General features: G+C 35.0%; 15 protein-coding genes and 1 pseudogene across 20 annotated transcripts; 10 read left to right on the top strand and 6 right to left on the bottom strand.

Annotated features, from left to right (window-relative positions):
- Positions 1-8,844: 8,844 nt before the first annotated feature.
- Positions 8,845-10,395, bottom strand: LOC110684069. Its single transcript, XM_021860465.1, has one exon. The coding sequence runs from the start codon at positions 9,723-9,725 to the stop codon at positions 9,309-9,311; it is 417 nt and encodes a 138-aa protein (XP_021716157.1). The 5' UTR covers positions 9,726-10,395; the 3' UTR covers positions 8,845-9,308.
- Positions 10,396-15,997: 5,602 nt separating this feature from the next.
- LOC110684068 (actin-66-like) lies at positions 15,998-20,125 on the top strand. The gene is made up of 5 exons (XM_021860464.1): positions 15,998-16,751; positions 18,063-18,135; positions 18,278-18,671; positions 19,025-19,638; positions 19,857-20,125. Exons 2-5 carry the CDS (start codon positions 18,076-18,078, stop codon positions 19,920-19,922), a joined length of 1,134 nt encoding a protein of 377 aa, XP_021716156.1. The 5' UTR covers positions 15,998-16,751; positions 18,063-18,075; the 3' UTR covers positions 19,923-20,125.
- A 1,065-nt stretch (positions 20,126-21,190) lies between these two features.
- LOC110684066 lies at positions 21,191-27,064 on the top strand (annotated as a pseudogene).
- Positions 27,065-27,209: 145 nt separating this feature from the next.
- Positions 27,210-29,212, bottom strand: LOC110684067 (clathrin interactor 1-like). The gene is made up of 4 exons (XM_021860463.1): positions 28,743-29,212; positions 28,525-28,647; positions 28,047-28,208; positions 27,210-27,967 (listed from the first exon to the last, which is right to left on the bottom strand). The coding sequence occupies exons 1-4, from the start codon at positions 28,898-28,900 to the stop codon at positions 27,460-27,462; spliced, it is 951 nt and encodes a 316-aa protein (XP_021716155.1). The 5' UTR covers positions 28,901-29,212; the 3' UTR covers positions 27,210-27,459.
- A 16,017-nt stretch (positions 29,213-45,229) lies between these two features.
- LOC110684065 (probable protein phosphatase 2C 4) lies at positions 45,230-48,920 on the bottom strand. Its single transcript, XM_021860462.1, has 4 exons — positions 46,890-48,920; positions 46,635-46,748; positions 45,762-46,026; positions 45,230-45,663 (listed from the first exon to the last, which is right to left on the bottom strand). Exons 1-4 carry the CDS (start codon positions 48,552-48,554, stop codon positions 45,548-45,550), a joined length of 2,160 nt encoding a protein of 719 aa, XP_021716154.1. The 5' UTR covers positions 48,555-48,920; the 3' UTR covers positions 45,230-45,547.
- A 17,141-nt stretch (positions 48,921-66,061) lies between these two features.
- On the bottom strand, positions 66,062-67,626 carry LOC110684064 (fasciclin-like arabinogalactan protein 4). Its single transcript, XM_021860461.1, has one exon. The coding sequence runs from the start codon at positions 67,428-67,430 to the stop codon at positions 66,150-66,152; it is 1,281 nt and encodes a 426-aa protein (XP_021716153.1). The 5' UTR covers positions 67,431-67,626; the 3' UTR covers positions 66,062-66,149.
- A 1,949-nt stretch (positions 67,627-69,575) lies between these two features.
- Positions 69,576-71,213, top strand: LOC110683949 (protein STRICTOSIDINE SYNTHASE-LIKE 10-like). The gene is made up of 3 exons (XM_021860345.1): positions 69,576-69,883; positions 70,282-70,548; positions 70,647-71,213. The coding sequence occupies exons 1-3, from the start codon at positions 69,606-69,608 to the stop codon at positions 71,083-71,085; spliced, it is 984 nt and encodes a 327-aa protein (XP_021716037.1). The 5' UTR covers positions 69,576-69,605; the 3' UTR covers positions 71,086-71,213.
- A 1,169-nt stretch (positions 71,214-72,382) lies between these two features.
- On the top strand, positions 72,383-75,554 carry LOC110684063 (protein TRM32-like). 2 transcript variants are annotated; one of them, XM_021860458.1, is made up of 5 exons: positions 72,383-72,777; positions 73,019-73,196; positions 73,281-73,366; positions 73,776-74,745; positions 74,859-75,554. In XM_021860458.1, the coding sequence occupies exons 2-5, from the start codon at positions 73,031-73,033 to the stop codon at positions 75,449-75,451; spliced, it is 1,815 nt and encodes a 604-aa protein (XP_021716150.1). In that variant the 5' UTR covers positions 72,383-72,777; positions 73,019-73,030; the 3' UTR covers positions 75,452-75,554. The 2 variants fall into 2 exon arrangements, with proteins under 2 accessions (XP_021716150.1, XP_021716151.1); XM_021860459.1 differs by lacking the exon at positions 72,383-72,777 and having other exon boundaries at positions 72,815-73,196.
- Positions 75,555-76,524: 970 nt separating this feature from the next.
- Positions 76,525-80,145, top strand: LOC110684062 (probable GTP-binding protein OBGM, mitochondrial). Its single transcript, XM_021860457.1, has 6 exons — positions 76,525-76,711; positions 77,556-77,722; positions 77,848-77,956; positions 78,072-78,154; positions 78,258-78,320; positions 78,424-80,145. The coding sequence occupies exons 2-6, from the start codon at positions 77,573-77,575 to the stop codon at positions 79,669-79,671; spliced, it is 1,653 nt and encodes a 550-aa protein (XP_021716149.1). The 5' UTR covers positions 76,525-76,711; positions 77,556-77,572; the 3' UTR covers positions 79,672-80,145.
- Positions 80,146-82,130: 1,985 nt separating this feature from the next.
- Positions 82,131-85,816, top strand: LOC110684061 (protein ALP1-like). 2 transcript variants are annotated; one of them, XM_021860456.1, is made up of 5 exons: positions 82,950-83,439; positions 83,525-83,588; positions 84,077-84,612; positions 84,692-84,917; positions 85,015-85,656. In XM_021860456.1, the coding sequence occupies exons 3-5, from the start codon at positions 84,079-84,081 to the stop codon at positions 85,494-85,496; spliced, it is 1,242 nt and encodes a 413-aa protein (XP_021716148.1). In that variant the 5' UTR covers positions 82,950-83,439; positions 83,525-83,588; positions 84,077-84,078; the 3' UTR covers positions 85,497-85,656. The 2 variants fall into 2 exon arrangements, 1 of the variants encoding a protein (XP_021716148.1); XR_002503728.1 differs by lacking the exons at positions 84,077-84,612; positions 84,692-84,917; positions 85,015-85,656 and adding an exon at positions 85,684-85,816 and having other exon boundaries at positions 82,131-83,588.
- Positions 85,817-85,834: 18 nt separating this feature from the next.
- LOC110684454 lies at positions 85,835-86,839 on the top strand. Its single transcript, XM_021860912.1, has 2 exons — positions 85,835-86,035; positions 86,124-86,839. Exons 1-2 carry the CDS (start codon positions 85,835-85,837, stop codon positions 86,706-86,708), a joined length of 786 nt encoding a protein of 261 aa, XP_021716604.1. The 3' UTR covers positions 86,709-86,839.
- A 1,043-nt stretch (positions 86,840-87,882) lies between these two features.
- On the top strand, positions 87,883-95,528 carry LOC110684060 (bifunctional protein FolD 2-like). The gene is made up of 7 exons (XM_021860455.1): positions 87,883-88,766; positions 89,478-89,833; positions 89,925-90,161; positions 90,252-90,419; positions 90,653-90,831; positions 90,930-94,762; positions 95,202-95,528. The coding sequence occupies exons 1-5, from the start codon at positions 88,616-88,618 to the stop codon at positions 90,821-90,823; spliced, it is 1,083 nt and encodes a 360-aa protein (XP_021716147.1). The 5' UTR covers positions 87,883-88,615; the 3' UTR covers positions 90,824-90,831; positions 90,930-94,762; positions 95,202-95,528.
- A 7,716-nt stretch (positions 95,529-103,244) lies between these two features.
- On the top strand, positions 103,245-108,637 carry LOC110684056 (pentatricopeptide repeat-containing protein At1g07590, mitochondrial-like). 2 transcript variants are annotated; one of them, XM_021860449.1, is made up of 3 exons: positions 103,245-104,047; positions 104,926-106,316; positions 106,938-108,637. In XM_021860449.1, exons 1-2 carry the CDS (start codon positions 103,712-103,714, stop codon positions 106,174-106,176), a joined length of 1,587 nt encoding a protein of 528 aa, XP_021716141.1. In that variant the 5' UTR covers positions 103,245-103,711; the 3' UTR covers positions 106,177-106,316; positions 106,938-108,637. The 2 variants fall into 2 exon arrangements, with proteins under 2 accessions (XP_021716141.1, XP_021716142.1); XM_021860450.1 differs by having other exon boundaries at positions 106,889-108,637.
- A 129-nt stretch (positions 108,638-108,766) lies between these two features.
- On the bottom strand, positions 108,767-111,219 carry LOC110684057 (glucan endo-1,3-beta-glucosidase-like). Of its 2 annotated transcripts, XR_002503725.1 has the most exons (4): positions 110,031-111,219; positions 109,283-109,571; positions 108,936-109,100; positions 108,767-108,884 (listed from the first exon to the last, which is right to left on the bottom strand). XR_002503725.1 is itself a non-coding variant. In XM_021860451.1 (3 exons), exons 1-3 carry the CDS (start codon positions 111,066-111,068, stop codon positions 109,072-109,074), a joined length of 1,356 nt encoding a protein of 451 aa, XP_021716143.1. In that variant the 5' UTR covers positions 111,069-111,219; the 3' UTR covers positions 108,767-109,071. The 2 variants fall into 2 exon arrangements, 1 of the variants encoding a protein (XP_021716143.1); XM_021860451.1 differs by having other exon boundaries at positions 108,767-109,100.
- Positions 111,220-111,818: 599 nt separating this feature from the next.
- On the bottom strand, positions 111,819-116,054 carry LOC110684058 (bifunctional protein FolD 2-like). Of its 2 annotated transcripts, none has more exons than XM_021860452.1 (6): positions 115,730-116,054; positions 114,224-114,543; positions 113,442-113,678; positions 113,182-113,349; positions 112,546-112,726; positions 111,819-112,365 (listed from the first exon to the last, which is right to left on the bottom strand). In XM_021860452.1, the coding sequence occupies exons 1-5, from the start codon at positions 115,908-115,910 to the stop codon at positions 112,556-112,558; spliced, it is 1,077 nt and encodes a 358-aa protein (XP_021716144.1). In that variant the 5' UTR covers positions 115,911-116,054; the 3' UTR covers positions 111,819-112,365; positions 112,546-112,555. The 2 variants fall into 2 exon arrangements, with proteins under 2 accessions (XP_021716144.1, XP_021716145.1); XM_021860453.1 differs by having other exon boundaries at positions 114,224-114,540; positions 115,730-116,052.
- Positions 116,055-117,468: 1,414 nt separating this feature from the next.
- On the top strand, positions 117,469-123,366 carry LOC110684059 (methyl-CpG-binding domain-containing protein 6-like). Its single transcript, XM_021860454.1, has 3 exons — positions 117,469-118,233; positions 122,580-122,696; positions 122,835-123,366. The coding sequence occupies exons 1-3, from the start codon at positions 117,910-117,912 to the stop codon at positions 123,078-123,080; spliced, it is 687 nt and encodes a 228-aa protein (XP_021716146.1). The 5' UTR covers positions 117,469-117,909; the 3' UTR covers positions 123,081-123,366.
- Positions 123,367-130,791: the final 7,425 nt, after the last annotated feature.

Here is a 130,791-nt window from a genome sequence, read left to right as displayed (position 1 = left end):
GCTATTTGTCATTTTAGCTAGAGTTGTCAATTCGAGTAAACGGGTCGGGTTTGGGTCGGGTAATAGTGTGTCGGGTTAATTCAGATTAATTCCATAACCTATGCGGTTCGGGTTTGGGTTGGGTCATGCTTGAGTCGGGTCATACTTCTTATCGGGTTTGGGTTGGGCTTATGTCAGGTTACATTCAGGTTGGATGAACAATAGGTCGAGTATAATTGGGGTTTTCATGGGTTAAAACGGGTTAGCGTAATTCTCGGGTTTCAAGTCGGGTTCGGTTCAAGTCAATAATTTGCGGGTTAGAATCAGGTCGGGTCATTCTCGGGTATGAGTCGGATTTGGTTCAAGTCAATAATTTGCGGATTATAATCAAGTCGGGTCATTCTCGGGTTTAAGTCGGGTTCGGTTCAAGTCAATAATTTGCTGGTTATAATCAGGTTGGGTCATTTCCAAGTTGGGTCATTCTCGGATTCAAGTTGGGTTATGTTCAAGTCAACAATTTGCAGGTTACAATCAGGTCGGGTCATTTCCAAGTCAGCTCATATTCGGATTCAACTAACTATAAATAGATATTTATCATTTTATCAAGCTAATTATTTCCTTTGACTATAATATATATGACAATATACTAAGGAACTATGGTCTATAATTTAGGAAGATAATTATCTCTTTTGACCATATAACAAATATACACTATATTTAACTCTTAAATTTGAGGATGATGTTCCTTTCTTTTGCTGGCCTGGACCGACTTGATCTCCCTAACAAAATTCTTTGATCAACAATAATAAGGTGGTCTAAATTGCATTTAAGGTGATTTGAAATCGGGTCAGAAACAATTTGGATTGAATTTAAGTCGGGTCAATAACAAGTCGTGTTAATTTCGAGTCGGGTTAGTAAATGATCGGGTTGAATTTTTGGTTGGGTAAGTAATAGGTCTGGTAAAATTCGGGTTGGGTCAATAACAAGTCGGGTTGAATTTGGGTCAAGTTAATAACAAGTCGGGTTGATTTCGGGCCATGTTTGTAACAGGCTGGGTTAAATCCGGGTCGGGTTAGGAACGGGTAGGGTTGAATTCAGGTCAGGTTAGTAACAAGTCGGGTTAAATTCGGGTTTTAACGGGTTAGGGTAAATTTCATTTCAAGTCGGGTTCAGTGCAAGTTAATTAAATTGGTCGTTGTAAACCGGTAAAATGGTGCAAGTTGTAAACCGATAAATTGGTCATTTAAAACAAATTTGATGGTTCCACACACACAATTGGACTCCCGTAGGGTATTAAAGGAACATGGTAAACATTTCGCCAATTTTTATTTCCGGGCAAAAAAAATCAAAAAATTCCAAAATTGAAGGATAATATCCACGCTTTTTGAGATATTTTGGAGGTTTTGGGCCCCGGTGTTGAAAAGTCTTGAAATTCTATGGGATAAATCTCGGGGTCATATAATGTCGTTTGGAACTATATATGATTTATTATATGTTGTCATGAATGTTCGTAGTATGCTTGAGTTAATGAAATCCGTGCAAGTTGTAAAACGGTAAATTGGCCGTTTAAAGGAAAATTGGATGGTCCCACCAATTCAATTGGACTCCTGGAGGGTATTAGGGAACATGGTAAACAATTCAGCAAATTTTATTTCCGGGCGAAAAAAGTCAAAAAATTCCAAAATTGAAGGCTAATATTCACCTTTTTGAGAAATTTTGGGATCTTCGGGCCCGGTGTCTAAAAGTCTTGAAATTCAAGGGAATACATCTCGGAGTCATATAATGCCGTTTGGAACCATATGTAATCATTATTTGTTGTCATAAATGTTCATAGTAGGCTCGAGTTAATGAAATCGGTGCAAGTTATAAACCAGTAAATAGGTCGTTTAAAGGTAAATTAGATGGTTCCACCCACCAAATGGGAGTCCTTGACGGTATTAGGGATCATGGGACATTTCGGCAATTTTTATTTCCAGACGAAAAAGTCAAAAAATTCAAAATTGAAGTCTAATATATCCACATTTTTGAGAAATTTTGGAGGATTCGGGGCCTGGTGTCGAAAAGTCTTGAAATTCTAAGGGATACATCTCAGGGTCATGTAATGCCGTTTGGAACCATTTATGATCACTATATACTGTCATAAATGTTCATAGTATGCTTTATTTAATTTATTGAAATCCGTGCAAGTTGTAAACCGGTAAATTGGCCGTTTAAAGGCAAATTGGATGGTTCCACCAACCCAATTGGACTCCCGGAGGGTAGTAGGCCGGGATCATGGTAAACATTTCAGCAAATTTTATTAAAAAGTAAAAAAATTCCGAAATTTAAGACTAATATATATCAACTTTTTTGAGAAATTTTGGAGGTTTCGGAGCCCAGTGTCGAAAATTCTTTAAATTCTAAAGGATACCTCTCGGGATCATATAATGTCGTTTGAAACCGTGTATGGTCATTATTTGTTGTCATAAATGTTCGTGGTAGGCTTGAGTTTATGAAATCGGTGCAAGTTGTAAACCGGTAAACTGGTCGTTTAAATGCAAATTGGATGGTTCCACCAACCCAATGGGATCCCGGACGGTATTAGGGGTCATGGTAAATATTTCGGCAATTTTTATTTTTGGGTGAAAAAAAGTCAAAAATTTCAAAATTGAAGGCTAATATCCACGTTTTTTGTGAAATTTTAGAGATTTCAGGGCCCGGTGCCGAAAAGGTTTGAAATTCTAGGGGATACATCTCGGGGTCATATAATGTCTTTTGGAACCATTTATGATCATTATTTGTTGTCATAAATGTTCGTGGTAGACTTGATTTAATGAAATCGGTGTAAGTTGTAAACCGATAAATTGGCTATTAAAGGCAAATTGGATAGTTACACCCACTTAGTTGGACACCCGGAGGGTATTAGGGACCATGATAAACATTTTCAGAAATATTTATTTTCGGGCGAAAATAAGTAAAAAAATTCCAAAATTGAAGTCTAATATCTATGCTTTTTGAGAAATTTTGAAGGTTTCGGGGCCCGGTGCTGTAAAGACTTATGATTTTAGGTAATACATCTCGGTGTCATATAATGTCGTTTGGAACCATATATGATCATTATTTGTTGTCATAAATGTTCGTGGTAGGCTTGAGTTAATTAAATCGGTGCAAGTTGTAAACCGGGAAATTGGCCGTTTAAAAGCAAATTGGATGGTTCTATCCACCTAATTGGACTCCCGGAGGGTATTAGGGATCATGGTAAACATTTCAGCAGTTTTTATTTTCGGGCGAAATTAGTCAAAAAAATTCCAAAATTGAAGGCTAATATCCACGTTTTTTGAGAAATTTCGAATGTTTCGTGGCCTGGTGTCGAAAATTATTGAGATTTTAGGAAATATATCTCGGAGTCATATAATTTCGTTTGGAACAATATATTATCATTATATGTTGTCATAAATGTTCGTGGTAGGCGTGAGTTAATGAAATCGGTGCAAGTTGTAAACCGGCATATTGGTTGTTTAAAGGCAAATTGGATTGTTCCACCCTGCCAATTAGAATCCTGGAGGGTATTAAGGATCATGGTAAACATTTCGGCAATTTTTATTTTTGGGTGAAAAAAAGTCAAAAAAATTCCAAAATTAAAGGCTAATAATATCCACGCTCTTTGGGAAATTTTGGAGGTTTCGGGGTCCAATGTCGAAAAGTCTTGAAATTTTAGGGAATACATCTCGGGGTCATATAATGTCGTTTGGAACCATATATGATCATTATTTGTTGTCATAAATGTTCGTGGTAGGCTTGAATTAATGAAATCAGTGCAAGTTGTAAACCGGTAAATTGGTCGTTTAAAGGCAAATTGGATGGTTCCACCCACCAATTGGACTCCTAGAGGGTATTAGGGACCATGGTAAAAATTTCGGCAATTTTTATCTCCGGGCAAAAAAAAGTCAAAAAATTACAAAATGGAAGGTTATTATCCACGCTTTTTGAGAAATTTCGAACGTTTTAGGGCCCGATGTTTAAAAGCATTGAGATTTTAGGGGTATATCTCGGGGCCATATAATGTCGTTTGGACCATATATGATCATTATATGTTGTTATAAATGTTCGTGGTATGCTTGAGTTAATAAAATCGGTGCAAGTTGAAAACCGGTAAATTGGTCGTTTAAAGGCAAATTGGATGGTTCCAACCAGCCAATTGGACTCCTGGAGGATATTAGGGACCATGGTAAACTTTCGGCAATTTTTATTTTCGCGTGAAAAAAAGTCAAAAATTTTCTAAATTGAAGGTTAATATCCACGCTTTTTGAGAAATTTGGAGGTTTCGGATTTTTAGCTACTGTGAGCTCCAATGATTAGCTATTAGCACTACATGAATAAACCCCACCTCCTAAATTATCTTATTTTTATTTATTTTTCCAAGCAAAGCTAATTGTATTTTCTATTATTTTCTAGCTTTAATGGCCAAGCTAGCAACTAGGAATTATTTAATATTGAATGCAAGTCTCTACCTCCAACTATTAGATTAATACCCAACTACTTGCAAAAATTATGTAGTATTAAAAAAAAAACTTTTCTGAGAGTGAGGGATGACTTAAGTGGTTAGAGCATCCCTCCCGATTCCAGAATATCTTGGGATCGGATTGTTTGGAAGTGGTAAGGGCTTCTCAAAGCTATAAATATCTTGAGTGGCTGAGTTTATCAAGTAGCTCACCTAGCTAAGCAAAGAAGTATTCCCCTCCCCCTCCAATACCTAAGAAGAACACACACCTTGAGAAGAGGGGAAAATGTTTTAGCATATCAAAAAGTAAGAGTACAATTTTCTATATTTATCTCACATGAAAGCGTGCCAATATAAATATTAGGTGTGCTAAAATCCGTTTCTTGAGAAAAGAAGAACAAGCTAGGAAATCCCTCTCAAAGTAGATTTAATAAGGATCAAATCTAAAACTCTCACCTTGAATATAAGGGATTGAACAGTGATCCAACAACCCTTACTTCTCAAATTCTTACAACATTGTAGGTGTATATTTGAAGAACGAAAAATGAAAAGTTACATTCTAGAGGAGATTGTTGTTCCTTGTAGTTTAGTTCTTAGAAATACGGAGTAGTAAAATACTTTTTGGTTGAATATAGATAGTTCTATACTTCTATCTCCCATGAAAACTTAACAGTATCTATTTTTTTCAATTTAGTACTCGTAGGAAATATAATTGTTCATGCTTTTGTTTGTCAAACAACTTATTCTTTCACTTTTTAAATTACTCTCATCCTGTAGACTCTCATCATTTTGTACGACTAATCGCTAAGTAACATTTAATACCATCACTATTCAATTTTATGCCACTCAAACAAGCTAAGGGTACTAACTATTACTCCCATCAATTTGTATTAATCATTACAATATATTTTAATTTTTAACATTATTCATATACTACCTCCGTTACATATTATTTGCAACAATTAGACATTTTTCCTCTCTACTTTATGCCAAATCGTTGCAAATAATATGTAAAGGAGGTAGTATAAACTTTGACTATTTTTTGTTAATACCTAAATAAATACAGTACTTCATATATATTATCACGTTAAAAGTTGATGTTAGGTTTGTGGTAATATACGTTTTTAAACGATCAAATTTTTACGGAAGGAAGAGAGTACAAAACATATGGAATGAGTAGGATACAGTAATTTGGATATTCGAGGATACTCATGCGGCTGATATCAGCTAATTGCGCAAATACATGAACGCATGGTTGAATGTGGCCCTAGAAAAATGTGCACAAAAAAAGGACGTACCTTTTGTAGAGGATGAAAATGATGCGGCGATGTTGATTAACATCTTTTATAGTGGTCGTCCTGTATTTCTTTTGTCACCAATTTGTCAGGCATAATTTTTAATCAAACTTAAAAATATAAATGTCAGGCATACCTCAAAACCTTTTATTTTTTCCCATGTGATGAGTATGTAACCAAGTACTACTACTTGTTTAATTTTCCAATATATTGTGATCTTCCAAATCTGATTTTGATATAAATGTATTTGCTTATGATTTGCCCTTGCATTGTCTGCAATAGTTCTATGCAAAAACTATAAACAATATAGACATGTATGTATATGGAATATACTAGTACTACTATTATTAGCATTTAGCAATCATATTTTCTGCACAATGCTAATGCTATATTCCTCTGTGCTCCAAATCTGTGACTAGAATGTTGAACATAGTTTAACATGAAAAATATGGAGTATGTGTTTATTCAAATTAAAAATAATCCTCTTGCTGGTGAAATATAAATTTATACGTACCCCATAAAGTAAAATAATCAATAAATAAAATAAGTTGCTCATCTCATTTAATACTTTTGTAAAAGTAGTTTTTATGTTAGGTCTTGCATTATTTATGCAATATTACTCTCTCTGTTACAAACTATTCGCAACAAAGGAATTTTTTATGCCTCACAAGTAATACCCCTTTGTTGCGAGTAATTCATAACGGAGGAAGTACTAGCTTTCACAAGCTTCTTATAATAAAAAGTTGGTTGTCATTCTCTCTTCCAAAAGAGCTTGAGGTGAGGTGGAGTATGTAGTTATGTACTATGTACTTATGTAGTGTTATTGTTCCCAACCTCATGTTATGAGCTAGAGTCAAACTTTGTGAGAATTTTGAAGAAATAATTCTATCTCCACTCTCAAGTGATTCCTCTTTTCCCCTAAAAATAATCTCTCTCGAATTTTTATTGCTTTTGTTAAATTATCAAAATTTTGTTACATATTGGGTTCTTTTGGGGGTTAGGGACTTAGGTTTAATTGGAAATTATTCGTTCATTGGGTGATTATCCTATGTACATTCAAGTGTAAAATTGCACTCTCTTATAAGTATCCAAATAGTGGATTAAGGAAACTAAACTTTAATTACATTTGGCTTTAATTTAAAATAGATGAGATCGGAGTATGAAATTAAGTTTTTTTTTTTTTTTCCACTCGTACTATTCTTTTTTCCACGTGGATAATTGAATGATCATGCGAGCAAATTATTGAAATAGATAAGAGTTGGGCCCTAGTATGTAGAAAAATAGGGCTGCAACAAACTTAAATCTGGCAAACAATAGACAAAGATGCAAAAACTATGAATAGCAATAAATGTGTGTTCTCAAGTGAATATGAAAGTTAGTTTAATTTGTTAATTAGAAGGCCACACCCTTACTACTCTTAGACTCATAATCCAAAACATTCATAATTTACTATTCATGTTTGAATCTTTTAATATAATATGATATGAAGTACCAGTACAAATGTACAATGATATATATAAAAGATGTAAAAGCTATATTGTTGTATTCTATTTAGAAAGTGCTGACTACTACATAGGAAAACGCATGTAGAAGTATATAATATAAGGTAGAGAAGTACTAATGAGAGTGGTAATCATGATAATTAGCGTGCTTCTTTATATCCAAACATCACTAATCTATTTATGCATTGACTTTATGCCATTTGTAACTAACATGTTCTTATTCTTCAATTTGGCCGAACAAACAACAACAAACTAAAGGAGGGAAAAGGATGAACCTAACAATTTTAAAAACCTACAAACCCTGTCCAAAAATCTGATACTCCTGCTTTTTAAACGATTTTAAATCATATCACTTAGTCTTATTATAATAGGGTCCAATTTACTATGATGAAAACATACTATTATTACATACATCTTTTGTTACAATAACTTCTTCTGAGCATCAATATAATATTAAACTAGCCGTATTTTTGTTTCATGTAATAGCTTCAATTTGACTGTATAGTACGTAAAGCTTTTATGAATGAAATTGATACATGTTATTCTATGAATGACATTGATACATGTAGTGTACTCCTTTGTTTAGTTTGCACTTTGTTTATCTTACTTTGATTTGAACTGTATACATGTTATTTCAATAACATAATATACTGTTATTTACATCGTGATAAAATCTAATAAATTTGTGATTATTTTACCTATCGAGTATATCAACACCGACCTTATGCTAACTTTTTAACAACCTAAAATGTTTAAGCCATAAGTATAGAAGAAGTTCCTAATTCCCCCTGTATTTTACTTTAAAAAATAATAAAATAAATAAATAAATCCTTTTCAAAAAAGGGAAGTAATAATAATTTTTTTTTTTTTTGAAAGAGAAGCAATAATAATTTTATTTAACCATTAACTAAAATCTACCCGATCTTTGTAAAAAGAAAAAAATCTACTTGATCTCCATCCATGTAATTTTTACATTTCCAAACAATTTGCATCATAGGTTTCGATCACTTAGCTTCCATGTTTCCCCTCAACAATTTTCATTAAACTCTGAATTCATATTCTTTTAATGTTCCAAATTTTTTCATTATTCATACTTCCATAGGTTTACAATATAATTAAAAAATCAACGACCAACTAGAAGTTCCTTCATAAGTTTAAGGATTATTCAAGCCTTTTATTTAATTATTATATATTATTCATAATGTGATAACAATATGCCTAACCTAATCAATCAATCAATTAACCTCAAATTAAATTTAATTTGACTAATACTAACAAATAATATTCCCTGCCATGTGATCTAAAAGAATATCCCCTCATCTCCTACATTGCACGCCACCCTACCTTTTATTTTTATGGCTTATAAAAATTACAGCAGCAAGTAGGGAAGCATGTTTGTATACATCTCAATTACTATGAAAAAAAAAGTCAATCTAAGCCAATCCAATAATCCATAATTGTTTGTAAAAATTACCAACAACTCAAAAAGTCAAATGCACTTTTACTTTATTAGTTTCACCCTTATGCACTCAAACTAATGTAACCGAAAAAAGATTAAAAAAGAAAAAATAAAGATATTAGATAGATATGATAAAGAAGAAAACTTATGAATAAACATGTATGATGTTGAAGTGTAAAGGAACATGAATAATGTGATTACTACACCCTTGTTTCTCAAGCAACTTCAATACACATGATTCATGTATATTTCCCAGATCTACACTTTTCACCCCACCTCCACCTCCACCTACACGGTGTTTTACGGCTCGGCTTTCGACTACGGCCAACGGATCAAAAACCCGATCAACGACCGCCTTTACTAATTCTATAAATTACAAGAATTGAAACAAATACAACAATAATAATGCATAATTATTGAATTAATAAAATTGTACTAGATAAATCGTGGTATTAGTTTAGACAAGGGCTAATATTAAAACTATACGATGATCATATAAAATACATGATTTTAAGATATGATAAAACTAGTGGAAATAATATGATTAATAAAAATTAAAAAAAGGGGTTAATAAGAAGAGGTAATAATGTTGATCACCTAAGAGACATAAGAGGGGAAGAGGTGTAATTAGAGTTGTTGACTTTATTATTGATATTTGCAGCCGGATCATTACTATTTGCACTCTCTTTAACAACGACTGGAAATAGCAATTCAATATCAGCAGTAGAAACCTGAAAGAGAGTCCGACGAGAAGGACGACGTCGTTTCATGAGTTGCGCCTTAGGTTTCTTTGGTGCAGGTGGTGGCTGTCTTATATCCACCGCAATACGGTGTTCCTTCTTCGTCGGCGTCTTGTAACCCTCATCATCACCGTCGATTTCAATCATCTTCACTTCCTCATCGAACGGTTCTCCTTTCTTGCTGATAACATTCTCTAATTTACATAAATGCCCTTCTTCATGAATTTCTTCTTTTTCCTTGTCTTGTTGTTTATGATCTGAATTTCCCATGATTTGGTGTGTATTTTCTTCGAAATTATTAATTTTCTTTTTTTGAAAATAATAAATTAAAATAAAAATGGAATTGATGATTTGTTTATGTGGAAGAAGGGAGGAGAGAGAAAGAGGGGGATTTGGTATTCATGGTACCCACTTTGGCGAAGGATCCGATGCAAACGACATGACCTTATAATCAACAAAAACACATTCGAATTCGCTCTGTTTTTTTTGGGGATTTTCTCTCTCTTCTTATTTTCGCCTGAAACAGGGTTTTTTTTTTTGTAGGAGAGATAAAAAAAAAAAAAAGAGAGAGAAAGAGGAAGGTTGGGTTTATTTTGGGGGTTGAAGGGGAATATAACATGTCACAATCGCTTTAGGTTCTACGCACTTTGAGGTATCAATACACGTGGTTTTCTACACTAACTTAATTTTCAGAATTTTATTTCAAACTTAATCAATGAAATTATGAAATAATTACTGTAATGTTATGTAATTATGAAATTTATTTTTGCTATCGTTCTTGTTTGGGTATTGTTGTGAATAAAGATTTTTTTTTTTGGTGTGTTTGGGCCAGGTGTTTATTGCTAGGCATGGAAGATCATCATAATATTCCACAATCCTTATATTCTATCTTTTTTACGGAATATGTGAAAGAAAGATATACTCGGTCATAATAGCCACAAATCAAGATGCGGGTGTGAGTCACCATCAATTAAGCATCTACACTAGCGTAACATTTGATTATTTTTATACATAATTAAGGTTGTTACATGCAAAACACTACAAAGTATTTGAAAAATTAAATAGGATGGGTGTGTAGCATTAAAATACTAATGAATTATTAAAACATATCACCAAGAAATTCAATGGGTTGAATCAAAAGTTTTTTGAAATTAATGAATACATCAACTATAATATGTAATCACCTAATTAAGACTCTAAGAGTGTATTATCAATCAATTCTTGAAAATTTGGAGTTATAAGGAATATAAGGAATGTAGACGGTGGAGAGGAAGGAGATGAAATTAACTATTGGCTATATTGTAAATTTGTAAGGTTTGCCGGCCTATAACATGACATCAATAATAATTTTGCATCTTTTGACGTGTAGTGATTTTTTAGCAAATACAAATCTATTTGTTCAACCCCCGTTATGATTAGGTTTATAGTACATCATGGATTCATGAAGTAATAAGCACTTTCATTAGTTTTGATGGGGTGAATGATTTTAAAAGTCAAAGATTCAATTTAGAAGAAATGTATAATAATCACCTAATATGTGTTAAAAAATACTCGATTTGAGGTTTGGTGGTTAAAGACTAAGCCACTATATATGCAATGGATTCACATCTCAATCATAGATTCAAAGAGGAAGGATCATTATGTGTAATAATAATATATAAGTCTTCCAAAGTTTATTATTTTTTTGAAAATTATCACCATATGTATATCATTACACAATAAACTTAAAAATAATACTTTTTCTATCATTATATATCATCAATTTTTTTTTTCAAATAATGATTTACATGCATGATGTATGTGATAAAATTCTTGATTAATTAAGATAACGATTACTAACTAGCTAAGGCATGTAAGTCTTTTGATATTTCATCTTTAAAGGTGATAGACAAAGTATATTTTATCATAAATTTGGTAAAAAAATATATATAAAAGGTGATATTAATGGGGCAATATCATATTTATTGTAAATATGGATTAATAATACATGCATATCTTTTTCATTCTTATTGTATCTCGATTTGTGATAACGGTGTTAAGATTGGGAAATAATAATAAATAAATAAATAAATAAATAAATAAATATATAATAGGATAAAATAAAAAATTTACTAGTGTATGAGTAATATGATGGAATTGAATGGCACGCACAATTTAGCCGGGTAAATGTAAGTAGCAGCCTAGGATTCCCGCGTTAATAACGGTAAGAGTGAAGGGTTGTTAAAAGGTATCTGGTAAAAGGCCATAAAAATAGAGTAGTTAACTAGAAATAAGAGCTGGAGAAAAAAGCCAAACTTTGGATGCTCTTACCTTGTAACATACTCCACTAACGAGAATGCCATAATAATAGGGAATAGTAGTAAATTGTAAAAACGTAAAAAACGAATACGAAAGGAAGTTTGACATTCACGCTAATATTATGAAAGCTGCTTGTTGCCTAAACTAGTTGAAAGTGAAGGGGGACCCAATTAGATTGCTTGGATTTCACCATCATAAAGGGTGTGCCAACAATTTTCGGCACCTTTTCCACTTTGGTCCCTCATCTTTTCCTCTTTTTCTTCTTTGCTCCCTCCACAACTTTCCCCATTTTTCTATTCCACTTCCATCGATCTTATTATTAGAGTATAAGAAATATTCACTCATCAGATCATCTGTTTAATACTCTTATACAGGTCCAGCATAACCCCAAGTCGATCTTGAGGAATGGTGATAATTAAAGTAGAGTAATAATCCGATGTATGTAGCCACTAATTTTATATGTTAGTCTTTTTTTTTCTTAATTAACTTCAGTCGTCTCATCAACTATCACGACCACAATATGAACATTTATCGTGTTTTACAAATATTGTGGCACGAGTCACATGAACACGCCAGCCAAAATTAAACTTGTATCTTTGGACGCATTATTATTGATCGATTTTCTTTTATCTTATGTTACATTATGAAATAACTGATTGTATGCACCATTATTGTACGGAGAACATATGTAAATTAATTGAAGTGACACACATTAATGAAAGGTCTATGTATATATGAATATAATCACTACTACATTTGAGAGCTAATCCAACCCCTATTTCCGTTGTATTAGGTGTTAAAAACCGTTGTATTAGACCTAATACAATGGCTAACAACCGTCACATTTGCTAGGGTTGGATTAGGTCTAATACAACGGTAAAAGGAACCTAATCCAACGGATTGGGCAATCCGTTGGATTAGGTTCCTTTCTTCTTTTTTAGGAATAACTGAACCTAATACAACGGATTGGCCTTTCTTCCGTTGTATTAGGTCTTTCTTTTTATTTTTATTATTTTTATTTTTTTTATTATTATTATTATTATTATTAAATTAATAAATAATTAAATAGATAAATAAATAATATAAATAATACTTAGTAAAACCTTAATTATAAAACCTTATCTCAATTTAGATAGTTAAAAAGTCTACAATCATTCAAGGGGGTTAGCTTACATTATACAATCAAGTACATGATTACTTGATTAGTGATTAACATGCTAATTAGTCTAAGAAAAGCAAGCAATATATTATTGGGCATATGTTTCACATCACCCAGAAATTGATCCTTAACCACATTATGATTTTATTATTTCTTTCTTATAACATGTTGTTATTCACTTATCATTATAATCAATTCAATGTACGTGATTGATTAATTATTTCCAATAATCCAATCCCACACAAATTATTAGATTATTCTCTTTTTTTTTTTTTATTATTATTAATATTATTTCATATTTTACTTTATTATTTATTTTTCATGCATGTAGATGAATAGATCACAATGGCTATTATGACAGATAGTCAAGAGAAATTAGGAGCTTTGAGTTGTAGTAAAGTATAAACCTAATTATTAGTCCAAAGCCTCAATACTTAAGCAAAGTATCTTCGACTGATTTGCAGTACAATATAAGCTTATCAAGCAAGCCTCTGACCTAATATGCACTAATATAGACTACCAGTAGTAAATATATTGCCAAAAAGTAAATTTTGATTCTACTTGAAGAAACTGTAAAGTAGTTTGTACGAATTATCTATTCAAAACTATGTAAGCTAGTGAAAAATAAATAAATTATACACCCTTTTTTATTATACACCCTTTTTACTTAAAGCTGGACTTGCTCTCATTTGTGAATAATAGTTGGTTATTAAAAAGTTGATCTTGAGGAATGGTACTTACGATTTGAGATCAAATCTTGTTTATATCATTTGCAATCGTTACTCTCTTTACATTAAAAAAAAAAAATGTAACTTGTTCTTACTTTATTTTATTTTGCCAAATCCTTCAACTAACTTATCCCTTTTGCCTCATACTATTTACACTTTCCGGTTCACTTTTTTTTTTTTTTTTTTAATTTATATTTTTTTAATTTATTTTTTATTATTTTATCCATGTTTTACACCTAGACCCCCCACCATTTATTTCATCTCTCCTACATTACTTACATTTTCTTACATTCAATCAAGCTAATTCAGCTCAACTAATAATTCGATTTTATCTTAATTTTTCTAGTCCAATCTAGTTTAGTCAAGCTATTCACTAATAATATACTCCGCAAGATAATAACGTTTCATTATATGAGATATGTCATTAGAATTGTATTAATAACTATGTAATTTTAAATATGAAATATTCATAATTTTTTCGAAGGTTTATATCAATTAGTAAACACAAAATTAAAAAAAAAAAAGATCTAATAATTAAATATTAGCTTAAATTTTTATATAATAAACTGAAAATGTTCCATCAAAAAATAAAATAAAAAGAACATGTATAGTCTCACTTTTTATAAACTTTTCTACAAATATAAATATAAATAATGTATTATAATTATATAACTACCCTTTTAAATCTTGGCAATAATAAGTTGATTTCCTTAATTATGGCCCATATAAAAGTAGGTTGTCAAAGATATTATATTTAATGAGCTTTGACGACGTCCTTGGTGACTTTCTGCTAGTATCCTTCATCGTGATTCTTTGAGGCTTTCGCTTCACATTTCTATGATGTATTCAGTATTCTGATCTGAGTACGCCAAGAATCTGCTTTGTTTCTTGTTTCTTTCTTATATTTCTCCAACCCTTTTGTCTTTCCCTCACATCTGCCACTTATTTGTAATTTCCATCCATGCGTTCTTATTTCATTATATGTACTTTCTCCCAGATAAATAATTTAAAGGCTAAATAGAAAGCAAAAAGACGCAATATTAAATAGTTGAACGAAGGTCGGGTAGCTACATCCAGGCGCTTTGCTAACCAACGCTACTATGTTAAGGTCCTCTAATAAAACAACAGAATCGATGATGAAGACTTTTCCTGTGCACTTTATAATACGTAGTATTATTGAAACTCACAGGGACAACTTACTAACGTCATGTGTCACCCTTCCTTCGATATGATTTGGTACTACATGTTTGCTGTGTATTACTGTATATGTCATCGCCATTCTCTCACCACATTGAATTGTACTAATGTTTAGTCTTTTTAAATTAGCATAAATTTAATTTTCTATAATAGTGTTTAATTTATTTTGAAAAATCTTCATATATATATGTATGTATATAACCTCTAATTGTACTAATGCTAAGTGCATGGGATTTTAAAAATTAAAGAAATAAAAGAATATATTAGTAACTCAATTATCAAAAAAAAAAAAAAAAAAAAAGGTTAGTAACTCAATTAGGTTCTCAGTATTTTGTATTTGTGTAAATGCATGGGATTCTAAAATTGAAGAAATAAAAGAATATGTTGTTGGTGATTTTTATTTGTCATTGGACTACTCAAACAAATGTACTATATTTGGCCTTTTGCTAATAGTAAACCCAAGTGTGCAAAATTGTATACAAGCCATATGTTTGGGCCTCCCCCATGGGACCTGCTTTCCTTCCAGAAAAATTACCTAAAATAGTAAAAATACCTTTCATTGTGAATTTCCTAAAATGCCCTTGGTACAAACCTACCAAATGATCTTCAACTTAATACTTGGGGACTTGGGGTACATATATCAAAAATCAAAAGGCCAATTTAATCCATACAATTAACAAGTGCATAAATTTAAGAAGGATGCTCCTTAATCCCCATATAATTATTGAATAGTCACATTTTAAGTTCTCAAGTAGTGTAAACTTGAATAACTGGACTTTCTTTCTCTATATTCGATTGTCTCCCTATAAAGATATATTCGTGAACACAGGGGCAATAGAGAGAAGACAGTACTGAAAGTAAAGAGTATATATATATATAGATCTTTTGTAATTCAACCCAATAATGAATCACATTTGAATTGAATAATGCAGTATATTGAATTTTGAAATGAATATCATGCTATCCTTGTTTGCTATTATTGATAGTGTACCTTTACATTGTTATTACAATCGATTATTTCTTTTCCTATCCTTTTCCTTCTCTCTACTTGAACCTACCTACATAGTCTTATGACTCGTGCACCTTATAGTACGCAATTGCATGTATAAGTAAAAGAAATACTCCCTTTGTTATTTTTACTTGACATCCTTTGACTTTTACACTATTAACTACTTTTTCTTTGATCGTCTTTTATAAATTATACATAACAAAAAATATATTCAGCATATTATATTTTTTTACGGAAGAAGAATTAAATTTATTGTTCGTTAAACTTCTACATTAACATCATGTTAAATGAAATAGGAGTATTAAATAGACTAGGGGTAGTCGATACAAAAAAAAAAAAAACTTATGAATTTCCCATTTGAATGTAAAATAAATGATTCTTTGGATCAACCTTGTCTTTTATTGGGTCACAGAAGTAACAACAATCCATAAATTCTAAATCATAATTAGTCCAAGTTGAAACTTGTAAGCCCAAATCCAACAAATAAAAAACAAGGACCCAAATTAATAAGATTGGACCCCCAGAAATAATAAAAAAAAAAAAACCATGTTCCCTTCTTCCTTCGTCTCCTCTGATAATGGGGACCCATGATGCGTGAGCGTGACAACGTGCAGGTCCGACAGCTGGGCTGTTAATGAGTGGTGAAATCAAGTCCTGGAAATTAAAACTTCAAGGACCGCTTCTTTTGGTGTTCATCCTCTAAATTAAACCGTTACTATCATTCCGTTTTTATTTATTTTAATTTTAATTCAAGAAGTGGACAACCACGATTTTTTTTAAAACACACAATCTCTCCCTATTTTTGTAAACCCCTCCTTCTCTTCCCTCCTTCCTCTCCCATTTCTCATTTCACTCTTCTTTCACTTTTCCAACCCCCGCTTTCTCTCTCCTCTTCATAACCTAAGGTATGTAACTGCATTTCTTCATTTTCAAATCTGAATTGTGAGTTTTATTTTGTTTTTATTATTTTTGATATCATTATTCATTGATGATCGAGGAATTATTGTGATTGTTTGATTTTGACGTTTCGTAATATCCATTGTTGAAATGCATGCTCTGAAATTATGTTTGATCGTATAATTAACTGCTTCGATCTGGTGTAATTCCAGTACATACGTAAAATGAGGTTGATATTTTAATCGTCGTAATGTGAATTTTTTTCCTGTCAATTTGATTTATTCGGAATGTTGTGATGATTTGTACTCTTATAATTCGTCATGTTGTGATGATTTGTGCTCTTACAATTTACGACTCGTCATGTTGTGATGATTTGTGCTTTGATAAATGCTAATAAATGTTGGTCATGGTGACAAAATGTCGTATTTGTGATTTGTCCTATTCGTCCAAGATATGAGACATTGAGACTCTAATCACTTGTTTTTGTCATCATTTTGTGTGTTTTTTGGCTTGTTCTTGGAATGAAACCAGAATTTTAGCAAAATGTCCTTCTCTGAACACGTGTATTTGAGATTGTTTTTTATATTAGGCACAATTGTTATTAAAAACTAGTCAATAAACAATGGAATTTACTAATCACATGGTTTGGTGTCAAACAAACTTGTAGTAGTAGTAAGATTGAAGCAAAAGTTTAATGTGCAATGAGAGTATTGACCAAATTGATTTTATCCCTTTAATCAATTTGTAATTGGATAATTCCGTTGTTTACCATGATTTAACATTTTATGATGTCATTGCATTTTACATCAGATGATCATATTGCAATGGTGTATGTATAACGTGTGGGTCAAGAAAAATCTAATAAGTTTGATGGAATGATTAAATCAAACTAGTCAAAATTTCACGTGTATTGACTGATTTCAAACACATGAAATTCTGAATTTGGATGTGAATAGCTACAATGATGCAATGTGATTGGATGGGATTATATGCAAGTGCACTGATCTTATGATAACCTTTCTGTGTTAGCTAAGACGTCACCATTGATATAACTGCATAGATCTTATGGTAACCCACTTTGGTTAGCTAGGGTGTCAACTTATGGATGCCTTTTTTTTAAGTTTAACTCTGCTTGACTGCTTGTTTCATTGAGTGGTGAAAAAGCTATATATGTTGTTGATCCTTTAAATTATGTTTTCGAGTTGATTCCATGTATTATATGGTTTCATACTCTTGCTCAGTTCTTTTCTTTTGCTATTTGTTCCCTTGACTGGTTGTCATTTGGTGTGTGATCTAAGGTTTGAGGTCTTTTGTTACAGTTAGTCGTATAAGATGGCTGATGTAGAGGATGTTCAACCACTTGTGTGCGACAATGGAACTGGAATGGTTAAGGTACATTACAAGCTTCTTTTAATAAAAATTTTCTATTAGTAGTTAAATTAATGGTTTTTATGAAATGAAGTAATGCTGTGGACTGTTGTGTTGCCAGAATCAATATTGACTAACTTAAGCTTTTGCAAATATCAAAATTTAGGCTGGATTTGCCGGAGATGATGCTCCAAGGGCTGTCTTTCCTAGTATTGTGGGACGACCACGACACACTGGTGTCATGGTTGGTATGGGCCAAAAAGATGCATATGTTGGAGATGAAGCCCAATCAAAGCGTGGTATCTTGACCCTGAAATACCCTATTGAGCACGGTATTGTCACCAACTGGGATGACATGGAAAAAATTTGGCATCATACCTTCTACAACGAGCTTCGAGTTGCTCCTGAGGAACACCCAGTGTTGCTTACAGAAGCACCTCTTAACCCAAAGGCCAATCGTGAAAAGATGACTCAAATTATGTTCGAAACTTTCAATGCTCCTGCCATGTATGTTGCTATCCAGGCTGTTCTCTCCCTATACGCCAGTGGTCGTACTACTGGTAAGTGAATTACAGATGATCTTGACTTTAAATTAACCGCTTGGTCATCTTATTGACACTTGAGAGGGTTTGAGGGTATGAGTCACTTCTGCATGCTATTGTGAGTGACAAACTGATAACTGATGCTTAGCTTTTCAAAGTTGATAAATTCAATGTTGGAAGACTGAAAATATGGCTGTCAGGATGTATTCAGATGCCCAAATAAAACAGTGCTCTCTAGTTTTGAGGAAATTGTCCTGTAATGCTTATCTAGTGATGCATCCTTTAACCTGATATATGGTGTATAGAGTCATAGAGATCATTTATGCAAATGCACCTCTGATGTTTAACAAGGGTGTTATATCAATTTGCAGGTATTGTTTTGGACTCTGGTGACGGTGTCAGTCACACCGTTCCCATCTACGAGGGTTATGCCCTCCCACACGCTATCTTGCGTCTTGATTTGGCTGGACGTGATCTCACTGACCACCTCATGAAGATTCTAACTGAGAGAGGGTACTCTTTCACCACCTCTGCTGAACGAGAAATTGTAAGGGATATAAAGGAGAAGCTGTCTTACATTGCTCTTGACTATGAGCAGGAGCTCGAGACTGCCAAGACTAGCTCTTCAGTTGAGAAGAACTATGAATTGCCTGATGGGCAGGTTATCACCATTGGGGGTGAGCGTTTCAGATGCCCTGAAGTCCTCTTCCAGCCATCCATGATTGGTATGGAAGCTGCTGGTATTCACGAAACCACTTACAACTCCATCATGAAGTGTGATGTCGATATCAGAAAAGATCTGTATGGAAACATTGTTCTTAGTGGAGGAACCACAATGTTCCCCGGAATTGCTGATAGGATGAGCAAGGAAATCACTGCTTTGGCTCCTAGCAGCATGAAGATCAAGGTTGTCGCTCCACCTGAGAGGAAGTACAGTGTCTGGATCGGAGGGTCCATCTTAGCATCTCTCAGCACATTCCAACAGGTAATTAAAATGCTCAAAACAAGACTGCTTCATTTTATTTTATTTCATTATATACTTGTTTGAACTTGTCAAGAATTGTTACTAGTTGTAAAATGAACATGTTTTCATGAAACTTAAGTTTTTAAGCGGAGTTGTAACTATTAGCCTAAGTTGTTAACATAGCATCAATCAATGTGATGAATGGTTTAATGAACTGTTGTGTTTGGTTCGTTTTATAGATGTGGATTGCGAAGGCAGAATATGACGAATCTGGTCCATCAATTGTTCACCGCAAGTGCTTCTAAATTCTTTTCTGTTGGATTATAGAGTTGGAAGAAGTATAATCTTCCCATTGGCGCAAAGAAATTACAGCTTGAAGATATATTTTTTATATGACCGAGTTATTTTGAAGTTATCATATTCCCAAGTTTATCGTCATTGTTGTTGAGACTTGGCCTTCAAAGTCCGGCCAGAGGAAGAACCAAAAAAATAAAAAAAAGTTAACAAATTTAATTTGTTCATTATTCTATTTTGTTTAGTTGATTTTCTTGTTGATTATAATTGAGAGTAATCTGTGATATATTAACAATTACCCATTTTTCTTATTACATTAATTTCATGTTTTATTCATGCCAATTTCAATGTTGTATAGCTTTGATGGCCTTATTACAGTTGATTTTCTACTCTATATACTGAATACTGGTTGCCTTAATTGTCTATGATATTCACAACCAGGACAGGATAATGTAATGAAGTACTAGTATTGTAATAGACTAATCAATGTTGCAAGAAAAGTTAATTCTGGAAAAACCAAAAGTTAATTCTGGAAAAACCAAACTTAATTAAATCGGTTTTCCTTGACGTCAAATTTTGCAAAGTCTATGAAAAGAAGCAGAAATAATTGTATGATGTACTCCAGCTTTAAGCTTGTTTCTTTTCTGTCTCCGTACTCTCAACCTCAACTTGTGAAGATGGAAAAGGTGCCAAAAATAGGCGATTAGTGTTGTCAATTTGATTTTTTTGTTTTTACATCAATTTGATAGATACCCCGTCAAAAAAATAATATTCAATTATCATGTGTAAATAAGACCAAAATAGTATACTTGGTAGAGTAATTATTTCATGACACATCGATAATTATTAGATAACAGAGCAACAAAGCCAAACAAAATTCTAGTGAATTTACAAATGTTACACTAGTTGAGAAAGAAAGAGGAAATTTTGTATTTTGCCTTTCTTTCCACCAAAAAATACAAGTCTTGAAAATGACACTTCACCTCACCAACAACAAAAAGGAACTATTATATCTAATTCTTGATTCGGTCACTAATCAATCTAATGTTGAGACCGAGGTATAACTCAAATGGTTAGAACTTCCTCCCAATTTCAAGAGACCTTGGGATCTATCTCATCAATTCGCCCTCGTGGCTCTCTAAACACCAAAATAAAAATTTTAAAAAAAAAATCAATCTTATATTAATATATTAATATGAGTGGTTTTTTTTTTAAATAATAAATTAATGCGAGTAATTAATTACACTTTATATTAGGAAGTACTCCGTAGTACTTGTAAGTTGTAAACACTAGCAACATATCATTTCCTGTTTGTTTAATCTTCCTTTAATCCTGAAAGAAGTCATATTATTCTCACATTTTAGTCATCCTTCTAAATCCCCAAAAGTCTCCCTATTCCTTTCAATCAAGCGCGCTCTTATGTACCTGCTACCGGCGCTGATGCCAATAATCACCGGATTCTACGCTAACAAATGGAGCTTCTAACCCCATTTCCCTTGCCTGACCCAACCGTTGACCGGTACTCCCGGTTTTCCTCCTCACCTTCTTTCTCAATGGCGAGTTACGCCGCCGAGTTGGAACGCCAACCGAGTCGGACCGAGTTGAGCTCGAGTTTCACGAACATCGAAGAAGATGAAACGAGGAGAGAGAAAGTGTATGTTGCTGTTGGAAGGTCTGAGGGGAAGACCGTTTCTTTGCTTCGATGGACGTTTCGTACTTTCCCGAACTCTGATATTTGCCTTGTTCATGTTCATCAACCTTCTCCTTACATTCCTACTCTCTGTAATTTCTCTCTCTTTGATTTTCTTTTGTTAATTTTCTGGAACTTTTAGAAAATTATATTCGGTTTTATTTGGTTGAGCTGAGTTAATTAGTTTAAATGGTGTGATATCATCGGAAATTTGATTGTTTGACTGAATCATGTTAATTGCAGCTTATATTTTTTTAGATGCTTGGCAATTTAGTCCATTTCTTTTGGTTAATTGTAGTGTATATACTGTTTTGGAATGTCCGGAAAAAAAATTGTTACATTTCCTAAATTAGAAGTGAATTATGGCCAGATTTTCAAATATTTCTGTAATTGAATAAAATTGGAAGCAGACAACTATTAGGGGTGTTGGGACAATGTGGTTGTTAATTTCCAATGTAATATTCTTTGTGACTTAAAGAATGATCGGCAATAAAATTGGTTAAAAGATTATTAAAGCAATGACTATTGAGTGAACTCTGAGGTTTGCTTGGCGTTTTCTTATATGTTTTGCGTCTTTGGAGAGCCTATTATGTACACCCGGGGTCATTTGATCATTCAATCAACAAATAAGTAAAAATATTATTTGCTCATTTGTTGATTAAATGAGCAAATGATCCTCTATACACCCGGGTGTATATAACAAATTCTAGCATTTTTGATGAAGAAGTTTCATTCTGATGTTCACAATAATCACCAAAATGTTATATGAAGTAAGAAATATGGAGTCTTAAATAGTTAGTGTCCTAACTAATCCTAAAGAATGTAGATAGGATCACTCATTTTTTGTGAAATGTGATACATGTAAGCCTACTACTTATGGCGATAAGATTGTTATTTGACTGTACTGTTATCTTTGTTGGTTTTTCTGCGATGCAGTGGGAAAACTACCAGCAACGCAAGCAAATGCAGTAGTGGTGACTGCATACAGGAATGAGGAGAGGGGGAAAATGGAGAAATTTATCCGTTCTTACTTGGACTTTTGCTATCGAGCCAAGGTGAATTCTCATGTTCAGATTAGGGGCTGATTGCATAGCTTGAAACTTAAGTTTATTGCTTTGAGGCTTGATAAAGGGTAATGGTAGTATTGAGTGTAGATGTTGTTGAGTACATTGATTTATTGAAAGCCCTCTCTCTTTTAGTTGATTGAATTTGGACTTGCATTTTCTGTTATACGACTAGTTCGTCTTCAATATTATATAAAGTGGCTGCATAGCTGTACTAGAACCTGCAAAATTAAAGCTTGATTAACTCAGTAAACAAATGATTTATCCTAATAATGGAATCAACTCCAGCTACTGTTTTTTAGTTTAGAATCCAATAAATATGAAGAATTTCTTCTTCTTTGTTTCTAATTTGCTATAGTGCAAAAAAGAGGCAAACCAATGCTCACCTTTTTATCTACTCGCATTCTTAAGATATTTTCATTTTCCCCCTTGCCAGCTCATTCCTATGTCTTTTCTAAATCATAATGTAATAAAATGTTGTTAATCTGATGAACCATAGCAGTACTTTGTAAAAAATTACTGGATGTGGTTATTGTTTTTGTCAGGTAAAAGCAAGCAGTATTATCACCGAAGATGAGCAAGTTCACAAAGGACTCATGGGTCTGGTCATGAAACATGGCATGCAGAAGCTCATTATGGGGTCAGTCTCAGTCCTTGAATATTATTTTATCTTTTCTTTAGGACTAAACACCATGGATGTTTGAGGAATATGTTTAATGCAGCTTTCAGCAACTAATTATATCTCAACGCTGCTTTGATCTTTCTTATTTTGTCCATCCTTTCTACAATTCTCCTTTTCCCTTAAATGTCTCCCTAGGTCCGGTGGGGGTTTGTCATTGACATTCAAAAATTTATCTTATTGTGCTCAATTTATATGGTGCAGTTGCGTGAAGGTAAAAAAGCATTCTCATAAAGAATTTTATATTGCCAAAAGTGCTCCAGCATTTTGCGAGATATGGTTCATCCATAAAGGGAAGCATGTATGGACAAAAGAAGCGTTTGAGAAAGTTACAACTTGTCAGGCAGATGAGCTGACAGAAGGTTTAAGGTCAAAATCTTTACCGTATAAGAATAGTAATCGTCTATACAATCCAGTTAATCGTGGTGGTAGTTCTTCTCGCCTAAGCATGCAGTGCTCTGAGATTAAAGATTTGAATCAGGAGGATCCCTCTGATGAAGATTTTTTATTACCTAGTTTAGAAAACACTTTGGAGCCTGAATATGCTCGAAGCTCTACCAGCGATGGTTCTGCAACAAGTACATCCATGGGGGAAAAGGTTTCCAGAGATTCTGGCTTCAAATTGGAGGAAGATCATCTGTATGATCAGCTTTTGGAAGCAAAAGCAGAAGTTGAAACTTCAAGAAATGAAGCATGTTTGGAAATATTGAAGCGCAAGGAGCTTGAAGCTGAAGCATTGAAGGCTATGAGGAAGGTGATTTTCTGAGCTCTGACCATTATTTTGGTTGCAGTTTAGGAATTTGGCATTTGCTAAATACAGAGTATTAACTTTCCTAAAGCCAGAAGTTTACCATATATATATATATATATATATAAAACAGTTTCAACAGTTATCTCTATAAGTTGTGCTTTCTATGAAAATGATAAAATTCAACTAATTGGCATGGTCTAACAACTTCCACATATAATTTCAGATTTTAACCTAGTCCTAACAACTATTATTGATGCTTTTCTTTTCTTTGCACTGTTTCCTCATATAAAACATATTTATTCTGTACATTGTATCAGTCAGGTATTGCTGATACTGTTAGAGTTGGCACTTTATTTTGTCCGGTAGAGTTTGAATTTGTACATGCTTTTTCTATATTGTATGCATATGCTGTGGTAAGTAGTTTTCACTATAGTAGAAACTTGCAGTAAGAGGCACAATTGAGGACAGACTGTGAATTTGGACTGAATTTATGCTTAATGTGACATTTATTCAAAATGAAAAGAGATGCTTAATGCTTATACTTATGAGCTTTGAGTTTTTATTTGCGAGTAGTTTCTGCTATTAGTTGTCATCAACCACGATCTTATCTTTTCTCTCATTTGTGAAGTATCTCAAATTCTGTGTGGTCTCCTTAGGTGAAGGACTTTAAATCTGTTCAAACTCGCGAAGCTGAACTTAGAGAGGAAGCTGAAAATTCTCTAAGAAGCTTGATGGATGAACAACAAAGGTTGTTAGAGGAAAGACTAGAAGTTACAGGAGAGCTCCAGAAGACCATGAGGAATGTGGCTGTTTTTGGTAGTCGTGTTCAGGAGGCCAACCGCCGTTGTGATGAGGCAGCTGGGGAGCTGAAACTTGTCCAAGTTTGTATTGCAAGTTTGCGTCAAGAAAAACAAAAGATTGAAAGACAGAAAATAGAAGCTGAACGTTGGCTTGAGAAGTGGAGAAGTCGCAGGCGTACTGGCCATGGTAGTTCGAACCGCCATGGATATGGGGGGCTTCTGGATGACGTGCCAGAGTTAGTGGAGTTTACTCTACTGGACCTGCAAACTGCAACATGCAATTTTTCCGATAGCTTTAAGCTAGTTGAAGGGGGATATGGTTGCATCTACAAGGGAGAACTGCTGAGTAAAACTGTTGCCATACAAAGGTTCCATGCACACAACATCCAAGGCCCGTCACAATTTCAGAAGCAGGTTTTTTTTCTTCTCATTTTGAAATAGGTTTTTATTTTATTTTATATTTATATCAAAGTTCATTAACAATTGAAATGTAGAGATGAAACTTAGATACTGACTACCTTTGCAGGTTCAGGCTCTCGGCAAGCTGCGCCACCCTCATTTGGTGACTTTGGTGTATGTCCAGAGGCCTGGTCGCTTGTATATGATTTTGTACCCAATGGGTTTCTCCAATGGCGTCTCTTTCAGAAAAACAACATTACACCTCTTTCCTGGAAGCTCCGAGCTAGAATCATCTCTCAGATTTCAACTGCCCTTTTATTTCTTCATACCTCGCATCCGGAAAAGATAATTCATGGTGACCTCAAACTCGAAAGCATCCTTCTAGATTCTGATCTACACTGCAAAATTGGTGATTTTGGTTTCACCAAGTTACTGTCACAGGATAATCTGACTTCCTCTAGCTATAGCCATTATCCTGATCCCCAAGGCGCCTTCCCATATAGAGATCCAGAATTTCATAGAACAGGCAAATTGTCAACGAAATCCGATATATACTCATTTGGCGTCGTTATATTGCAGCTACTAACAGGACAACCTCCAGTTGGATTGGTAACACGCGTCCGTAGAGCAGTTTCCAGTGGAAAGTTAGATTCAATCCTGGATTCATCTGCTGGGGAATGGGGTCCATTTGTGGCAGAAAAATTGACTGATGTGGCTTTGAGATTCTGTGAACAGAATAGTCGGGTTAGGCCAGAGCTGACACCCTCTCTGGTGAAAGAGCTTCAACAGCTCCATATCTCAAAAGAGCGGCCAGTGCCATCTTTCTTTCTTTGCCCAATCCTTCAGGTCAGTGAGAACCATCTGTTACTTCTGAGTTTGCAGTATGGAGTTTGCATCTTGAATTTTTCAAGCTATGTGACTAGTAAATATGGAAGATTTTTAATAAAAGGGATGATGTTGAAACAACAGAAACCAGTCTGTTTAGCTGATTTATGTTTATCTATTGAGGGGGATTTTTACGTAATTCTGCGTTAGTTTGCCCATGTACCCAAGCTGTGACATGAAGAGCTTGTTTGCGACAATCATATGCGTCATTTCTCTTTCCCTCATTTTTCATTAATTATTTTTAATATGTGTTCTGCTGATCTACGTAACCTGTATATGTATATATTTGGCATGCCTAAGCTTCCATTAAACTCTTTCACCATTTCCTTTCAGGAAATCATGTGCGACCCTCAAGTAGCAGCTGATGGGTTTACCTATGAGGGAGAAGCCATTCGTGAGTGGTTAGAAAATGGTCGAGAAACTTCTCCTATGACCAATTTGAGATTGGATCATCTGCATCTTACTCCAAATAATTCTTTGAGACTAGCTGCTCAAGAATGGATGTGCAAATATTGATTGTTCACATGCGTGTGCAGTTAACCAATGTTAATAACCCTGTACAGCTGTATTACTAACTACTTGACTAGATATTGCTTCCAAAGTTGTAGATGGTGCAATCAACATGTCCCTGTATCTGAAAGTTTTGCCTCTGATGAGCAACCAGGAGAAATTAAGGGTAGGGAGTAAGAAGTTGTATGTTCCTTTGTTGTGTAAAACCAAGAAATCTAAGGTTAGATTGAGTATATATTGTATTACTGTCTATAGGATAAACACAATTTATTGACAATAGCAAACTATACCGAGTGCCATTTCTTTTGCAGGGTAAATTTGTTGTACTTTGTATACTGTGCAATAAAATATACTACTAGCATTATCTTTCTCTGATATCATGTCACTGAAGCTCTGAAAGCATTGATATATATAATTTTTTTTTTTTTCGGCCTATATACCGCCTGTAGAATTTACTCTATTCCATAGTTTCAATCCATGTAAACCTGTATAACCATATTCTTACACTGTCAACCCAAAATAACCTTATAATTGCAGATTTGCAGCACAAAACTGTCAAGAAAATTGCATCAAAGGTAAATGTACAACAACAATTTTGGTATCTTTCTTGCATTCTACAGCATTCTCTTTTTCATAAATTGAAATTAAGATCTCTGATGACCAAAGGTTAACATTTTAGACAAGCTAACATGCTCTGTTTATGATATACAACCTGCAAATTGCGCGTGCAGGACCTTGTAACTAAAATACAGAAAACAACTCATCTGTTCTTAATCCTCTTTTGAAGCAGCCAACAAAGACACTTTATTATGTTCCTCAGTATCATTAAATGGATGATCTTCCTCTTCTATAAGCACCCCATTGCTAGTTTCATTCAAGAGCAGATTTTTCTCCCCCGTATTATTGCTCCAACCAAGCCAATCTTCTTTCCTTGTCTCATGTTTTGGTGCCTTATTTTCTTTCAGAAACCTCTTTACAGTTCTGGGTTTGTCATCCTTACCATCGTGATCTAGAAAGATTACTCGAGGCTGATTCAAACCATTCTTTTCCGGTGGTTTTTCATCACATCCATGCTCATTGAACTGGGAATGGCTCCTTCCATACGAAGTCAACGGGTCTTCAAGTAGGGAGGCTGATCTTCCAGAAAAGCTACCAAACCCTTTAATTTCTCTTGTTAGCTTTCTGGCTTGCTCTCTTTCTTCCTTGAGGAGAGGCCTCTTTTCGAGCAACTTCAATACTCTCTCTGACTTCTTCCTCACAGCAAGGCCCCAATTAAATCTGCATATTACTAAACTATATGTTATATTTTCAGATAACATAATGCAGCAAAAGAGTTTTTTGACATTAGTCTGCCTACCCTTTTTCATCAACATGCTGAAAAGTTTCCATGTTATTGATGATGAATTTCTCTGTTTGAAACTCCTCTGCAACACTTTCTGGTCCATGAGTCAGCAAGTGCTCTAATACTATCAAAGCATTGTAAGATTCCCTCCAATTCTTTCTATCAAATTTTGATAATCTGACCACAAAGGGGATGGAAAAAATCTTTCAGATCATGGAAAATCAAACATACTGTGTGAGGACTGATAAGTTGATCTCGGAAATTGGCAAAATTTTGTTGATCTCAAACACCACAAGCCACTGATCAGTACCACCACAAGAACATATTCATATAGCTTATATGATGTACCACCATATAAATCAAGATTGGACAATTTTGTTGATCTTCGAGATCAACTATGAGTTCCTCTACACAATCCAGGCCAAGACAGAATATAAAAATAATGAATACATGAAAATGATTAGGAATATGATGAACAAGAAATTTGACATACTTGTTATGCAGAATTTCCACAATTCTCCAATAATCATCAACTTCAAAAGCAGCCCTTGATATTAGTCCCAGGATTCGAGTATCCGGTGACCATGGATTAGCAGTTGTTGCTTCCTCTGTCATCCTGTTTAAAAGTCCCCAGCAATCATAAAACACATCCTAACAAAGAAAGCCGAAAACAAACCTACAAAGAGTTTAAGAAAATATGTAAGAACTTACAACTGTGCTGGTGTAACATCAGTGAGAACCAATCTGGCAGTTTTAATCTTCTCTTTGATGTAAGATGATGCTTGTTTTTTGATTTCAAAGAATGAATGGCTGCTCATATTGCTGCTGCTATGGCTAGTATTATTGCTATCATAGCCTAAGATTGACATGTTTATCTAACAAGATTAATTAAAAGATAGGAGAAATTAAAAAAGAAAATTATACTTGTATAAGATGATTGTTACAAGTATGAATCTAATAAGACATAAAAATGAGTACAATTAACAAAATAACAAAATTAATGAGGGTTGATTAGTGATAAGGATTTATTAGTTTGCAACTAATCCACTAAGGACTTATTCAACCTCTACATAGTGTACTGTGTTATGTTTTTGGTAAAATAAATTAAAGGAATTTATTTTGCATAAGAAGTGACGATTTCAAAAGAGACCTTTTTATTTAGTAATTTTCATTTGGAAATTAATTTTGAGTCCAAAAAGAAGAATTTATTTCAGTGAAGAAAATTCAATGGTTTGCAATATTATAGTCTAATTTGATGGGTACACTGCTAATAAAGTTGGAGTTGAATTCGGAGTTGTTCTTGAGTTTTGACTTTTTTGAAGCTTCAAAGGTGGGAGTTTGATAATTTAGCTTCTAATTGACGGCGTAACAATTTAGGTGTATGGCCTGCTAGGCACCTTGGAATTGATATGAACACTTATACTATAAAATAATGTACATGTATTTATGGATTTAAGGAAGACCCCGACTAGACCTCAGCCCTCACAATTGCTATTTTCCAGTATTTAAGGGCCAAGCACTTGAGAGTAAAGGGGAGGGTAGGGTAGGAGAATCCCTATCCCAAAATACCCTCACTTGGTAGGATTTGAACCCCAAACCTCTAGAATTTGAGGTAATAACCTTTTTTTTTTTTTTTTTTTTTTGAACGGTGAGGTAATAACCTTATCAAGTGAACCTTGTTGGTATGGATCGTATAAAATTATTCATGCGCAATATGACAATTTATAATATCAATTCATAAAATTTTTATTTGTGTATAAGATTATAAATGTCTTGTTGAAGATTATTAATCTACAACAATTTCTTATATAGGTCAAATAGATGACATAGTTATATTGTTAATCTTACAAATACACAGTTAAAATCGTAAAATTATACTAGTATTGATTAGGGGATTTTTATCCACCAATCACCGTCTGACAAGTGGACCAACCAGGTTCCGCCACGTGTCCTTCACGAAGGCCAATAGGAGCCTGCCACGTGTCAATCACAGATACGTCCTCTACGGACCAATCGAGGCACGCCACGTGTCCACCCATGCCAAATGGGAAAACCGGCCAACAAGGCCCAATCCTGTCTAGAGGCCCGGTCAGCCCTAGGTTTACCCTAAACCTAGAGAGTGGCACGCTTCTCAAGACTATAAATACTTAATTAATCCTCATTAATTAAGAAGTCAAGAAAACATCAGGCAATCAAGCAATTGAGAGGCAATTGATCAAGCAATTAATCTCACCTGAAGAACAGAGAAGAACAGAAACATTACGGAACACTAATAACCGGCTAATCTCGCTAACAAAGCAGATTACCAACATTAAACACTCTCACCTAGAGAGGTCTTCTTACTTTAATTTCCGTATTAATTACTCCTTAATCAGGTACTAACTTGACCGTTGGAGGCGGAGCTCTCAGGAGTCTCCGTTATTTTGCAGGTACAGGCGTCCGGTTCCAGTCTCGGAATTGTAACTCTCCCGCAGGACATCAGAAAACCCCGAAACATCTGGCGCCGTCTGTGGGCAGAGTACTTCAGAGATGGCATCCAAGTCTGTACCGACTCCTGAAGAGAGGCGTCCCCTAAACGACCCTCAAGTTCAGTCGGACCATGACACCGAAAGTGAATTTGAAGTTGAAACTCATACAGCTCCAGACGGGACCCTAAGGGCCCGACGTACCCGTCATACCGAAAGGAGGGAACGGGAGCATCTTCAAACAGGAAGCGAGCCAGCAGGCGCACCGCCTGCTCGGCAACAGCCGACTGACGGGTCTGCTCCCATCACAAGGAATGAACTCATGACCTTCATGAGGGACTTCAAGGGAGAGATTCAAGAGTTGATCAACAAAAAGCCGCCTGCTTCAGTCAAAGAACAGTCGGCCAAAAAACCTTCCACTTCACTGAAGAGGAAGCCAGTTCAAGGGCGAGAGGCGACTCCTCATCCTAAATCCAAGAAGCGGGAGCCACCTGCTCTTGATTTCACAAAATTTCGTTATCCTACGGGAAATAGGAAACCGGTTCGTCATATTCAGGCGGACGGGTCAAAGCAAACGTTCACAGATGCTCGGCTACTGCTAGAGCAGAAGAAGAGTGACCGATTGTCAGAGTCGGCTTCTACTTCAAATTTTCAAGACAGTTTGCGAAATGCCTCGATGAGGCATACTCAGTCGTACCATGAGAGTCAGTCAGGCGGCACCTCCCGTCAGTCCGGCTTTCATAGTGCCCAGGCGGTACCAAACTTACCATTTGTGCCGCAACAACAGTATTTTATGCAGCCACCTCCATTTGGTGGACCTGCAGCAAAAAACGTCCAACCTATGGACTGGCAGCTACGGTTGCTTAGACTTGGTGAACAGCCGTCGGCCTTCTCCAAGGAAATTACTGAAGCCGCTCAGCCGGCCAAAGTAAAAAATGTACTAGTAGGCGCCTATGACGGCACTACTAACCCAGAAGACCATCTGATGGCATTCACCAACCTGATGTACCTTCAAGGGTTGGATGATCCCACTTGGTGCAAGTGTTTCCCAGCGACTCTCAAGGGAATCGCACAGCAATGGTTCGGCAACCTGCCGACTGGTTGTGTAAACAGCTTCAGGACGCTTGCTTACTTATTTGCCTCCAACTTCGCCATGAACATCCCTGCGAAGAAAACGACCCTTGATTTGGGAACAATTCAGCAGGGCGAGAAGGAGGGGCTTCGTTCTTACATCAGGCGGTTCAACCTGATGAGAATACAGATTCAAGGGTTACCGGATGAGGTAGCTTATACTGACTTTTTCAGAGGTCTCAAAGACGGGTCTACCTTCAAATTTGATTTGGTTCGAAAAAGGGTGGCGACTCTTCAAGAGGCCTTGATTGAAGCAGAAGCCTATATACAGGCGACTGATCTGTGTACGATAAAACAGTCGGACGGGAAAAGGTTCGACAAAAGAGAAGGACGACAGAAACAGTCGTCAAACAAAGATGAGAAAAGAAAAGAGGTCTGGGCGGCTGATTCCTCTAAACAGCCGGCCCAGAAAAAGAAAAAAGAATTCAAACCATACTCCCCAAAGTATGTGTTTAACAAGGATAACCAGTTTATCCTAAAAGAAATAAAGGGACGGTTCTCAATTGAGAAGCCGGTCCCCATGAAGGGTTCTGCAAACAACTGGAACCAAGACAAAATCTGTGCTTATCATGATGACGTTGGTCATTACACCAATGACTGCATCAGTCTCATGCGGTACCTAGACCGCTTGGCTGAGCAAGGTGATCTTGACACTTATGTCAAGAAATCTACGGGGAACACTTCCTCAAAAAAGCAGTCGGCCAAAAAGAATCAACAGGCCGACAGCTCCGATACAGATGATGCAGTCGTCTACACCATTGCAGGCGGCTTCTCAGGAGGCGGCCCCACTATTAGGGGCAACAAAGATAATATAAGGCGGTTAGATGTAAATTCCGTTCACCAAGAACGGCCGTCCAAATATACATTTCCTGAGATTGTCATCACTGAAGAGGATCTAGGAGGGGTAAGGGGGCCGCATGACGACCCTCTCGTTATTGAATGTAAAGTGGCCAACCAGAGAGTTGGCCGAATCCTCATAGATACCGGGAGCTCCTCAGATCTCATCAGCAACAAATGTCTGTCAAAACTGAAATATCAGACGGACTGCATACATCCGGCCTCCCACCCTTTAATAGGGTTTGGAGGAGGAGTCGTCCACCCACTGGGACGAGTAGATTTACCCATTCGCCTGGGCGAAAAAGGGGAAGGACGACACATGGTAGTCCGGTTCCTAGTAGTAGAGGAACTCTCGGCCTACAACATGATTCTGGGTCGACCAACCCTGAATAATTCCAAGGCTGTTATAATCCCGTCTCTTATGCTGCTTAAGTTTGAGAGGGATAATGGAACAGTCGGCTCCCTAAGGGGAGATCAGAGGATGGCCCGAGAGTGCTATCTCTCGGATGTCAAGCCCACTGTTATGGCCACTGGGTCAGGTGGAGAAAAAACAGACCTTGACAATGTCAAGGAGAGTGCGCCTGTTCAAGAAACAGGCGACAAAAAGAGAAAGGCGTCCCAGACAGAGTCCGCAAGAAAAGCAAGAAAATAGCAATCATTGGCAGAGGAGCGGCCGGATGAGTTCCGCCCTCAGCCGGCTGGTGAGCATGCGGACCTGATCTTAGATGACTCACGTCCTGACCGAACAGTCAAAGTTGGGACGACTGCTCTGAGAAACCTTGGTGACGACTTTCACAACCTATTGAAAGAATACAAGGACATCTTTGCATTTGAAGTCCATGAAATGCCAGGCATTAGTCCTGATCTGGCAGTACATAAACTCGCTGTGGATCCGAAAAAGAAGCCGGTATGGCAAAAGAAGCGGAACCATGGCGAAGAAAGAAGTCAGGCGGCAGCCGCCGAAGTTAAAAAATTACTTGATGCAGGGTTCATTCGGCAATGTTACTTCCCAGACTGGGTTGCAAATGTGGTGCTTGTTAAAAAGCCGAATGGCACCTGGCGAATGTGTGTAGACTACACAGACTTAAACAAGGCGTGCCCCAAAGACAGTTACCCTCTGCCTAAAATTGATAACCTGGTCGACTCAACAGCGGGTCATGCCTTGATGAGTTTTATGGACGCCTATTCTGGTTTCCATCAAATTCCCTTATGGAAGAAAGATCAGGAGAAGACGGCCTTCGTCACTGATCAGGGGTTATACTGTTACACGGTCATGCCGTTTGGTCTTAAGAATGCCCCGGCTACCTTCCAACGAATGATAAACACAGTGTTCTTTGATCAGATTGGGAGAAACGTCGAGGCATATATTGATGATATGATTGTCAAGACTAAACTTCAGAAAGATCATCTGACGGACCTCCGAGAAACTTTCGCCACACTCAGGCGGCACCATGTCATGCTCAATCCCAAGAAATGTGTATTTGGAGTTGAGTCTGGGAAATTTCTCGGATTCCTTATCAATCAGAGAGGAATAGAGGCGAACCCTGAGAAGGTGCAGGCGGTCATTGACATGCAGTCGCCTCGTACCATCCGAGAGGTTCAGAAGTTAACAGGTTGTCTGGCGGCCTTGAGGAGATTCCTAAGCCGATCAGGCGACAAATGCCTATACTTTTTCCAGGCAATTAAGAAAAAGGCAAGGTTTGAATGGGGGCCGGATGCTGAGGCCGCCTTCCAGAAATTAAAAAAGTTCACTTGCATTCCTTGCCGAGGCTGGTCAGCCCTTTGCCCAAAGAGGATCTCTACATGTACCTGGCCGTCTCTGATCATGCGTTAAGCGCTGTGCTCCTTGCTGAAAGGGACGGCTGTCAGCTCCCGGTCTACTTTGTCAGTCACGTACTGAAAAATGCCGAGTTGAGGTATCCCCTAGTGGAGAAATTTGGTCTTGCACTCTTCATGGCTGTTAAAAAATTGAAGCCCTACTTTTTGGCACATGCAGTCGTCGTGTATACCGACCAACCAATCAAGCGGCCCCTTACCATCATGGAGTCGTCAGGACGAATGATCAAATGGGCCATAGAAATACAGAGCCTCGAAGTTACTTTCGAGCCTAGAAAAGCAGTGAAGGGGCAAGCCTTTGCTGACTTTATTGTAGAGATGACTCGTCCTCCTGACTCTCAAGTTCCAGACCAAGTCTGGAAGGTATATGTGGACGGAAGCTCTACTTCAAATGGTTGTGGAGCAGGCGTCGTATGTAAATCTCCAGAGGGCGACAGGTTCGAGTATGCTCTACGCTTCAGTTTTCAGGCTTCAAACAATGAGGCAGAATATGAAGCTTTACTAGCCGGGATCCGCATGTGCAAGGCGGCAGGGGCAAGAAAAATAGACGCCTGTTCTGATTCACAATTGATAGTGAGTCAGTAAAATGGCGAATACGAAGCAACCCATCCGGCCATGATCAAGTATTTACAGGCGGTCCGACAAGCAGTCGGCTCCCTTGAGGATTTCCATCTGATCCAAGTGCCGAGATCAGAAAACAACCAGGCAGATGCACTGTCAAAATTAGCATCATCCGCCTCCTCCGATACTCCTCGAACTGTTTTTTGGGAAGTAATGGAGAAGAGAAGCATCGAGGAAAACCCCATTGGAATCCTAGACAGAAGCTCAACCTGGATGGATTCAATCAGGGCATATCTGACAAACGGTACACTGCCGGATGATCCTCAACAGGCGGCAGCACTGAAAAAACGAGCCTCCTGTTTTGAAATGATACAGGGAGAACTTCACAAGAGGGGGTACCTTCAACCCTTCTTAAAGTGTGTTACTCCTGAAAAGGGACGAGAGATACTAGATGATCTTCACTCTGGTTTCTGTGCTTCTCATATAGGTGGTAGGATGCTTGCTCAAAGGGCAAGGCGGCAGGGCTACTTTTGGCCTACTTTGGAAGCAGATGCAATGGAGATGGTGAAAAAATGTGACAAGTGCCAAAGGTTTGGCAAATTAATTCACCGTCCGGCTACTGACCTCACTACCATTCACAGCCCACTACCGTTTGCTAAGTGGGGCATGGACATTCTGGGTCCATATACGCCTGCTACAGGCGGCAGAAGGTATATACTTGTTGCCGTTGACTACTTCACTAAATGGGTAGAGGCGGAGGCTGTAAAGGGAATCAAGACGAAAGATGTAATTTCATTCATTTGGAAAAACGTCATCACTCGGTTCGGGGTTCCCATGTCTATGGTTTTTGATAATGGTCCCCAATTTGAGACGCCTGTTCTCAAAAGCTGGTTGGGAGACCAAGGAATTGCACACTACTTTGCATCTGTCGGCCGTCCACAAGCAAACGGCCAGGTAGAAGCCTTTAATAAAATCATCTCAGACGGTCTCAAGAAAAAGATTGAACGAGCAGGCGGCCTATGGGCGGATGAACTACCACATGTTCTCTGGGCCATTAGGACGACTGAAAAAGGGGCGACTGGAGAAACTCCATTCCTCCTAACTTATGGTGCGGAAGCTGTTCTTCCAATAGAACACTACGAGCCGACTCTTCGAGTAATGCTATATGACGAAGAGGCAAACTGGGAAGCCATGCGCCTGGCATTAGACTCACTTCCTGAAAAGAGGGGCAATGCTGTTTTGCGCCATGAGATCTATCGCCTGAGAATGACTAGATCATACAACAAAAAAGTACACAGGCGTCCACTCAAAGTAGGGGACTTTGTACTTAGAAAAATGGAAGCAGTTGGTAGGGCTAATGAGTCTGGCAAACTAACTCCCAACTGGGAAGGACCCTACCGAATCTATGAGGAAGTCAGGGACGGTACCTACCGTCTGGAAACACCAGACGGACAACCGTTGCCTCGAACTTGGAATGTAGATAACCTTAAAAAATATTTCTTCTGAATGATGTAAAGTAAAGAGCTACTTAATAAAGTTTGCACTTACTATTCAATTTTGTATTACGAGGGGCATGCCGTCTGTACCTTTACAGTCGGCTACTCTCCATTGAGTTTTTTACTCTATCTTCAGAGGGGCATGCCGTCTGTACCTTTACAGTCGGCTACTCTCCATTGAGTTTTTCACTCTATCTTCAGAGGGGCATGCCGTCTGTACCTTTACAGTCGGCTACTCTCCATTGAGTATTTTACTCACAATACTTAGCTAAAAAGATTAGGGCCTGGCCGACCCTGTGTCTAACAGGCGGCTACCCTTTCTTTTACTTAGCACCTACGTTCACCAAGAACTTACCAAGGCCACCGGCCGAATGATCAGACCAGGCGCCAAGCCACCTGATCAAATCTACAAAACAAATACGACCTGTCCCAACATCATAGCAGGCGTCCGACGGCATCCCTCCGGATGAAATTCGTCGCAGAGAGCAGCTCCCTTTTGGGTGGAACATTGTTCTATAAACTAATTACACGGCACCTATACGACTGTCCCCAAGGGCAACCACGTAGCCGTTTTTGAGACAAGGATAACTCTATCCAGTGGTAGCAGTTGACATCTGAGTCAGATGACCGCCTGTATTACTTGGGATAAATGCAGGGGGTACCTATTGAGTTAATAGCCAACAAACATTGGCGAATCAAGGGGTCTAGCCGGCCTACGCCGCCTGGTACCTCTACTACTCAATCTAGATTGTGACGAAGACTAAGTAACTCCTATGTTAACTTAATAGTCACTCAAACTTAGTATGGAGCCTAAAAGGTATGAGTCGTCCGCCTGTTTTAAACAGGGGCTCTCAACCACTACTCTTGCTAGGTTAACAAATTCCGAGTTAAAAGCCAACATTGGCAATAAAGGGAAACAACCGGTACCCGCCGCTTGTTATCCTACTTAATTCCTTGGCGACTAGGTAATACTATTTACTTGGTCAGACCGATTGAATAAATAGTTCGAATACCGATTGAATAAATGGCCGACTGATCGTCTATCCTGGAAACAGACAACCAGTCGTCCAGGGGCATAGGCGGCGTACTTACTATTTGTACCTGTCTGCAACGTTCGGCCATGTACAACAGTCGGTCTAGTGAACAATGGGATATTAGATATGGAATACTTAGACAAATTTGAAGCAAAACAAAAATTCATTAAAAATAAGCCGGTCATTAAAGACCAGCAAAATATTCAAAGCCCCGGCCCCCTGGCCGGGTAATTACAAAGCAAACGGCACGCAGGCCGTGGAAAAAATACATTAAGCTTAAGAAGGGGGCAGTTCAGTATTAGCAGCTGCCGCCTGGTCATCACTCTTCTTGCAGGACTCGGCTTCAGCTGCACCCTCTTTTGATGCCTTACCCCCAAGTGGCACGAGCGCCACAACCGGCTCTTCCTCCTCCTTCAACGCATCTCCCAACGCCTCTTCTTCAGCAGCCGCCAGGATCTCTTGATTATATGTTTCCGAACACTGGCGGTACGTTCTTTCCCATGAGGCAAAGTCGACATTGGGAAACAGGCGGCCCCAGGTCATGCGCTGGATTTGAGCGGAGTCTTCCACCATCTCCCGGACGAGCTCTTTCTTCTCTTGCTCGGCCTTTTCCGAGAGCTCTTGGGTAAGACTCTTCTCTTGGCTCACCAGGCGTTCTTTTACGTTGGCCAAAGATTTCTCCATGGCTTCGTAAGAGTGCATTTTTTGGCGAAGAGGTTTCAGCTCGGCCTTAAGATTTGTGACGGTCGCCTCCAGCTCGTCATTCTTCTTCTGGGCCGCCTCTAACTGAGCCCGAACAGCGGCGGTAGCCTGCGCCTGATAATAAAGAATATCAATGGTCAGTACTTCATTTTGGGCAATTTGAAACATTGCCTTATCACAGTTGGAGGCGGCCATAGCTTTTGCGGCCTTTACCTCTTTGTTTTTCCGATCAATCGGCCTGCGAAGGCTGTTAACTCGGAGCAGGGCCTAAGTACAAAAAAAACAGGCGTCAGTTTCCAAACAAAAAAGATAACAGGCGTCCTGGAACTCAAATACTCAAAAATATGCTAAGTATACCTCAGCAAGGACCCCTGCAATCCCATCAAGGTCAAGGGTGCCGGCACCCCTGACCGCCTCCCTTTCAGATGGAGGAACTGCTTTGATCATGGACTTGGCTACCTCAACCAAGTCAAGCCCCTGAGGGCCGGCTGCATCAAACGTAAAAAAAAAAAAAAAAAAAAAAACAAGTTAGACCTAGTCAAGAAGGAAGCAAGTGTGAAAGTTTTTACAAGTGATTGTCCATACTTCTAGGCGGCCCCGCCGGGGTTTTAGAAGAAGTGGCCGGCTGCTTCTCAGCCGCCGATGTTTTCCTGGAAGACCCAGGAGAGCTTGCAACAGTCGTCCTCCGGGCCTTGGGATCCGGCTGTTGCGAGGAAGAAGCTCTTGGAGTGTCAGACTGAAAACAAAAAGAGTTAGTATTTGCATAAGACAACTCCTAAAAGAGGAAGAGTTTTCAAAGCCTACCAAGGGTGCCCCCTTGTTGGGGGAGTCGGCACAAGACTGTTGCATGAGAGAGGCCCGCAACATGGCCGCCGCAGTCTTGGATGCTGTTATTTTACTCATGGCGTCAGCTGCAAAAAATAAACAGCAAAGTTTGTAAAGATCCCAAGTAAACAAGGCGTGAAAAAAACAAAGTATTTGTCAGGCCGGCTACCTCTAGAGCACCGACTGCTGAGGCCACAGGCGGCCAAAAAGTACTCGTCATAAAGCCACTTGAAGCTCGGGACGCAGTTTAGGGGTACTTGCTCTCGTACCCCTGAAGTAGAGTTCACCCTAGTCTCTACTTTGAAGAGTCCTTTGTCTAGGATCTCTCTTTTAGCCTTTGGGGGAACAGGCGGCATGCTGCGGCCGCCTGCGAGAAGAGGCGGATCCCTATTCCACTTGTTAAAACGTTGGTTCAGCTCCGTGTCTGAACCCTCAATGATAAGGAAGGTGTTCCGCCAATCCTTCCATTTGTTCGCCTTACCTCTCGTCATGAGGTAACCCCTATGGCTTGTTAATTGATACCAGCCGGTACCTCCCGACTTAGGGGTCCGGCTGAGATAGTTCATGTGGGCGAAAGCCTCAAAGCTTGGCTCCACCCCGTACATTTCGCACCCGGCCACATAGCCGAGTACGTTTACCCAAGAGTTGGGGGCTAACTGCCATAACCCCAAATCATACCCATCTAAAATCCGCTGAACAGCCGGATGTAATGGGAAGCGCAGTCCAGCTTTGATGGCCGCCACATAGCAGCCAAAGCAGCCGTCATCATAGCTGGTACCAGTCGGCCAGACGACAGTGTCTTCTGGATCCGGCACGAACAGTAAAAATTCCGGGCCCATTCTGTGGTTAGCAATAAAGCTCTCCACTTTGTCTTGCATGGTTGCGATCCGGCCCCGGGGTACCATGCAGTAGTAGGGGGCGTTTTCCTCTCTGTAAGAGGCGGACGGCTCCGCCCAATTGTCCCCCTTCTCAACTGCATGAGAAAGTCTCGCCTCTTGTAGGCGGCTATGTCTTTCTTCTGAGCCTGGAGAACTGTGGCCAGAAGAGCTGGACTCGGACTCGTCCTCTGACGAGTCCGAAGAGGACGACTCCTCCCCTCTCCCAGAGGGGCCCGCCTCCTCTCCCTTAGAAGGAGCAGGAGGAAAATTAGACATATCAACGGTAAGATGGGACGGGACCACCTTGGCCCCTCTCTCAGAACTGTCGGCTTGGCAGCCGCCTCGTTTCAATTCTACATCTGGCGCCTGGTCAGATGTTTCACTAATGAGCACCCTTTGGGAGGAGCCGTCTGAGTTTGATATCATAGCAGTCTTTTTTGTTCTGGCCATCACGTTCTGCATAGACACAGATACAGTCGGACTTTGTATAAAGGGCAAAGATGGGTCCAGAAAAGGGCAGGCGGCACTCCTAGTCCTAGATTCAGCCGTCCCCGGTGACCGACTGATCACTAACTTAGGTCGTGTCGTGTGCTTCCGTGGTGCCATTTCAAAAAATAAAAAGAAAATTAAGAGTAAGAGAACTGAGTTACCTGAACGAGTGACGGTTGATGAAGTTCTGGAAATCCGGTGCAGTCGGCTTGTCAGAACAGGCGGTAGGCAGAAAAGGTCCGAAATGTCAGAGCAAGTTCAGGGGTCCGAATGTTCTCGCAAAGTTCTCAAATGTGAAAATGACCGAAGTCAGCACTTCCTTATATAGGCAAAGTGAGAAGGCGAAGGGTCGCTTCCAAATTCAAAATTTGGGCGGGAAAATCTCTCGGCCGTTTGCAAGGTGACACCTGTAGCAGGCCGTCGCCTGTCACCGTGCGACACCTGTCACAGGCGACACGTGACCAGTCACGTGCCACCTGTGAGGGGCAAATGATTAGGGGATTTTTATCCACCAATCACCGTCTGACAAGTGGACCAACCAGGTTCCGCCACGTGTCCTTCACGAAGGCCAATAGGAGCCTGCCACGTGTCAATCACAGATACGTCCTCTACGGACCAATCGAGGCACGCCACGTGTCCACCCATGCCAAATGGGAAAACCGGCCAACAAGGCCCAATCCTGTCTAGAGGCCCGGTTTCAGCCCTAGGTTTACCCTAAACCTAGAGAGTGGCACGCTTCTCAAGACTATAAATACTTAATTAATCCTCATTAATTAAGAAGTCAAGAAAACATCAGGCAATCAAGCAATTGAGAGGCAATTGATCAAGCAATTAATCTCACCTGAAGAACAGAGAAGAACAGAAACATTACGGAACACTAATAACCGGCTAATCTCGCTAACAAAGCAGATTACCAACATTAAACACTCTCACCTAGAGAGGTCTTCTTACTTTAATTTCCGTATTAATTACTCCTTAATCAGGTACTAACTTGACCGTTGGAGGCGGAGCTCTCAGGAGTCTCCGTTATTTTGCAGGTACAGGCGTCCGGTTCCAGTCTCGGAATTGTAACTCTCCCGCAGGACATCAGAAAACCCCGAAACAAGTATATCCTTCAAATATTCATAGGGAACACATAACTAATAGATTATAGTACTACTTTGGTCATCACTTTTTGTTCTTCTTATTTGAAATCTTATTGTGAGATCAAAGGAAAATAGTCATATTTAAAAAAAGAAATTGCAATAACTAATTACTTTATAATCGTCATACCCTTATCAAAACATCTAATTTGTTTGATCAGTGAAATAATTCAAGTACACATATGGAGTATTATACATATATAGAACCAGCCAACAGTTGATATCAAAGTTCCATGTATGCTTTAAGAATAAATAAAGTTGAGATTTACTATTTCTCTATAAAGCTAATTAATTAATTAAAAAATCCTAATTACCTCATTGGAGCTTGGATTAATATAACTTTCTATTAGTAGAAACATAATCTGATGTGCACATGCATTTTCTCTGAAACACCAATTTGAACCATATAAATAAATAATAGTATGAGTGGAAATATTTCATTAATTTCTTTCTCATTGCTATTGAAATACTACCCATAACTGTGGTGGCCATTTTTAAAAATTTAGGAAAAAAAAAACTTAACTAGTTTGGGTATTTTATGGAAAGATTTCTAAAAGTATAGGCTACCTCAGTCATTACCTATTCGTTAGGCAATGGAAACTCACCATGAGTTATATGTTTGTGATCGCGCTTATATTGCTCCTCATATTTTGGATGATATGTTTCATTTGAAGGTTAATTTAAGTTCATCTAATTATAGTAAAATTATTTAACTCTGAAAATATAGTTATGAACTATAATTATAAGATTTTTGTGAGCAATCTTTTCGTGACATCATAATATCGATCATGTCAAATATCACTCCGTGTCATGCTAACGTATTTAAATATTCACAAAGTTAACAAGATTGATATTAAATGTAACATTTTACACCCACATTATGTTGATATTTTAAAGTGAATTCAGTGTATCAATCAAATATTGAGATTGTTTGCCCAAAAAAAAAACAAATACTAAGATTGTAAACTAACATATTACCATTTTTTTTAAGTCTATTACCATCTACAGAGTATATTATGAATCATTTTAAGTTTTGGATTGTCTAATATTTTTGCTTTATATCCTGTGGTTTGTAAACAGCTACCATTGTAACCATATTTTCCCCTTTTGCACCTCCTTACCGTAGTAATAATTATACGTAGGGCATGTTCTCATTGATTGAAATGAGTAAAACTGAACTTATTAGAGCTAAACTGAATTGAACTGAATATTTTATAAGAGAAAGAAATTAGGAGCTGCACTGAATTGAACTTATTAGAACTGAACTGAACTAAAAATAATCGTATGAGAATAGGCCCGTAGCATGGCGAATTGCTAAAGATTCTATCATATTTCTTTAAAAAAATTAAAAGAATTTCCATCAATCATCAGAAATATATACTGTACAAAATAAACACTATCTTTCAAATTTAAATACTTAAATAAAAAGTATGTTTCCAACTTTCCATCAACAAGATAATTTATTAAAGAATGTGTCAAAAAAAAATATCAAAGTGAATGACGTCATAAAAAACTTGGTACTTTAATTTGAGTTTATCTGACACCATAAAAATGGGGCCAAAAGGGTTCAGCGCAACCAAAGCACACAGCCCAATATTGAAACTCCCACAAGCCCTTTGAATTTGACCCTTAACATGAACCATTGGCCAGATGGATTTGGTGGGCCCTAAAATTATGCGACGGTTTAAATTGCAAAATAAGACTGTCCTTAACTTAATGAATTGGGGCAAGCTAAATTAAAAGAAAAGGACCAAATCACACCCATTAAAAACTCAGGTTGGTTGTACAGTACAAAGGTACATCATTTTTCATAATAATAAGGATATTAAAAGAGCCAATGCAAAAATGATTATATCACCAATGAGACTTGTAAGAATTTAAAAATCGGCTCTTAATATACAGTCAGGTGTATAGTGTATTGAGAGATGACCGTCTTCAATTAAATTAGGTGTTTTAATCTAACACGAAAATTTTAAGGAAAAAAAGTTGTTAGTTCAACAAAAGTATAGTTGGTCAGCCAATACGAAAAAAATCGATTCTTAAATAAAAGGGTCCCTCCACCCTTAATTGCATCTGCATAAGTCATGAACCTCCCATATAAGGAAATCATCTGCAAGAAGCTGAGTGAGGTCGTGGGTCACTTGCACAACTGAAAATATATCGTTACACAAAAAAAAATTAATGGTACAAAAATGTCATTTGGATGACCTCTGCTAACTGCATTACATTTACTATCAATTCAATCCAAAGGTAGTTAGCAGTTGGACAACTAATGGACGGAAGCTTTTCTCTTTATTACATTCAATTTACTAATTCTGCCTCTTCCTCTTAAAAAAGCCTACCTACATGACATTAAAATAGTGCCCGTACAACTTTTCATAATACGAGTTATCTAACCTACTCGTATGATATTGTTATTAGGCTCTTTTATCGTCACTCTATATAAATAAGTTTCGACAAAAAATAAGTTAATAAGAGTCGGTATGGATTGAGATTTTGATTTTTGACTAGTGAACAATGCATGCTAATTGCTGTTTGAAGATCTTTCTCCACTCAATAATACCTTCAATGATAATTTAAATTTTGTAAAGAATTTATTTAAAAAAAAAAAGTCAACAAACAGTAAAATAACAAGAAAGAAAATAGTGGGACACTATTGATTAATCATGATAACACTTCATGGATGACCTAAGTTATGGAAAACCCAATCTTTAATTGTAAAAGCTGTCCATTTTAGAATTCAGACAAAAAAGAAGAGCATAAGCAATTAGGGAGTAGGGACAGTTAAGGATGTATGATTAACAAAAGAAATGGAGTAATTACATACATTGATAATAGAGAGATAATAATTATGAAGACTTTGACTATATATACAATTAAGTATTGGTTGTAGTACGACTTTTAATTGTTTTGGTAATGACTTGTTTTGCACTATTAGTTTCCTCTTTAAGTAGTTAACTACTTTTATTAGCTATTACTCCACTTGTACTACTCCATTTCTATTTTTTCACGAAATAAGCAAAGCCAACAAATTTTCAATCTTTACTCAAACTTCAATTCTACTTTTGTCTATTTCAAGAAAACAAATAAAAAAAAAGAAGGTAAAGTACAGATGAACAATCTTTCAAAAAAAAAAAAGTAAAAATGAACAAAACATATCATTTAATTGAACTCAATTTAGGTTAATTCAATTTGAACCGAATGATAAGTAATTCGTTTTAATTTTAGATCATTCATATCATGTCGGCATGTCCATGTCCATGTCTTGATCAATAGCTCCAATAATCGATAAGCTCATATAATTTTGAATTTAGGCCATGTGATCAGATAAGATAATCGCGTACAAGTCCTTTTTACCTAGCTTAAGTTAAAGGGGAGGTTTTCCCGAATTTGCAAAAATTGTAAGACAAAAACAGGAAATAACCTGTGTAAAGGTGAAATCTACAGTTGACATTACAAAGGTGACCAAAGAAAAAGAAGTAAAATAGAATCAAAGAAATAAAAATGTGTTTTTAATTTAGGTTTGATTGGTATGGCAAGGATAAAAGAAAAACAAAAGAGAAAGTTGATCTTTTTGAGTGGGATTTTTCAACTTAAAAACAGGACCACTGCATCTAACTTTGATAGAGTATTAGGTCAACCTGAAAATCTGGGCACTAAGAAAGAACCTAATAATGATGCCCTGATGCTTCTGGGTCAGATTTTAGATATGGCATCCCTAAAGTAAACTCATAACATTCAAAATATTATGCCTTCTTTTTTTCATATTATAAATGCTTCCACTAACCAAAAAGACATAATATATGATCAACAAAATTTGTATATATTATCCAATTTTATTCAGCAATTACACCATTTTTTTCTTCTTAATAACAAGATAATGGATTTTCCTCAGCATAACTACCTCTTTATGTCTATACAATTCCTATCACCATGTCAAGACCATAACTAAACATTTTTAGCTCTTTATAGAGCTGTTTTAATGATGTTATGTAGGTGACAAGGATAAAATAAAATAAATTAAAAAAAAAACCTTTGTTTAGCTTTCTCTTTTTTTTTTTTTTTTTTTTTTTTTGGATTTTTTCCTAGCTTTTTCTACATCTTGTACCGTTTGTAGAACTTATACACATGATCTCCATATCCTGCCTTCGAAAGAAATGATGATGATTGAGACATCGTCATGGTACCTACGACGATCCCCTTGAGGTATTTCTAGCAACTCATGGAAATCCATACCTGCAGGACATTACCAAATTTAATTAGCCTGTTGCTCTGTGAATGTATTTTAGACTAACAAAATATACTTTCTAAGGATATAGAATATGAAAGTTTACCAGCTTTCTTTGCTGCACGAAACAAAACTTCCTCAACCAAATGTTGAGCAGGGTCACCTTCGGGGTACAATGAGATGAAGAGCTCCACTTCAGCGACAACTTCCTCGTTTGTGAAGTACTGATATAGCCCGTCAGAGGATAATATCAAGAATTGATCCTTCGGGCCTAATCTATGGTGATACAAAAATGGATGACAACTGATATATGGTGAAGTTCCAACATAGTCAATTCGGAACATCTCTAGCAGCGCATCATTCCATTTAGGCTGCAAAATTGCAAACTCGTTAGAACTCAATCTAGCACTATACCAAAAAATATTCAGACCAGATCACTAAGCTAAGAGAACAAATACTAAAACACAATAACATTAGTAAACAAATATCTATACACTGTCAATTGTTATGATCATCCAACAATATCCATTTTTGGTTGGGTTTTTTGTATACCAGAAATTGCACACTTCTAATTGCAGCAAGGGCAGGGCACAAGAGTGATGAAAATGGAAAAAATGTGACAAATTAGGTAATCAGAGCAAGCTTATAGTCTAACTTCATTGACTGCAATAAATTGGCAAAGGTGGTTGCATTTGAGTCAGGTACTCATCCCTCAACTAAATCAAATTAATGAAGAACAAGTACATCGTTTCTGGTTGCTGTCTACATAAACTTGCAACTAGCTAGCTAGCTAGTTTGTTTCAACCAACAACTAACAAAGTTTGTAATCAAGCAACTATTATGTCATAATCTTCAAAAATTCAACTTTGGTATATGAATGGCAATCAATTACTAATCGTTGTCAATTACGAAACTTATAGATGACAATGAATACACGTATTCGATACTGAAATCAATGATGATCAACATAATGCAATACCTGCTTAAGAAAACCAGCACCAAAAGCCCGAGTAACCTTCAAAGAACCTTTGACGCGATCATTGACAATGGCAAATGCATCATCTGGGTGTTCATCTCTGATTCGTTGCACTTCCTGAAAAACATAATCATACATCATAAGCAAGCAGCTAACTAGGGACTAATTCAATTACAATTGAAAATACAAACAATTGACAAAGTCACCAATAAACAATAACAATAATGTGAATTGTATAAAGATTACTAATTCTTTTACCTCTTCAACACAAGTACTATGATCCATTGTAAGTTGGAAAGTTCTAAGACTAGGTTTGACACCATCTGATACTTCAAAGTCATACATTGATTCCTCATTAATCCTTTCCAAATCCTGATCAATTTTACCAAGTCTAAGATCAGGCTCTTTATTTTGCGCCAAAACGGCTCGACTATCACCAACATTCATCAAATAAACATCCTCCCCTTTCATCAACATACCAAGAACGCAAGAACCCATCAAAGCTAACTCAGGGTTTTCATCCACCATCTTATCAGCAATGTCTAAATAAGCTTCCTCTGTCTTCTTCAAAGCCCGAGACAACGCCTTCAAAACATCGGAATGATTGATCGATTTACCCTCAGAATCATTCCTATTCCATTGCTCTTTTAATCTCCTATCAAGCTCTAATCTTTCTCTATCCCATTCACACTTCCATCTCCTTTGATTCTCTTCCCATTTCTTAGTTGCCCCTTTAAACTTACTCTTTGATGAATTCCTCCCCCTTTTACCATTCCCATTCCCACAATCAACAGTTTCCCCACCACTTACACTACTTTCAGCATAATTTTCGCGGTCGAAAAACTCACAAGACTCAATATCTGAACTACAACTACTACTTCTACTACTATTACTACTACTTTCAGAAGATGAACAGCTATTATTAGGAAGATTTGATGATGAACAAGATGAATCAAACTTACTATTATCATCCCACAACAAACCCTTGAGCTCTTTCTGAACATTTGAATACAAATTTGACAGTAAAAAATCAGTAGCATCAGGACCATTGAATCCATCATAAATCCCTACAAAAACCCAACCATGTTCTTCTGATACAACCACATGTACACGATCCTCCCCTGCTTTCCCCTGCGCCCACTGAAGATTCTGACTCTCCCATGAATCACTCTCACCTAAACTCATCTCCGAGCTCATGTTCAAGCTCCCACTCATTTCGGGCCCGGGCCCAGGTACGGGCCCACCAATTACCCAATTATCCTGCCCAACACCGCCGCCACCTTTGATCGGGGCAACCGAGCTCTGCCCGAATGTTTTCGAGATCGCATGCCGAAGCCCACGGATCAATGAACCGGGTCGTTTCTTAAGCTTGAGCCCGGTCCAATTCCCCTGCACTGATAAGCTCCGATCAAGTGGTCCAGAGAAGAGAGCAGGACCTGCACGATCCAGTGGGCCGGATAAGAACCCGGCTCGTTCAATTGGACCCGACATGAACCCGCGATCAATACTGATTGGACCCGACAGTGGACCCGAATTGAGGGAGGATCCGCGTGGGATTGGCTGAAGTGGGACGGAAGCGAATGATGTGGAGCTCTCGAAGAAGGCGGCTGTGGCTGACGTGGCAGTTGGGTCAGCCACAAAAGCGGTGGATAACGGCGTTGAGGTATTCGCCGACACCGAAGCGCCGGAGATCGACCGGAATATCGAAACACCAGCCGCCGATTCCTCCGAGTGGATCTTCGACGATGCAGAGGCTAACGGGTTAGACATCCGGGTCTTCGGGTCGGGCCGAACGTAGCAGAAAGAATGGCCCAATCCCTCGTCGTATTGGTCCATGTACATACCATGTTTTTGCTTATTAGCCCGTCGGGCCTCTCCAGAGCCCGTGAAACATATACCAAGTTTTCCGATTCCATTACCCATTTTATTTTTTTCAAATCAGCAAACAAATGGGTTTTCAATTGAATGAATTGGGTATAAGTTAATTGTATAAAAGGGTGTCTGAAAATAGTGATAAAAATGAAGATTATTGTCGGAATTGGAATTTCATAGCTAAGGTAAAGAAGGAAGAAGGTGAAGGAAAAAATGGAGGAGAGAGAAAGAAAGGGTGGTTGGAAGAGAGAGAAAGAGAAGAGGCGTGGAAGATGGGGGGAGTGAAATGGAAAGAAGTAGGGGGAGAGTTGACTTTTGAGTAAAAAGAGAGAGGTTTTTCAAATGAAAATGGGGTGGATGCTTCTTCATTTATCTTTTTTTTTTTCTTTTGTTTTTTATGTTTTGGTGTTATTCTTTGTCAAAATTTTCTAAATTTTTATAATTAAAAAAACAAATGAAAAAAAATAATTTGGGTGGTATGACAATAGTTGCACTAATGGGTATGAATGTGAAGTGTGGGATAGCAAAATGGGTTAGGTTGGCGTTGACTTAGGAATCTCCCCTAAGCTACGCACCCTTTTTTTAATCATTCAATTAAAGAGTTTTCCATTTTCTTCATTTAATTGTGGGTTTGCTTCATTTTAATTTTTAGTCAACTTTTTGCATTTGCCTTTAGTTTTTGACTAATATATGTGTTTTTTTTTAATTATAAACTTTTAATCTAAGCAAAGTTGTTTATCTATTGTTTGAATTTTCATAAATTAAAAGTTTACTTCGTCTATTGTTTGAATTTTCATAATTTAAATGTTTACTTTATCCAAAAGTTATACATGAGTCTTTTGCTTTATGTGTATACAAGTCTCATATATAATCTGAGTTAGAGATGTAATCATCGTTATTTCGTTAGCCCATTAAGCAATCGATATGGGTTCGTTGGTCCTGACATATGTCTAATTGAGACGCTTTTTGTTGTTTTCTTATGTAATTTATGTAAAGAATATTAAATACTTTTGATAGTGACATTAATTATAAATATAGAAAAAAGGTGATTAAATTCAATACAAGCATGTTAAAAAGACAAATTTGTGACCAAAATAATAGCGTACTACATTGTTTATGCATAAATATTGCATTGCTTGTGATAGCTAAAGACCTAAAGGAAACAAAAAAAAATGAAGTGTGGCTCTAGAGAATGTTGGATGTGTGATTACCAAGTTGTATAGTACGAGTTGTATTATCTATCTTAACTCTCAAGCTTTAATCACCAAAGAGCGATAAGCCAGAATTAGTTCAATTGAAAATTTTACATTGAACTTTGTATTTTGTAATTATTAAGCAATTACATATTATGAAAAGAAAAAACTACTAATACCATGTAAAAAGCTTGAATATGATGTCATTGCATGTGAATGACATGCTCTAACATGTAATAGAGATGTGTTATAATTCATAAGTACATTTATCGAGTTGCTGTGAATTAATGTACTACGTATCATCCTATCAAGGCTTGACCTAGGCAAAAATTATGACCTAATACAAAGACTGAAATACAATATGGCATGACTCAATGTCATCTTCACTAATTAGGTCTATAGAAGTACTCGTATCATTTTATGATATACAGACAATAGTAGAATGAAAGGGAAAGAAAATGGTGAAGTATGTACGTATTTAATTTTAAGGTTACGTATGAAAAATAAAGAAAAGGGACGGTGTCCAAAAGTCAAAGAGCTCCAAACTCTCCCTTAAATATAGCATGGGAAGGTGTGCCATAATCACCGTTGGATCGAGAGTACAAGTCTTTCGATGATTTTTCTACTAAAACGATTGTTTGACTTACACCTGGCACTTCATTATAGTTTCACACCATTTATTCCTTTTTTTTTTTTTTTCTTTCTCATTGACTTCAACGTCTCGCACTCTCGCCCACATTTACTGATTTCGAGTTTTCAACTTATCAACCATTGATTTTTTTTACATGAACTATATCCTTAGATACATTTTGATTTTTTACCATTATAACATTATACTCGGTATTTTTTATTTTTTTAGTAGACACTTTTTTTTAATGTATCAACGCAGTTATTTTAATGATTAATATTCGTATATCTAAGTATTGATATGTTAAAAGACTTAAAACTATAAAAAGCGTCAATATTATGAAAATATTTTATGAGATTGTTTTAACAAGATATAATTAACTACCAAATATGAAGTATGTTTTATCGTAAATGTAAAAGCTTGTTCTTTTGAGCTTCTAAGTGAAGCAAAGCTGAATAAGTCATTTCCATGTGTTTTATACGAAATATTACACAAAACGTAATGTGAAGATGTGTATATACTATAATTGTATTGTATTGTTGTTAAGAAAATTTGATTTATTTAGAAAGAAAGAATGAAAGACATGAAAAAGGTTTAAGTATTCCTCAAATTAGTAATTAAAGTAGATAATACTTATAAGTAGAAAAGTTAGTAATAGTGGTGTCAAATTCGAAAAATTCAAAGTTATCATCATGCATGAGTACAAGTGCATATATAAACCCTTTGTAAGTGGAGAACCTTCCTCAGCCACCATCTCCACAATCCATTGGGGTTGACCCACCTCCACTTTTTTTTCATGAATATTTTCTTGCTTAATGCCATAAATACTTGTCAAAAATTGAAGTATCAAATAAATCATAAATTCTTATTCCTCTTCCCTTTTATTAGTATCGGCCAGTTATTAAGTTTTCTCTTACTTTAAAGAAAGACTCTTTAATTAAAGTGAATAAAATCATTAAATACAACAAGGGGTTTTTTTAAAAAAAAAAAATTAGAAGAACATTAAACACTACAAGTAGTATATATATTATGTACTCCGTACATAAAAAGGTAATTTTACAAAGAACTACTCTATTAATTAATTTAATTTTTATCATGATAGCCCAAATAATCGAAATTTCAACAACCCCATGGTATCAAATATCTTATACGGAGTAATCAACTTTATGAGTTGACATGTGCATAAATGAGTATATCATTTACAAAAAAATAGAGCATCTCTTGCTAAAGCAAGATCGATATTAACATATGACAATTCATGTATGTAAATATAAGTGTATATACGGTCAATACGGAGTAATAGTTTATCGTACAACATTTATAATAATGTCCTCAAAATTTTAGGTAGAATTGATTCCTTCAAGTCACGTGAATGCATATGTTGCCTTAAAATATATCTATCTTACAGCTTTTTTTTACAGAAGATGCGAACTTTACATGGTCAATGCATCTAAAGCATAAATCATAATATCCTTTTTTAATTTTACTCCATGCCTAGTTAAGTCAACGACCTAAGGATTTGGTGTATGTACTATGTTTCTCTCTCTGTCGTTTTTCATGGAAAATATTACTTTGTAATTTGCATAATAGTAAGATCTTGAACCAAAAAAATGAGTGTGTCAAGTTTTGAACCCCAATAATCTTTAGTTCTAAGATAATATTATCACTATGGGTCTGTTTTCATTGACTAAACTCAGTTGAATACTTGAAGTGAACTGAACTGAACTTATTAGAACTGAACTAAACTAAAATGAATATTTTATAAGAGAAGGAAATTAGGAGTTGATTGAACTGAACTGAAAATAATCGTACGAGAATAGGCCCGGCCTATATCTACAAGCTTAAGGTTATAGTCAGGCCTTGTTATATTCATCTTCTTTTGGGAAATACGAATTTCTTATAAGTTTAGATAAGATAATTTAAGGAAAGTAAGCTAAAGCAAGTTCTAATATATATAAGATCTGATTAGTACAATAAATTCTAATATCGCCTAATAAGTTTTAATAAGTTCATATAAGTAAATATAATTAGACAAATAGAATACACCTTTAGAGTGGGAAAGATTATCCGCCAAATATACATCACACCATATACCAAATTCTCAAAACAATAATAAACCCTACCTGCAAACTGCACTCAAAATGAACAAACCTTAAAAGCATTGAAAAAATGCATGGCAATGCAAGTGGCAGCCAATTTTATTTAAAAAAGTTTGGGAACATGAATGTTGATTGAATATCTATATATGTAGTATTTAATTTAGTATTCAAATTAAAATTCATAAACCTAAGAGAATAAATGCCTCTTGTTTTAGAATTTCAGGCGGATCGTGACAATTATATAATTAAGTGAAGGTTAGATAACATGCAGTTTATTGAAAGCAACTTGATTGCAAAGTTAGTTGTTGCCTTAATAAGTTTATTACTCCGTATTAGACAGTAATTAGAGTACGTATATTATGGTAATCAGGTTTCGCATATTGTTAGTGCCTGTGGCTGCCGATGCAGATTCCCCCCACTTTTTGCAGCTCATTCAGTCGCCACTGCTCAGCCATGTATGTAAAGGGACAATGTTTTTAATTAGTCCTTTTTGTTACAAGAACTCCAGAATTGAAGTGCGAGAATATAACTATATACTAAAGGTGGAGCGAAGTTTCAAGTTTGGATATTGACAATGACTATACAGTTAAAGATTAAAAGATATATCTTTTGACATAATTAGGAATAGGAATTGGGTGGGCTGGGGGCGCGTGGCATACTTAGGCCCCTTAAAGGTACTACGTATTATGTATGCTTTTTAAATGGTAAAAACATGCATAAACTTGAGAGTAACATTTAATTTATTTTGATAGAAAAAATAGAGCATTGTTTGCTGAAAGGATCAGTAGAGATCCAAGGCTGGGGAAAGGAAAAGTGGAAAATAAAGTCCAATCATGGATAATAATAATGGAAAAATGGTCATACAAATTTATACTAGTAACAATATTAAATACTTTGTATATAAATAGTCTTGTTACATCAGGTTGCATTAAAATTAAACAACTAGTTCCCGTCAAAAAAAATAAAAAAATAAAATAAAATTAAACAACTAGTTAGTTGAATTTTAGTAATATTCGTTAGTAAGCATGTGAGTTTGGACTATTTACGTTTTAAATTATTAAATTCTTGTCTTAAAAACAATTGGCAGTATTACATTATAATTCTTAATTAAGTCTAATCCAATTTTTATTTTTTATTGAAAAAACTATAATATACGTGAAGAAATTTTCTCCCATCTTAAATAATTACATACATATATATCTGATTATGCTAGGTTGACTTTAACAAACTAAACAATAATTAAAATGCCACTTTATGAAGCTTAATAATGCATATAGTAACGTAGGCATGCATAGTATGATGTTATTTAATTTTGGCGTTTTTCTTAAAGGTTATAGCGAGCTAAGCCTAAGATTATTATTATTATTTCCCCTATTAAACGGGAAAAAGGGGGTGACGAAGAAGAAGAAAATATAGGCAATTAATATTTTTTTTGGTGAAAATATAGGCAAATAATATGGTGCATACATTTGTCATGAAAAAGCTAATTTAATGTGATAAATCATAGTTATAAAAATTGGGTATTTCGTATTTGTGGTCTAAGAATGCCACCCATTCAGCAAACACTCACTCTCAATCGTTTTTTTTGTAGTTTTGACCCTAAATAAAGGCAACCTAACTAAACTTAACGCTCTTATTTTTGGTAAATTCAAACCTTAACTTAGCCACTATTTGTCATTTTCTTTCGCCTTCAGCTGCACTTTGCCTCACCCACCTCCTCTATTTGGCTTATTTTGTCACTTTTTAATTAGTGCTTCCTATATATATTTTCATCTTCGTGCACTAAAAAATTATTGTTAGATTTGAGTACGCATATTAAGGTATTAATAAGGTGGGGTCGTCGGAATTTTATAGTTGAAAGATAATTGATATGACGTAACTAGGTGTAATAAACATCACGAGTTTATAAGTCAATTTTCTACTTAAATTAACATTATTGAAGATTTGGACTCTTTTTATTGACGTTTTTTTTACCTGAACTTATAAATTGAACATAGTAGGGTCTTTTTTTAGGGTGAATAGAGGATATAGATAGGTGGATAAATAGCTTAATATTAGGGTTAGCTATATATACTCGTCCTCCGTCCATATCATAGTATGTAGTATATAATACTTGGTAATACGTAGGAATGTAGCTTACATAAGTCAATTTTGAGGTTGAATTCTTGATTTGTACTACTACGTTTCTGATTGGAGGAAGCATTGCTTCTAGATAATTTAGAGTTTGACGAAACATAATATTTACGCTCAAGTTTCTAAGCCTGTTTTATGGGTCAAACCTATTGAATATTGATTATTTCATTTTCTTCATTGAATGTGAATTGGCTTAAAATAAGAGATTGTGCATGTGTAAGGAAATAACATACAAGTCTAACAACTATAAGTCTATATATCATCATTTCTTTTAAACTATATTTTTATACATGTTATTGTTGGTACGTGATAGAGAGTAAAGGAAGGACGACAAAGAGATAATCTAGAAAATTTATCTCCAATCATGGCCGAAAGTCCAAACCCGTGAAATAAATACAAAGTATGATCTACCCGTCAAAAAAGAAAAGAAATATAAGTATATTGATAAGTTTTGTCCCCTAAAATATAGGAAGTGGAACAACAGAACATTATATAGTATTCAAAATAATAAAATAAAAAACAGGTTTTGCAAATGGAGTGAAAAACACTATTATTATCAACTAAATTTATTGATGTTTTTCTTCCTTAAAAAAATATTGATGTTTTCTATTTAAAATTTTAATCATTTAGATACAAAACATGTGCTTTGTTTACGTCTAACGAAAAGCAAAAATTAAAATCTAAGTTTAAATCAAAACCAATAATATCCCATGCAAGTATGCAACATATTTTTATCTTTAAAAAAATTATACAATGCAAGCAAGAACTTTGTTTTTCTTTAAATTTGCTTTATTTCAAATATAGAGATGTGTATTGTAATATAATCATCCATCCATAATCATCCATATACACTAAGCCATGAAAGAAAATAATGGTAATTTTAAGAAAATGTACTTAATTAATACTCAATAATAAAACATTACATAATTTAAATATGGCTACATAACAACTAAAAAAATCTAATCAGCCACTTTTTTTTTAATGATAAAACTAAAATTACAACTAATTTCTATAAGTAAATCTAATGATTTGAATTACAATTATTAAGGAAATGAGGTATAAAACTCCTCCAAAAGCTTTATTTTGCAACAATTTCTTGAACTTGAACCAGCAAGAATGTTCATCCTCAAGTTCTGGAATATCTTCGTCAGCAATTATTCTCGTAGTTATCCAATGATAGATAACTAAGAGAATTCCACAAACAATTGCAGCAATAACGAGCCATAAGTATTGATAATGACATCACTACCGTTCCAATTGCCCCAAACCCCGTATGCACCAGCACAATTTCATATTTAAATAAAAAAAAAAAACCATCTCTAAACAAAAGAAATCAATGGTACTACACCGAATACCCACCAATCTCTACCATGACCTAATGATTCATCTAAATTTAAAAACAATTATATCAAAAATTTGTATCGATAGAAGATTAAATCATTAAATTTTTTAAGATAAACAGATATCTAAAAGAAATTTACTCCATACCTTCTTGTGACTATGAAAATCAAATATATTTAAGGCAAAATTCAACATAATGGCTGATGAAATGCCAAAAATACAGGCTACAAAGGCCCACACTCTTAGTTATCTATTTTGTAGCCTGTATTTTTGGCATTTCATCAGCTATTATGTTGAATTTTGCCTTAAATATTTAAGTTAAATGATGTGACTCAACGAACCACCTCTGACTCTCTGAGTAAATATTCTCTGTCTCACATCTTTTGCCTTCTAATTCACGTTTGTACATTACATACTACTCTAAGGATACTCTGCTTATACTCCGTATTAATACTCCTTCTACGAGTATCTCTTTATTTTTATACCATTATTAGTTTTTTATTATTATTACAAGCTATTACGGAGTAATATTATTATTTAAAAGTTTTGACTATGGTTTGTACTTAAAATAAAAAATATATGCCCCTTAATTGTAAATAATACCAGGTGTGTTAGAGGCTTAAAACCCATAAAAACTCAAATAAAACAAAAAAAATAAGGACATACGAAGAGTACTACTTACATTATTCAGGGTTTGTAGTACTTTTTTTTTTTCATAATTAATCATGGTTTGTACCTTATTTATGTATTGATAGTATATGTGAACTGACCCTAAAGCACTACATTACATTATTTTTTTTTATTTTTTTTTTTTACAAAAGTACTCCGTAAGAAACATGAAGGAGTTTAGGTATGTCTTCTCGATCACAAGACCGTGACCTAAAATCCTAAACTATCAAGTTATAAAAATAAACAAATTTACTACTCAATCTAAAATCGGGTATATATATATATATATATATATTTTGATGAATGGTGAGTAGCAAATTAAAATAAAAATACTTCTAACAAAAATAACAAGATCATACTGTAATATATACAAATTACAAAGTACTCCATCTTTTTTTTTTTTTAAGGGATACTCCACATTTATTGATTTTGTACATAAGCGGATAAGCCACAGTAGCTGGTCAAAAAAAAGCGTGAAGAAAAATAAATAACATTAACTCTTACATGTCATAAAACCTAAGGTTACAATCTCTCACCCTCCCTCCCAATTCACCTAAGGCTAAAAGTAAACAACATTAACTCTTACAGTCTTACTACTCTTACATGTCATAGGTGATCCTACTCGTAATGAAATAAACCTTTGGATGTACTCCGTAAGTCCGTAGCGTAGATGTCATGTATTTGTGGAGTTGTGCACTTGTGCTAAGTCGAAAGTTAATTGTTGTACATTGTACAATTCATCAAAATTAATTAAATCTCATTTGTCACAATAAGATATGTACACGCACCCAACAAGATACATAAACATGAGTACATTAGTACATATAAACATATAATAAGTTTGGTCTATTAGGAAAGATTACACCTTCCAATCTTGAGGCTGGGGATTCAATCTCCATTCAAGGCACTTTGAGGGTGGGGATCCCTTACCCTTCCCCCCTCACTTTTAAAGTGGCTGACGCGTAAATATCGTACGAAAAAAATCGTGAGGGTTGAGGTGATTTTGACTTATATGTGTGTTTTTATCATTTCTTTCGCATCCATAATCCCCACTAAAATAATAATAATATTTATTATCCCTTACATAATTTCACTTTCATGGTTTTCATGTTACATTTAGAGCACTCCCAGCAGTGAGGAGAAAAGCCCTCACGAGTAAAAATAAGGGTGTAAAAAAAAAATCCGAACACTACATCAGTGAGTGAAAAAACACTCACCGATGAGTGAAAATAAAAACCCTCAAGAGTTGAGGGCTTTTGGTGATGAACAGTAACATGTGGCCCCCACTGCTTTTGTTGTTTTTTTACAACGGTTATATTTTGTATTTGAAATATAACCGTTGTAATTATTTTTTAAAAAAAAAAAAAATTCACCAACGACCATAAATTTTTTTTCTCTATAAATAGACATGCATTTTGATATACTTTCAAAAAAACCCATAAATTAGAGAAATTAACATATTTTCCCAATTTCTTCTTGTTATTATTATTATTATAATTATTTCTTATAAAAAAAATTTCCATTTAGTATTATTAATATTTTTAAACGTAATTATAAATTTTTATTAAATTATTTTTAAACGTAATTAAAAAATAAATTAAAAAATAGTGGAGGAGAAAGTGATGAGAGGTTTTTTTTCTCCTCATTGCTGTGGTGAAAAAAACATTTGATGAGAGAAATTGTATGGGAGGAGTGAGAAAGTGGGTAGAGAGAGATTGAGAGGTTTTTTTTTCCTCACTGCTGAGAATGGTCTTACTAATAATTTATACACCCACTCACAATACCCTTATACGTAGTATTACTCTCCAAAAATTAACTTTGTGCAATTTAGGGTCTGTTTAAATTTACTTAATTTCAGTTCAGTTTAGTTCAGCTCTAATCAGTTGAACTCCAATTAGTTCAGCTCCTTATTTCCCTCTCTCGTAAAATATTCAGTTCAGCTCCTATCAGTTCAGTTCAATTCAGCTTAGCTGAGTTCGGTACATGTTAACAGGTTCTAAGTGAAGCCAAAAGAAGAAAAAAAAAAAAGTGGATGGAGTACTTTATTTACCATCTTATTTATTTAGGAAACTATATAGCTCTTTCACGACTTTGATTAAACGAATAACTTTACATCTTCTATACAGGTGAATCAAGTGTACAGCCTATAGTGTACACAGGGGCGGACCCACCTTTAGTCATAGTGGGTCCGGTGACAAAGTATTTTTTGTAAAAAATAAAATATCAAAGAGAGCCCTTATTATAGATAGGGGGTTTCTTTGATGCTGCTAGTGGTAACAACAAACAATGTCAAAGAGACCCCTTATTAAGATAGGAGATCTCTTTGATGCTGCTATTGTGTGTTTTTATATATATTAAAGAGACCTGTTATTTATATAAGAGGTCTCTTTGATGCTGCTATTGCATTTTCCGTTACTTTCTTTTTCATTAAAGAGACCAGTTATATTTAATAACTGGTCTTTTAAGTTATCTCACTTTTTTTTTGTATAATTTTTTAATAATTTTTTCCCCCTTTTTATATCTTATATTTGTACAACCAATTTTAATATTTCCCCATAAAGCTTATCAATTAACTAAAAAATCATAAAGTTAATTCAATATAATAATTTTATTGTACCATTAGTTTATAACATGTTATTTGTAGTATTTTCGACTTGTAAAATTGAATTCTTAAGTACTGTATTTGGTTGTGATATGAATTTTTGTGTCCTATTTTTTGATTGAAATTAATTTGGTATATGTATATATACATATATATGTATGTATATATACATATATATGTATATATGTATGTATATATACATATATATGTATATATGTATGTATATATACATATATATGTATATATGTATGTATATATACATATATATGTATATATGTATGTATATATACATATATATGTATGTATATATACATATATATATATATTTTATATATATAAGTTTTGGATTGAAATTAATTATAAACAAGACATGGAAAAAAAATTGTACTTTCACAAATGATCAATAATTGATGGTGACACACTATCTCGGAAATCCTGGATCCGCCACTGAGTGTACAGTGTACTACTCTCCTACTCTGTCCTCCTAACTTCGGAAATAAACATTTGAATGTAAGGCCAAATTTTATTGCTGTACGTTTGTACAGTTGTACGATCAGTACTCATATTAGTCATATATGTGAAAATATATTACTCCGTAGATCTCATTTGTCAAAATACCATGGAGTAGGTAAATAAAATTGATTGCCCTAGCATGAATTAAATCTCATCTCACTACTACTACTATTATTATTATTATTATTACACTTTTTTTTTGTTCACTTGCATTTTGAGCAATCTCCAACGCACCCGCTTGACAAATTATAAGCTAAACTACTCGCTACCATTGTTATTAAAATCCCGATTTTAAATCTTAGAATCTTATGATTTTACGATTCATGTATATCATACGATTCGATTTACGATTCTACCCTAGCGAAATCCTTACAAGTAAAAAATATGTTTATATAGGTTTTTATAAATAAATATTGTGAAGTATTGATTGCTTAATGGCTAAATAACTATTATCTATCAAATATTAGGTTTCAAACTCATAATTTCAATATATTTAATTAAATTTATATTTGACGTCTTGATTATGCATGTCGGTAGAATCTTACGATTCTATGATTTGATTTTACGATTCGATTCTGATAGGACCTTCCGATTCAAAGTGGAATCCCGATTTTAATAACTTTGCTCGCTACTAAGTACATATTTAAATAAATTACGAATACATGATGTATTGATAATGCAAATAAAAACAAATCTAACAAGAATTACAAGGTTATAATTTATTTTTATTTATTTTGTACATAAGCCGCAATAGCCAATCAAAAATAAAAAGTTTAAGTAATATTTTTTTTTGGGGTGGAGAAAGTTTAAGTAATAATAATAATAGTACTTGTAGTAATAATAATAAACAAATAAAAACAACATCAATCTATGTAATATATAAAGAGAAGAGGTGTTTTTGGTTGGGAATTTTTGAGTGGACCATTTTACCCTCTCTAAAAATTTTATTATAATTAATAAAAATTTAAATTTATTTAAAGTTTAACCTTAAAAAAATAACTTCCATTTTGTAACTGCTCTATAAATTCTCTAGTGGTACTTTTTTTTTTTTTTTTTTTTTTTTTTTGTGATGATATAAATTTGACACTTCGGGTCTTTTCTCTTATGTTGAAGTTCAGTTCAGTTCAGTTTAGTACAGTTCAGCTCCTAATTTCCTTCTCTTATAAAATATTCAGTTCAGTTCAATTCAGTTCAGTTCAGTTTAGTCAATGAGAACAGACCCTTAGTGTTTTAATAGTTAGTGTTTGTAATTTTGCATATTATATTTCAGCTTTTATAAGTATAACGCAACATATTATAATTTAATTAATTAGTAGTATGAATATTTTCTTCAAAAAAAAGTAGTATGAATATTTATATTGTGCAATGCTTAAAATTAAAATATTTAAGCCCGTGTAAAAGTATTTATAAGATTTTTTTTTTGAATGGTTTTCTTTTATAACTCATTCCCTTAAATGAATTTTTATATCTAAAAATTATAAATAATACAGAGTAATAAATTATGTCAATATGTCATTTATGCAAATAAGTAAAGTATATAACTTTATGTACGAAATATAAAGAGGGGGATACTCGTGCACGCATTGCGTGCGTCTCTAAACTTGTAATAATAAAACCACCAAAAACTAGCTCATACCTTCGACCTACCAAAATGCGAAGTAATAAAATAACAACATATAACTCTTATACGGGGTTAGTCATACAGTGACCAATTAATATAATAAGTTACTATGTTAATGTTATTAGGGGAAATTAATTTTGGCACATCATTATGTGAAAAAAGCATAGAAAATTATGTTCTCGCATAAAGTTGTTTCAAAATCAATTTTGGTGTCTCAAAATCATTTCCCGTTATTAGAGTTACTTTGTTCTTTTACAAATAATCATTGTTAATAATAAAAAAAAAAACTCACATTTTCTTTGAAAAATTTAGATTAACATTTCATTAATGATGTGTGCTATGCTTTTTTAAAAGATAAATCCCCTAATTCATGGCTTGCCACATGTTAACTTTTAGAGCATGTTTGGTTGATAATGTAATATGGGGGAAATAAAAATTCATGAGAATTAATGTGTTGGGTATCTAGTTATTTAGTTAACAATCAAAAATAAAAATGATGGGAATAGAAATTTATGGGAATTTCAACTTCCCACAAACACATGTGAAGTAAATTCTCTATCAATTGATCGAAATTCATGAAAATTTATAATTCCTACTTACATTACCAACCAAACAAATAGGAATTTCATTAGGGAAATAATTTCCCATGAAATACAACTTCATATAGGAATTTATCTTCCATGACAAACAAACAAGTAAAGTAGTTTTGGGTTCGGGTAAACCCAACGACTAACGGGCTTAGAATAATTTTTTATTTAATTTATTTTTTGCTATTTTAGAAGTTTCCAATATTCCAAGCTTTATTCTGCCATTTTTTTTTTGTTCTTTAATGTATTTAATCGAATATTTTCACCAATATTATTATTAGTTTTTATATGTCTACTAGATAGTCTAATTGTCACTAAAATACATCAATTCTTAACCAATTTTGTATCAATGATATATTATAAAATTTGAAATATAGATTAAAAAGTTATCTTAAAATTCAATAAAAAAAACTCGGACATCACACGGAGCACCAAACTAGTGTTTTCACTAAGATATATCAAGTAGAAGAATTCGGATAACGAAGCAAGTCAACTACGAAAACCATATCAATTAAACCGGTACGTTACATTAGGCAACAATATACGCACTCGATTATAAATCTCATTCGCCTTCTTTTGAAGTCCTTGAAGATCGTTTAGCTCCTCTTTTCCTTCCCCTTTTCCTTTCCCTTTCCCTTTCCCTTTTCCTTTTCCTTTCCGTTTCTGTATTTGTATTTCCACAAAAGAACCTTGTGGAAATGAAGTCAAAAGGCAGAATAGTGTCTTCTTCATAAAAAAGCTGGTACTATTAACACTAAGCAAAAGTATCCCATCTTCTGGAAGATTTTTGATTTTGTATTCCTCATATGCATTCATAGACATGCCTCTAAGAGGCCAATATGCTATTTGTGTGCTTTCACCAAAAAAGTTGATGCCATATGACACATCATACCATTCTACAACCTTCGCTCGCAATGTAATTTCACTCCCCTGTCCAAGAAAATAAAATAATTAAATAATTAATGTTAAGTATTATAAAATATATCTTAAATATACGACGACTATTATTTTTTTACGATATGTATCATATACGGAGTAATCTATAGATAATTGCTAACCTTATAACAGTAGAACACCACATCTTTTCGTGATGAACAAATGTCAATATGGCGTCCTATAGTTTCATAACTTTTGTCTTATACAATTGGGGGGATGCCACCATATTCAACAGGAACATGCACAATAGGTATATACCTGCGACATACATATTTGACTATTTAATCATTTTTGTAAGATTATAAAGCCAAACATTTACGGTCACTCTCATATTAACTACAAAAGTATCATTTCCAAAAAAAAAATACTTCGTATATAGAAAGGAGACTCACTTGAAAATCTGTGGATGAACAAGTGATTTAAATTCACAAGGGCTTCTTTTTTGGACATAGCGGGGAATGTGATTGAAGAGTTCACTCATGTAAATCTTGTGGTGTAAATCTTCTTTTTTTGTGGTGTTAGAAGGTCACAAACTCACAGAATTGATTTGATAAAACAATGAGATCGGTTTCCTGGAAAACGTATGATTGTATGAATTAATTCTTTGAGTCATAAAATATACAACCATGAATTATTTAAGACAGATATTCACTAACTTCTAAAATAAGATTGACCACATGGTTTTTTAGTCCACTTTGACCAAGAATAAATAAAGTCCGAACAAGAATGACTATAAGGTAATAGAATATACGTACCTCATCTTTGACGATGTTAGGGTAATATTGGTGGTCGGTGATTTGAAAAGCATGAAAAATAGATTTCTAACATCAACAATCCTAAAGACAGTTGAATGTGTTTTCGAAAAAGTAAGAGTTCGAACTGCCTTTTCTAGCAATTGAACCCAACAACCAAAAATAGACAACATGTTATTATCACACCAATCTGAAAGGGTAACATAGCAAACTGGTTGATCTTTGTAGTCCACACCATACACCCGAAACCCTGATTCCGATTTTCTATTAACCAAACTTTCCACCTCAAATTCTTCTCTCCATTCAATTGTTGACACTATTTTTTGCATTGTCGAATGAAGCTTGAAATCTTCTGACTCTAAAAACTTGATCAAAACTCCATCAGATTTTTAATTGTTATCTAACACGTTCACTCCCCATATCATAACTTTATCTCTACCTTGGTAACGTACTTGAATACTCACCCTGAAATTTGAGACGAACTTTTTTGGGTTTAGTGTAAAAAGATTTTTGGACATGTTCATTGCGCCCGGTGTTGAATTGAATGCGAAAAATTATGTAGCTTTTCTTTTTTTTGTTTTTGTTTTTTGGTTGTGGTTTAGTTTGATGTTAGGTTAAGCTCACACACTTATCATTGTAGATTTGAAACATATATAATATATTATATAGGCATAATTCAGGTAGAAATCTTGCAAGATTACCTAAACAAAGGATATTCCTTGTGAAACAAGGAATTATATTTCCATAAATTAGACTCCACATTATTATTATATAAAATTATTAAGGATATAGTTATTTGACACAAAATTAATGTTTTTTTAGAAGTAATTATCAATGATAAAGATAAGAAAAAATACCATTAAAAAAATATATATAAAAATAAAATAAAGATAACAAAATATATCCTATTATTCAATCCAAAAATTTTAGTGATAAAAGATAAAATTACTAAAATTCAAAACCATATTACGAGTATTAATTTTATAAAACTTAATTACCTTTTTTATTTTTAAACGGATATATACTAGTAATTTTTAAACGTGCCCCTTCTAAAGTCTAAGATGAGAAGTCTTTACCAGAAAACCATAAGTCTCAAGATGGGCTTGAACAAAAGGGGAATGAAGCCTTATAAATCATGGCCCAAATATTTTGGGCTAACCTGACAAAGCTACTCCAGTAGAATGCACTTGTCTTAACCTGACAAAGCTACTCCAGTAGAATGATGATTATTTCTTAATTGTAATATAAAAATATAGGAATCATATTATTAGTCTATAGAATAATGGTTTGCGTACAAAAATTGTATAGGTCCTAATTTAATATGCAAAATATAGAAGATGAAATTGATAAAGTTCAAAATCATATTATGACTTTACAATTATGAAAACCATATAATTTGATACTTGTCATAAAATACATTTTAGAGTTTAAAATTACAATTTTAGGATTTTGGAAAGGCATATGTTACAAGATGAGAAGTGTTAACAAGAAAACAACAAGTTTTAAGATGGGCCTGAACAAAAGGGGAAGGAAGCCTCATTCATGGGCCATAGCCCAAATATCTTGGGCTAACCTAACAAAGCTACTCCCGTGTCCCGTGGTAGGGCTTCTGTAACAAGTAAAGTTGTTGAACTGACCTCCTCATGCTCATGCTGGCTTCAATCATTGACAGCTTGTCCATTATCACCTCAGGCATACATCCATAGTTCCATACGCCCATTTCACCCGTACACAAAAGTGACACTAACACTTAACAAATTTGTTCGAGACGGGTGGAGAAACATTAAACACCTCGTTATAGTACACCGGGATGTATGTAACGTACCATTAATTATCGGAGTATTTACCTGTATATTTTACCAGAACCAAAATCTAATGAAAGATTATACGAATACTTTCGCATGTGTGAAGCCAAATGACATAAGAATTTGTTGGGTTACTGTACCTCAGGTGATACTGGGTGCCAGCAACAGCATCACCAAATTTAGTACTCTACTCGTTTTACGGAAAGAGAGAGACAACAAACACAAGGACATCGAAATATAGTACAGTAGTTGTACAATTTGGTGTCTCAAAGTCTTCATTCTTAAAAGCTGTCAACTTACAACATTAAAAGATCCAACCTGTTCTTCCACTCTATCTATACACAGATTACACACCCACTTTCTTAACCACCAAAATCAGCACCAGATTTTCATTACCCCTACTCAATTTGCATACATTACATTTCACCAATATTGAGTACTTGAAATTACAGTATAACAACAATAGTATGATAAGAATTTGAAATTGATTTCTCATGCTTTTATACAATCTCAATAACAAAGAATACAACAAAAATTTGAAGAAAATTCTTACCTGGGTTATTTAACAATTCTCAATAGAAATTGCTCCAACTTCCCCAATTTTTATGCTACCTAAGCTAGCTATACTATATCAACTCACATAAATAATGTATACAAATCATCCATTGAAAAATAAATATAGTATCAAATCAAATAAATTATACTTGTATATAATTTACCAAGAAATGAAGGAGCCAAGGAGGATCAAAATCAATCAACCAAATTTCTTATGATATCAATACACACAACAATGCTATACAAGACATCATCCAACTCCAACTCCTTCCACTTCCTCTTCCTCCTTCCGATGTAAACCCAGGCGGCGACGACAAATGGCTCGGCCCACCATACCCATCACCGGGCGAATTCTCCGGTGCAGGCCCAACCACCGGTGGTTGGGCCCCCATAAACGGCCCACTCCCACTTCCACCTCTCAAATTTACCTCTTTACCCTTTCCATCATCCCCAAAGATTTCCTTTGGCAACAGTACACTAGAAACCCCAAAAATAGCAACAGGGTTCTGATCAAACACGGTTCGAGTCACCACGGCTTGAATTATCCCCGTGTTAATCGCAACCGAGCCATTAACCCGGGATATATTAAGAGTAAAGCTACCAGCACCGTTATCTTCCGTGGCCAACGTGGGTTGAACCGGGTTCACAATCGACTCGAGCGAACCCAGAGGATAATAGGAGTGTAGTACGTGAAATTTGAGGATCAAAGCTTTCTTATCCGCCGATAATGCTTGCAATTGAACAGTCGGTGGAAGGTCAGCAAAGGCTTCATCAGTAGGGACAAAAAGGGTAATTCCAGCACCACCTTCATCATCTTCAAATTCCTGAACTACCCCTGAAGCTAAAAGCATCGAAGCCGCGACATTAAAATCATGTCCATCGAATAATGCCTTGGTGATGTTCAACCCCGGCGGAGGCGGGCGAGTCTCCGACGCCATCAGATCGAATCCGTGCGGAACGAGGAGGGAATCAACGGTGAAGATTGACAGATTATACGGCACCGTTTTGAGGAGAGAGAGAATGTTACAGGAAACAGAGTTGTTGTTAAGAGGGTGAAATGAAATGCCGCCATTAGAAGGGTTGAAGGTAGCGTTCAGAGATCCGAGGTTGTCGGGGGCTCTTCCGGTGGTTTGGAGGAGGGTGGTGACTAGGGTTCCGGCGGGTTGGATTCGCCGGAGATCGGAGAAAGTGAGGTATTGGAGTAAGATGTGGTAGCGGATGACGTCAGCGAGGGTGGAGGGGGAATCGGAGGGGAGAGTGGGGGAGGAAGAGCGGAGGAAGGAGTTAGGGACGGCGAGGATAGTGAGGGAAGTGCGGCGGTTGAGGTCGGAGGAGATGCCGGAGTTTGAAAGAAGGGAGGTGAAATCGGAGAGATCTGGGTAATGAGAGAGAATCTGGGTTATGTTGAAGCTGTAAATTGGGAGGATGAAGAAGAAGATGATGAAGATGAGGGTAAAATGGGAAATTAGTGGGGGTTTAGGGAGTGATACCATTTTTTTTTGAGATTTTTAGTGGGAGTGCAGTGAAGTGAACAAGAGAGAGAAGAAGAGAGAGTGAAAATGGATGAACAAAAGAAGATGTGATGATGATGATGATGGATGATGTTGATGAATGGTGATGATGATGGTGTTGGATGAGGAAAACATCAAAATTGTTATGAGTAATTATTAATTTGTTATTTTATGATTATAAATGAAATGAATGGTGTGATTTGGTGCAAGTTGTAATAATAATAATAATAATAGACTGATGGTAGAAGATTAAGTTAATTAAGTTATGATAGTGGAGGAGGAGGATAGAATGTGAGATGCTGTGCATGTGGTATGGACAATTGGACACCAGTCAATTTGGTGTTAGAAGACAAATATAAAGTACTTCCTACAATATTTTTTGCCCCTTCTTTTTATTTTTATTTTTCTTATATGGAATGGTATTTTCTTATTTTATGATCTTCAAATTTAATTCAATACCATGGACAAGTGTGATGGAGTATATAAATCGATCTTGAATTTCAACCATCATCTTAAACTATAGGTTCAAATGGTCCACTAACATGGTATAAAGAGCTAGTGTGACACAAAAGGTCACGATTTTAAATGTCATCCACCTCTCCTTTTAAAATAGAATATTAATCGCTACGTATGATGGGACAATGTTACATACACATTCCACATTTCCAAGTCCAAGAGTCATATTTGATAGAGTATATAAATCGATCTTGGCCCAAGGACACTCATGTGAGGGAGTGTGATAGAGTATATAAATCGATCATAGGCTTCAACCAGTCAATCAATAGCTTAAACTTTTGCTTAAATTGGTCCTTTATCAATATTGATCATTTGATAACTTTAATGTAGTATTTGGACCAAATTGTGGCATACACTAGAGAATCAAGAACAACATTTTCTTCTCTAGCATACTATGATCTGATCAAATTAAGGGCATGTTCTCATTGACTGAACTGAGCTGAACTGAACTAAACTTATTAGAATTGAACTGAACTAAACTTATTAGAGCTTAACTGAACTGAACTTTATTAGAGTTGAGCTGTACTGAAAAAAATCGTATTAGAAGAGGCCCTAAATGTCCTACTCTAGTTAACCTTGGGCCATGTTTTAGACCCGCGCATCATAATTATAATTTGAGATATACAAGCGAAGTCTTTTATATTTTTCAATCTACAGTACTATAATGCTTAATTAGCATATTTATATAACAAAAATAGGTAGAGCCTGTTTTGATTTATTATAATGAGTTGAAATGAACTGAACTGAATATTTTACGAGAGAAGAAAATTAAGAACTGAACTGAAATTAAGCTGAAGAGAACAAACCCGTAATGTTCTAAATTAGCTAGCGAAGAATAAGTTCTTAGCAAATGTGCCATTCTCATCCATTTCATAGTTCATTTGGGGTAAGATCTTCAAAAGAATATATCAATGAATCATCCTCATTTTCATGCTTGTGATTGTCTTTTACACAAGTTTTGATAGTTTTTGTGGAAGGAGATAGGAGAGAGATAGGGAAGGATGTGCGCTTCTATTATCCTTTAAAATCCTTCTAATATACTTCGTACATAATACTATTAAAAGGAAAGAAAAATAAATTATCCAATTCTATTACGAGCATTAGAGAATAGTTGACCAAATTGGATCAAGTCAAACACGAGCTTTATGTGTAGGCTCTTGAAGATATATATACTACTAATAGTTTATTCAATTATTCAATAATGTACACTTGTATTGGACTATTATTGCCTATTGTTTAATCTAGCTAGGTTTTCATGGAATTAAAAGCACATAAAAATAAACCATATTTTAAAATAGCACATAGCTAATAGGGACCTATTTTTTTAAAAAATTCGGTCTCAAATCTCAACCAATTTCGAATTGGGTAAAAAAAATTCCAATTTTAGCTTTAATTGTAGGTTAGTCGTGCAAGACACTATTTCCTAAATAATGCATGCATACAAGTCGTATTATCTTAATTCGCCAATTGCTAAACATAAGTAGCCTTAATGTTGCACAACTTTTTGTTAGTTGTTGAGTGCTTTTAATGCTCCTTGAACAAAAATTAATGCACTTTCTTTGTTTATAAACTCTTTTCAGACGTACATAATGCATAAAAACATAGTTTATGTACTCCAATATCATAGTTAAATTAGCTATTATGAAGTTGCAATGTACAATATGGGTCTTTTTATTCATACAACTTATTTCTAAAATCTTCCAAGCTCAAGCTATCTTTCCCTTTACGGGACATGAGGTTGGATCGCAACCTCGTACGAGACATTATCATCGACTTCCTCTAGGACTCAATGCGGTTGGACCCGAGTCCATAGCATTCGATTGCCAAGGTACGGGTCCATACGTGGGAGTCTCTGATGGTCGAATACTCAAGTGGGAAGGACGTAGTTGGACTGTTTTTGCTATAACCAATTCAAACAGGTATGCCTAGCTTAGCTTCTTTGAAAAAACTTTTCCCTTGGTTATTAACGATATTTTTAACACTAATTAATTAAAATGTCGGTTTTAATTAATACGGAGTAGTTTTAGTCTATGGCTACAGGATAATAATCATGCTAATTTAGACTTAATTCTATATTTGGTGCTAGCTGGCCTTTTTATACGAGAGATGTTTGACAGGATAGTACTAACCTTTTTGCATGCAGCAACTTATTACTTTTGCTTAGTCTTTAAACTTTTTTCATTTGTGTAATTATTTTGTTCCTGTGTAATTAATTATTCAATTCCACTTTTGCATTGAAAAATAGTCTAACAATGTTGTATGTTTTTTTTTTTTTTTTTTTTTTGGATACTTTGTATGTGCTATGATTTATCTACAGGTCTAAATTGTGTGATGGGACCAACAATTCACCAAATGAGCAAACTTGTGGCAGACCATTAGGCCTAAAGTTCGATATGGTAACATGTGAATTGTATATTGTGGACTCTAGTTATGGCTTGGTCAAGGTAAATCGTAATGGTGGTGTAGCTGTTTCACTTGCAACTAGTGCCGAGGAGATTCCATTCAAATTTTTAAATGACCTAGACATAGACTCTGAGAATGGAGTTGTTTATTTTACCGATACAAGTTCTACTTATCATCGATGGTATGTCATTTTACGAACTCATAAAGTTAATTTTCTCATTTCACCCATATTATTGTTAGACTTACATACTTGATGTTTTAATTAAATGTATGTCACAGGGAATATCCGATGGCAATAGCCACATTTGAACGGAGTGGAAGATTGATAAAATATGATATGAAGACGAAAGCCTTGACAGTTTTGCTGAGAGATCTATATTTTGCAAATGGGGTTGCATTAAGCAAGAACAAGGATTTTATTCTAGTAACTGAAACAAGTGCTTGCCGTGTTCTAAAGTATTGGCTCAAGGGTCCTAAAGCTGGAATTAATGAGATTTTTCTCCAACTTACTGGGCTACCCGATAATATCAATAGAAATATCAATGGAGAATTTTGGATTGCAAAAAATCCAACTAAACCAATTAGAGTTGATGAGTCTGGAATGATATTAGAAAGTTTGGATACATTTGAGATAGCAGATTCGAGTGAGGTTACAGAAATCCATGGTAATCTATGGATCGCTTCTGTTAATCAACCTTATGTTATATACACTACATGATGAGTTGTGTTTTTAGGTGCAAACATTGTAGTTTTGAAATTTATTTTCGTGTGTTAGTGTTATCTTATCTTGTAAGTTGTAATTGCACGAAGTGATTATTGAATACTAAATTTTATTCTGTTTTCATGTTCAAATCGAATGCTTAATATTTGAGGTATGATTAATTAAATTGAGGTTTTGTGCCTAAAAAGCTCTAATTTGGGCTTTGCAATAAGGCTAATTCAAAGCAAGCCATGAACCATCATCTATCCTTGGTCAGTTACTCACCGTCTGTACAAAGACACTATAATCTTAAGCCCAAAACTATGCATCTTTCCCCTCCTCAATACAACTTGAATTTGGGCCAAATATATAGGCCGGGTTGCCGGGTCGGGTCGGAGTATCCGTCAGCCCGTTGAAGACGTCTAAAATATAATTAAGTGATGATGCACAAACCTTACGTTGGGTTTGGTTGGTCAACTGAAGTAAGCAGTTCAACAATGAGATTCGGATAATGCAATTTCACCTTAATGCTAAATCAATCACATTACCTCATAAAATAGTACTTGTAATATGTTACTTTATTGGTAATTTGGTATGCATACTAATGGAATATTATAAGTAGACTATAACAGTTACATTATACCTACTATTTGGCTCATAGTCAAGATTATACATCATTCTTAATTAATCACATACTCAAATTTGCTACTTGGTAGGTATTAGTGAAGAAGATTCTCTTTTTAATTACTGAAGTAGTTGAACAAATTGGCTTTCCAACTATCCAACTAATGTACAAATAAAGAGGTAGATGGGTAATTAGAAGCTAAGAGTAGTTACTAATCTGAATGTATGCCTGTATGTGAGGTTTGTTTAGAAAACTTTTTTTTTGGGAAATAAATTATTTAGCCGAATAGATTGTAAAACTATAAAGATAATCGTGTTCAACACTAGTTTTTGAGTAGTTTTTACTAGTTTGACTATTTAGATTTGAGTGTTTTGCAATGTAATAGTGAGAATATTTTATAATGGTCGAGGTATCAAAAGCTAAAATTATTAGGAAAAAAAATATCTATACAATATCTAACAAACAAGTACTTTATTATTAAACACTACTCATACTTAAATTATCTATTTTTACAAGTAACAATTTGTTGATAGTTAGCTAACAATTAATCTCATAACTGACATCTACTATCACGGTTAACTGTTGCTCCCATATTTACGTTTTTGTCGAACATGGCCTCAATAATAATCTATCTTAACATACGATGAATTAGTTCGAATCTCTAGAGAAGAGAATCTAGAACTTAATCGTAACACCGTTAATTTTAACATAAGATGCTTAAGATTTTTGGCACTATTAGTACGGAGTATACTTCATAATTAGAGTGATAATTAATTTGAAAATTACCCATCACAAAAAAAAGGCAATAAAAATAGGAAGTTGGAAGCATAAAAAAGGGAAAGAAAGACTGACTTGGCAATGGCGCGTAAAAAGGGAAAGCCCCCCAACCCCAACTAACTTTTCTGGCGGGGTCTTCGCTGGTTAATCTTAGTACTAACTTACAAACCAAAAAAACAAAAACAAAAAGAAAAATAAAAACAAAAAAAATAGCAGACAAAGAAGACCTGGAGTCTCGTCTTCAATCTTCAACAAATCCTTCTTCTCTTTCAAAGATGGAGAATTGTTGAAGATTAACTTTTTCTCAGGTCAACCCTTTTTACGTTAAAGCTACGTATTTTATTTTATTTTTTATTTTCTTATGTTACCAACTCATTTCATATTATTAATTTCTTCATTTAATTATAACATTATTAATTAATCCCCTTTTTCTCTCTCCTCTTAAACCCCCTCACAACTTCTTCACCATATTATTTCCATCAGATTACTTATTTATTCTCATTTCATATTATTATTGTTTCATCCTCTGTTTTTCTGCCCAAATTTCAGGGGTGATTGAAGATGAGAAAATATATATGGCGAAAACATTCTTATGTAAAAGTGGAGGAAGATCACCCAGGATGTATTTGGACCGTATTCCAAATGTTTAATTATCATCCATGGCATAACGTCAAAAAAATGCTTCCTTACAATAAGCATAAATCCCATGATAATAAATCAACCAAAAGTAAGCCCCTTTTTTATTTATTTATTTATTTGTGTTCGATATTGAAATAAATAGAAAATTATATGTGAAATTTATTTTAAATAGGTAAAGGAATAAAGTCAGAAGGAGAGCATGAAATTAACCTATCACAAGAATTGGAGGAGGATTTTATGTTAAAGTACTCTGCTTCTGTAAGTTTTTCTTATTTAAATGATTATGTTTTGATTACAAAAGAAAATTCTCATTTTGACATTATGTAGCTTTATGAATTAGTCGTATCTGCACGAGCACGAGTACTCGTTAGAAATTCAATACTCCCTTGATTATCATATCGTCTCAACCTTTATTTATTATTGGTGCTTATATGACATGATTTTTGTAACAAGAATAATTGTTGGAGATTTTCAATTCTAACATCTTCTTTAACTTTATTGGTGTATTTTTGAATTAAGAAAAAATAGTGATCGCAAAACCATTACTATTTTTGATGGATATATAATAGTCTTTTTATAACATACTCCATATATAGAACTTTTATGGTTTGGATTGTTGTTACATTTTTCACAAGAGTATTTATCTTGTAAATTAAATTATGAGCAGGTTAATTCGGGTTCTTCAAGAAATGGTTCGGCTAGTAAGAGGTCTATTAAATCCAGAATTAGAGGATTAATGAAAGAAAAAAACAATTCAAGAGAATTAGATTTGCCTGATCAAGAGACTCTTAAGGATAAGTCATGTGATGATGATGATTATGCTCCAACTTTAATGTCTCTTCTTAAGGCAAATCCGAAGTTGATCAAAAGCATTAATCATGTTGATGAATCGAGTAATATGAAGCCGGAAACAAAGGTTAATCACAAGGATTCAAAGGTGGAAAATGATTATGTGGGTGTATTGGAGTTGTATAAAGTGGATCATGACTTGTTCCTTAGAATTATGCAAAATAGTCCTCCAAAAAACATGAAGTTGGTTAAGTGTGGGACATTTCCTTCCTTAAATTCTTCGAATTCTGAAAGAGAAAGAAGACCTGCCAAAGTTGAACATAAGTACAATGAAGCTTGGCCTGTGTCTGGCACTGCGCGTCAGCTGAAGAAGGCCAAGTCACAGAACATTGCAAGATCATTATCTGTTACTGAGCACACCTTGGATAAATATGGTTATTTGTTTGATAGTAGTAGTAATAAAGCGATTAAGAAGCATCTATCTAAAAGCGTAAGGTTAAGTAATGAGAAGGAATTCGGAACATTGAATGATCTTCAAGGGCAGAGATCTTTTAAAGATGGACTCTATTTGTCTGAGATTGAGTCTCCTATGCTCACTATGAATGAACCATCTCGAGCTAGTCTTGAAAGATGGTACACCATGAATTATGGAGAAGCTAGAGGATTAAGGCTTGATTCTCCTAGAGAAAATGTGAGTTTAGCCAAATCACTATCAAAAGGAAAGGAAAATAGGTTCATTGAGGAACAGTTTGATGCTATGGCAATAGCTAGCAGTCGCGAAATTAATCTAGAAATTTGTACTCAGAATGATGAGATTGAGCATGTGGATTGGCCTATTTCATCAGAAGGTAATTTCTTAATAGATTCAAGTACTAAAATTTCTATTAGAAGTATATGCAACTTAATACTGAATTTAACAAGTTAATACTTTGGTTATAACATCAGTCACTTTTCTGTTCAGGATCACCATTAGAGTTAAACCGCCTGTCTACATTCTCTAGAAAAACGGAGGATGACAATCAAGACTTAAACTTGAACGATGATTTACAGTATGTGAAATATGTACTTGATATATCAGGCTTGGCAACAGAAGAAAACAAATGCGAAGAATGGCATTCACAGACTCAGCCACTTGATCCTGCACTATTTGATGGAATTGAGGTTTGCTGTCCCTTTGAGCCCAAATTATTAGACAAAGATGAAATTTTCATGTCAAGCTATCACCGCAAACTCGTGTTTGATTTAATCAATGAGGCTTTGATTGATATTAGTGAACGGTCCTATGTATGTTACCCCAAATCCTTATCATTCTGGTGCCATGTTAGTCCTACAACAAAAGGAAAAAGGCGTGTTGTTTTAGAAGTTTGGAAATTTGTTAGGGAGTACTTGAGTTGGATGCCGGAGTTTGACCCTTCACTTGATGTTGCAGTGGCTCATGACTTATCAAAGGACAAAAATGGTTGGGTCAATCTTCAAACATATACGGAAGGTCTTGCTCTTGAATTGGAGGACTTGGTTTTCAATGAGTTGTTGGATGAAATTGTTAGTTATTGATTGTTATATATATATGCTTCTTGGTTGGCTCACCACTCACCTGCATTAATACTTCATGCAGGATGATGTATATTGTATGAAGTAATGTGCCTTCTTTTGTTTATCATTAATTAGTTACTCCGTATATACTTAAGGTATAGGAAGAGTGTAAGTTATTAGATTATGACATATCATAATTAATAAAATATTATTACTTGTATTATATTCTAACTTATTACATAATTGCAAATTTATTGAAGTGTCTAATAGAGCACGTGCCCTTTCTTTAAAAATTATAAAACGGTAAAAATAAGACATAACTAAGGCAAAACATTGCAAATGCTATCAACCACTTGTTCTATCTTGACCATTGTCCCACAAATTTTCAAATATCTAAATCCCAAGTCGTAAAACTCCCGATAGTAGGCACCGCCAATCAACCATCACACCAAGAGGGCTTTGAATGTTTTCAATTAGGGACTTAACAAGGCTAGGTAGGTTACTTCCTTGCAATCTTGCTTCATTCACAACAATTAGTTAGATTGTTTTCAGTTAGACATAAAGCACATATCCAATCACTTACTTGAGAGAAGTAGCACAATTTTTTATTTGAAAATGGATGATACGTTACATTTTTTTGACAAAGTTTGAAAATTGATAGAGTTAAATCTCTTAAATACGCTAATCATCTAAAAAGGTGTGTGTAGTAAATGAACGTGTCTCATTAATGGGGAAATCTCCCTATTTAATGTGTCTCTTAGGTCATTCTGACTTAATGGATTGCGCCGCTTTACGACTTTCTTGAGAATTGGGCCTTGAAGACTGCCATTTCCTTTGTGGATTAGGTTAAGGATGCCACGTGTCAGGACGTGAGTGACCCATGTAGGACCTGTCCCGGTTGACACGTGTCTCTTTCAGATTGGGCCACATAGCAAGGGTATTTTTACCCAAAACACCATATACCCGAGATCATTTGCTCAATATTTGCTTATTTATTGAATAAATGAGCAAATGATCTTAGATATACCTATACCGGATGTGTATAACAAATTATATGCAATAAAACAATAAGTACGGAGCACTTAGTAGAAATTTACGTACGACTGTACGAGTGACAATAAAAAAAAAACGAAGTACGGAGTAAAGAAAATCAGAAAATAATCAAGCCTCTTCAAAAAGAGAGAAAAAAACGGTGAAGCAGAGCAAAGCTACACTTACACCGTTTCAGCTGCCGAAGCCGAGCCGGAGTTTCTTGTCACTAATCTCAAGTCGCCCAGAAAAGTATGATTCTTAAATTTTTACATTATAATTTCAGTACCAAAGTTCTATCACAATCCCCTTCTTTCCCTCTTTTCAATATTTAAGTGTGCCTTTTAACAATAGTTAATTGTTCTTTTAAATGTTCAATTTTTGTTTGTTTATGATTTTTTGATGATATATTATTTGAATTTCATTTGATTTAATTTCTTAGGGTGTACCCTAATGTCATATTAGTTATGCATACCACCTGTTTGATGAAATGTCTATGTTTTCATGATCTTTGCTAAAATTTTATTCTAGCTTTATTACTGAATGACATTAGCTTTGAACTTGCATTAACCGAATCTTATTTGTGTCGGAGGCAAAAATTGAAATGTAATGCAATTGAATTAGAGGATACCTGTAGTTTAGAGGTTGGTCGATTGAAATGGATGTATGATTTGTGAGTTTGAACCTCTTAGAGGGAGGACATACTATTGAATGTCTTCAATCAATCAATTGTTAATGGAGGCAAAAACAAACATTTCAAGGCGATTGGTTTTAGTGTAGTCGTTGAATCACTTAAATTTATCTCTACATATGTGGGATTTGGAAGTTGGAATAGAGTAGAGAAAAAGTGATGAATGATAATTTATTGAAGAGTTTTGACTAATGGAAAAGTGCAATGCTTTTCTGTGTATGCCATATTTTTTTAGGTAATTTGTTGTTCTTTGAGGTTTTCGAATTCTTCTGTATGTGTTGAAGAAAGGATGGATCTTTATGTCAAATTTAGTTTCTTGCTCTTATATGTTTTCTGTATCTAGTTTCAAGCAAACTACCAAAACATCGGTGCAGAAATGATTGATAAGTGGTATTGTTAATGCAGGGAGAGTGAAGGCCAATATGTTAGCTTCGAGAACATTGTTATGCAAAACAAGGTGCCTTCATCAGGAAGAATCTTTGAGAAATTTTTTTACATCACCGAGGCTTCTTTGGTCATTTTCTTCATATTCTAATGCTTCTGGAAAGAATTTTAAAGCTACTCCTTTGCAGGTTCGTAACTTATATTCATAGGTATTTCATTAAATGTTGACATTCAAAGAAAAGAGTGGTTGCTCTTGCTCATCTTATTGTTCTATTAGGCATAGAGTTGAATTGAGGTTGCTAATATATTTCAGGAGAGGAGAATGATTGACCGATTTAGATTGCATGTTAAAGGAGGTGATGGTGGAAGTGGAAATGGCAGCTTGCGTCGTAGTCGAACTGATCGCTATGGCAGGCCTGATGGTGGGTTTGACTCTAGCATGAGTTCTGAACCCTTGGTGTTATCAATTTTAGTTGAACATATTTAGAAGCATAGTTTGACTAATTACACAATCTATATACTCCCATATTTTTACAGGTGGAAATGGTGGAAGAGGCGGTGATGTGATTTTACAGTGCACCTCTGCAGTTTGGGACTTCCGTGGTCTGCAGCATCACATTGTATGTATCTGCTGTGTTTTGTGTCATTGAACAGTTAAATGCCTAAAAAATTACTTTAGTCTAATTGATTCACTTTTGATGATGTCATCGTGGCGGATGGCAGACTGGAGGATATGGTGGGCATGGAGCCTCAAAGAATAAGATTGGCAGCCGTGGAGAAGACAAGGTTATGATCTATAGACTTTTTAATTTCTTATTGGTCATATCTGTTTATTAGTATAGGTGTGTCTGTGTTGTGGTTAATTGATTGCTCAAATCTTGTTCCACAGGTTGTGCAAGTACCTGTTGGTACTGTTATCCATCTGGTGGAGGGTGAAATCTCTTCAGCTGTGGAGAAACCGTCTTCTGTGACTCATCCTTGGGATCTTCCAGGTACTGTTACTTCTGATTTCCTTGAATTTGATCAGTTATCCGCTTCTAGTTTGCGGGGTCCAGATATGGATCTGGTGGAGAGTGGTGCTCAAGTTTCACCTTCTAGTACTAATGATACTGCTAAGAGTTCAGTGTATATCAAGTCACCCTCTCTTGTATCTCCTCTTCCTACTTGTTCTCCTCCTTCTCATAGTCGTGGTAAATCGACATATATTGAGGATGTACATATTTCCTACTCTGAGAATACAAGTGATTGTGAAAGTACATTGGCTGACGACAGTGATTTGGAAATTGATAGTGGTATGCTTGTAGAGGAGTTTCAAGAAGATGTGGAAGAAATACAATATAATGTTGCTGAATTGACTGAAGAGGGTCAGCAATTAATTGTTGCTCATGGGGGAGAAGGGGGTTTAGGCAGTGTGTCAGCTGGGAAGCGTCATCTAAAGAACTTAAAAAATAAGAATCTTGTTATTGATAAGAATGATAATGTAGAAAGTTCTGATGATGATAATCAACCTAACATAAGAATTGGTTTGCCTGGGTCACAGGCTACTATAATACTGGAGCTAAAGAGTATTGCTGATGTGGGGCTTGTGGGAATGCCTAATGCAGGAAAATCCACTATATTGGGTGCTATTTCTAGGGCCAAACCTGCTGTAGGACATTATGCTTTTACAACATTGAGACCTAATATAGGGAAGTTAAACTATGATGAACTATCAATATCAGTGGCTGACATCCCAGGACTCATTAAGGGTGCTCATGAGAATCGTGGTCTAGGACATGCTTTCTTACGACACATAGAAAGGGCAAAAATCCTGGCATATGTGGTTGACCTGGCTGCTGCACTTGATGGCCGCAAAGGAATTCCACCTTGGGAGCAGCTCAGAGATTTGGTCTTAGAGTTGGAGCATTATCAAGAAGGCTTGTCTGACCGTCCATCTATAGTGGTGGCAAATAAAACTGATGAGGCAGGGGCTGAATGTGTTTTGGAGGAGCTACAGAGAAGGGTGCGCGGAATTCCTATCTACCCAGTTTGTGCAGTTTTGGAGGAGGGGATACCGGATCTGAAAGCTGGGTTAAGAGTGCTTGTTAATGGTGGGGAACCTGCCAGTCTGAGACGAGATAATATATTAGTTGATTAACTATTTCATAATTAAGTCACCAAGAGGAGAGTTGGGAGTTGGGTTGGGATAAGGAAGAGGAAGGAAATGATATCTTAGTTGATATTATTCCATATTTCTGTTGTTTAGAACTTTAGAACATAGACATCATATCTTTTTACTATTATTCTTGGGATTGAATTGAATATATTGGCTAGCCCTCTTCGAAAATTCATGTCAACACAGGGCGCAGGGGTTCTTTCTTTCCAAATGTCTAAGATGGTGGTTATTTTTGGTAGGCAGTGCTTAGATTTCTTATACAGTACCATTCTGTTGGTATGGCTAGAGATATGGATTTTGCCGCATCTTGAAGTCAATTGTCATTATATGATTAAGCTAATAAGACATGTTTACAAGAAGTCCTTTTCTTCTTAGCTTTGATGCTTTAATTTATCAAATTTTCAATGTCAACTTGTAAAGAAGCAAGCTTCATGCTGTTTTAATATGTTGAAATTGCAGCATAAGATCTGTTGGGATAAGTCAATCTGGACTATGATTAGATTTGAAAAAATCATCATTACCTATTTTTTCTTATAGTTTTTTCTATCTTAAACTGTATCATGACATAGGATGCTTATGCACTTAAAATGTTAGGTGTCTGAAAGGTTTGCTCTGTCAGACATAGTCAATTGCTTCAATTTTTATCTTAATTGCTTCATGACAGAAATCATCTAATATTCTGATCTTTGTGAAAATGAAAAGAAAAAAGGTGGGTAAGTTTGGCTGCTTTTAACAAAGCTTTGAGCTTATGAATGTATGTGATGGTGAATATGATCTTTGGAGCTACACCCCTAGATTTTGCTCCAAATAAGTAGTCTATCTTTTCAAGATGAATGTGATCTCTTTTTAAAAATGAATATGATATGTATTGGACTCAAAATGAGTTTGTTATATACTCTGTATTTGTAATATACATGCTGTATAATCATTGATATTGATTTTATTCATTTCAGATTTTTTTTGGGTGTGTTTTTATCTCTGAGCTTGACTTCATTTTTGGGTTATCTGTGCTTCATGCTTATTTGGCACTCCATTTTCCCACCTCCCTCATTTAATTAAAGGAATCAGAATTAGAAATGTGGCTAAAATTCATTGACTTGTAAGTTGCTGCACTTGAGACGTATACATCTTTCATTTGAGGTTTTATGTGTGTACAGTGTTTAATAGAGTGTAAGACTCAATGCAACGAGTGGTTGTCATTGATTTATTATACAAGACGAAACATGTATTATATGGTAATTTAAAGTCATATGTGTAATTTCAGCCGCCATGACCATATCATCCACCATTTTTATTTTTATTTATTTTTAATATTATCAAGATCTTTGCTTACATTTCTTAGAGCTGAGATGTATGCGGGGTAGAGTTGACATGGTGAAGGGCCAAGATATCAGATATCAGACGTGTATGATTGGGATTTTTGCAAAGTACCTTCAAGGTTCTATATAAAGGTGTCATTGCTCATCAATTCTGAATCATCCACAAATTCATTTCTCTTTACAACATATTCTAGCAATCAATCTTCCGAACGCTATCAATATTCACTGAGAAAGAAGATGGCCCGAAAAACCTGTGGCTGTGGCGACAACTGCAGCTGTGGTGACGACTGCAACTGCAACAGGTATATTTACTTCTTCATAAGTTCAATATTGCATCTGTAATATGGAGTAAACTACGATATTTGTCTTACCGTTTTCCCCCATCTCTTAGTATCCTTAATGGCCTTAGACTTCTTCAGTTCATAGATTTGACTTATACTGATGCGCTTTTATATTTGTTGTATATCAATTGTTCTTCTCTATGTCCATTATTTGGGGCAATCGGTTGAAACTTGCAAGAATACATCATAACATGCTTCAATTTTTTTCTTTTTTTTTTTTCACAGGATGTATTCAAGGACTGAGTGCGGTTGTGGAGATGACTGCAGCTGCGACCCATGCACTTGTGATTAAAGACGAGCAATTGTCTCATCTGTATTATGAACTAATTATGTGTGGTTTGCTAAGCTGTCAAAGTTTACAAGAAAAGAAAAAATGAGTGTCTTATGAGTTGAATAAATAGGCCATGGTTTCTTCTGGTCCGATGTTGATCTATAATTAGAGATGTTCAATGGATTGTGTAACTGTCTTTGTAAAACTTCATATTACTACGTAATTGTGATTTGTGAAAAAAAAAAGTACAGTTTAGTAACTTCTTTGTCTGCTTTGGTTTTTGATTTGTTAATATTATGGTTTTGATGTTTTATGGAACTGTTCCAATTTAGATGTGCTTTGAAATGAAGTGGAAGAGAAGGAATTGGCTTTTTCCGTTTGGTACCTTAATGATTAGGATTTTGTGTAAATCCGTGTCTTAAACTTTACACTGTGTTTGGATAAAAAAAAGGAGGAAGGAAAAGAAGGGGGGGCCGGGGGGGGGGGGGGGAGGAGCAGATGAGGGGAGGGAAGAATGTTGAGTTTTCCTTCCAAATCTCTATAGTGTTGGAGGGATCAATTTCCAACAATTTAATCCTTCCATTTCTCTCCCCTCCAATTCCCTTCATTCCCCATTTGTTATCCAAATGAAAGATATTTCATCCCTCCATTTCTCTTCCTTTCCTTTCCCTCCATTTCTTTCAATCCTAACACACCGTTAGTGTACTCCCATCTTCCCAAGTGCTCGGTTGCAGAATAGGGATCGATCCTTGTTGACATCAAGAATTGGAAACTTGATTGCAACTTAGCATTTTGCCATCTCATTCCCAAAACCCATGGAATTATTTGGCTGGGTGTAGATGCAAATTCTACTATGTATTAAGGGAAATTGCAACAAGATAAAATAACAATTGTATAAATGAATAAGGAAAGAGAATTCAAGTTGCCCAAATGCCACAAGACACATATACTTCATTAAAGATAGACAATGCAGGTAATTCATACATGATGCATCTAGTACACATAATTAATGTACTCCGGTATCATACATCATTCAAATTCAATTTTTGAAATTCATGTTGATAAATCTTGATTAGTAAAGGCTGGTTAGTTTATTGAACCTAAAAGTGGCAGCAACATATATGCTTTTGGATGCATAATATAACCTATCACTATTAGGAACACAATCACCATATTTATTACGCATATTAAGTTTTAGTTTGCATATAACAAATGAATAACAAAGGATTATTTCTTTAACCTCCACCTTTTGGACACTATTTTGTTAATGAGTTATCCAAATTGGACTTGATAGAATTGGATTGTGCATGATTAAGTGACAAAGCTAATAAAAACTACTTTTTTTTTTTTTTTTTTTTTTTTTTTTTTTTGAAATAACAAGATTTGACGTTTACCTAAAACACATGTTTTTGTGTATAATACCAACTTATACGGAATACAAATAATTTTTATACACACTAATAATTTGCACCACTTCATAAGAGTATGAAGGATAACAGTTACGAAGTATAACACATAGTATTGGACCGATCAAAACCAAATCAAATGACTCATCACCCACATATAACACGATTTGAAATAGCCCAACCCAAAAATCCAAGTGTGTAAGTGTGTGACCTTGAAGCCGTTTGGTTGACTATTGTTGTTAATTCCATTTCCCCAATTCATTTTTGGAGTTCCCCCAAACCCTTGTATCGTACGGCGTAATTCCAACGCCGCCAGACTTGAATTCCCTCATTCGCCTCAATTCTACAACCTCTAACTCTCTCACTCAAACCCTAGCCGTCGTCCTTACCTCCGGCAGATCTCCGGCACGGCGGTACCTAATTTTCCCCATCTTCTTTCACACAACATTTCTCTCTCTAACCCCTTCTTTTCTCTTTCTCTCTCCTCCGTTTCGTCAGGTTAAACTTGGTGGTTTCCGGCAAAATTCCGGCGAACTTTTGGTATCAACTGCAGATTGTCAAGGTATAAAATTTTCCCCCTTTTTTGTTGATTAACCTCGACACTCATCTACTCAAGCCATATTCTTTGATTTCTATTTTTTGTGTTATTGTTTTGACAATTATTGTGAAAAAGTTCAAATCTTTAGCCCTTATTTTTTAATTTCTATTTTATTTTGGTTTTAAGTAATGATTCTGAAAAATGTCTTATCTCTTTTTTGTTGTTGTTGTTGTTGTTGTTGGTGTAACATGAAATTTGCAAAGTTTGTTAGCTGCAAGATTGTAATGTATTTGTTTGATATAATTTGTATGATATGATATGGTCAATGATTATGGACTCCTTGTTTTGTTTAATGGTGGATTGATGAGTGTATTCGTGTATTCAAAGAAAGAAATTCTTGTTGTGGTGTATAGCACATGGTTAGGATTTAGGACCCTATAAGTATCTTATTGTTTTATTTTTACAGCATGTAGTGTGGTTTTTGCATGATTTAATTTATAATATATGCACAGAAATGGCTCGACGTGGTCTTTCCTTGAAAAGGAGAAGAGAATTGGAGTTCCTTCAATATGTTATACTCATGATTAATGTTGTGGTTTTGGTTTATATGATGCGGTACTCAATGAAAGAGGTGTCGAATAATTCACAACGATTGGAAGGAAAGAAGAGGATGAGAAGGAGATTGAGATTGAGTAATTTAAATAGGTTTATAGGAGAGAGTGATGATGTGTGTAGGAAACATCTTCGTATGGATCGTTTTACTTTTAATAAACTTTGTGAGATGGTTAAGGGGATTGGTGGTTTGAGTCGGACAAGACACATGAGTGTGGAGGAGATTGTTGCGATTTTCTTGTATATATTAGCTCACCACAAGACGAATAGATATGTTGGTGCTTACTTTTACAGAAGTGGTGAAACTGTGAGTAGGCAGTTTCATTTGTGCTTAAAGGCTGTGTTAAAGCTGCACACTGAGTTGCTTAAGAAACCTTCATCTGTAACAGAAGATTGCAGTGATGATAAGTGTGATGATAAGTGGAAGTTTTTCAAGGTATTACAAATGCAATCTCATTTTTAGAAAACAACGATACTGCCATCACGTTATCTAAAAAGTTTTATTTGTTTTGTAGAATTGTGTAGGTGCAGTTGATTGCACATTGGTTAGTGTAAGTGTACCTCCTGATGATCGATCTAAATATCGAACACGAAAAGGTAGCATTGCTATGAATGTCTTAGGAGCATGCTCACCTGATATGGAATTTATTTACGTGTTACCTGGATGGGAGGGTTCAGTAGATGATGGTCGGGTACTATGTGATGCTATTTCTAGGCCTAATGGGTTAGTTGCTCCACAAGGTAAAGTAATTGAAAGTAATATTTTTTCAAGTCAAATACTATAAAGATGAGTACGTAATATATGTTTTTTTTTTAAATTCATTTTTTATGTGCAAAGGTTGTTACTATCTGTGTAACGCTGGATATAGTGGAGAGGGATTCCTTGCACCGTTTAAAGGACATCCTTATAATCTTAGTGAGTGGAACAATGGGTCTCACCAACCACAAAGCGTGGAAGAGAATTTCAACTTAAGACATGCAATGGCTAGAAACGTGACGAGACAATGCTTCAGGTTACTTAAGGGAAAATGGAAGATTCTTAGAAGCCCTTCTTGGTTTAGTTTAAAAACTCATGGTCGTATTGTTTTGGCATGTTGTTTATTGCATAACTTAATAAAGAGATACATGCCTCCTGGTTCTATATTTGAAGACATATCTGATGATGAGAATGATGATGGTGATGGTGGTGGCGATGATGATGAAGACAGTGAGGTTGAATATATAAGTTCTATTGATACATTAATTCCTTGGACCAATTTTAGAAATTCATTGGCTCAAACTATGTTCAACAGTTGGCAAGCTGGAGGCCATGGAGAGTGACTATACTATTTTGTATTGGATGCTCTTGGTTTAAACTTGTAGTAGTTTGTTGTTTTATTGATGCCTTATTTTGATTATCATGTTTTGTTGGATGTTATATTGTGCTATTTGAACTATGACCTTTGGCTTTTTTCTGTTTGATTACGTTGGATTTTGCACATTTCATTACCTTTGATTCTTATAATAGGATGGATGAAAGTATTAGTGCAATTCGTAGTCGAAGGGGTAGAAACAAGCGATTTTGGAATAGTGAAGAAGACAAGGCTCTCATTGACGCATTGCATGAATTATCCACCGATTCACGTTGGAAATGTGATTATGGATTTAGAAATGGCTATATGATTCGCTTGGAGGAGATGATAGGAAAGTCAGTTCCAGGTTGTGGGCTTAAAGCTTCTCCTCACATTGATTCTAGATTAAAAACTCTTGTGGGCAAATTTAGAGCTATCCTTCAAATGTTGGCAACAAAGGGATTCAAATGGGATGAGAAGAAGCACATGATATGTGTGGAGAGATCAGTGTATGAAGAATATTGCAAGGTGAACTTTTTTAATTTATTTTTTTGTATAGGCATGAATCTAATCTCAACTTTTCTTCTAATATATATGCTGTCTTTCTCTCCCCTAGGCGCATCCTACTTGCAAAAATCTGTATGGAGTGTCTTTCCCTCACTTGCATGTTATGATGGAGATCTATGGTAAGGATTTTGCTACTGGAAAGCCTGCCGAGGGTTTTCTAGATGCTGTAGACGACATGGATAAAGAGGAAGTTGCGCAAGTTTACATTGAATCAAGTGATGATGATGTGGGTGGTAGTGGAATCCTAACTACGGAATTTGCTCCTCCGTTGAAGAAGGTGAAAAGAGACAAGACTTCTAAGAAAAAAGGAAGTGATAATGTGGCTCAGTGCTCCAGTGGTTTAGAGTTAGCATGCTTGCAGAATTTCATGAAAGATATGAATGCCCATCTTTCTACCATGGCTAAGGTTTGGTCTCGTGCTGATGACCGTGAGCAAGATATAGCGGATAAGTGTAACAAAGTCTTGGGTGAACTATTGAAGTTAGATGGTTTAACCCCAGCTGAGGCTTTGGAGGCAGCAAATATTTTAACCGCTCAACCAAATAAGCTCAATATTTTTTTTAATTGTCCCGTCTATTTGAAAAAGCAGTATGTCAAAAGTCTCCTTGGCTCTGGTGATAATGGTTGTTCCTGAACTCTGTTGCAGACTTGCAGCTACTTTGTAGGAGAGAGGTCCTATGTATTTTCAAAATGATCTTGTAAATTTAAACTATACTTCTTCCATTTAATACAAAGTACATGTATAATTTATTACTTTTGCTTTCAGTTTTGCAATTTGACTAAAAATAACATTATTAAAGCATGCTAGGTGATAGTGATGTGGAAGTTGATAAGAGTTGCAGGAGACTGGGAAAAAAAATACTGTATAATGTTGAACATTTTGATGAAGAGCAGCAAATAATTGCTGCTGACTGATGATGTAATCGTAGATGCTTTACCTAGTGTGTCGGTTAGGAGACACCTGACATGAATTGTGGTTTTGATTGGAATGGGTACTTTGAAAGTTTAAAGGTCCCTATGAGTTGGCTTGTCTGAGTCGGAGGCCAGCCTCATGGTTGTGGTTGAAAGGGTTCAATGTGGGCTTTGTGGGAATGCCAGAGCTAGCAAAAGCACTATTTTGGGTGCTATATCCAGAGGCAACCTTAAATTGGTCACTATGGTCTCTGCCTATACATCCTCAAGGCTAAATGTAACTATGATGAGCTATGATTTATGAGGCCGAGGATTAAGGCCATGGCTGTGAGTGTGCCTTCTGGGACTGGGTCAATGTAAAGGAGACTACATGGCCTACTGTTTCTGTTCTGTTTTCTTTTATCAACATTGTTCTGGATCGAAGCTTTAGGTACCTACTGTTTCTGTTCTGTTTTCTTTTATCAATGTTGTTCTGGATTGATATTTTAGCTACGGAATGTTTCTGTTCTGTTTTCTTTTATCAATGTTAATGTACTGATTCTGCCATCGAACTTACTTAATAGAAGTTTTTTACAGTGCCCAGCTGTAGTTTCAGAAGCATGGCCCTTCTCTTTATGTGTATGCAGATGTCTGGTGTTTAGTATATGTTGTGTAATTCAGATGTTTACTTCTAAATACATATCATTTGTATGCAGATGTCTGGTGTTTAGTATATGTTGTGTAATTCAGAAGTTTACTTCTAAATACATATCATTGAACATGTTAACCAACACGTTATTTCCCAATTAATCCAGTTTATCCAAAAAAACAGACACACTTAATATTATTATAAAGTAATTTATTTAGGGCCGTAACACCTGTTATTTCCTAATTAGGTATCCTGATGTCTGTAGGAAACCAAGGTTCCTTGCCAAGTTGCCAGATTGCTTTAATATTTGGAAATCTCCGGTTCACGCATACTGCTTGCCCACAATCCTAGCAAGATGATCTCTCTGTGATCTAATGGAGTAATATAGACAGGACTCAGCAACAACTCAAACCCACCACACAAAGCTCATCTCTGCACCAGCCCATGGAAAGCCCACCTCAAGCAGCCGAAATGAGCTACTACTGTAATTGAGCTGTGTTGGCTCCGAGTAACAGGTAGCTGTCAGTATTCCTTTGGATGCATTTTTATTTTCACATTTATGGTGTAATCTGAACTAAATCACGTGTAGAGGAGAAGTGTTACAAAATAACATCTATGGCAAGAAACGTGTATGGAGGCAAGTCAACTAGTCAAGTCTTTAAGAAATTGTATTTTGAGCACAGCCGACCAATTTCTTTCCCTAAATATGTATAATACTCAAGACCAACGTTGAATTACCCAATGCTGACAGAGATATGCGTGAAGGGGACTATTTCGGGTACAGTTGACATTGTGAAAGGCCAGGATTCTTGGATTATAAGGAGTAATCTTATGAAGATTGATGCTTCCTACATTCTATAAACAGGTGTCAGTGTTCATCATTCTGGGTCATCTTCAAAGTTCAAACTATACTTCTTGTAAATCATTGTTTTGCTGTCGTGCAACACTGCAACCTCTCTTCTCCATCAGAGTCTGCATTCTCTGAGAAAGAAGATCAGAAGATGGCCCTGGGATATTGTAGATGCGGGGACAATTTCAGTTGTGATGACTGCAACAGGTCACATCAACCTGCTAGACTCAGTCATCTGGGGTTTGACCTTCCTGATGCATGGCCTTCTAGCACCTGCTCATTACCTTCCACTAAACCTCACTGTAATATCTCTTTCTCTCTATTGAAACATGTAATTTGGTTTATCCTTTTCTCTTTAGAGGGCTCCAGAATGTCCACATTTAGTATTACTACTCTATCCGCCCATTTATTCTTGCCCTATTGCTATTTTTTGGGTCAATTTTGGAAACTTTGACCGTAGTTTTACCGTCAATCTATAAGAGATAATATATTCATGTGGAATTTTGTTAAATTATCGCATTTTTATAATTCTTACGTGTAAAAAAATGAAAATATATACTTAAAACGCGTTTTAGTGACCGTGAAAAGTTAAATGGGGCAAAAATATAGGGACAGAGGGAGTACGTAGTATTTAGTTAGGTTCATTTGACATTTTTTGTTAGCTGATTGATTATAAGCAACCTTGGCTGCCTACTGTGTGCTTAAACCAACGATCTTTGCCTCTTTGGCATGTTTAATCTTAATTTTCTAAATCATCCTTTAATTAGAGCGTGTTTTAATTTGGGTAAATTTTCATGTGAATTGATGCAATTTGAATCCCGTGTAAACACATAGATTTCATAACTACTTTTGTTTTGTTCATTTCAAGAAGTACGATTATAGATAGAAAGTACTATCCCTTCATTTAAAGAAAATAGGCCTTTGTAAAGTCAGTTTCTTAGTGTTGGTTGATTGCTTGTTATTCAATAAGTATGTGTTGTGCTGATTATGCATTTTGAATATACTGGTTTTAGGGCGTAGATTCTTTCCCTGCTTTTCCGTCAAAGAGGGATTTGATGGTCCGATTGCTAAAATCATTGATGGGAAGTCTATTGCCGCAATAATTAAGTCACAAGTAGCCAGTGATATTATGAGGATGAAGGATGCTGTTGGGAAACAACCTTGTTTGGTTATTGTTTTGGTGGGTGAAAGAGATGATTCTCACTCTTTTGTCCGCACCAAGATAAAAGCTTGTAATGAAGTTGGAATCTCTTCGTCCGTTGTTGAGTTGCATGCTGACTGTACAGAAGATGAAGCCCTTCATGTTGTGTCAAGTCTAAATAAAGATCCATCAGTTCATGGTGTCCTTGTGCAACTTCCTCTTCCAGAAGTAATTTTTTAATTGTGCCAGTAATGTTTGCTGTGGCATTTATCATTTCCTGGTTTCTGTGTTTGTAACTAGCTGACATTTTTTTGCTTAGCATTTGGATGAGGAGAAGATTATGGATGTTATTAATCCCGAAAAGGATGTTGATGGTTTTCATCCCTTGAATATGGGATGTCTTGCCATAAAGGGGCGGGAGCCCTTATTTGTTCCATGTGCTGCCAAAAGCTGTATTGATGTGTTGTTGAGGTCTGGTACTGAAATCTCTGGAAAGAATGCGGTTGTGATAGGGCGAAGCAAAATTGTTGGATTGCCTGTTTCATTATTGCTGCAGGTACTTATCACATATGACTAGTCTATTTTATGTTTCTTTTAAGAGCAGAATTTTTATTGTGCAATGTTTTTTTTTCGATATGTCTTGAAGAGGCACCAAGCCACTGTGAGTGTTGTGCATTCATTCACCAAGAATCCACAAGAAATAACCCGTGAGGCAGATATAGTCATTACAGACGTAGGTGTGCCAAACATGGTTAGAGGCAATTGGTTAAAACCAGGCGCTGTTGTTATAGATACAGGAACCAATGCAGTTAAGGTAAAAACTTTGCTACATCCTACAGAAAACTTAAAACAAATGCATTATTTTGTTTCCATTAAAACCAAGTGTGGTCTTGTAATTATTAGCTTTAAATCTGATATGAAAGGCTTGTTTATCAGTTAAGGCAATCTTTATTTTAAGGCACATTGTTCCAAAAGAAATAAGACAGGTTGTAGCTGATATTTGCTTACAATGTTTATTTGATGCACTGAATAATTCTTTGATTGTAGGATCCAGACAGGGAACATGGATTCCACTTAACGGGTGATGTATGTTTTGAAGAAACTGTAAAGGTGGCATCTATAATCACCCCTGTTCCGGGTGGGCTGGGACCTGTAACAATCTCCATGCTGCTCTCCAATACTCTTGATTCAGCCAAACGTGCTTACAAATTTGTCTAATTTCTTAGGTATGTATCCTTGATAGTAGTTCTTGCTCCTTCCTATAACGCCTGCTACCTATCATATGGAATTCATTTAGCTCAACACACTTCTTAATTATTTGCAGTTGTAGTGTCTCTTGGATGTTGAAGGCTAATCTATTTGAACTGACCTGCAGCAGCTGATGTTCTAATCTCCATGCAAATGTGATTTACTGTATTAGCTTCTTTGTTTGGGTAGTAATACCAAATTAAAAATTGTAAAAAAAACTATTTATGTTTCCTTAGTTGTGTATACTTAGGATTTTAGTATGCATTGTCTATAAATTGTGAAAATACAAACCACCTCATTAGGGGCAATATCCTTTTTTAGCATTAAGCTGTGGTTTCTTTCATTAACCTTGTGGAGTTGTGATAATTCATGGTGTAATTGTGATTCAGTACAACTTGTAAAGGTAGATTCAAAAACGGCCTAATGGTTAAAGGTGGGTGTGCTACAATAGAAGTATGTATACAAATCCGATTCAGGATTTTGAGCTTCTGAATTTATGTAGATTATGTAGTGATCCAAAAAAAAAAAAAAAACATAGCATGATTCAATAATTCTTCTGAAAAGATTAGCCAAATGATAGTTTTCAGCTCTTCAAATTACAAGGTTATAAAGGTTATAAAGGGCGCAAACTAGTACACTAAGCACTACTGCAATATCATTCAATTTTTGAGGGAATGACACCATGCTAGCTAGCTTGTAGCTGCCTTTTATTTCCTGTTCTTATTGAAGTCCTCTTCTTGTTTTTATTTTTACTCTTCAGCAACTAATTACACCCTGTTTTGGCTAAGCTGAAAAATGCAGCTCATGGGGTTGATTGACTTTTTTAGGGTAAAAATCATTATATTAGTTTTGCTCTAAAACCAGTGCTTCGATAGTTAAACCCCAAGTAGCTAACGTAACTAACATTTAAGCGTAAGTGTATATATGGTAGCTAACAAATGCTATAACAACTACTTCTGTCTTATGTTTGGTTTAATACTAGTTTTAGATATTGTACTTGCATGATGAGCCTGATTAAAAAAGTTCAGTTGCTTGCCTGATATAGAACTTATAGGAAATTTCTCACCATTTTGACATTGTATTTTATATTGTTACTGTATCTATCTGTATCTATCAATTAATGTGGAAGTTGCTGTCTGTAGACTAAAATTAAACACTAGATCATAGCAATCCTTTTACATTGAGTTTCTTATGTTTGAGTTTATTATTTGTTGTTTTCTTGGTTGTCAATAAAAAAAAAAAGTTTTGGATTTGTTGAATCAGAAGCATATTGTAGTAAACATTAGGTGAATCTTGAGTTTTCATGACTGAGAAGTCATATAAATGCCATATTAGACTTCGAGACACATGGTATGATGGAAAACTGTTAAGCCATGATTCTGTTGACTAACTGAACAATGTGTTGTAATAAGTGCTAGGATGGAGTGACTGATTAATTAGGTTTTAATATGTGGAATTATGAAATGAGAGTATGAGAGTACTCATTTCCCACCCGGTGTTCTGCTGGCTAATTATTTGTTATCACCTCTTAGACACAAGATAATGTTCTTCACATTTGTTGCTCGAATGAAAGCCTTACTCTTGAATGATGGACATTAGATAATGATCATAATAGTGGACTAAAATAAAGAAATGAAGTAGACAAATGTTGAAGACATGGAGCCTTAAAGACTAAACCTGTTGCTGGGACAAAGTAGTACATAAGCTCTTTTTCTTTTTTTTTGGTTCACTTTTTCAAAGTGATGATTCCTTTTTTTTTGTTACCAAGGTCATTATATTGGTGATGTGGTTGATTCATCAAGTGAGTCAAGTCTTGTGCTGCAGGTTGTGTTTACTCATATCTGTCAAGTAGAAAGTGAAATCCCTTTGAAAGCAGAGACTCCCTTGTTCTGAGCTCTCTCTGGAGATAATCCAATTGATTGCTGTTGATTGTTTGAGTAGCATGTATATATGGTTTTGGTAAGAATGACTGTATTAAAATCCCATGATAAATATCAGCCTAACCTAAGTGTTGGTTTGTCTGAGCCAAGGCTAGCTGGTATTCTGATGTGGGCCTTGTGAAAATGTCAAAGACTTGTAAGTGCGTTCTTTTGGTGTCTACATCCAGACTCCAGAGCCAACCTTACTTTGATTAACATATTACAACCTTGAGACTGCACATGAAAATTTTAACTATAATGAGTTGTGGCTGATGTCGTAAGGCTATTGTGGCAGTGGGTTTAGTCTCATTTTGAGAGTCTGTATATGATACTTTTGCACCTGATAGATCTAGAATGATTCTGCTTATGTTTCTTACACATAGTTTCTCACATTTGTTTTTCTTTTGTGGTGTGGGGCAAAGGTTTAGTTGTGAACATAATGCAATATTTGGGAGCTTTGATCGACAGATTTTAATGAAACAGTGCTTGTTCTAGTAATTGGTGATTGTGCTAGAAGTTTTTGTTCAGGTTCGTAAATTCTCATTATGTGCTCTGCAACAAGTATTCTGGTTATACACCTGAATTGTTGTATCAGGTCAAGTTTCTGATGTTTACCATAATACGTGTATAAAATTGTAATTGCTGTATAGAACTACATAGCCTTACAAAAAGCAGCACTATAGCTTCTGATCTTAATTTTTAGTGTGCTTATGAGATTCATGGTTTTTATATGCATTTTCTAGCAAGGACCAAAATCTAGCATATGTGGCTGCTGCTCTTAAAGACAGCAAAAAAAAAAAATTGCATTGAGCACAGCTCAAAAATTTGTTTCTGTATGAACAGGCGAAAAGCCAAGTCTAGGATGAGATGGTCACACACTAACATATTGTGAGAGAGGCTGACTCTAACTATATTATGGTATATTGTGAAGTAGCTTCACCCAAGACATGCTCATAGGGGAATTGCCCTGCTTAAACAAAGTAGCATAGTTGATCTTGTAACTTGTTTGCTAGAGGAGAAGGGGCAGATCTGTTATATATCTCTATCTTTCTTTCTTTTTATTTTTCTGATGGAGCTTAAGATTAGCTAATTATGTATTTGGATTTTTCAAAATGAAAGATATTTTATTGCCACATCAAACCAATAATTTATGACAATTTTACTAATAATGGATAAAAGCATTTCAAAATTCTCTTATATTTGGGACTTGTATACAGAATTTTCAATCTCAAATTGCAAAGAAGCATGCTTCATGCTGTTTTATGACAGTTACGTTGTATCAGAAGATTGAGTTAGAATAATTCTATGTTTTGACTTTGATTATTTTAAAAGCAACATCACTTGATATTATATTCTTGTAATTGAGTTTATCAACCTGGATATTACTTTTGTGGGATACTTAACTTATTTAATTCATAATAATTGTGCAGCTCTGGTGCAAAAGATTCTGGTTGTGTTAGAGTTAAATCTAGAGGTTTCTAGATTTGTAAAGAACATATAAAACTTGTAGCTAGAGTCAATTGCTTCAGTTTATAAGTTTAATTTTTTAAAATGCTTTTCACAAGTCATTTACACATCTAAATATTCAATTACAGATATGGTAAGAAATGTGTACAACAGATTTTTTCTGTTAGAATATTTATAGCTCTGCCGACCATTTCTTCCCCTACGTTTGTAAAATATTCTAAGACTTACTCTTCATTACTTGTGCAACATTGATGTGTGAAAGGTAACATCTTGGGGTCAGTTGACATTTTGAAAGGCCAGGATTCTTAGACGTGTATGATTGAAACTATCCTATGTTGCCTCCTATTTTCTATATATAGTTGTCAATATTAATCATTCTGAATCACCAACAAACTGCATTGCTCTTAAATCAATCTTTTGCAACATCTCTTCCCAATTGTAACCAGCAATCTCCAAGAAAGAAAATGGCCCGAAACTGTGGATGTGGTGACAACTGCAGCTGTGACGACTGCAACTGCAACAGGTATATTCCCTTCTTTATTATTGGAGTCTGAAGACTCTGAACATTCATGCTAAAAACTTTCAAGTATTAGTACACCTAGGCCTTTAACTTAATTGCTTTGTTGGCTAACATGAGTTAATACTCGTGTTGATTTTGCATTAAAGGATGAGCAAATATTCATAAGCTTGATGGAATGCTGCACAAAGTCTGACCTGGTTTCATTGGTCTGGGTTTGGACAATAGATCTCTGGCCTGAACTCCATTGGTCAGACTGTTTGTGTGTGCTGCTTCCTAGCCAGCGATTACTGATTAGCTCTTGCTCGTTGAAATACTTGTCATGTATCTTGATTGGCCACTCAATTTTAGGTTGTGTATAATGATGTTCTTCTAAGAAAATTGAATGTCTAAGAAACAAAATTTGTTTGCGTGAATAATATGCTGATTCGTACTCATTTTGCAGGATGTACGGAAGGACTGAGTGTGGCTGTGGAGACGACTGCAGCTGTGACCCATGCAACTGCGATTAAACTTGCCTGCCATCCTGTGTTATGGATATGTGTGATTTGCTTACTTGTCAAAAATGATTGTGCTGTGAACTGAATAAATGGGCCATGGCATAACCAGATCCAGTGTATAACTAAATCTGTTGATGTTTCATGGTCCATGGATTTCTTACTGTGTGTAATACTGATTGCTGAATTAAAAGAATCTAATTTGAATTTGTATTTTGCCTATTCTGTTTCATAAACTATTGGCATATATTTATAAACTTCTACTGTTTGTGTGATCTTCCTTCTAGTCTTTATAAAAGCTTGAACATTGGTACAACTTAAAATATAACAGGTGATTTTGTAGCCAAGAGACAATTTCAGTGGAGCTATATTCATATTTTATGCTCAGAACATTTGACAATTTCACATCATTCATGTTAGCCACCAAAAATCATTGGAATTGACTAAAAAATTTGGGGGCTATCAAAACATAATTGAATAAAAAGAAATAATACAGTAAATTAGATATATAATCGATATAGGCTAACCACCCTTAGCTTTAGTCAATACAATTGTTTATGCCAAGACTTGTACAAAAATAAAGTCAATAATTTCACCATATTTAGTTAAACAAAGCAACAAACAAGGTGGTTACAAATCGGTAAGCAGAGTTTGAAGGAGTGAAGGACTATTGATTATTTTAAAAATTACAGTAACTTTACAAATTACCTAACCTTGAAGAAAAAAAAAAAGGTAAAAAATTAACATCATTTTCATAAAGAAACAAATGAAAAAAATTCACAATACTTTCGCAGAAAGTTTTGTTTCACCTACAAGTCCGAAATCTCTAAAAATTTCTCAAAAAGCGTGGATATTAGCCTTCAATTTAGGAATTTTTTGACTTTTTTTCACCTGAAAATAAAAATTGCCGAACCGGGAGTCCAATTGGGTGGGTGGAACCATCCAATTTGCCTTTTAACGATCGATATACCGGTTTACAACTTGCACCGATTTCATTAATTCAAGCCTACCAAGAACATTTATGACAACAAATAATGATCATATATGCATCCAAACGACATTATATGACACCGAGATGTATTCCCTAGAATTTTAAGACTTTTCAACACCGGGCCCCGAAGACTCAAAAAACGTAGAAATAGCCTTCAATTTATGAATTTTTTGACTTTTTTTCGCCCAGAAAAAAATTGCCGAAATGTTTACCATGGTCTCTAATATACTCCGGGAGTCCAATTGGGAGGGTGGAACCATCCAATTTGCCTTTAAACGGCCAATTTACCGGTTTACAACTTGCACTGATTTCATTAACTCAAAACTACCATAAACTTTTGTGACAACATATGATCATATATAGTTCCAAATGGAATTATATGACCCCAAGATGTATCCCTTATAATCTAATGACTTTTCGACACCGAGCCCAGAAACCTCCAAAATTTCTCAAAAAACATGGATACTAGCCTTAAATTTGGAATTTTTTGACTTTTTTCGCACTAAAATAAAAATTGCCAAATGTTTACCATGGTCCCTAATACCCCCCGATAGTCCAATTGAGTGGGTGGAACCATCCAATTTGTCGTTAAATGACCAATTTACCGGTTTACAACATGCACCGATTTCATTAACTCAAATGAAAATTTATGACAACAAATAATAATCATATATGGGTCCAAACGACATTATATGACCACGATATGTATTCCCTAGAATTTCAAGACTTTTAGACAGCTGGACCCGAAATATCAAAAATTTCTCAAAAAGGGTTGATGATAGCTTTAAATTTTGGAATTTTTTGACTTTTTTTTGCCTGTAAATAAAAATTACCGAAATGTGTATGGTCCCTAATACCCTTCGAGAGTCCGATTAGGTGGGTGGAACCATCCAATTTACCTTTAAAAGGCGAATTTGCCGGTTTACAACTTGCACCGATTTCTTTAACTCAAGTCTACCACGAATATTTATGACAACATAAAATGATCATTTATGGTTTAAAACAATATTGTATGACCCCGAGATGTATCCCCTAAAATCTCAAACCTTTTCGACACCAGGCCGCGAATCCTCAAAAAGCGTGGATATTAGCCTTCAATTTTGGAATTTTACGACTTTTTATTGCCTGAAAATAAAAATTGCTTAAATTTTTACCATGGTCACTAATATCCTCCGGTAGTCCAATTGGGTGAGTGGAACCATCCAATTTGCCTATAAACGGCCAATTTACCGGTTTACAACTTGCATCGATTTCATTAACTCAAGCCTACTACAAACATTTATGACCACAAATAATGATTATATATGGTTCCAAACGACATTATATGATCCCGAGATGTATCCCCTAAAATCTCTATGCTTTTCGACACCGGGCCCGGAAACATTCGAAATTTCTCAAAAAGCGTGGATATTAGTCTTCAATTTTAAAATTTTTTGACTTTTTTTCGCCCAGATATAAAAATTGCCTAAATGTTTACCATGGTCCCTAATATCCTTCATGAGTCTAATTGGGTGGGTGGAACCATCCAATTTGCCTTTAAACGACCAGTTTACCGGTTTATAACTTGCACCGATTTCATTAAATCAAGCATACCACGAATATTTATGACAACATATAATGATCATATATGGTTTCAAACGTCATTATATGACCCCGTGATGTATTCCCTAAAATCTCAAGGCTTTTCGACACCATGCCCCGAAACCTCCAATATTTCTCAAAAAACATGGATATAAGAATTCAATTTTGCAATTTTGACTTTTTTTCCCCCCGAAAATAAAAATTGTCGAAATTTTTAACATGGTGCTTAGTACAATCCGGAAGTCCAATTGGGTGGGTTGAACTATCCGATTTGACTTAAAACGACCAATTTACCGGTTTACAACTTGCAACGATTTCATTAAATCAAGCCTACCACGAACATTTATGACAACATATAATGATCATAAATGGTTCCAAACGGCATTATATGACCCCGAGATGTATCCCCTAAAATTTCAAGTCCTTTCAACACCGGGCCCCGAATCCTCCAAAAATTTTCAAAAAACGTGGATATTAGCCTCCAATTTTGAAATTTTTGACTTCTTTCGCTCGAAAATAAAAATTGCTAAAATGTTTACCAAGATCCCTAATACAGTCTGGGAGTCCCATTTGGTGGGTGGAACCATCCAATTTAAATTTAAACGACCAATTATTTACCAGGCCAGTTTAAAACTTGTACCGACTTCATTAACTCAAGCCTATCACGAACATTTATGATAACAAATAATGATCATATATGGTTCCAAACGGAATTATATGACCCCGAGAAGTATGTCCTAGATTTTCATGACTTTTCGACACCGGAACCCGAAACCTTCAAAATTTCTCAAAAAGCGTGGATATATTAGTCTTCAATTTTGGAATTTTTTTACGTTTTTCGCCTGAAAATAAAATTTGCTGAAATGTTTACCATGGTCCCTAATATCCGCTAGGAGTCCAATTGGGTTGATGGAACCATCCAATTTACATTTAAACAGCCAATTTACCGGTTTACAACTTGCACGGATTTCATTAATTCAAGCATACTACGAGCATTTATGACAACATATAATGATCATCATAAATGATTCCAAACGGCATTATATGACTCCGAGATATATCCCCTAAAATTTCAAGACTTTTCGACACCGACACCATAATCCTCCAAAATTTCTCAAAAAGTGTGGATATTAGCCTTCAATTTAGAAATTTTTGACTTTTTTTCACCCGTAAAAAAAAATTCCGAAATGTTTCCCATGATCCCAAATACCGAACGGGAGTCCCATTGGGTGGCTGGAACCATCCAATTTGCCTTTAAACGACCAATTTACCGGTTTACTACTTGCACCGGTTTCATTAATTCAAGCCTACCACGAACATTTAATGACAACAAATAATGATCATAAATGGATCTAAACGGCATTATACGACCCCGAGATGTATCCCCTAGAATTTCAAGATTATTCGACACTGGGCCTCGAAACTTTCAAAATTTTCTCAAAAAGCGTGGATATTAGCCTTCAATTTTGATAAGTTTGACTTTTTTTTCGCCCGGAAAAAGAAATTGACGAAATGTTTCCCATGATCCTTAATATCGTCCGAAAGTCACATTGGGTGGGTGGAACTATCCAATTTGCCTTTAAACGACCAATTTACCGGTTTACAACTTGCACCGATTTCATTAACTCAAGCCTACCACGAACATTTATGACAACAAATAATTATCATAAATGGTTTCGAACGACATTATATGTCCCCGAGATGTATCCCTAAAATTTTAATACTTTTCGACACAGGGCCCGAAACCTCCAAAATTTCTGAAAAAGCATGAATATTAAGTCTTCAATTTTGGAATTTTTGACTTTTTTCGCCCGAAAATAAAAATTGTCGATATGTTTACCATGGTCTCTAATACTCTCCGGGAGTCCAATTGGGTTGGTGGAACCATCCAATTTGCCTTTAAAAGTCAATTTACCAGTTTATATCACTTGCACGGATTTCATTAACATAAGCATACTACGAAAAATTATTACAACATATAATGATCATATATGATTCTATACGGCATTATATGACCCCAAGATGTATCCCTAAATTATCATGACTTTTCTACATTGGGACCCGAAACCTTCAAAATTTTTCAAAAAACGTGGATATTAGCTTACAATTTTTTATTTTTTTGACTTTTTTTTCGCACGGAAATAAATATTGCCGAATTGTTTATCATGGTCCCTAATACCCTCCGGGAGTCTAATTGGGTGGGCAAAACCATCCAATTTTCCTGTAAACAACCAATTTACCGGTTAAACTTGCACCGATTTCATTAATTGAAGCCTACCACGAACATTTATGACAACAAATAATGATTATATATGGTTTCAAACGGCATTATATGACCCCGAGATTTATCACCTAGAATTTCAAGACTTTTCGACACTGGACCCCGAAACCTCCAAAATTTCTCAAAAAACGTAGATATTAGTCTTTAGTTTTGGAATTTTTTAACTTCTTTCGCTCAGAAATAAATTTTTCTGAAATGTTTACCATGGTCCCTAATACACTCTAGGATTCTAATTGAATTGGTGGATTTAAACGGCCAATTTACCGGTTTACAAATTGCACAGATTTATACTGCGAACATTTTTGACAACATATAATGATCATAAATGGTTCCAAATGGAATTATATGACCCCGAGATATATCCCTTAGAATTTCAAGACTTTTCGACACCAGGCCCCGAATCCTTCAAAATTTCTCAAAAAGTGTGGATATTAGCCTTCAATTTTGTAATTTTTGACTTTTTTTCTCCCGAAATTAAAAATTGTCGAAATGTTTCCCATGATCCCTAATACTGTTCAGGAGTCATTGGATGAGTGGAACCTTCCAATTTGCCTTTAAACGACCAATTTATCGTTTTACAACTTGCACCGATTTCATTAAATCAAGCTTACCACGAACATTTATGACAACATATAATGATCATAAATGGTTCCAAACGGCATTGTATGACCCCGAGATGTATCCCCTAAAATTTCAATTCTTTTCCACTCCGGGCCTCGAAACATTCAAAATTTCTCAAAAAACGTGGATATAAATTTTTTTTGCCCAGATATAAAAATTGCCGAAATGTTTACCATGGTCCCTAATATTCTTCGGAAGTCCAACTGGGTGGGTGGAACCATCCAATTTGCCTTTAAACGACCAATTTACCGGTTTACAACTTGCACCGATTTCATTAAATCAAGCCTACCATGAATATTTATGACAACATATAATGATCATATATGGTTTAAAACGTCATTATATGACCCCGTGATGTATTTCCTAAAATCTCAAGGTTTTTCGACACCATGCCCCGAAACCTCCAAAATTTCTCAAAAAGCGTTGATAATAAGTATTTAATTTTGAATTTTTTTGACTTTTTTTTCTTCCGGAAATAAAAATTGCCGAAATTTTTACAATGGTCCCTAACACTATCCGGGAGTCCAATTGGGTGGGTTGAACTATCCAATTTGACTTTAAACGACCAATTTACCTATTTATAACTTGCACCGATTTCATTAAATCAAGCCTACCACGAACATTTATGACAACATATAACGATCATAAATAGTTCCAAACGGCATTATATGACCACGAGATGTATCCCCTAGAATTTCAAGACTTTTCAACACCGGGCCCCGAATCCTCCAAAATTTCTCAAAAATCGTGGATATTAGCCTTCAATTTTGAAATTTTTGAATTTTTTTGCCCGGAAATAAAAATTGCCGAAATGTTTACCATGATCCCTAATACAGTCCGGGAGTCCCATTGGGTGGGTGGAACCATCCAATTTGCATTTAGCGGTTTACAACTTGCACCGATTTCATTAACTCAAGCTAAGCCTACCACGAACATATATGACAACAAATAATGATCGTATATGGTCCCAAACGGCATTATATGACCCCAAGATGTATCCCCTAAAATTTCAAGACTTTTTGACACCGGAACCCGAAACCTCCAAAATTTCTCAAAAAGCGTGGATATTGCCCTTAATTTTGGAATTTTTCGACTTTTTTCGCCCGGAAATAAAATTTGCCGAAAATTTTTACCATGGTCCCTAATACCCTCTAGAAGTCCAATTGGGTTGGTGGAACCATCCAATTTACATTTAAACGGCCAATTTACCGTTTACAACTTGCACGGATTTCATCAACTCAAGCAAACTACAAACATTTATGACAACATATAATGATCATAAATGTTTCCAAACGGCATTATATGACCCCAAGATTTATCCCATAGAATTTCAAGACTTATCGACATCGGGCCCCGAAACATCCAAAATTTCTCAAAAAGCGTGAATATTATTAGCCTTCAATTTTGGATTTTTTTGACTTTTTTTTGCCCGGAAATAAAAATTGACGAAATGTTTACCTTGATCCTTGATACCCTGCGGGAATCCAATCGAGTGTGTGGAACCATCCAATTTGCTGTTAAACGACCAATTACTGGTTTACAACTTGCACCGATTTACCGGTTTACAACGACTAATTTAATTAACTTTCATCGAACCCGACTTGAAGAGAAATTGACCCTAACCCGTTTTAACCCTTCAAAACCCGGATTTAACCCGACTTGTTAGTAACCTGACCTGAATTAAACATGACCTGTTCCTAACCATACCCGAATTTATTCCAACCTATTACAAACCCGACCTGAAATCAACCCGACTTTTTATTAACTTGACCCAAATTCAACCTGACTTGTTATTGACCCGACCAGTATTTTACCAGACCTATTACTTACCCGACCCTAAAATTCAACCTGATCTGTTACTAACCCGACTCGAAATCAACACGACTTGTTATTGACCTGACCTAAATTCAACCCAAATTGTTCCTGACCTGATTTCAAATCACCTTAAATGCATTTTAGACCACCTTATTATTGTTGATCAAAGCATTTTGTCTAGGGAGACCAAGTCGGTCCAGGCCAGCAAAAGAAAGGAGCATCATCCTCAAATTTAAGAGTTAAATATAGTACATTTTTGTTGTATGGTTAAAGGAGATAATTATCTTCTTAAATTATAAACTATAGTTCCCTAGTATATTGTCATATATATTATAGTCAAAGTAAATAATTAGCTTGATAAAAATGATAATTATCTATTTATAGTTAGTTGAACCCGAATATGACCTGATTTGGAAATGACCCGACCTAATTGTAACCTGCAAATTATTGACTTGAATTTAACCCGACTTGAATCCGAGAATGACCCGACTTGGAAATGACCCAACCTGATTATAACCCGCAAATTATTGACTTGAACCGAACCCGACTTAAACCCGAGAATGACCCGACCTGATTATAATTCGCAAATTATTGACTTGAACCGCAAACCCGAGAATGACCCGACCTGATTCTAACCCGCAAATTATTGACTTGAATCGAACCCGACTCGAACCCGACTCGAACCTGAGAATTATCCTAACCCGTGAAAACCTGAATTAAACCCGACCTATTGTTCATCCGACCCGAATGTAACTCGGCCTGTTATTAACCAGACCCAAACATGATAAGAAGTATGGCCCGACGTAACCCGACTCAAGCATGATCCAACCCAAACCGACCCGCATAAGTTATGAAATTAATCCAAATTGACCCGACCCACTCTTACCCGACTCAAAGCCGACCCGTTTATCCAAATTGACAGCTCTAACTAGGCTTCATATTTGCTATTCAAAAAAAAAAAAAAAAAAAAAAACAAACTAGGCTTCACATGGTGGGATTTTATTCATTTAAGCATCAGCTTCTCTTTTTCACGTATACTTCTCACAACTAAAGCTCAAAAAGAAAGAAGGCTAAAGACACATTAAACAAGGCGTTAATGCTGGTTAAATTTCTGTAGAAATCCTGAAACGCCTCTCCAATGAACTGGGTTGGTCTTACATCTAACGAATATGAGAGTAATCGCCCTTGCTTTAGGGCGTTCACTCACTGCGGCATTTCATCGAACAGTTGGTGTGCCTCTGAAAACGAGCAACAAATTAGCCCCATTTACATTCTGTACTCAAACAATCAGTGAGCAATCTGAGTTGGGTTTGAAGAATTCGAGCTCTAATGGCGACGAAGCACCCAAGATGTTGTCTTTAAGAATAGAGAGGCTTCCAAGAGGAGAATCAATTGGGTATGTATTTCAGAAATGGATGGGTGAAGGTTTTCCTGTTCACAGGGGTGATATTTTTCATGCCATTAATCGTTTGAGGAAGCTCCAGTTGCATAAACGCGCTCTTGAGGTCGCTTATCTCTTTCCCTCTTGCTTAATTTTATTGGGTTTATATCTTGCATTATTATTATGTGATATTCATTGTTGAAGTTGGTTAAATCTGCTTAATCTTATTGAGTTTATATCTTGTATTATAATATGTGATATACTGATATTCATTGAATTTCAGTTATTGAACTTGCATAAATTTGCAAGGAGTGATAGGCAGGAGTATATTCAGCCCAGAAACAAATAAGGAGCTGAATCTGGATATGTTCTTTAATGTAGAAACTACTTTATGCTTCACTTAGATGGCGAAGTTACAATTGCAAAAGGCGTTGGAAAGGATCTTGATATAATTGAGAGGTTAATTAGACCCTTGCTGGTTTTCCGATATAGAATTCAAAAATTAATTGGCTAAATTATGGGATGCTACTTCTGCTTTCTTTTATCATCATCTAGAATTGAGAAAAGATCATATGGCTGACTTCATGTTGTTGCTGTAAAAATTAAGGGCATCTAACTAACCATTTCAATCATACTACAGGATTGAATGCAATCACCCATCCTTAAGTATGATATATGCTGAGACATCAAGAATGTACAAAAGAAGGATAATTTTGGCTGTTTACCTCTTTTCTGAACTGCTTTTCAACACAAGCCTGGCCCTAGGAGTGTGATACTGCATGCATTTTCACCTAGTTAGTGATTTCTGTGTGTTTGATTATTCCTTCTAATTTGTAAAAGTTTCAAACAAATTGTAGATTTAGCTTCTGCCAACTGACATTGATGTGAGTTTTCTTACAGAGTATGAGTTTGATAACTGCTGGTGATTAGTTGAATAAGAACAAAGTTTAGAAGTACCTTCTGCTCAATGTCATTAATGTAAGTTTTACTATGGTTTGACAGGTAATGGAGTGGGTGATTAGAGAGAAGCCATATAGGCCAAAGGAATTGGATTATTCATATCTACTGGAATTTACCATTAAACTTCATGGTATATCTCATGGTGAGAGACTGTTTACTAATACTCCTGTTGAATTCCAGAATGATTTGCTCTACAACAATCTTGTGATTGCATGCTTGGATAAAGGAGTGGTCAGGCTTTCTTTAGAGTACATGAAAAAAATGAGAGAATTAGGACATCCTATCTCTCACTTGATCTTCAACCGTCTGATTATTCTTCACTCTTCTCCTAGGCGTAGGAAAATGATCCCCAAAATCCTTGCTCAAATGAGGGCAGATAAGGTTTCTCCTCATGTCTCAACTTTCAACATTCTCTTGAAGATTGAAGCTAATGATCATAACATAGAAGGACTAATGAAAGTTTTTGGGGATATGAAGCGGGCGAACATTGAACCAAATGAAGTTACATATTGCATTCTAGCGACTGCACATGCAGTTGCAAGGTTGTATTGTGGATGTGAGACATATGTAGAGGCTGTTGAGAAGTCGAAAACAGGCAATAATTGGTCAACATTCGATGTCCTCATCATTTTGTATGGATACATGGGGAAGGCAAAGGAGATTGATCGGATCTGGCGCATTGTGCAAGGTCTCCCTCATGTTAGGTCAAAGAGCTTTTTGCTGGCAATAGAGGCATTTGGTAGGATTGGACAGCTGAATCGTGCTGAGGAACTTTGGGAAGAGATAAAGTCGCGGGAGGTTATGAAATCAACCGAACATTATAACTCCATAATATCTGTTTATGGCCAGAATGGATTTATTGATAAGGTTTCGGGTCTTTTTAAAGAGATGAAGATGTTTGGATGCAAACCTAATGCCATAACCTATAGACATCTTACTTTGGGCTGCTTAAAAGCTGGATTGACCAAGGAAGCATTGAAAACAATAGAAATGGGGTCAAAGCAATTCACCAGTAGCAAGTTGAAAAAATCAACCCCATGGCTGGAGACTACCTTGTCCATTCTTGAGATGTTTGCCGAGAATGGAGATGTAGAAACTGCTGAGAATTTGTTTGAAGAGCTTAAGCAAGCTAACTATACTAGATATACATTTGTGTACAACAGCTTAATAAAAGCTTATGTTCGTGCTAAGGTCTACAATCCCAACCTTTTAAGAAGAATGATTCTCGGAGGGGCTAGGCCAGATGCTGAGACCTACAGCTTGATTAAGCTTGTCGAACAGTTTAGGACTTGAGTGGAAACTGCATCCTTTGCTTGGTTGTAGAATAAAAAGCCACTACAATAAACTCTAATCATATATTGGAATTATGCAGTACAATCAAATGGGCGAGGGGCTGGTCGATAGAAGATGACATCTTTGATCTTTAATTTCAGGTCTGTCCCAATTTCTTGAATCTTTAGGTTTTTACTTGTGAAGAAATTCTTGTCACAGGTTAAAGAATATTTGAAAAGGTGAATCTTTAAGACTTCTCAGCTTAATTCACTGATTAAACAGTCAAATCATTGTAGTACTTTTTTAGTTGAATTCCTTCTAGGTTTTGTATTTTCCATCCGATTCAAACTAATTTTGGAATGCTAGTGGATATTATTGAATTGTTATTATTATATATTTATAATTATTATCCTGATTTTAAAGAAAATGCTCCTTGTTCTATTAGAACTCTAAAAAAGGTGATTACCTTCAATTCAACATTAAAAATTCAGAAGTGCTATCTTTTTGCCTATTCATGTATTATATTTAGTACTCTTATTTTAATACTTAAGCATAAACTACCGCCGATTTTTTTTTAGATGCAACTTTGGAACATTTTATATCTCTCAAATAATACCCCAAAGTTGCAACTTAAAAAAATCCGAGGTAGTACAAAAATCATGTATCATGAGATGAGTGTCGGGGAAGTTCTCTTATTTTTGTTATATTTAACGTTAGGCTTTTTCATTGCTAGCGGTATCTCCTATCTCATATGTTCCTGCTTTTACTGCTGCTGCATCCAGAATCGTTCCTACCGTGGTGTTATTCATGTGTCTGCCAACCCAACACAACCTCAAGGTCGAGTCCTTCGAGAAGCCCAAAGTATACCAGTGAACCCAGGACAACCTCGACGTCTAGGGGAAGTCCAACTGGAGACCAAGCAAGATGTGGAGTCAATAATGTTAGACGTGGAGAAAATCTTGCAAAATTCTCTGAGTTGCAGTGATTGTGTAATATGTTTGGATAGTTTTGACGTTGCGAAAAACGACCATGATGTTGACAACGGTGGGGTTAAGGTTTTGGAGCAATGTGGGCATAGATTTCACAGTTTCTGTATTCAGAGATGGCTAACAAAGCACCAAACGTGTCCTCTTTGTCGCACTTGTATACAGAGTACAATCTAATGTACTTCTTCCATTCTTGTTACTTAGGTTCTTGTTAAATCTTTTCAGTTTATAAATATTAATTTCTTAAAATTTTAAGATATATTACATTAATGATTGAAATAATGTATTGTCAAATGTGTAATGAAAATAGTTGTATTTATAGGGAAAAAAAATCTGTAAAAACATCGGGTTTTTTTTTTTATCATTTTTAATCAATCTTATTCTACAATAGACATGAATAGTTGTAGTTTCACCAAAGTTTGATTATTTAGCTAAGTGTTAATTAATATTCTTCTTATGATAATTGTTTCCTAAATATCTTTATAATTTACAGAATAATATCTTATGGAAATAGTTAGAATTATCATTGTAATTCTTATTATTTTATTTTTATATGATCCAAAAATTACAACTCTAACATCTTTCGGCCTGTACAAGATAAATATTCCAAAAATATATCATGTTTCAAAAATAATATCTTGAATAGCAAGGATTTTAATTGTGTTACGGAGATATATATATTTATACGATAAATAGGGGACTTGTTTGTTCTTAATAAAAAAACTTACTGAGAAATTTAAGTGTCAAAGTTGAATATCTATATACGTATGTTGCATAGAAGGTGGAGAGATCTAGCAACTTAGCACACAACAATGGAACCAGTGAATTTCGTTTTCTTTGCTGCTTTAGTAATCGTAGTAATTTTAATAATTCGTGATTGTTACAGCAGATGTTTTTTCACCGGTTCAGCCCAGAACAATCATGATCAAGTTCAAGGTATGCCTAGTTTGCGTGCAATGCCTACCACCAACACGATACAAATTCAAACAGACTACTTTTTGGAGGAGGATCCAGTAATACTACAAATTGACGTAGAGAAGAGAAATGAAATTACTCGAAGTTGCTTGGATTGTGTGATTTGTTTAGATAGTTTTGAAACGTATGACACGGAGCCGATGGAAGTAGATGGTGAAGTTATACCTATACGTAGAACTTTTTCTGGAACAATTTTGAGTCTCTGTGGACATAGATTTCACACTTTTTGTATAAACAGCTGGTATTTAAGGACACATTCTACTTGTCCTATTTGTCGCGGTCCTATCACATATGATGATTTAATTTCAGGGCTTTCTCTTTAAATTGTTGAGCTTCCTAATTGAAACATGTGCCAAGAAGGGCAGCTGACTTCACTGGCGCGGCGAACGGGGATGAAGGACCAAGAAACAACCATATGAAGAACGGAGCAGAGCATGGTTTTGTACTTTTTTTTTAGTGTTTAAAGAGCCGGAAGGGCAGGGGTAAGAATCGATCGATGTTGTACTTTTGTGAGTATAGATTTGATGTTGAACAAGTTGTTAATTAAAGTATTGAAGGTATACTGATATAGAATTGGTGGTTCATTAAATCCTATATGATACATTGAATTTTGTTTGACACAAATCACACAATACAATAGGCTATTGAAATTTGATCACATTCCAGGAAAAAACCTATATACTTTAATGTAATTGCAAATTTGCAACACAAGAAATAAAGTAACTAGTACAGTACTGGTAGTACATTCACAACAGCATAATGTATCATCTGCAAGAATATTGCAGCGATACTCTCTTTGCTAACTACAATACATCCAACTCATCTTATAGTACTAATTACTGACAGTTTATGATTAACTAATAAAAATTAATGATCTACTAACCTAAATACGTACTCCGTAGTAGTTTGAATATTTATTAATAATTCTGGAGCTCCCACGATCCCACCAATGTCGTTATGTCACATACTGACATGCTTCATAACCTTCATTAGAGGAAAAATAAATTAAATTAGAGTTTGAAATAAAATAAACTTCTTTTAACTTGCACCATTTTCAAAATATAATTATCAATTTCTAAAAACAATCATGGTTAAAGTTATGCATAGACGATTCAAATAGTGAAAGGGAAAAAGAGCGCGACTATAAGTAAGAGTAGAGATCATACTAGGGTTACTGGAGGTGACGACACCGGTGCCATCAAAGAAACAATCGGAATCTTGCTGACCATTGATGTGGTAGTAAGCGTTCATGGCGTAAGATGCGTGAGATCTAACAGTATTGGGATCGAAACAGGGTCCACCATCCTGTATTGGCTTACAGTCGATCCCTAAGCTACATACATAATCTAAGTTCCCTTGTAATTTATCATCAGTTGCATCTGGTTTTGCCACGCACCATTTCCCACCTGATTCCGTCGGCGATGGAGCCGTTGGTGCCGCTGTGGGTCCTCCCGCCTTAAATTCAATTTTAAAAAACAATTTATTTACGCAACATTAAATCATCCATCAATTGAGTCAGTCACATGCATTTCTAAATTAATAGAAGTACGAGCACTATAACAAGACATAAAATGACAATTTAACATAAAATTGTTTACTACGAGCACTATAACAGTTAAACATAAAATTGTTACAAGTAACTTAATAGTAAGATAGTCGTCACATTAGCGAGATCCTATGTGAGGATGGGACCCATGCTATAGAAACCCGGGAAAACATTTTCCAATAAAAAGACATGAAATGACAATACTACCCTTTATTTCAATTTTTAAAAAACTGTTTTTGATAAAGTAGCTTACCCTACACCTTACTGTACAAACTACAAAGGACGGTTTTTTTTTTTTTTTTTAATGTCAGGTTATTAATCAATTCAGCTACCACAAACAAGAAGTAAAAAGACGAATATACCCATACCTGAGAAGGCGACTTCAGAACTCCGACGTCATAAACCGGGCTAAAATCCGGTCTAAACAAACCGTAATTCCTCTCACTAACACTCTCCTTAAGATTTTCATTAAACAGAGCAAAAATATAAGTATCAAATGTCCGGTTCGGCATTAACGGCGTTCCCTTACCAGATTTCAAATGCTTAACTAAATTTCCATTATAAGAAACCGCATTATCCAAAGTAGCCGCCGGTTCGGTAGCCGGATCACCGGCCGAGGGCCAACCGGTTTCACCAACAGCTATATCCACGTCATCATAGCCTAACCTTTTCATAGCAGAGTAAACCCCATCCATCAAGTAATCAAACATGTTGTAGTACTTTAACCCAGTTGCCTTGTCCAAAACGCCGTCGTTTTTCTTGAATATAGCGAATTCAATCATTGAAGCATTGAACCCGAAGTAAGGATAGGGGTTAACCATGAAAGGTGATTTAGTTTTTCTGTGGAATTCCAGCAGCGGGCCGAAGAAGACGTGGTCGTACCCCTTCTGGAAGTGTCCAGAACTCGGGGACATTAACGGGGGTAAGATGGCGAGGGAGTGAGGGGTGGTAACTTTGATGTCGGTTATTTTCGAGGATTGCAGTGCTTGGTGAATTGACTCCATTGCTTTGACAGTGTTCGCTATAAGGGCTTTATCCCCAGAGAAGTGAACTTCGTTTCCAACCGCGATGTAGCGGATGATGGTTTGAGGGTGGTAAGGGAGGATGTTGGAGGACACCCATGATTGGGCGGCGGAAGGGTCGGTGAGTTGGATGATGTTAGCGTTGGGAATGTTGACAGTGAGAGAGATGTTAGTGTTAGCGAAAGCTTGGAGGATTTGAGGGTCGCAGTCGAAGAGTTTGACGGAGGTGAGGGTAGTTTGGGAAGTGAGGAAGTTAGCGACGGAGGAAGGTGGTGGGAGGTTGTCGGCGACGCGGCCGAAGTTGACGCCGATGAAAGAGGAAGTGGCGGTGGAAAGTAGGAGGAGGAGAGAGAAAATGAGGAGGAAGTGGATTTGATTCTTCATTTTTGGTTGGAGGAAGAATAAAGGTGAAGGAGTTTTTTGTTTGGAGGAGATGTGAAGGTATATATGTTCTTTTAGAGGTCAATAATGGAGGGTAATGTAGAGAGACAAAGACACGTCAAGGAGAGTGATTGAGAATTTACACGTGATAAAGTTTTATAAGTTGTGGACTTATGTTCTTTGATTGTGGCTTGAAGCATCTAGAGGAAGAAATTCAGGAATTTTAAGCATCAGTTGACTGTTGACGTATAGAGTTAAAGATGAATAGTATTAGTATACAGTTATCCATACATTTTAATCAATGGTCAATTTAGTACTCCATCATTTACTTTTCCAATACTTAAGTTAAACTTTGGATAAAAGAAGATGAAATTAGAATAATTTAGATCTATTCTCTTCAGATTATTTTCAATTCAGATCAGTTTTTAATTTATTTCTCTCATAAAATATTCATTTTAGTCAATTAGAACAGACTCTTAGTATGTACGGAGTACTTGATATCCTTCTAAAGACAATAAGTTCAGGTAAGAGTCAATAAGTTAAAGAGCACTTTCGTCTAAAATTTAGTGTTAAAAAAATAAAAATTGTGGGAATTCTAAAAGGATATGGGAAAGTTATAGTGTGGGACAAATCTATCCTAAAAGAAATGAGACCTTTGCTGTAAAGGGAAATGCTGTCTATGCAATATGCCAACTCCACTATCAACAAGAACCTTGAAAAACAAGGATTTTTTTTTAATTATAAACAAATTAATTAGAACCGAATTGACAAGGAGAGGTCAGAACCATTGAATGACTAGGCACCAAAAATAGGGAGTAATCGTCCTTACACAGTTGTTACGGATATGAATAAAACAAAGAACATGAAAGCAAAACAGTAAGCTATGAGCAATTAGTTAACGTGATATGATTGCAACAAAGAACAGGAAAACAAAAAAGAAGCTATGAGCAATGAGTTAACATGATATGATTCCTCCATACAAGACCAACTTAATGTAATGGCACTGATTGATGAGACTGTAACCATATGTACTTCGAAAAACTCAGGATGTCATCTGTTAAACCTTTGCTTGAGGGTTCTTAATCTTCTTTATGTCAACTGTAAAACTTTGCATGATGATTCTTATGCCAGGCTTCGTACTACTGGATCACTACACATAATCTATGTTCTGAATCCTCGCAGGATTAGTTAAATGTCCAATTCGACTCCTCAGCAGGATTAGTTTACAGGATACGCTACTGCCACTTTAAGCTTTATACTCTACAGCCGCTTGAGAGAACCAAACAAGTATTATTGATTCCTACAGTTGCATAGAGAATCTAGACTGAGGATTAATAGAACTACAAATTGACACAAATAGCTTAAATAGCCTCCACAAGACCACAACTAAGAGTCCCAACAAAAAGAATGAGTTCAGTTAAATGAATCCTAAATAAGAGTAAAATATGAAATAGCAGGTGCTGTGTTGTAGAGAACATACCAATCAAACCTTAGACAAAATCATAAGCGCGTTTAGCAGAATCAAGAGTATTCGAGAGCAGCATGGAGATTGTTACAGGCCCCAAACCTCCCGGAACAGGGGTAATAGCAGATGCCACCCTTACAGCTTCTTCAAAGCATACATCACCGGTTAAGTGGAACCCATTTTTCCTACTTGGGTCCTGCAAAGCACAGATACATTTCAGTGTATCAAACAACGCAAGCTTCCTTCAACATAGAGCTCATCAAACAATCAAACTGGCCTGGCCATATTTTGGGGGACAGAATTTCCCGTTGCAATTGGGTAGGCAAAAATTTTTGGGCTCAACTGACCCCAATGGAAGATTTTAGTCCAACTTTGTATACGGCTTATACCTTATATAACAATATTCCCAAGCCGAAAACAGGCCAAACTTTGCCAAAGACCACCTTGGCCCGGCACATTATCTAAACAACATGACCTTGACATAAATAGTACCTATTATTGATATACAGCCATAATTAATACCAGGAACGAAACTTATAAGTAATACTCCGTAACTACAACACAACTCTACAAAGCCACACTTGTTTTATTGGAAACAAAATAATGCAGTAATATTTTTCAATTGTCTGTAGGAAGTTGCAAGTGTTTTACCTTAACTGCATTGGTTCCTGCATCAATAACAACAGCACCTGATCTTAACCAATTGCCTCGAATCATGTTGGGCACACCTACATCTGTGATGATTATATCTGCCTCACGAGTTAATTCTTGTGCGTTCTTGGTGAATGAATGCACAACACTCACTGTGGCATGGTGCCTCTTCCAGAAAAAAAATGAAATTAACATTATCCGTAAATTCCTCTTCCACAAAAGGCGCATAAATTTTAAACCGAGTTGTGTGAAATAAGTACCTGCAGCAATAATGAAACAGGCAATCCAACAAGTTTGCTTCGCCCAATCACAACTGCATTCTTTCCCGCGATTTCAACACCAGACCTTAACAATAAATCAATGCAACTTTTGGCTGCGCATGGAATAAAAAAGGGCTCCCTTCCTTTCATTGCAAGACTTCCCATATTGAAGGGATGAAAACCATCGACATCCTTTTCAGGATTAACAACATTCAGAATCTTCTCCTCATCCAAATGCTGAGCAAAACAGGTCACCAGTTAGCAGAAGCCAATGAATGATACTCCATAAATGATCCAACAAACCCTAGCAGCACCAAAATTAATGAAGATTTAATAGCTATAAACCCAAAAATATGGTATTACCCAATAAAAGAACATAAGAAACTAGCTTCATTTAATAGTCAGTTGATACAACAGTTATGGTATTAACACAACTTGCTTGATTAATCACCGAGTATATATTTTTAAAAGTGGGGCGAAACAATTTTTATTTTAGTACTTCCATGAGGTATTAACATTACTATATTTAGTTATAGACCTTATAGTAATGAACTTCCACCTCCCAGTTCCCACCCCCAAGCACCCAGACAAAACTATAGGAAGCTAGTAAGTTGACACTACGAGCTTGATTTGTATGTTAATTAATATTAGTAAGTGTATAAATAAGTTTAAGTCCCTCAATTAAGCATGCCTTAAGAAATCTACTACACACATTCTCATTATTCATTAATATATGACAGACAAAAAAGAGCTAGAGATAATGAGATGGTTCTAGAAATTACTTTTGGAAGAGGAAGCTGCACAAGGACACCGTGGATCAATGGGTCTTTATTAAGATTCGAAACAACATGAAAGACTTCATCCTCTGTACAGTCAGCATGCAGTTCAATCACAGACGAAGAAATCCCAACTTCATCACAAGCCTTCATCTTGGTGCGGACAAAAGTGTGAGAATCACTTCTTTCACCTACCAAAACAACAGCCAAACCAGGTTGCTTCCCAACCGCATCTTTCATCTTTAAAATTTCGCTAGCTACTTGTGACTTAATTTTAGCGGCAATAGACTTCCCATCAATGATTTCAGCACTCGGCCCATCAACTGCTTCAAATGGCATAATTGACAATTTATTATTCTTGAAGAATAATCAAGCAATCAACATTTTTCACAGACTTTTCAAGTGCCTAATTAGTTCACATGTAAACAGCATGGAATTTTAATCCAGGAGAAGACTAAAAAGGTTCATCGCTTGACTGACTTGCAAATATAGAACTTTAAACTATCTATAAGATTGGGTAATTCCAATGATTTAGTGAAGTTTGCACCGAAGCAAGCAACAGAGATAATTAACCAAGTTTGCACCGAAGCAAGCAACAGAGATCAATAGTTACATTAGGCATAATTTGCAGATTCTTCAATACTAAATGTTAGCCAAGTTTTTTTATTTTTTTTCAAATACTTCCGAGGTCAAATTATGAGAAAAACATATTAGCAATGAGATCTATCATATAAATCTTGCTTTCATAAAGTTTGAGTTTCATCAATTTAAATATCAATCGCCAGCGTTGAAGAGCTTATTGTAGCAACAAAAGATTAGGATACTAGAAAATAACCACGCTAGAGATCGTTCCATTCAGGCAAACATCCCCATGGTCGGATGGTTGCTAGAGCCAAATCACATACCAAACAGAATATCAAAATGAACTTAACAAAAACAACATTTTAGTAGCATTTATCCCACACTTCACTGCATATGTGAACATTTTGGAGCCTCGGCCGAAGAAATAGCAAACCATGTTTCACATGTCGATCAACTAACCTAAAAAATAAAAGTAGAATTGTCCAAAATACACAAATCCATGTAGTATACTAGAAACAACTTTTCTTTTCACATCTCTTAATATAGAAGTAATGAAGAAGATTATATCACCGAGGGCTGGAAACACAGTACATAGTAATCAACAAGTCATGCAAAACACTACTGCTAATGAAGACTGAAGATTGAACAATTTCCAATAGAGTAAAAGTTGTAATTTCTACAAATTACTCTCTCAAATTAACCAAATTCCAAGTAAAGCAGTTTCCAAGTGAGTATTAACCCAATCAAAGTATTCTTCATAAACCCATTTACCCAAAATCACTAATCATTCAATCAAACAACTCAATTCACAATTATTCATAAAATTCACAAACTTCAATTCTTCAAAGCTTTTAAATAACATTCTAGAACATACCCAATAATCAATTAATCAATAAAAAGAAGATAAGAGATAGAAAAATTGAATATTACAGTAAGGTGTAATGGAAGGTTGAGAACAGGTTGCAGGAGGCCAGACATCAGGAAGATCAAAACCCAGATGCTTGAGTCTACCAAATTGATTTGAAAGTGATGATTGAATTGAAGAAGAACTGAAAGCCCTGAAAACTATGTTGTTGATAACAGCCTTCAAAATCACGCGATCTCCTCGCATTTCAACTTCAATTGGTGAACACTTGATTTTGTTTTTCTTGACTAAAACTTCTCCTTGCTACACTACTTGCCTATCTTTTTCCTTTTCCTCTTTCGGCTTTTTTTTGTCCCTTTTATTCGTATCTTTTGTTTATCCTTTGGTTTTTGTTAAGAGTGTTGAAAGAGTTAGGGTTGTTCTTTAAAAACAATACAACTGATCTCAATAGAGATGAAATGAATTGTAACTAAATTGTAATTAAGCTGAACATAATAGCTTCTTAGGGAGGAGCAAATAGGAATGGAAAGAGTAAGCGGCCCTATAGAAAAAGCTATCGAACGTGATTATTAAGCTTTGAATACCATTGTTGTATGAATTAACACTTATGGCCCTATGTAATTTGCGTCGATTCTCTTTATAGGGGTGAAGCAACTCTATAAATACTAAGTAAAAATTATGTGAAAACACTTATGAATAGTGTGAGAACAATTACAATATATCATTAAAATATGTGTTTATTTATACACCCCTATTGATATGATACTAATTGCCTCTAAGTTTGTACTTGTGTGCTTTAATTATTCAAATCTTACTCTGTATGTGTATAGTGCTTCGACAATTATATACCCAAATTTTATTTACTTATCTGCCCCATTGATTTTCTTAAAAAAAATTAACAAAAAACAAGAAAAAGAAAGGAAAAAAAAAAAAACTCTTAAGAATAGTGTACGGACATTTATACCCCTAAAAATATTTTCTTTCATTATTTTGCCAACAACTGCAAGAGTTCCCCGTAAATGGCTTGACATGGTGCGCACGCTAGCCACCCTAGTAAGAAAAAAAGGTTAAAACCATGTGGTAAATGATGAATTGTGTATATAAATGCAACAATCCTGAGTCTACAATTTTCCAAGACACCAGTTTCAAAAGCTTAACTATATTACTATAGCTCGAAAGATTATCATACTAATGTGTCATACATGCCATCTTGTAACCCTATATAATACAAAATCATTACGCAGTTAAGAGCTAGCCAATATAATTATTGCAACGAATCTAATGTCAACCAATAGGAAAGCAGAAGGCCCATTACAGAATACAAGGTAATTTCAAACCCCCACAGTTTCTCGGATAATCTTTTAATTGTCGCCGCATTTTCAGGACCTTGCTCAACAAGCAAGTCAATTGCCCTCGTTGAACTTGGAATTGGCGGGTAATTGATGAACTTGAATTGGCGAGTGATTGATGAACTTGAATTGGCGGGTAATTGATGAGCTTGAATTGGCGATTGATTGATGAGCTTGAATTGGCGGGTAATTGATGAGCTTAAATTGGTTACTCCATCTTGTGCGCTGCGGTGGGTATGTTAATTGTTATTGCTTCATTTGTATCATAACATAAGCATCATTCTAACAACATATGCATCATTTCGAACACCTTCACTTGCAATTGCACTAATATTTTTTGAAAAAGAATCATAAAGTTTAAGTCTACATTCTAAGAATAGCTTTATCATAGTGATAAGCCCAACAATTATGTGACAATGATCCGATAATAATCCAATTCCATATCCGTGATACTTTAGGCATATGAAGCTTCCTCATCAAATCAAATAAAGACGATTAGGAAAAAAAGAATGTACACATTAGGAGATCACTCAAAATACCTTCCTAAGTCCTAACAAACCACCCCGTATTAATCTATAAAGAAATCGTTTCTGATATTCATCTCAAAATTAGCAATAATTTAGGGAAATCCTGAAAATTATAAAAAATATTCCATGCTATTTGTAGACATAAAAAAAACAGTCAAGTACGAACCAAATTGTGTGAGCAGTAAATTGCAACAATCAGTGAGTCAGATCCTTTCTCTTTCTTCTTCTTCTTCCTTTAAACCCCACTTAATTTCTCCTCGACATTCCCCCAAAAACATACACCTTCCTATTTAATACTCCCCTTTAATTCACATTTACACCAATAAATCTCCAGCTCTTTTCTCAATAACCCCAGAATTTCTCTCTCTAATGGAAGATTTCGGCCTTTTTGAACCCGACCCGCTTCTGCAATCCGGAGCTTTCATTGATCCAAACCCGATTTCTTCAAATGGGGTCATCCCTCCAACCGTTGATCCGGTTGCGGTGGAATCTCCGGCGCAGATTCCCGATGAAAAGGGCGGAGGAGCAACTTCGAATGGGAGTAAGAAGAAATCCGGTAAGAAAACTGCTGCCGGGGATGAATCTCAGCCGTCCGATTGTACTATTGTGCCGAATCCTGATTGGTTGTCTTCTGATTGGGTGGTTCAAGAGCGTGTTAGGAATTCCGGTGCTTCTAAAGGTTCTCGCGATAAGGTATTCTTTTTTTTTTTTTTTAAATACTGATTTAATTTGATTTTATGTTTTTTAGTTTTATTAGAGTATGAATCTTGTTTAGTGGAGCTTTTAATATTTGGGGAAGGTTTGATTAATTAATTAATTGATTCGAATTGAAATGTTGGTGACTTTGTGGTACAAGTATTGGGTAATCTACAAATTATTTGGTTTATTGATGTTGTGCACTTGTGTTTGTTACACTGTGGATATTTCTTGGAGTTATTATTTGTAATCTACAAATAATTTTTAGACGTAGGCCTATTCACTCCACTTTACAAAATAATTTCATTTAAAAATAATTTGTAAAGAAGACATATCATAGAGAATGCCTAAAATTAATATAGGCCGTAGTATTAATCCTTCTCTAATCTTTGGTGTTCAAATTAGTTTGATAAATCGCTCATTTATCTACTCTAAATAACTTAAAAAAAAGTGTGTTAAAGAGGTGTATTGCATAAAAATAAAAGAAAAATAAAATAAAATAAAAATAAATAAATAAATAAAAACGGAAGAAGTATATACGAGTTTGTGTTTGTCCCAACAATTAACTTTACACTTTAATTTGTGTTGTCTTAATACTCAAAATGTAAGATTCCGCATTTTTATGGGATGCTGCAAAAAGTGATTTTTGAAGAAAATTTTGAGATGGATAGAGTAGTTTTGATACTCATTATATAATTGACATAATTCCATAGTTGCTTTTTTTTTTTCATATGATAGTGTATTAGTTCTATGCTTAGTGAGGTATGCTTGGTAATTGTTTAATTGAGTGTTTGTAACAAGTTATTGCTTGTAGTGCCTGAAAGTTCCTTCTCTGGGAGGGTAGTGTTGTGATCCGGAATTAAGTGAAAGCAATTGGTATGTAAGTATGTTAGTCATTGTTTTGTGATAGCGGACTGGGTGTATAAGATTTGAGGTGTCATAATAAATGCTCGCGAGTTAACATTGGAGAAGTAAATCATGACCTATTATTGATAGTAAATTAGGAATGCCTTATTAGGTTGGCTATAGAGGATGAAGAAACACGTTCCGTAGGATTCATGATGATTACATGATTAAGGAGATTCAATTGTATTGGAGTACTCATTTAACTTAGCTTAATTCAGGCCAAAACTTAGTGAACTAGTTTGGCATTTGGTAGATTCTGCAGTTGTTGCATGTGTGAGTAGTTGAAGGCTTGAAGCTTCATAGTCTTCGCACTTTGCATACTATGGCTGCATAGTGGTTGAAGCTTAATTTTTATTTTTCTTAATCTGGCTCCTCATGTATTTGAAAGCTTTCAAGCCATTCAAGGGTTACAGCAAAGTCAACAGTAGGAAGCATTTTCAACGAGATTATCAAATAAGTAAACTTTTGGCTGTTTTCAGACTAATCACTAATAACTAAAGTTCTATTCAATGATTTCAATTTAGTTACAAAAAGTTACTCATAGGTGAACTAGGGTTTCATTAGCCGTTTGTTACTTAGCACACACTTTTTATCATGGCTGCTCCTAACTTCAAGGAATGCATGTTGAGCAGTATGTTAATGTGGATTCAATAACTAATATACGCCATGGGTGCACGATAGTGTTGTACTTTACCAATTTCTAATTGTTCTGGGATTTTTGGCCTATACCCTGTTAAATTGTCATATGTCCTGTGTTAGTACTTAAAGGTGAGATTGAAAGTCCGTATGTCAATGGCCCAACTAGGTAGAAGGCATACCATTCTTCGTCATATCATTGTATATCTAGAAATTGGTAAAGAACTACTCCCTATTAAATTTGAGATTATGGAACTCACTGCTTCAATCCAACCCCGGAGTGAAGCCTTTGTATCTGCCTCCTGAAATTCGATTAAGATGAATAGTTATGGCAAGAAGCTAGCATTTAGACTTTTGGAGGTAAATTCAATCCTGAGAACTCTTTTTTAACCCTTTATTCTACAATTTTCACTTTACTGTTCCGTCCTGATTCTTATTTTGTGTGTCCTACATCTACTGAATATTGTTTCGTACGTATCCTTTCCTTACAAAAATCTTTTCATTCGAAAATATTTACAAAGGTTTTTTTTGGTGCTCCTTTCCATATTTGTTTTCCTTTTACTCACATTATCTTACTGCTTAATGTGGCTTTAAATGATCAAATCAGTTTGTTTGGAAGTTCATCTATCTCTAAAAGGCATGCTTGGAATGGGGATAATAAGGTAATAAAAGTCAAAACTAGAAAAAATATAATTGATTAGAGGTATTCTTGAAGGAGGTAAGGCTTTTACAAATAGAATAAGGTGGTTGTGGCACGAGGAAAAGAGAGATATGGAGAAATCATCACCCTCAAAATGAGGGTAATAGTTACCCATCCTCCCCCTAGTGTAACTATACATCAAAATGAGGGTAGTAGATCCCTTTTCTTTACCTCTCATCACCCTATCACTACATAGTTCTCTTATAGTCACACCATCACTCTTCTCTTTTTTCCTTGTATTCACATTCGTTTTCTTAAGTTTGGCTTTTATTACCCTAATAATAGCATCATTCTCAGTTCATTTTCTTGAATCTGATTGATAACATGAAACTATGAAAGTCATTGATTTTCCGTAGTAATCACATTAGTTTTTGGAGGAGCGTGTTTTGAAATAAATTTTGCAGAGTAATTTGACAAGGGTCACAGGGAATAATCATGTACAAAAAAAAAAAAAAAAAAAAAAAAAACACTGGCTTTTCCAAATCTTTTAGACCATTGATTTATCTATACATCTTTTTATGCATCCAAAAATATTGATTTTGACTTGTAAACACCATAGATGTTAGGGCCGGCTTTTACTAAGTTGATACTTGCTTTAACTAGGTGTTTGCCAAACCTGGTTCGCCTAGAGATCAGACATTGTTAAAAGATAATTGCTTTTCAAAAATACAATTAAAACTTGATTTTACATTAGTTTGCTCCTTAATTTTTCATAAAAGTTATGGTGCCATAATTTTGGTGAATTACTATTGTGACAGTGTGACTTCACTAATAAAGTAGAAGCTGTATAGTCCTCCACAGCCATAGATAAGCATTGCACTATTATAAATGTGAAAGGAACATATTTAGTGGGTCTAGAGGTAATATTCTTGACATCTGTTGCAGTGTTGCTTAGATTCATAAGGTCACGTGACTAAGTTTTTACAGTGGCTACCACAGACCTAGCGCAACTCTCCTTTTTATGGCCTTGAGACAATGAGACACACTCTGAATGTCACAAATAAATACTCACACAGTACGCAACTCTCCTTTTTATGGCCTTGAGACACGCTCTGATTTGTTGTTGTAATTGCTTAGATCCAAGGGAGGGGGATCATTGGTTGGAAAAAGAGAAATTTAAATGATTATGCAAACATTAGGGGATAGTATAGATTTCACTTGCAATATTTAGAGGGTCTAGGCTATAATTTTGTATATTAGTGATGTACTGAACTCAACTGTGCATACTAGTCATGTATTGAACTGAATTATTCATCATATGTTGAATGGAACTTTTTTACTTATTGGCCCTGAGATGAACTTATTAGCTCTAAACAGAACTTGGTTGATTTAATTAGCCCTGGACTGAACAAATAAATCTGATCTGGATTAAAATTTACTTTTTTGAAGTGTAAAGAACAAGACCTATGTGCAACTTTTGACTAAAGGGTCCATGAATAGCGTCCAAATGCCCATAAACTGTAAAGTGCATTCATACTTGCAGATTGGGAATATAGGTTCGAGATTCTACTTTCTCTACAGATTCATTGTAAACTATCGTTATTGGTTGTACTGAATGCATATCTATACACTTCTTGAACCAACGGGTAGAACTGATTTTGATTGGCTGATCAACATTGTGGACTTTTGTCATTCCAACTTTATGTTGACTAATTGTTTCTGGATCTATATCTAAGCTGATGAGTGCTTATAAAGGTATGATTAATTCTAGCTTTGTATCTGAACCAACGAACTGAAAGGCTCATGGCATTAATTGAAACTATGACGTCATTTTAAAGCTATATACATTTAGTCGATGCTATCAGCTGCTGGTAGGAACAAAGAGCATCTCTCTCAAGGTTATTTTTAGGGCACATACACATTACTGTATTCTCTACTTGTACTCTTCTGTGCCATTTGCTCATAAATTTCATCTTTACTCCAACTTGTTCTTTGTGCAACAAAGCTAGAGATGTCTCTTCTGATATGTTGAAATTATGCTCTACTCCTGCATGTCTCTGTATTTATATGACAATATATTGTTCTTCTTGTCTCTTCTTCCCCGTTTGGGGGCTAATGTTAATCCTTGTGAGCTAACCTACTTGGTCTTCGTCCTTGGCAGTACTATATAGAGAAAGCGACAAAGGTTAGGCTCAGGTCAAAGAAGGAAGTGCTCAACTATATCCAAACAGGAAGTTCCACAAAGAGAAAGAATAAAACAGATGATGCTAATGGTTCGGTAAGTTGAACAAAATCTGCTTTAGAAACTACAGAAAAATACAGGGCATTGACTATTGAGTATCATAATCTGCCCAAGTCAGGCTATCAGAAACCTGGTGTCCTGGTGCTCATAATAGCTTTGATGTTGCTTTTGCAGCCTGTGCCTGACTCTGCCACCCCTAAGCGGAAGAAGGCTGAGTCAAAGGCAAAAGTTTCTTGGAAGAACTTCAATTTTCACGATGCCCCGGCGAAGGTGAAATGGGTCTTGTCTGATATCTATGAAGGGACGTGGAGGCCCTTGACCAATAGCGTTGAGAGGGTCCCTGAATCTGCCAAGCAAGAATGGAGTGCAGCTTTTACTTACCTCTCTTTACCAAATGGTAGCAATGGAGCATTATTCTAAGAGTTATCCTCTCTCTCGATTGTGGGATTAAAAAGGCTAGTTAAAACATACTAACAAACCACAGAAGTGAACCATGTCTATATAGTGTAATAGTGTCTTTCCTTTTGCTTCTTTTTGAGCTGAATATTTGTGAATAATCTTAACATTTATGGTGCATGGTTCTTTTGACCCAATAGGACTAGTTAGATTGAAATTTAGCTAGTTTTCTTTTGTTATTACAACTTAGTAATTTGAATTCTCTGCATTTTGAAGTTGCAAGCCTTGGTTCTTAATGTTCTTTTTACAATTTTATGTTTCCTTTATAGTAGCAGATCTATACTCGTAATGACAAAAATGCCTTCCATTCTAGTGGGATTCCCAAAATACTCGTAACACTTGTGAATTAGAGAAAATTTGCAAAATATCCCAAGAGATTGTTCCAATTCGAATGCATGATTTTGGAGATGACTAGCATTGCTTGTTTAGAGCAAGCATTTTTCCTTATCAAATGGAATTCTCTTGTGTATAGATAGTCGCCCCTCTACTCCGTCTTCATTCTTTGTCAAATGGAATTCAAGACCAAAGTCTACAAATTTCAGAGTACAAACATGAAATACCAAGTGACAGTAATCTCTTCCTAACGGAGATTGTGGTATAATTGTATAAATGATTTATTTAGGAATATATAAACATAAAAAAAAATAAACATTAGGAAGCCCATCTCACGAAGAGAATTCCTAATGTATCAAAAGAAAGAATAGAAAACAAACTAGAGTTATTACAAGCATCAATATTCATAATACGTACAACATACTACATTAGCTATCCAATGCGTTGCTTGATTTATTAGAATAGATACATATGCTACATTTGATTTTGATGTTATATAGTTATAGGTGAGAAATCCATTGTTCCTAATTTTTTTACTTGGTAAATCGATCACCTCTCTTTAATGACTCTCATACGAAAATGAACAATATATTCTTTACTTTGTATTTCTCTAATAACTCTCATATGGAAATGAATGAACACATACCCTCTTTTTTCTGTACTTCATATATAATAGGAAAGTTTTCATTGGCATTGGTTATTTTCAAATTTGGCATTGTATATAGTTTACATAAACTCTAACAGGTGAGAGTGAGGGATAACTCAAGTGGTTAGAGCTTCCCTTATTCTAGGAGATCCTTGGATTGATTCTCACCCCCGTCCTTGTGGCTCTTTAAACACCAAAAAAAAAAAAAAAAAAAAAAAAAAAAAAACTCTATCAGGTACTATTTATTCTTCTCAATTTATAATTAAAAGTTTAATTTTTTTTCATTTGAAATATACATGGCGAGCCACATGGTATAGTTACTTTACGTGCATATGAGGAAAATTTGTCAATTGCAGTTATTTAAAGAAATTTTTTTTTGCATCCATTTTTTTAAAAATTACAAATTGAAACCCAAATGTACTACTAAAAATTGCAAATTGCAGCCCAAAAGTACTTCTAAAAAATTACAAATTGCAGTTATTTAAAGTATATATGTTGCAAATTGCAGTCATTTAAAAAAAATTGCAAATTGCAGCCTAAAAGCAAAAAAAAAAAAAATTCTAAATTACAACTCAATTTAATTTTTTCATCGATTTGCGTGCTAAAATTGTTCCGTTAAGGTTTTATGGGCCATTTTAGGCCTTAAAGGTCTAAGTTGTGCTTGGAATTGGCAAACAATAGCGTAAGTGCCTTGATTTCACGGTAAAAAAAATACTTGCACAAAAATCGATACATTTTTTTATATGCAAAATGAGGTACTTACATTATTTTTTGTCAATTCCAAGCTCAATTCGAATCCTTAGGGGATAAATTGACCCCTAAAATCTTAATAGAACATTTTTCACATGCAAATCTATGGAAAGATTAAATTGGGTTGCAATTTAGAATTTTTTTTTAGTGCTTTTAGGTTGCGATTTGCAATTTTTGTTTTTAAATGACTGCAATTTGCAAAATTTAAACTTTAAATGGCTGCAATCGACAAATTATTAGCAAAGACAAATTAGTTGTATTGGTTTTATAGATGGGAGTCAATCTAACGGAAAAAATGAGGTTACACATATAAACAAATGGGGTTATTCTTGTAATAGTTAAAAACTTATAACAAAATATAGCATGTAGACCTATCAATTCCTGACTCAACTCAATTCCAAACCCGTTTTAGTAAGAGAAAACCCAAACCTGATCCAACCCAGCCCAAATGACCCAAAATAGAACTGATTTTGACCCATTTATCATAATTTGTAATGATCCTAGCCATCCAAACCACTCGAACCAAACAACCCGAAATTTGACCTGAAGTCGACCCGTTGACCAGAATTGACTGGTCTAATATAAATAGAGTTTACCCAATTAAATAATATACATGGGCAGCCACATGGTGTGACCACTTTACATACGTAATTAACTTAAGACAAATGAGGTTACTTGTATTGCGGTATAGATGAGAGTCAATCCAATGGAAAAATGAGGTTATACATATAAACAAATGGAATTACTATTGTAATAGTTAAAACAAAATATAACAGGGATTACTCGAATAATATGCATGGCTAGCCACGTGGTGTGACCGCTTTACATGCATATAATTAACATAAGACAAATGAGGTTACACATATAAACAAATGAAATTACTATTGTAAGAGTTAAAACAAAATATAATAGGAGTTACCCAAATAATATACATGGCCAGCCACATGGCATGACCACTTTACATGCATATAATTAACATAAGACAAATGAGGTTACTTGAATATGTTGTATAAACGATAGTCAATCCAACAAAATAATAAGGTTACACAGATAAATAAATGGAATTATTCTTGTAATAGTTAAAACAAAATATAACAGGGGTTACCCGAATAATATACATGGCTAGCCACATGGTGTGACCACTTTACATGCATATAATTAACATAAGACAAATGAGGTTACACATATAAACAAATGGAATTACTATTGTAAGAGTTAAAACAAAATATAACAGAAGTTACCCGAATAATATACATGGCCAGCCACATGGCATGACCACTTTACATGCATATAATTAACATAAGGCAATGAGGTTACTTGTGTTGGTTGTATAAACGAGAGTCAATCCTACGGAAAACTGAGATTACACATATAAACAAATGGAATTATTCTTGTAATAGTTAAAACAAAATGTAAAAGGTTACCCAAATGAACAAATGAGATTACTCTTTTTTTTTTCAATTTATGTTACTTTTATAAAGAGTTGCTTGTATCGACAAAATAAGGTTACTCGTATAAATGAATAAGTATTATTCTTATTATAAACAAATGTGGCTACACACATAACTTGTTGTTTAATTTTTTTTTTTTAACGAAGTATGTTGTTAAATAAAAAAAATAAAAAATTATCAACTTGTATCATTATTTGGTGAATTTTGAAGGGTTTTTTTTTTTTAAAAAAAAAAAAAAAAAAATATTACTTGTGAGCGTCTCACTTAGAAAAAGAAAAGGGATGGCATCACTCCGTAAAGTAGAATAGTTAATCCTACTAATTACTATGGATATGCATCATTAATTGATTTAGTATGGATCTCTTTAGGCCTTGTTTATGGACCAAATCCTCCTCCTTTGTTTAGGTTGTCCATCTTTAATTGCTACTAGATAGAGATTAACACATGGTCCCATTATAAGTGTGTCTATATTTATTATGCTTTTTTTTTTCCCAAACAATTTTTAAATAAGATTTTACTCCGTACTAATTAACTTTCTCCATGCATGATTCTAATTTTTAACCATCATTCTCTTTTCTCAAGCATTACATTAAAACATTGTCCCTCATTTTTTTAAAAAACAATTTAAACCATATTTCACTAATTAAATTTCTCCATCTGCCTAAAAAAAAAATAGATTTCTCCATGCATGATTATAAATTTTAATCATAATTCTCTTTTCCCAAACACTACATTAATACATTCCACATATAAATTTGTCTTTTTTTTTTTTTTTTTTTTTTGAAAAGTTAAACTAATTATAAGTACATATTTTTTTTCCCAATGGAGTAGTACGTATCTTATCGATTCATTTGCATACAAATGGTTTGAGCCAATTTGATATAGCTTGCAATAAATATCAAGATACTTAATACACCCAAATCATGTATGATACTTTCCACACACAAATAAATCGAATTAAGTACTCCAATAATGCATATGAACACATCTCTTTTACATGATATTCTACCTTATATGGCAAATACTGCAAATCCTTACATTCTTTGTACCATATCAATAATATCATACACCCCGGCCGATATTATCCCTCATTTCCTTAGAAAACATTAATAGTTCCATAGTATTAATAACAGTTATGAGCTCAACATCTCTCATAGACATAAAATCAACGTGCATAAATGCTAAAGCAAAATAAATATTACTAGCATAAAGTGTAACTGAGAACTGTAAGAAACAAACACTCACTTGAACGAGAAGAAAATGGATGAACAAAAATGTTCATGGGATGATATCGTGGTTGAAAATCAGAATAATCAAGTGTGGCCTGATTGGCTTCCAAATGATTGGTGCATTCATCGCGACATCAGCACTCCAGAAAACCGTATGGTATCATTTCTCTTTATTTATTTAATTTGTAATTTACTCTGTATTGTTTTTACTCTTAGATTTAATTTTAATTTTTTGTTTAATTTTCTCATTTTTCATGCATAAAAAACTAATCTTTTTGTGTCTACACATTAAAAAAAAGATTGTTAATTTTATTGATTTAAAGTTGTTGATATTAAATAATTGTATTTGTATGTAAAGAAGACATTTTTTTAATTGTTGAGATATATCTTGATTATAATTTTTGTTTTATACCATTAAATAAATTACAATTTTATTTTATAGATGTTGATATTAATTAATTCATTTGTAGATTCAAAGCCATTAAACAAGTTTATCTACGTACTCTGATTAATTCTCAGAAATTTATGTTTTGTTAGTATAAATACCCTCAATTTTTAGGATGTATGTAGATTACATTTGAGAATTTATAGGCCTTTACTGAAAATTGGTATTTCTGATGAAACCAGATTAGAATTCTAAGGATTAAGGACCTTTTTAGCTAGCCAAACCCCATCACCAAGCTAAGAATCTCAAATTTGTGCTAGAATATGGATCAAACATAAATAGCCGTTAAATTCATACCCGTATATAGATTGGATATGTACAACGACACTTATTAAATTTTATTTAAAATAAGGCGCATAAAGTGCTTTTATTTAATTTTGGAGCCATTTGTTATTATACGCCTTCTGGTATCCTTATTTGCTTCAATCAAATCTTTCAGTAATTGTTTTAAATTTAATCACGCCTTTTTTGGTAGTCTTACTCAAATCCAAAAGGAAAAAGTTTTCACTCCATGGAGGAGGTTGTTCAATACCTAGCCAAAGAAGCAATGAAACCGGTGCCCAGGCAAACCAAGAGGAAACTTAATGGTAATAACATATTTTATTTAGTAATTAATTTGTATAATTAGAGGAATTACTCTAAATAATAATGACATTTATAGTTAATGTAGCTTAATTAATTATAGTGGCTTGATGTTTTTCCATGAATTTTAATTGACAGATAAAGTTGAAGAACAGATACTTGTAGAAGAAAATGAAACACCAATTAATGTCAATCCACCGCAAGACTGGCCTAATTGGCTGCCACAAGACTGGTACATCGAGCAAAGTTGTGCAAACCCAACTAATGTGGTAATTATTTTTATTCGTCCAATTCAATAATTTGTCATTTTTTAGCTAATTATTTTTTTCTAATCAATGCAAACATTGTAGATTAAACGTAACTTTCAGGGAAAAATCAATTATTTATGAAATAATAAGATAGAAAAAATATTATTACGAGAAATATATAATCAGTGTAATAAGGAAAATAAATAATCAATTTGAATTGTTGATTAATTGGTAAAAATAGTTTGTTTATATGAACCGTTCCTTTTACCTGAAATTTATCATAAGTTAACTAAAATTAAAAAATATGGATTTGTGCTTGACTAAGATAAATTTGTATACAATGTAAATTACAGTCTGCACAATTAACTTTTTTTTTTATCACAATTATTTCAAATTTATTAAATTGTTTCCTCTCATTTCTATGATAATTATGTACTAATCTATGCCAAGTAATGATTTAATTGGATGATTGTATGTGATTGTGCAGTTTTACTGTAGTCCTAAATGGAAGAGGTTTCAATCCAAGGAAGAGGTTCTTCATCATCTCGATATCAAGGAGAAGAAAAAGAAGAAATCAAGGATTGGATGAAGAAGGTTAGTTTCAAAGTCTAGTAACTATTGTTATATTGTATGCTTCGTATACTTTTCTTATACTTTACATAGAGTTTATCATTAGGTAATCATTTTTTGTAATTTTTTTCAGGGGAGGTGTATTGTTTACCAACAGATAGCAGTACGATGATGCAGGCAGAAATTAAACTGTGAGATTACATACAAGAATAGAGTTTTTTTATTTGTAAGACTATGTGTTGGTTGTTTTAAGGAGTTTTTGGACATGATAAAAAAATTTATTGAAACTGTGATTTAAGATGTGTGTAATTTTATTTTATTTTCATGAGAAAACAAATCAAAGTTTTATATGCCTGTTTATCATGAGATTTTTGTTTTTTATTGTGCATGTGTAATATATATCATAGAGCCAAAAATAACAGGGATGTTGACAAAATCATGATATTCTTTTCATGATCATAGATGCATGGAAAAAGAATGTGTGATTTTAAGGTTTTATTCATTTGATCTCTAGGATTCAGACTCTTAAAATTATACACCTAGCTAGCCAATTAAAATGATTGGTTTTACACAAATTTCACATTAGTTATGTGTGTGTGTGTGTATATATATATATATATATATACACATCAAAATGAGAAAATCTATCTAATATAACCTATGGAGTAAATGGAAATCTATCAAACTATTCATAATATAATAACTTATAAAATTAGTGTTTCATTTTTTGCACCTAAGCTATATAGTCCAATGACAATCATCTAGAATGATATGAGAAAAGAATAAGCCAAATTTTTTCCTAGCTGCTACTCTAATTAGTGGGAAGATGTCTTAAGGATTTTATTTTTACATGAAAAAATTAAATGTGTTGATGAATTGAAATGGATAGACTCAACTCATAGACTTTATGCTAGGTTTATTATCACATTTCAAACCTTAAATTATGAGGTGATGAAAATTAAATTTAGGGCACCTTAAGTAATAATTAGAGTTATTTGGCAAGCACCTTATAGAAGTATATATATTTTAAGGTGATGAAAAGACGTAATTTAGGTATTGAAAATTTATATATTCCATCATCTGGAAGAATTAATTATAACAAACATTCCTACAAGTAGCTACCTTATCATTTATTAAACACCTTCTCGTTTTCACCTAGTCCCTTTATTATTTTATATATATATATATATATATATATATATATATATATATATATATATATATATATATATATATATTGTTTGGCTTATCTTATTATTGATGAGATGAACTTATGTTGAACTTATTTGTCCCAAATAAACTTAGGCTTAGGTAGATCCACTAATTAATTTTTGATGAATATAACTTAATCAATATTACTAAACTTGACTTCATATTGTTGAAATTATTATTTTTGTTGAACTTAACTTATTATAGTTGTT

This window comes from Chenopodium quinoa, unplaced genomic scaffold, assembly GCF_001683475.1.
Source record: "Chenopodium quinoa cultivar QQ74 unplaced genomic scaffold, ASM168347v1, whole genome shotgun sequence".
NCBI lineage: Eukaryota > Viridiplantae > Streptophyta > Magnoliopsida > Caryophyllales > Amaranthaceae > Chenopodium > Chenopodium quinoa.
The sequence above is the reverse complement of the archived record's forward strand: the minus strand, read 5'-3'. Positions and strand labels throughout refer to the sequence as shown.

Bases quoted from the DNA above. Each gene is read 5' to 3' on its own strand.
- LOC110684069 (XM_021860465.1), bottom strand. From the start codon at position 9,725: ATGGGAAATTCAGATCATAAACAACAAGACAAGGAAAAAGAAGAAATT.
- LOC110684068 (XM_021860464.1), top strand. From the start codon at position 18,076: ATGGCTGATGTAGAGGATGTTCAACCACTTGTGTGCGACAATGGAACT. The intron at 18,136-18,277 runs GTACATTACAAG...ATCAAAATTTAG, and splicing joins ATGGAACTGGAATGGTTAAG to GCTGGATTTGCCGGAGATGA. The intron at 18,672-19,024 runs GTAAGTGAATTA...ATCAATTTGCAG, and splicing joins CGCCAGTGGTCGTACTACTG to GTATTGTTTTGGACTCTGGT.
- LOC110684067 (XM_021860463.1), bottom strand. From the start codon at position 28,900: ATGTCAATCTTAGGCTATGATAGCAATAATACTAGCCATAGCAGCAGC. The intron at 28,209-28,524 runs GTATGTCAAATT...CTTTGTGGTCAG, and splicing joins GTGGAAATTCTGCATAACAA to ATTATCAAAATTTGATAGAA. The intron at 27,968-28,046 runs GTAGGCAGACTA...AGTAATATGCAG, and splicing joins CAGCATGTTGATGAAAAAGG to ATTTAATTGGGGCCTTGCTG.
- LOC110684065 (XM_021860462.1), bottom strand. From the start codon at position 48,554: ATGGGTAATGGAATCGGAAAACTTGGTATATGTTTCACGGGCTCTGGA. The intron at 46,749-46,889 runs GTAAAAGAATTA...TATGTTTTTCAG, and splicing joins ATAGTACTTGTGTTGAAGAG to GAAGTGCAACGAATCAGAGA. The intron at 45,664-45,761 runs GTAAACTTTCAT...AATGTCCTGCAG, and splicing joins TCGTGCAGCAAAGAAAGCTG to GTATGGATTTCCATGAGTTG.
- LOC110684064 (XM_021860461.1), bottom strand. From the start codon at position 67,430: ATGGTATCACTCCCTAAACCCCCACTAATTTCCCATTTTACCCTCATC.
- LOC110683949 (XM_021860345.1), top strand. From the start codon at position 69,606: ATGAAGTTGCAATGTACAATATGGGTCTTTTTATTCATACAACTTATT. The intron at 69,884-70,281 runs GTATGCCTAGCT...ATTTATCTACAG, and splicing joins GCTATAACCAATTCAAACAG to GTCTAAATTGTGTGATGGGA. The intron at 70,549-70,646 runs GTATGTCATTTT...TGTATGTCACAG, and splicing joins AGTTCTACTTATCATCGATG to GGAATATCCGATGGCAATAG.
- LOC110684063 (XM_021860458.1), top strand. From the start codon at position 73,031: ATGAGAAAATATATATGGCGAAAACATTCTTATGTAAAAGTGGAGGAA. The intron at 73,197-73,280 runs GTAAGCCCCTTT...TATTTTAAATAG, and splicing joins TGATAATAAATCAACCAAAA to GTAAAGGAATAAAGTCAGAA. The intron at 73,367-73,775 runs GTAAGTTTTTCT...AATTATGAGCAG, and splicing joins TGTTAAAGTACTCTGCTTCT to GTTAATTCGGGTTCTTCAAG.
- LOC110684062 (XM_021860457.1), top strand. From the start codon at position 77,573: ATGTTAGCTTCGAGAACATTGTTATGCAAAACAAGGTGCCTTCATCAG. The intron at 77,723-77,847 runs GTTCGTAACTTA...AATATATTTCAG, and splicing joins TTAAAGCTACTCCTTTGCAG to GAGAGGAGAATGATTGACCG. The intron at 77,957-78,071 runs GTGGGTTTGACT...ATATTTTTACAG, and splicing joins TCGCTATGGCAGGCCTGATG to GTGGAAATGGTGGAAGAGGC.
- LOC110684061 (XM_021860456.1), top strand. From the start codon at position 84,079: ATGGCTCGACGTGGTCTTTCCTTGAAAAGGAGAAGAGAATTGGAGTTC. The intron at 84,613-84,691 runs GTATTACAAATG...TTTGTTTTGTAG, and splicing joins ATAAGTGGAAGTTTTTCAAG to AATTGTGTAGGTGCAGTTGA. The intron at 84,918-85,014 runs GTAAAGTAATTG...TTATGTGCAAAG, and splicing joins TGGGTTAGTTGCTCCACAAG to GTTGTTACTATCTGTGTAAC.
- LOC110684454 (XM_021860912.1), top strand. From the start codon at position 85,835: ATGATTCGCTTGGAGGAGATGATAGGAAAGTCAGTTCCAGGTTGTGGG. The intron at 86,036-86,123 runs GTGAACTTTTTT...TCTCTCCCCTAG, and splicing joins TGTATGAAGAATATTGCAAG to GCGCATCCTACTTGCAAAAA.
- LOC110684060 (XM_021860455.1), top strand. From the start codon at position 88,616: ATGGCCCTGGGATATTGTAGATGCGGGGACAATTTCAGTTGTGATGAC. The intron at 90,162-90,251 runs GTACTTATCACA...TATGTCTTGAAG, and splicing joins CTGTTTCATTATTGCTGCAG to AGGCACCAAGCCACTGTGAG. The intron at 90,420-90,652 runs GTAAAAACTTTG...CTTTGATTGTAG, and splicing joins CAGGAACCAATGCAGTTAAG to GATCCAGACAGGGAACATGG.
- LOC110684056 (XM_021860449.1), top strand. From the start codon at position 103,712: ATGAGAGTAATCGCCCTTGCTTTAGGGCGTTCACTCACTGCGGCATTT. The intron at 104,048-104,925 runs GTCGCTTATCTC...ATGGTTTGACAG, and splicing joins TGCATAAACGCGCTCTTGAG to GTAATGGAGTGGGTGATTAG.
- LOC110684057 (XM_021860451.1), bottom strand. From the start codon at position 111,068: ATGAAGAATCAAATCCACTTCCTCCTCATTTTCTCTCTCCTCCTCCTA. The intron at 109,572-110,030 runs GTATGGGTATAT...ATTGAATTTAAG, and splicing joins TTCTGAAGTCGCCTTCTCAG to GCGGGAGGACCCACAGCGGC. The intron at 109,101-109,282 runs GTATGATCTCTA...CCTCTAATGAAG, and splicing joins CGTCACCTCCAGTAACCCTA to GTTATGAAGCATGTCAGTAT.
- LOC110684058 (XM_021860452.1), bottom strand. From the start codon at position 115,910: ATGCGAGGAGATCGCGTGATTTTGAAGGCTGTTATCAACAACATAGTT. The intron at 114,544-115,729 runs GTAATATTCAAT...TGCCATTTGAAG, and splicing joins ACCTTCCATTACACCTTACT to CAGTTGATGGGCCGAGTGCT. The intron at 113,350-113,441 runs GTACTTATTTCA...TTTTTCTGGAAG, and splicing joins CTGTTTCATTATTGCTGCAG to AGGCACCATGCCACAGTGAG.
- LOC110684059 (XM_021860454.1), top strand. From the start codon at position 117,910: ATGGAAGATTTCGGCCTTTTTGAACCCGACCCGCTTCTGCAATCCGGA. The intron at 118,234-122,579 runs GTATTCTTTTTT...CGTCCTTGGCAG, and splicing joins CTAAAGGTTCTCGCGATAAG to TACTATATAGAGAAAGCGAC. The intron at 122,697-122,834 runs GTAAGTTGAACA...TTGCTTTTGCAG, and splicing joins CAGATGATGCTAATGGTTCG to CCTGTGCCTGACTCTGCCAC.